Source organism: Oryzias latipes, chromosome 11 (genome assembly GCF_053564925.1).
Source record: "Oryzias latipes strain Hd-rR chromosome 11, Olatipes_Hd-rR_3.1".
Taxonomy (NCBI): Eukaryota; Metazoa; Chordata; class Actinopteri; order Beloniformes; family Adrianichthyidae; genus Oryzias; species Oryzias latipes.
Window position 1 is genome coordinate 8,524,973 of NC_136247.1, and position 144,179 is coordinate 8,669,151.

The 144,179-nt window shown below is 39.9% G+C and overlaps 2 protein-coding genes and 2 long non-coding RNA genes across 5 annotated transcripts in view; 2 read left to right on the forward strand and 2 right to left on the reverse strand.

Annotated features, from left to right (window-relative positions):
• The window catches only part of LOC144995584 (uncharacterized), a 2,657-nt gene extending 1,798 nt beyond the window's left edge, over positions 1-859 (reverse strand). The window contains exon 1 of the long non-coding RNA XR_013659131.1: positions 26-859. This is a non-coding gene — a long non-coding RNA (uncharacterized LOC144995584). The remainder of the gene's footprint in view (positions 1-25) is intronic.
• A 4,061-nt stretch (positions 860-4,920) lies between these two features.
• Positions 4,921-7,210, forward strand: tac1 (tachykinin precursor 1). 2 transcript variants are annotated; one of them, XM_023959561.2, is made up of 5 exons: positions 4,921-5,123; positions 5,751-5,853; positions 5,957-5,980; positions 6,915-6,971; positions 7,052-7,210. In XM_023959561.2, the coding sequence occupies exons 1-5, from the start codon at positions 5,007-5,009 to the stop codon at positions 7,096-7,098; spliced, it is 348 nt and encodes a 115-aa protein (XP_023815329.1). In that variant the 5' UTR covers positions 4,921-5,006; the 3' UTR covers positions 7,099-7,210. The 2 variants fall into 2 exon arrangements, with proteins under 2 accessions (XP_023815329.1, NP_001139465.1); NM_001145993.1 differs by lacking the exon at positions 5,957-5,980 and having other exon boundaries at positions 4,997-5,123; positions 7,052-7,112.
• A 4,835-nt stretch (positions 7,211-12,045) lies between these two features.
• Positions 12,046-91,526, forward strand: LOC111948243 (uncharacterized). The gene is made up of 3 exons (XR_013659132.1): positions 12,046-12,181; positions 13,887-14,023; positions 91,390-91,526. It is a non-coding gene; the product is annotated as an uncharacterized LOC111948243 (long non-coding RNA).
• Positions 80,651-107,778, reverse strand: angpt1 (angiopoietin 1). Its single transcript, XM_011481333.4, has 9 exons — positions 107,167-107,778; positions 92,232-92,387; positions 92,023-92,144; positions 91,320-91,552; positions 89,702-89,829; positions 89,151-89,252; positions 86,683-86,849; positions 86,298-86,428; positions 80,651-83,482 (listed from the first exon to the last, which is right to left on the reverse strand). The coding sequence occupies exons 1-9, from the start codon at positions 107,554-107,556 to the stop codon at positions 83,319-83,321; spliced, it is 1,593 nt and encodes a 530-aa protein (XP_011479635.2). The 5' UTR covers positions 107,557-107,778; the 3' UTR covers positions 80,651-83,318.
• Positions 107,779-144,179: the final 36,401 nt, after the last annotated feature.

Sequence of the window (144,179 nt, forward strand, 5' to 3'; positions counted from 1 at the left end):
AGCATGACTTCAATAGAACATTCACCTGCTTCTTTCCTGAGTCATAGAGGGCATTGTCTCTTTGGTCCTTGCTTGATCAGAGTTGATCAAATGGTGATCTGGAATGGCAGGCCACCTGATTGGTTGTCCAGGTCTGGTCCACCTTGTAACAAGGGGCACTGTTCCTACTTTAAAAACAAACCTGGTATGGTTTACTTCAGTGTGCAGATGGATATGTTTGATGAAGCGTCAATTATGGAAATGTTGTAAAAAGTTTGACTGGTAAACATGACGAGCTGATGTTCCAATAGTAGCTAAAATGGGGTCCGTTAACTCCTTAATCTTGAAAGGGATTAAGCGGGTTCCGAAAATGGGTTGGGTGGATGGATTTTTTTTAGTTTTCGGTAAAACTGCCTCCAGTTGGGCAGCTGTTAAAATTGCCGTACTTACCCTGATGGTTTGGTCCATTTCCATGTTTTGTGCGGAAAGTGGTTTGTGTGAAACCAAACCAAGTAAGTATTGAAATTCAGTCTACTAACTAAACTATAGCATTATTACACTGATCTGTTCAAGTTCCAGTGCCCCCTGTGGTTTAGGAAGAATCACTGCAGTTTCCTCCTCCACATGCATTTTTACAATCTTCCTTTTCCTGACTGATAACCCTCCTGAATTCCAGTCTTCATCCCAAGCGTGGATTATTTTTGATTCAGTTGATCTTCATTCTGTACAGCAACAGTTTGAGGACATTTGGTCACAAAGTACCTGGAAGTGAACTTCATAAGAAACATCTGAACTAAGATGTCTGAGAGCGATCACGACATGTGACACGGCTGTCCTGAGTCCTGGTCCTCGAAGACTTTTGCGTGCTTTAAATTGAACTCTGCAGAGGCCAGATAGTGAGGCTATTCAAAACAGGGAAACAAGTAGAACAGGAGCTGTGGACAGAACATTCAGGACTAAGATTAACATTAAATTGAAAAAATGTAAACCCTTGATGAAACAATATTCTTTTAATTTTAAACAGCCTGATTCTGGAAAAGGTACACAGCCTTTTCTTCAATTAAAAAGATTCATTTTAAGATTTAAATACACTTTTGCTTATATTGCAAAAGAAAAATTTTGGAATAAAGTTGTGACGATAGTGGTCGTAAGTTAGACAGAAGGAGCATGCTCTTTGACTGCAATGTGCTTGCCTTTTTTTTTTTTTACTTCATGGAGTCTGACTTAGTGTCTGGTTTCCACATAGCCATTACAAAGGACAAACAGGAAATCTGAGCCGAGCAGACAGTTATGGACCTTCTTTTCTCTTTAGCATTTTTTTTCCTAAGTCAGAAGACTCTTTTCTAACAAGGTTAGGAAAGTTTTTGTCTCTGCAGACTGTTTGGTCAAAGATAGAAACGTGGAACTGACATTTACGTCTTTGATTTGAAGAATGAAAAAGCATCAACATTTAACTGTATTTAAATTGATTCTATTCATAAAGATAATCTTTAACTAATTAAACTATCAGGCTATTGTTGTTTTTCTTTATGCAGATGATTCTTTCATCTTCAGTTCAAGAATTTCTAAACTCCAGCAGGATCTGATAGGTTTGTTTACAGGACAGCATAGAGTCTGAGGCAGTTACTCACCCAGAAGATCAGGGTCCTGATGACCGATAATCCCTGTGTTCATGAATTTGCACATGTAGGTGGTGTCTCCATGTGGGTCTAACCCGGAAGCAAATGGGTCATCTTCATGACCCTGAAGGCAGACAGGAGGAAGCGTTTAGATCAGGTCTTTAGACTTCTCTTAAACTGTTTGAAGTTCAATATCTGCAGCTGCTTGTGACTTGAGATAAGAGCCTCACGCGCACAAACTGTCGATAATCGAAAAGGCGTCAGGATTACACAGCGCTGATGCGGGGTGTCAGTTAGGTGGTGGACATGTTTGTTAAAGTAAGATAACTGTCAGCACTCACTGTGATAATCAATGGATGGGTGGCGGGGTGCAACAATTCAGGTTAATATCCAACCTTAAAAATAAAAAAAAATAGAATTCTCAGAAAAGTGAAAACTGATTTTAAAAAAAGGATTGAAAAAATTGGGGGAGGTTCCAATGAAGCAGCAACTTTGTTTTAGAATTCTTCTCTGGGCTTTTTTTTGTCATGCATTTGAATTTTTTAGAATGTCTTGTGCTTCCTCATAAGCTCAGGAGCAGACAGCTAAGGCGATCCTCTTCTCTTGAGAACACGTTGGTCCTGGAAACAGCAAGTCCATTTTAGACATCTGCTCAAATTTTTAACCCTAGCTTTGGTTGTGGCCAGCAAACAGGGTATTTGAAGAGGAGCAAGATTCCACCGGAAGAAGATAAAGAAGCATTTCGCCTGTGATGCTTTTACTGTGAGGACAGAAGTTTCTACAAATCCATTAAACAGATTCAACTTTTTGGCATCTAAACTTTTCACAAAGCTTCACCTCAGGTTTCAAATTACTTCCCATCTAAAAATGACTGTTGACCCTTCAGCTTTTTTATTGTGTTTTTGACAAAGGCACACAGATTGTGCCGATGGTTGTGTGGATTCTGGCAGAGGCTCTGCTGTAAATGTGAATGAACTAGCGTAAGGAGCCCAATGAAGATGTGCAGACTGAGGCAGGAGTCTAAGCAGCCGCATGTCCAGCGTCAGCATGACGATGAAGCTTCTCCTCGTCCCTAACAGGCTCTCATCAGTATTCCTTTCACAGCAGCTTGCTGCCCACGAGCGAGCATCCATTACCGAGATGAAGCTCAAGAGATGAAGCTCCATCAGAAGGTCACGGGTTTTTCCGACACAGAACTGTGAGCGCAAAAAGTATTCAAGTTTTCAAAAGAGGAATGAGGGTAAGGGTCAGAAATTCAAAAAAGTTTTGCTTTCAAAACTGGAAAAATACAAATAAAAAGAAGTCCTCTGCATAAATCTCATTTTATGAATCTGCATCTTGGGAATTTATGCCTCTGAATAATCAGACAGATTTTTGACTCGAAGCCTGAATGGGATGCACAACTGTGACCAGCCGAAAAGTTGGAGGGGTCCAACTGCGAGTCTGGTTCGACCGATATTTTTGTTTAGATAATAAATCACAGATAAGGTGAACAATTCCAACCGTAATCCCCCAAAGCGAGTAAGAAAGTGGACAACTCTGGAAAGGAAAAGGTTCTCCAACAGGAGAGAACCTCCAGCAGAGGCAGACGGTGCACCATCTCAGATTGAGGCAGAAAAATGATTTCACGCACGAACACTTCAGAACACTGTCATCTTTATGGTTTCTCCGGTAGCTTGGTTGAGTTCAAGTGTGTAGTGAATTTGGTTCTACTGTAGAACTCTATGGCAGCTCTATCCTCTGTTACTGTTCCTTCTCTTGCTGTTTGACAATGGAACACGATGCCTCAACTGTTGGGTTGTTGGTCTCCTTCATGTTCTGGGACAAAGAGTTGGCCTAAATCTGAGTGTCTAAAGCTAAGTTCACACTGGGAATGTGACGCGTGATTAAGAACAGGCTAGTTCTTAAATGCGCATTTAGCCCATGGTGTTCACACTGAACAAGCATCTTTTTCATCTATCTATCGATCGATCGATCGATCGATCGATCGATCGATCGATCGATCGATCGATCGATCGATCGATCTATCTATCTATCTATCTATCTATCTATCTATCTATCTATCTATCTATCTATCTATCTATCTATCTATCTATCTATCTATCTATCTATCTATCTATCTATCTATCTATCTATCTATCTATCTATCTATCTATCTATCTATCTATCTATCTATCTATCTATCTATCTATCTATAAAAATATTTGAACCTCTGACATAAAATACATGGCAAACACAAAAAAGGCTCAGACAAACAAGAAATATACAAAATTTAAATTTAGCTACATTTGCTGGTCTTTTACATAATATCTTCTGCGCCTAGCAGTTGTGTGTTCAGGGCATTTATTTGTATTTTTTCCACTATTGTTGAGCCATAGAGGTGATGTGGGGACTTATTAAGGCCTTCGTTACCAGCGGGCGTGTAACAAAGATGTTAAGGTGTTGTTGTGCTGTAATGGTGCTGTTCAATTAAATTAAATAGCAGAAAAGCAACTAAGTACATTTTCTCTTTTTCAAGACAGATTCTCTGCAGAAATGCTGCTCACATTGTTGCTGAAATCTGTTTTAGAACAAAAAAAAACAAAAAATTTCTTAGACTAAAAGCGCAAAAATATCGGAAGATTAAAATAATTCTTTTAAAATCCCCTTTTCTTTCCAGTTCAAAGCTCGCCTCTTTGGATCTTCTGTCTCCATCTAACCCTACATTCTGCTGTCACCTCGCCCACACTGCTGTCCTCCACCACATTCACGCTCATCCTCTTTTCACCTCAATGTTCCTTGGAAATTCTGACATCAGCCTTTAACCCTTCAATGTTTTCACAAAAATCCATGAATATTGATCCTATGCTTCCTTGTCACTCCCAAAGAAAGACGAGCTAAAAGCCTAAACATCAACAATTCCGAAAAGTAAAGAGGTTAACGTTTGTATGAGCAACTGCTGCACGTGCTCAGAACTGCAAAGACCTCCTGGTTCATTCATATCTGCAGCTCCTTCTCTCATTGGTCAGAACGGTTCTGAGCCCGGTTCAAAGTCCTGGTCATGGCGTGGTTTGATGTATCTTACTAAAGAGGGCTTTTTCTGTGGGTGGGGCACTGAAATTGTAGACACGCCCTGTGGATGAGGTGCACACGTGCATTTTTGGAACTTTCTAAATGTAAATCTAGTTTTACTTCATATGAACATGAAGTTACTTTTTTACAAGCGGGGCACGTTACTCTAGTAATCCTGCTTCTTACTAAACGACGACGCAACAAAACCGCGTGGGGACAGAAGAAAAGGAGGCGCGCGCGCCCGGGACTTGTTGCGCTAGAAGAAAGGTAGCGGCGCGCGCGCGCGCGGCACCGCCTCCGCGCGGCGCCCAGATAAAGTGTGTCAGCGCGGACGATGCAACTCTCAACGCTTGAACCATGAAGCTGCTGCTGCTGCTGTCCGCGCTCGTGGCTCTGCTCACCGGCGTGCGCGTGCTCTGCCAGGACCCCGAACCCAAGGAGGACGCGGACTACTGGACAAGCACGAACCACCAGGTCAGATCCGCCGACTGCAACTGGAAGGGGAAAGACACAAGTAGTACTGATTGAATTTAAGGTTTTATAGTTTTATTTTCACTTTTATTTTTATTATTATTATTATTATTATTATTAGAGAGGAGCAGCAGTTTTTCATTTAATTCTGCACATTCTGTAGTTGTGTTACAAAAGTCTGGAAATTTCAGAGACAATTCAAACTACGTCCACCCCCTATAATAATAATAATAATAATAATAATAATAATAATAATAATAATAATAGATTAATCCAGAGAGAAATTTCGCAACATCTCTTTGGTGATTTGAGTCTGAGTAGGGCCTGGATCGAACCAGGATTGGCTGCTGTGCACCAGCGTTCGGACAGTAGCTGCTTCCACATGTCCGGTCTGCTCCGGCACAGCCTGATGAATAAGGCTGCCACAAATCATGGGGAGGAAGACACCCACTAATGTGTTCAGAAGAGATCCATCCTGAGAGACTGAAATAGAAACTGAGAAGAAGGGACAATTATTCACTGCTGGATGGGGTGGGGGGCATTTTATTCTGGGTTTCTATTTTATCTGCTGTGGTCATTTGAGCAGATAGAGTTTTAACACTCTGGATTTGATCCCCCCCACCCCACCAGGACGGCTGGCTGTCCAGCGAGCCGCTCAGAGAAATGCTGCTGAGGATGACGAGGAAGCCGCGGCCGCATCAGTTCATCGGCCTGATGGGGAGGCGCTCCACGGGTGAGGGCTGTTCCATTTGTGTGTGTGTGTGTGTGTGGATGAGCCGCTCACACTCTATGTCTCTGTTTGCCCCCACCTCCACCCTACCCTTACCCCCCTCCAGCAAACGCACAGATCACCAGGAAAAGTAAGTGTCCATTCTGATCTTCAGTTTTTTTGTCATGAAGTGAGAATTCGGTCCCCCACCCTTCCCCTCCAGCTTCTTGCATGTTCTTGCTGCTGAAGCTCCGATTCAAGCCCTCGGGAGGAGACACCCTCATCACGACCCCCCCCCCCTTCCCAACACCACCTCCCATACCTTCCTGAGAAACAAAAAGCTGAAATTTCCTGTTAATCAGTGCTTTGAAGTGAAGGTGGGAGGGAAACGGGGAGGGGTGGGCTTTATTTATGGACAGTGTTTGAGCTCAGCAGCGGTTCTCCTTATTTAATCTGTCAGACGTGGGGGGGTGCAGAAAAAAAGGGAGAAGCGTGGTGGGGAGTCCGCCCTCTTTGTAAACATTTTTAATTAGTCGCCCCCTCAGGGATGGAGCGGTGGCAGCAAAGCGAGCGTTCGCCCAAGCGCACACGCACTTGCACAGCTGTCAGTCACGATGAAGAGGAAGGACTACCCTTCATCATTGCTTCAAGGACACAACTGTTTAGACGGGGACCCCCCCACCCCCAACCTGGAGCGAGGCCATCAGCTTAATACATATTGATCTGTCAGTTATACAGCCCCCCTTCCCTGAATGTGATTGACGGGCAGCTGCTGTCGGTTGTCGGATGTCAGGCTCCTCTTCCTCACAGTCGGGCCCGCGTCCAGATGATGAAGATGTTTTCCATCAGGGTGCCAACTGCCGCTCTGTAAAGAGAAGCGGTCAGTTTAGATTTCTCCAGGGAGCAGCCGCTGCAGATTCAATCGCTGCGATCGGAGAGGAGCTCCAACCAATCAGAAACCGCTCAGGGTCAAAGGTCACAGGGAGGCTTGACTGGACACAAGTGTGAAAGATGGGTTAGGTCTGATGTGCTACATGAACGCGTGCCACGAATTCCCACTAATCCGTGTCATATTTGCCCTGAAGGACATAAAGTGAACTCGTTTGTGGGGCTGATGGGAAAAAGGAGCCAAGAGGAACCAGGTGAGTCCACTTTCACCCAAATGAGCCTGAGGTTCTGCTGATTTCTCTGGCAGTGATCCGAGCCTGTCGTCTTTCTGCAGAGTCATACGAGTGGAGCACAATACGGACGTACGACCAGCGGCGCTGAGCACCTGTCATCTTCTTGTCTTGCGTGTGTGTTGGGGGGGGGGGGGGTATTTTTTTTCCTTGCTATGTATAAATGTTAGCTGAATAAAACGACTGTTTTCATGTTCTGGTGATGACTCTACCTGTGCCCGTCTGGTTTGTACCAGCAGAAGCTGGGCAAAAGAAAGTGGGGAGGAGGAAGGAGTGTTTCTGTTTCGTCTTTTTTTTTTTTTGACAGCCTCCATCTGCTGCAAACCCTGACAAATGGGTCCCATCCAAGTCAGTTTTACCTGAGGGGGGGGTTCATCACTGCAGATGTCTGTTAATTTCCATCCAACGCATCTGGATAGATTCCACACCTTTAAGCGCTTCTCTTTACGTGTCTGCATGTGTGCTGTATTGACGCAAACCGCCCCTACCGAGAACATCAAATGACCATCAACAAACTTCATCAAGAATTCTGCACCAGAGGCGCAGTTCAGAAATTCTGGAGTGAGGCAGCGCTGCACCCTGGTGGTTTTGTGGAAGAACATCATTTTATTAAAACCTTCCAGTACACACACACGACACAACTACCTTCTAAGCATGACAGACTAGAGCACACCTGCACGCATGCATGCAAATGCACACCTGCAAACATACATGTGCGAGTGCACATTGTCATACTCACATAAACGCACATCTGCACAACACACATCTGCAGACACGTGGGAGTGCACACTTGCACCACCCCACACGAGCTTGCACCTGCATGAGCACATACCTGCACACACAGACAGTCGCACATGGGTAGTTTCACATTGTTGATGCTCGTTTGTCGATGAAAGAAAACCCACCATGTTCACCAAACTTAAAAAAACTATATATATATTTTTTTAAAGTTATTTAAAAAATCTTTTATTCACATCTCTTGGTTTTTTCAAACTACATCTTCAGATAATATATTTAATAAATAAAGCATAGGTTTCTCTGGTTTTTGAACTGAGCCCCAAGACTCTTTTCTGGGGCCGCTTTACTTCATCACCTCCTCCTACTACTCAAAATATTTTCACTGATTAGCCGATAACTCTCAGCTTTCAAATTCAATTTCTTTGTTAGATTTTTCTGACCTCACATTTTTTTTGTTTTAGTTTCCTGATGGAACTCACACGGTTCACCAGTGTTCTGCGCTGTGTAACCCTTGTGCTATCTTAGATGACCCCACCCTTACATTGACGTGTTCTCCCTACCATGATAAAGGTGGAAAGATTTCATGTAATCCATGGACAACAGTGAAGATCACAAACCATTGAAGAAAAAAGGTTCAGCGCACTGTCTAGTGGGTCTAGATGACCCAACTCCCAATGTTAAAGTGCCTAGGATAGCACAAGGGTTAATGCTTACTCACAGTCTATATGTTTGTGGTAGTAAGCGTCATCTTTACAAGTCAAGTCCTTGTTTCAGACTCTTTTCACTGACCCTGATTAAGCCTTTGCCTTTGACCATATTCATTTTGGACGGCTTTACAGATTACTTTCTTGGATAAGTCCCTGTTCCTGGTTAGCACTCACTTCATTGCGAGAAGGCCCTGGTTGGATTTCAAGCTGGATCCTTTCAATGTGGAGTTTGCATGTGTGGGTTGTCTCTGGGCTCTCCAAAGCATGATTCATAGCATGTTTTGGTGACTTCAAATTGTCCCTTAGGTGTGAATGAGCATGTGAGTGGTTCTTTGTCTTTGTGTGGTCCACAATGGACTGGAGAGCTGTCATGGATGTACGCACTTTTGCCAAAAAGAGTAGCTGGGTAGGTTTTAGCCACCCTGTGATCCCCAAACGGTCGGAAAATGGATGGAAATACCTTCATAGCACAAAGCTCAGCTTTTGTAATTATTTTCTAAGGTCCTTTGAAAGACTCAAAGTCCAAGAATGTATTGGTATTTTTATCCTCTACTTTTAAATATCAATTCTTCATTTGTTTTTAGGGCTTCGGTTTTGCAGTATAATTCCAGAACAATAATTAAAAACTTTTATTTTGATATCCTTTTCAAATTCTTTTTTAGATTTTCCACTCAAAGTATCGGGTTCTCACGAAGGACACCAGCCATGGTTCACACAGATTCTCTTTGAGGCCGTGTCACTCAGCCACTACATACATTTTGCGCATATTGCACAGATGAAAATTGGTCATACGTGTACAGTGGTGGAAAAAATTGTTGGTACCCCTCAGTTAAAGAAAGAAAGTCCACAATGCTCACTGAAATGACTTGAAACGTTCAAAATTAAAAATAAATTAAAATCTATTGAAAAGTAAATAATCCAAATCAGCCATTACTTTTGAGTTGTTGATTAACAGAATTATTTAAAAAAACAAACTAATGAAATAGGGCTGGAAAAAAAAAGATGGTATCTCCATAAAAGCCCAGGGGGTCATGATGAACTCAGGTATGTCCTTTAATTGACATCACAGCTGTTTTCAAACCCATAATCAATCAGTCTGACTATTTAAAGGGAGACAAATAGTCACGTTGTTGTTTGGTGAAAAGGTGTGAACCACACTGAACATGGACAACAGAAAGCCAAGGAGAGAATTGTCCCAGGACATCAGAAACAAAATTGTAGACAAACATGGTAAAAGTAAAGGCTATAAAACCATCTCTAAGCAGCTTGAAGTTCCTGTGACCACAGTGGCACATATTATTCAGAAGTTTAAGACCCACGGGACAGTAGCCAACCTCCCTGGACGTGGCCGGAAGAGGAAAATTGATGACAAAATGAGGAGACAGATAGTTGGAACTGTATCCAAAGAGCCCAGAACAACCTCCAAAGACATTAAAGGTGAACTCCTAGATCAGGTTACATCAGTGTCAGATCGCACCATTCGTTGTTTGAGCCAGAGTGGACTTCATGGGAGACGACCAAGGAGGACACCACTGTTGAAAGGAAATCATAAAAAAGACAGACTGGAATTTGCAACAATGCATGTTGACAAGCCACAAAGCTTTTGGGAAAATGTCCTTTGGACAAAACTGGAGCTTTTTGGTAAGGCACAGCAGCTCTATGTCCATAGACTGAAAAATGAAGCATCCAACGAAAAGAACACTGTCCCTACTGTCAAACATGGAGGAAGCTCCGTTTTGTTTTTGGGCTGCTTTGCTGAATCTGGAACAGGCTGTCTTGAAGTTGTGCAAGGTCAAATGAAATCTCAAGATTATCAAGGCATTCTGGATAGAAATGTGCTGCCTAGTGTCAGAAAGCTTGGTCTCAGTCGCAGGTCATGGGTCTTCCAACAGGACAACGATCCAAAACACACAGCCAAAAAACCCCAAGAATGGCTCAGAGAAAAGCGTTGGACTATTCTGAAGTGGCCTTCTATGAGTCCAGATCTGAATCCCATTGAACATCAGTGGAAGGAGCTGAAACATGTCATTTGGAGAAGACAGCCGTCAAACCTGAGACAACTGGAGCAGTTTGCTCATGAGGAGTGGGCCAAAATACCTGTGGACAGGTGAAGAAGGCTCATTGACAAATACAGAAACCGTTTAATTGCAGTGATTGCCTCAAAAGGTTGTGCAACAAAATATTAAGTTATGGGTCCCATCATTTTTGTCCAGCCCTATTTCATTAGTTTGTTTTTTAAATAATTCTGTTAATCAACAACTCAAAAATAATGGCTGATTTTGATTATTTAATTTTCAATAAATTTTAAATTTATTGTTACTTTAGAACGTTTCAAGTCATTTCAGTGAGCATTGTGGACTTTCTTTTTTTAACTGAGGGGTACCAACAATTTTGTCCACCACTGTACAGACGTGGAAAAAGTGAGAAAAGTTGTGGTCTTGACATGACATTTTCACAAATGTATCACAGACAGTGTGTGATTTTTGCAGTCTAACCCTGCTATCTTAGATGACCCCACCCTCACATTGACGTGTTATTCCTACCATGACAGAGGTGGATAAAGGTGGAAAGATTTCATGTAATCCATGGACACCAGTGAAGATGACCCCACTCCCTATGTTAAAGTGTCTAGGATAGCACAAGGGTTATATGGAATTTATTGGTGATTTGTGCGTCAATTACGTAATTTAAATGTGATCTGTGTGGCATGCACGGGATATAAAAGTTAGACATTGATGTTATATACGTAGAAAGTCTGTTACACATATGTTGACATTAGTGATGGGTGTACATTACACACTTGGGCCTCTAAAATCAGGTTTTAACATCGGAATCATACATTTTGAGTTTATCTGGGATGAGGAGAGGCCCTAAGCATGGGTGTCCTTCTTGGCCACTCTGCTCCCTCACAGCCTTTTAGAACAAACCTGATTCAAGTGATCGACCGAAAGAAGTGCAAAGACAACTGGGAAACAAGCAGCAGTGGCTCTGAGGATTGGAGTGGGACACCTCTGCCCAATTTCCTGAGTGGCTCTCCCACATTTAAGATGCTGTTTTACTACTTAGGTCTTGTATTACTTAAGTCAGTATTTTTCAACCAGTGTGCCGCGGCACACTAGTGTGCCGTGGAAGATGGTCAAGTGTGCCGTGGAAAATTGCCCTCATTAACTGATCTAAAAACATTAACCATCTCCAGGAAATCAGCTTTTTGTTCATCCAAACAGGTCCTGATAAAACACTGAGTAGTTAGGAATATAAAAGATCATAAAATACTTTTTTCTTTGTTTTAATTGATTCTATTAAAGACATTTTGATAAGAATGACGGCAGCGCGATTTAGCTGCAGCTATAACTGTTTTCTGAAAAGTCCCGCAGCTTTTACTGTCTCCACGACTCCACCAATCATTCTTGAAGGCTTAATCACATGTCCTCAGTCTGACCAATCAGAAGTGGTTAAAGTCTCCACTTCCTTGTTCCAATTTAGCTCATAACTCACTCATTTCCCACAAAAACACCAGCTAAAGCTCGTCTTTAGCGGTGGAGCTTTCCACAGAATCTGGTATCAGACCGTGGAACAAGTGAACAAAACCATGAAGCTCAGAGACGCAAGTCTTTCTGCCGTTTTCTGGCCGTATTCACACTACATCTCCCATGATGCATTGGGATAGCGCCTCAGCGTACATGAGTCGTCCTTGTTACACGGATTGAAACCACAACGGACATACAGTTTGTATGTAACTTAACTTTTATTACATCTTTTAGAAAAAACATCTGCAACTTCCTGCTTTTTCTGCCACAATTATCACAAAAATGCGCGTCAGATTGCCGGGGGGGGGGGGGGGGGGGGGCTGTAGATCAAAACAGACTATGAGTTTTTTTTTTTTTTTTTTGGGATGCTGGTGTGCCGCGGGATTTTTGTCAAGGTTAAAGTGTGCCGTGGCTCAAAAAAGGTTGAAAAACACTGACTTAAGTGACCGAAACTCTGAAAAAAATGTTCAGGACTTTGAGTTTCATTACCTGGTAAGACAAGAAGAAATCCTCAGGAGCCTCAAAAACCAGATATTGTGCAGTATCTCTGGTTCTATGGAACTTTGCTGTTGAACTTGGGGAACTAGGAAGTGATGAAAAAAACACCTTAATGCTTCAGAACAGGGAGAATGATGTTATGTTCAAGAGAACAGCATTGGTTCAAAACACACGCTGATGGAAAGAAAGAAAATAGGCTAGGCAAAAACTTTGCATAGCAACCGCGCGATCACATGCGTCCTGGACGTGGAAGCCCAAAATTCTGCGCGTTTGCATAGACTTTTCATTGAAAGTGGTGGCTTGAACGTGAGTCGACACAGCCAGTTTGAAAGGCAGCATAATTGTGTGGATGAATTGAAACCAACCCTGGTTGAAGGATCCCACTAAACATTATAAAGCAACGTCCACCTTGTACATATGTACTTAAAATCAGCAACATTTCTGAACATTTCTCTACATCCCACCTGCAACGGCACATTATTATTTCACATCCATGAAATTTGTCTCTCTGACAAAATCACAGACTGAGACAAAGCATTAGGTTCTGTTCCATCAGGGAGAGGTTTAGAAATGCAAGTCAAGAGAAAAATCTGTCATGACTGCAGTCTCGTTTGAACAGAGACTGCAAAGTTAAACAAAAATACAAGACTTTGGATTAGGTTTAGAACTGGATGCAGATCTAAATGATGGCACCGGTCTGGTTCTGATCTCTTTACAAGACTCTGCAGTTGGTGTCCTGACCACAGACTCTGTTAAAGTCTGAGTGTCCTCAACAAACGATCGATCGGCACCAAAAATGTACCTCATTGAGAAACTCCAAATGAAGCGGTGCAGATGAAGTTCATTGAATTTCTTTCTAAAACCTTCAACTTCTCAATTAATTCAGTGGCAGCTGAAACATGAATGCACTCACCACACACCCCAAGTCGTTTTTCAGTTGCACCCACTCAGCATTTCTATTCTTCACATTCCCACGGGAGCAATCACTTAGTTTCATTCATTCAAGGAATTTTTGCCTTTAGCCGCTTCATTTTTCTTGACTTGTGGTTATTGATTACTGCACTTCCCAGAAAAAAACCCAGAGTTGCTGCCAAGTCGTGCCATAGCTAATAATTCAATAATAATTCAATTCGATTTCAGATCAGTTTCCAAGAAGATGTCGCCAATAAACAAGCTTGTGTCCTCCTGCCAAATGATTTTGCATCATTTCATTCAAGCTTTTACTGGTAGAAATGTTCAATGTCTTCAGACAGGTGTGAATGATGTTTTCCATGAATGAAAAAGAGCTGCGAGTACTTCAAAGTCCTCCGTTATACTCTTGCCTTTCTACTCTGTAAGTTTAGATATTTGGATTTTGTGGATCATAAGAGTAACATTTTTTAAATGTTCTGTCTTTTTTTCCATTTCAGCGCCTCACCATGAATCACACAAAGTCTTTGGAATTCCTTCTCCTACTGAAGTTGTGGTTTTTGTGGAGTGTTGCTGCTTCAAAATCTGCCATCGTTCTGTGGATCATCTTGTCGTAAAAGGTTGCCCAAACACACAGGTAACGGCATTTACTGAACAGATCTGACTCCAGAATCGAGGCTTGTTTCATTTATTGGAGGAGCTGAAAATGATGATGATGTTTAAAGTAGTAAATATGATCAGTCAAGAGGAAAAAAAGGACAATATATACTCATATAGCACTTTACTTCCTTCCTCGAAGGCTTCATGTGCTAAACAGGCACAGTCCCATTCACACACACATTCACACACTGAATACCTTGGGCCACAAGAGGCAAGGTGGAGATCACTGTCTTGCCCAAGGACACTATGGACATATGGGCGGGTGTGAAGAAACTGGATTTTCTAGAAAGGACTGTATTAAATTTTAGTTCGTAACCCCGTCAGTTTCTTACACACAGAAATAATGAATAACGACTCAGAGACAAAACTTAGCTTTTGTGGAGGTTTTACTTCGTCCAAACACGAAGGGGACAGACATGAACATGGTACATTCAAAGTCCGAACCAAAGAGTTCAGGGATGGGCTTTGGTATAAAAACCCTGCATTTGCATATTCAGAAGATCGTCCGATGGACCTCGTGTGAAAATCACGCCCACAGGTTACTGCTGGAGAGAAGCTCCAAGGCTAAAGTGAAGATAAGTCTGAGGCCTGCTCAGCAGAAAACATGCACAGAAAAGAGGGAGTATGGGAAGAAACTGTTAGAACAATAGTTTGGCTGTGCTTTCTTCAAATGTAATATAATTTTGAGATGACAATACATGCTCAGTGAATTAAGTTTAAACCATTAGTGTAATAAAAGTTAAAGGCAGTTTCTAACTATTCTTCACAGCGGGCAAGGCAGGAATAGAATCTCCAAACTTCCGATTAGAGGTTGCCCATCCTAACACTGCAACATGACCGCCAACAAGATCAACTTTGTTATTTACTGTTTGAAAAGCTTTAAAACATATATAAAGTACATCAAAACACAAAGACACATTTCAACATTTGCTCATAAGACCCATTTATTAAAACAAAACACTAATGACGTCTCTGAACTCAAGGGATTCCTACAAATTCTTAGCTATGTGCTAACACACCAAATATGTCATAGCTGGGTGCAGCTAATGATGCATCTTCAAGTTTCTCGTTGAAATTCTGTTTGTGTCTTTCTCTACCCACAGAAACAATCAAACACTTGGAGTGTCTTTTTCCGTATTCATATATTTTAACAGTTTAAGAGTTAGCAGCTGCACGGTGGCGCAGTGGTTAGCGCTCTTGCCTCACAGCAAGAAGGCCCCCAGTTCAAGTCCTGGCTGGGGGACCTGCAACAGAAGATCAATGGGGGCTTCGACTGTCCAAAAACATGCTTCATAGGATAATTGGTCACTCCAAATTGTCCTTAGGTGTGAATGTGAGTGTGCATGTGTGTTTGATATGTGTGACCCTGCGCTGGCCTGGCGACCTGTCCAGGGTGTCCCCTGCCTTCGCCCATAAGTGACCAGGATAGGCTCTGGCAGCCCCGTGACCCTGAAAGGGACAAATGGAAGAAGATGAATGAAAAAAATGAATGAACACATATTTTAACAACTACTATTAGTTTTCTGGTTATAACAAAACAACAAAAAAGACGGAGTAAAAATAAAGTCCTGAGAGTATCAAGGAGCTTTGTTTCTACGTTTCCTTGGAAACAACAAATTGATGCTGTCAGAACCAGTAGTCTGCTCAGAGTTGACATTCCAGGCTGAGCAACCCCACATGTCCTTTAGTCAGCACTGACCCGGCACCTTCTTTGGAATGTGTGTTTTCAAGAGACTCTATGGGGTAAAGTGTGAACAGCAGCCATAGAGGCTGTCAAACACCAAAGTGAGTCCTCAGCATTGTCTGGAAGTCATGTGTGAACAGGAGGTGACGGGCAGGACCGCCCAGTAGTGAATGCATGTTTGTGGTTTCTCCAATGTTAAGGGTCTACTCACACTGCGCCTTCACACAATTGTTAGCTTAGTCCATCTTTTGTCCATTGCTCACAACAATCCTGGTCTGAACACAGATGTTAACCAAACACACAGCTGAACTGAAAAAAAAAAAAAACAAAGCTTGACACAGAGCACCGTTCCTGTCTTATCTAACCCTCAGTTTGATCTTTAGTTTATGTTTGTTATCTGACAATATGTTCATTTGCTTTTTGATCCAGTTTTGACCAATTTTGGTCATTAAATGCTCTTCCCCTGAATGTTCTACTGTGAATGCAGGTGTGTTAGACAAAAAACAAAATCATAAAGTTACTAATGAAAGACTCAGGTTAGGGATACCTGATGACCATGGATGGAAAGACTGTAGAACTGCAGGAGTTTTTTTAGTTTTTGCTCAGAGGGAAATTGAAACAGGCACACTATAAGGAGAAAGAGTGACATCTAGCGGTCATTTGATGAAACTGACTCAACAAAGAAAACAAGCAAAGGACGAGTATGGAGTCCTATACTGTTCATAATTAAATAAATAAATATTTGATTAAATAAATAAATGTGACCTCATGCAAATACACAGTCAACCAATAAATCTCTGATAAATATATAAAAAGACCATGAAATGGTGAAAAACCTGCACACTGATTTTAAATTAGCCATTATATTATTCAATATATTTCATTTTGCGTTAAAAACCTGTTCATTATTTTAAAAAAGCATTTTAAAATATTCATTTTATTCATGTTGAATATTATTATAATTCTACTTCTTTTTTCAGAACCTTGGATTTCAAAATCAATATTTTCCAAAGTAGCTTTGTTTTTATTTCATGTTGCTGTTTTTCACAATGGCGTATTTATTTCATAATGAGCTTTTTCAGCAGAATGGGTCTATCTGTCAATCAAACCAGACAAGGCGGAGACACTTTTGTGATTGGCTACTCCTTTACTCAGACATGAGCAGCAGCACCCCGACTACATCGATCGAAGATGCTTCAGCAAACGTGACGGCGCGATGCCCACTCCTCAACACTAGGGGGAGTATGCACCTCAACACATCCACAGTGTTACCAGATATTGGGCAGTTTTGGTTCTAAATTTGCGGATAAAAGTGGTTTTGGGCGAATGTGCATAATTCAGGTGGTTTTGAGGTCGTTTCTGCAATTTTCATCTTCTCATGAACATCTAGTAGTGGTCTAAGTTAGGCTGGGTGGTTGTTGGAGTTCCACCAAGCTTCTATGAACTGGAGTTCCAACAACGCACCATGCCGCGTGAGGGAGGGGCTACCGCTAATGTTTTTAGCCTGATAGCCACATGGAGCGTTTGCCTGTGCTTATCTCAGTAAAAATGCATGGATGCACAATGCACATGGAGTGGTAAAAGATGTGGGGCCTGTTTCAGAAAGGAGGTTCGACCAACTCTGAGGTTGAACTTGAACTCTGAGTTGGTCAATCGGGAGATTAACAACTCTGAGTTTTCTGTTTCAGAGAAGCTGATCCGAGTTAGGTCAATCAATTCTGAGTGGACTGATTCGGAGGTGAGCGTGAGCACCGCGACTATAAGAAGCCATTATCAATGGAGCGCAGATATCACGAGTCACCATGGCAACCGTGAAAAAAAGAGGTCTGCATATTTTTCGCCAGCTGAACTTGACGTGCTGCTGCAGAGTTACAGTGAATATGAGCACATATTCCAGAAGAAAAGCAACACCGCTGCATCTGCAAAACAGAGACAGTTAGCGTGGAAAACATAGCTGCTCAAGTTAATGCCTAAGTTTGCATTTAAATCATTGTTATAAAATATTGGCTGTAATAACTTTTTAAATAGCGTACGGTGTGAAATAAAAAATGGTGATATTTAGGTGTACTTTTGAAGTGTTATTCCTGGTGTAAATGCATGAAATGCTGCATAGTGTACAGAACCAGTCTGGGGAAAAATGCCTTTAACGTCGGTAATGTTTAGAGGACTTTTTTGTTAACCTTCCCCTCTTGCAAACGTTGGTCAGTTTAATATTAATACATGCAATTGTGTTTTTAAAAGTGAACTTTTGTCTACTGTTGAACCTTTCGCTGCGCGAGGACTTCTCCTTTCTTTTCTCTCGTCTTTCCGACCGTGGTCAAAAGCGCAGGGGAGATTTCCTTCAGGGCCGAAGGGAATTCTCCTTCGGGGTTCACTTCCTGTTGGAAACCCTCAACCTCCAGAGCGGATTAAGAATGACTCCAAAACAGTTATTCTGGGAATGACACCTTCTCTTTATTTAACTAAGTGCTCCGTCCTCCGAACACACAATATATTCCCCGCACACACCTCTGCTCCGTGCTCACCCCCCCCCCCCCCATCTGCACCTGCAATCGCCCCTCCCCTTGTCTCTCGTGGCTCGCACCCCGCTCAACACTCACACACTGCAACACTACCCTTGTATTGATCAAGTGGTATAGGTTTATATGGGATTAAGAAAGTAAGCAGTGCTAGCAAATTGTGTTTCCATAAAATAATTGTTACATTAATCTAATTCAATGTCCCTGATTTCATTTTCATGTAGATGCAATCCTGCAGGAATTAAAATAACATGGCAGCAGTTAAAAGTGAAAAAGAAATCGAGTCTTCTCAAAAGTAAATAGGTAAATATAATTCTCTATGAATTAATGCAGCCTCCTCGTCTATTGGGTCCTCCAAAAAAGGACAAGCCATTCTTGTCACTTAGGCTACGTTCACACTGCAGGCTGAAACGACCCAATTCCGAATTTTTTGCCCCTAAGCGGCCCAATTCCGATCTTTTCATGACAGTCTGAATGACACAGATCCGATCTTTTCAATTGCGACCCAGGCCCCGTGGATTTGCCGTCCTGATTCCGAATTGTAGCCGTTCTTTTCAATTGCGACCGCCGTCTGACCGGCCAGGCGACTTGATTCCGAACTTCCAAACAGCTCTTAAACGATGGTTAAAAACAAACCAGTCCTGCAAACATTAGTTATTGTTGTTTTTCTGTGACTGTCTTGGAATTTTTAGACTTGCTTTTTATTGTAATAACCTTTGTAAATATTTTTACCTCTAATATTGTGCTATTTCATTGTGTTGTAAATGTAAGTGTTGATATTTTTATCCTGTCCTAGGACAACAGATGAAATTTAGCTCCTGTGCTAACTCTGGCATATTTATGTTAAAGCAGCTGCTGAAACATTGTTTAATATGCATTGTCCTAATTCAAATAAATAAAATAAATAAATAAATAAATAAACTGTACGTCATCGACACGCAACAAACGTCATCATTTTGCGTTGAAGTAGGCGGGAACGAGAACGTAAACATCAACCATGGTGGACGATTCTGCTGAGATCAGTCAGTGGAAGGGAAGGGAGGTCACGGATTGGATTAATATTTGGGGTGATCGCTCTTTTCAGGCCAAACTCCAGGGCTCTGATCGCAACTGGGCGGTTTTTGAAAAAATTCCAGCTAAATGGCAGAGCGTGGTGTTGAACCTTTCCCGCGATAACTTTTTTTCCTTTCTCCCCTTTGACCGTGCTCAAGCGCGGGGGACCCGAGGCGATCCTCCTCCTCCTCCTCCTCCCTGTTCTGATCCTTAGATTCTCCAGAACGGGTTAATAAAGAGTCCATAGCATTTATTCTGGGGGAAACCTTCTTTTATTACCGCCCTCCTTCCTCCGTAACACACACAACATGAATGCGCGCCCACACTGCCCCCCCCCCCCCCCTATTCTCTATCGCGGCACGCGCTTGCACACACACACAACTGGTGTCAAGCAAGCCCTCTCTCGTCGAACGGCTGTCAAGTGAGCCCTCTCTCGAAAACGGTGTGCCACTTTTTTACATACATCGCGGTAACTGCAAGAAAACCTTCATTCGAGTAAATGCAAAAAGTAAGAACTGTCATACTCATATGTATATATTTACACATAAGCCCCTCCTCCCTGTATATAACTATATATTTATATGTGTATATTTAATTATATGTTTCAGGTGAATTATCAATTAAAGACGAAATTAAAATCATTTGTTGAAGAGGATTTACTGTAATGTTCACTTAATTTTAGGAAAAAAACTCCTACTTTCCACAGACTCATTTCACTTCTCACTTATAGTATCCCACCTGTTGATGTCACAATATAAGTTTCAGAGGGATCTGATGTGGAATTTCAACATAAAACCCAATTGAAATCTGTTATGACAGCATTATCGCCACATGTTGACAAAGCTGTAAATTGAAAAATCCTAGTTTCCACAGACTCATTTCACTTCTCACTTATAGTATCCCACCTGGTGAGGCCACAAAAAAAGTTTCAGCAGGATCTGATGTGGAATTTCAAAATAAAACCCAAGTGAAATCTGTTATTACAGCATTATCGCCACATGTTGACAAAGCTGTAAATTAAAAACTGCTAGTTTCCACAGGGTAATTTCACTTCTCACTAATAGATACCCACCTGTTGATGCCACAAAAAAAGTTTCAGAGGGATCTGATGTGGAATTTCAAAATAAAACCCAATTAAAATCTGTTATTACAGCGTTATCGCCACATGTTTACAGAGCTGTAAAATGAAAACTCCTAGTTTCCACAAACTCATTTCACTTCTCACTTATAGTATCCCACCTGGTGAGGCCACAAAAAAAGTTTCAGCAGGATCTGATGTGGAATTTCAAAATAAAACACAAGTGAAATCTGTTATTACAGCATTATCTTCACATGTTGACAGAGCTGTAAAATGAAAGCTCCTAGTTTCCACAGAGTCATTTCACTTCTCACTTATAGTATCCCACCTGGTGATGTCACAAAAGAAGTTTCAGAGGGATCTGATGTGGAATTTCAAAATAAAACCCAATTGAAATCTGTTATTACATCGTTATTGTCACATGTTGACAATGGTGTAAATTGAAAACTCCTAGTTTCCACAGACTCATTTCACTTCTCACTTATAGTATCCCACCTGGTGAGGCCACAAAAAAAGTTTCAGAGGGATCTGATGTGGAATTTCAAAATAAAACCCAATTGAAATCTGGTATAAATGCGTTATCGCCATATGTTTACAGAGCTGTAAAATGAAAACTCCTAGTTTCCACAGAGTCATTTCACTTCTCACTTATAGTATCCCACCTGGTGATGCCACAAAAAAAGTTTCAGATAGATCTGATGTGGAATTTCAAAATAAAACCCAATTGAAATCTGTTGTTACAGCATTATCGTCACATGTTGACAGAGCTGTAAATTGAAAACTCCTAGTTTCCACAGACTCATTTCACTTCTCACTTAAAGTATCCCACCTAGTGAGGCCACAAAAAAAGTTTCAGAGGGATCTGATGTGGAATTTCAAAATAAAACCTAATTGAAATCTGGTATAAATGCGTTATCGCCATATGTTTACAGAGCTGTAAAATGAAAACTGCTAGTTTCCACAGAGTCATTTCACTTCTCACTTATATTATCCCACCTGGTGAGGCCACAAAAAAAGTTTCAGAGGGATCTGATGTGGAATTTCAAAATAAAACCCAATTGAAATCTGGTATAAATGCGTTATCGCCATATGTTTACAGAGCTGTAAATTGAAAACTCCTAGTTTCCACAGACTTATTTCACTTCTCACTTAAAGTATCCCACCTGGTGAGGCCACAGAAAAAGTTTCAGATAGATCTGATCTGGAATTTCAAAATAAAACCCAATTGAAATCTGTTATTACATCGTTATTGTCACATGTTGACAAAGCTGTAAATTGAAAACTCCTAGTTTCCACAGACTCATTTCACTTCTCACTTATAGTATCCCACCTGGTGAGGCCACAAAAAAAGTTTCAGAGGGATCTGATGTGGAATTTCAAAATAAAACCCAATTGAAATCTGGTATAAATGCGTTATCGCCATATGTTTACAGAGCTGTAAAATGAAAACTCCTAGTTTCCACAGAGTCATTTCACTTCTCACTTATATTATCCCACCTGGTGAGGCCACAAAAAAAGTTTCAGAGGGATCTGATGTGGAATTTCAAAATAAAACCCAATTGAAATCTGGTATAAATGCGTTATCGCCATATGTTTACAGAGCTGTAAAATGAAAACTGCTAGTTTCCACAGAGTCATTTCACTTCTCACTTATAGTATCCCACCTGGTGAGGCCACAAAAAAAGTTTCAGCAGGATCTGATGTAGAATTTCAAAATAAAACACAAGTGAAATCTGTTATTACAGCATTATCGTCACATGTTCACAGAGCTGTAAATTGAAAACTGCTAGTTTCCACAGAGTCATTTCACTTCTCACTTATAGTATCCCACCTGGTGAGGCCACAAAAAAAGTTTCAGCAGGATCTGATGTGGAATTTCAAAATAAAACCCAATTGAAATCTGTTATTACAGCATTATCGTCACATGTTGACAGAGCTGTAAATTGAAAACTCCTAGTTTCCACAGACTCATTTCACTTCTCACTTAAATTATCCCACCTAGTGAGGCCACAAAAAAAGTTTCAGAGGGATCTGATGTGGAATTTCAAAATAAAACCCAATTGAAATCTGGTATAAATGCGTTATCGCCATATGTTTACAGAGCTGTAAAATGAAAACTGCTAGTTTCCACAGAGTCATTTCACTTCTCACTTATAGTATCCCACCTGGTGAGGCCACAAAAAAAGTTTCAGCAGGATCTGATGTGGAATTTCAAAATAAAACCCAATTGAAATCTGTTATTACATTGTTATTGTCACATGTTGACAATGGTGTAAATTGAAAACTGCTAGTTTCCACAGACTCATTTCACTTCTCACTTAAAGTATCCCACCTGGTGAGGCCACAAAAAAAGTTTCAGCAGGATCTGATGTGGAATTTCAAAATAAAACCCAATTGAAATCTGTTATTACATCGTTATTGTCACATGTTGACAATGGTGTAAATTGAAAACTCCTAGTTTCCACAGACTCATTTCACTTCTCACTTAAAGTATCCCACCTGGTGAGGCCACAAAAAAAGTTTCAGATAGATCTGATGTGGAATTTCAAAATAAAACACAAGTGAAATCTGTTATTACAGCATTATCGCCACATGTTGACAAAGCTGTAAATTGAAAACTCCTAGTTTCCACAGACTCATTTCACTTCTCACTTAAAGTATCCCACCTAGTGAGGCCACAAAAAAAGTTTCAGAGGGATCTGATGTGGAATTTCAAAATAAAACCCAATTGAAATCTGGTATAAATGCGTTATCGCCATATGTTTACAGAGCTGTAAAATGAAAACTCCTAGTTTCCACAGAGTCATTTCACTTCTCACTTATAGTATCCCACCTGGTGAGTCCACAAAAAAAGTTTCAGAGGGATCTGATGTGGAATTTCAAAATAAAACCCAATTGAAATCTGGTATAAATGCGTTATCGCCATATGTTTACAGAGCTGTAAAATGAAAACTCCTAGTTTCCACAGAGTCATTTCACTTCTCACTTATAGTATCCCACCTGGTGAGTCCACAAAAGAAGTTTCAGAGGGATCTGATGTGGAATTTCAAAATAAAACCCAATTGAAATCTGGTATAAATGCGTTATCGCCATATGTTTACAGAGCTGTAAAATGAAAACTCCTAGTTTCCACAGAGTCATTTCACTTCTCACTTATAGTATCCCACCTGGTGATGCCACAAAAAAAGTTTCAGATAGATCTGATCTGGAATTTCAAAAAAAAACCCAATTGAAATCTGTTATTACATCGTTATTGTCACATGTTGACAAAGCTGTAAATTGAAAACTCCTAGTTTCCACAGACTCATTTCACTTCTCACTTATAGTATCCCACCTGGTGAGGCCACAAAAGAAGTTTCAGAGGGATCTGATGTGGAATTTTAAAATAAAACCCAATTGAAATCTGTTGTTACAGCATTATCGTCACATGTTGACAGAGCTGTAAATTGAAAACTCCTAGTTTCCACAGACTCATTTCACTTCTCACTTAAAGTATCCCACCTAGTGAGGCCACAAAAAAAGTTTCAGAGGGATCTGATGTGGAATTTCAAAATAAAATCCAATTGAAATCTGGTATAAATGCGTTATCGCCATATGTTTACAGAGCTGTAAAATGAAAACTGCTAGTTTCCACAGAGTCATTTCACTTCTCACTTATATTATCCCACCTGGTGAGGCCACAAAAAAAGTTTCAGAGGGATCTGATGTGGAATTTCAAAATAAAACCCAATTGAAATCTGGTATAAATGCGTTATCGCCATATGTTTACAGAGCTGTAAAATGAAAACTCCTAGTTTCCACAGAGTCATTTCACTTCTCACTTATAGTATCCCACCTGGTGATGCCACAAAAAAAGTTTCAGATAGATCTGATGTGGAATTTCAAAATAAAACACAAGTGAAATCTGTTATTAATTGATTGATATGCAAGCTCATGTCTTCTACAGTTTTTGTAAGTTATTGATTGATAATTACTATCATGTCATGCATATTGATGCATAAAACTTGTTAACATGCTTATTTTTACAATAAATTAATTTTTCTTTGTGTTGACACATGTGTGCAGGATATTTCTGCATCTTTATAATTATCTATAACTGTATAATACATATTGTAAAATATTATTCATTTATTTTATCACTCAGAATGTTAAGTTGTCTGTGACATGTCATAAAACCTATTTTTGTATTTAAAATTGTATTATTTAAAAAAAGAAGCCTATGACATGTTCACATTATTAAACATAACTCGTAAAAAAAATTATTTTTTTGTTCTTGATTGGGGTGTGGAGGGGACTAATTCTGAGAAACTGTAAGCTTATTTTGTTGCTTTAATTGACCAGACCAGACAAAAGATACTTCAAATTTTATATTTTTTAGTAAAACGAAGACAAAGAAAACTAACATGAATCACACACTTGAAAAAAAGTAAAGATTAGAAAATATAACTAAAGAATATATGTACATACAACAGTGTATTTATATCTATATGACTATGTCATTACTGAAGAGTACTTATGGATTATTCATGAAAGAGGAGGAGGAGGTGATCTGCTTTTGTGCTGTTGGCGCTGTTATGCCAACCAGTCATCCAATGATCGTCCATTTGAAGCCTTGGATCAAAATGTGGCATTTTTATAGCGACTATGCCCATATTATTTTGTTTTTGTTTGTCCACATTTGCTGCACGTGTTATAGTTCGCTCCTAGTATCTATTGCCTTTTGTGGACCCCGCTTTCTTCCTCCAAGGCCAGTCTTTGCCTGTTCCTTTGTGTGTAGCGTGACACAGGTGCAGCAGGTGCAGTGGCTAGTGGAATGAAGCCTGCACCTTATGTTGTGGCTCCAGGCAATGCATACGCGGTGGGCACAGTCATAACTGGGTTTAGAATTTTGGTCCCCAACAGTAACCCAGGTGCTGACACAGGTGGAATAATTCCAGTTACACTGGTGGCAGGTGTGATGGCACTTCATACTGTCAGCAGCAGCGGAAGAAACTGTAGCAGCAGCAACAGGCTTGTTACCTGGTCTCAGAATAGGAGCCTCTCCTACTCTATTTAGTGGGAGATTAAATTTGAATTTTGGCCCATATGTGAATGGTGCCTCATCCATTTTTTCCCTTATAGCTGGAAGGTCGCGTGCCGTGCAGCTCCAGCAACTAGCTTGGATGAGTCAATCCATGGGCGAGGACACTCATGTCTTGTTTTTTCTGCCTCCGCTGAAACCTGAAATAAATCAAAGGTATTATGATAATGTTTTGAAAAACTCTGTGAAATTGAAGAAAATAACGAGCTGTGCTCACCACTGAATGAGTGTTCTCTGTTTGAGCTCAAACAGCTGGATCATAGTTTCTTCCATCAGCCTGCGATTGCTCAGCACTATATCCCGAATATGGTGGTTATCCAGGAGGATTTTGGACCAGCTTGGGGTGATATGTCCAGCCTTTTTGTTAGGAATCTTATGTAAACTGCTAAACTTATGCATATAGCCACCACCAAGCGGCTGGTGCTTGGCCACTGAGCTGGACCCCATAGGATGTCCAATGAGACACCTTTTGACACTTTCTACTCCTGGTGTCACCACGGTGCGTTTTGGTACCTTAAAGCGGCCGTGAGTAAGTTGAGGCTGGTAGTTGACCCACTTTTTGTCCACATCCAGTAGAGCGGTCCATAATTGAATGGCCTCTGTAACAAGTGGGTCAGTGAGGTAAGGAGCCTCACGGAGTCTCACTAAGTAAGAAACCAGCTCCTGGACTTTGTCCCAGCCAGCTATGCCATCGTATCTAACAACAATCAACCAATAAATGCAAAAGAAAGTTAGGAATGCTAAATCAGATGAGACTGAAATGAAAAGATGGTCCTTTAGAACAGGTTAAAACATCTCACCTCTGCCTTGTCTGATTTAAATTGTTTTATTTTGAAAATCCACATCAGATCTATCTGAAACTTTTTGTGTGACATCACCAGGTGGTTATCTATCAGTAAAAAGTGAAATGACTATGTGGAAACTATGAGTTTTCATTTCACACCATCGTCAACATATGGCAATAATGCATTCATACATGAATTCAATTTGATATTATTTTGAAATTCCACATCAGATCCATCAAAAATTATTTTGTGACTTCACCAGGTTGGTCACTATCAGTGTAAAGTGGAATGAGTTTGTGGAAACTAGGAGTTTTCATTTAACATCTTTGTCAACATATGTCCATAATGCATATATACCAAATTTCAATTGGGTTTTATTTTGAAATTCCACATCAGATCCCTCTGAAACTTACTTTATGGCATCACCAGGTGGAATACTATAAGTGAGAAGTGTAATGAGTCTGTGGAAACTAGGAGTTTTCAATTTACAGCTCTGTAAACATATGACGATAATGCTGTAATAACAGATTTCAATTGGGTTTTATTTTGAAATTCCACATCAGATCCCTCTGAAAATTCTTTTGTGACATCACCAGGTGGGATACTATAAGTGAGAAGTGAAATGAGTCTGTGGAAACTAGGAGTTTTCAATTTACAGCTCTGTCAGCATGTGACGATAATGCTGTAATAACAGATTTCAATTGGGTTTTATTTTGAAATTCCACATCAGATCTATCTGACACTTTTTTTGTGCTCTCACCAGGTGGGTATCTTTCATTGAGAAGTGAAATGAGTCTGTGGAAACCAGGAGTTTTCAATTTACACCATTGTCAACATGTGACGATAATGCTGTAATAACAGATTTCAATTGGGTTTTATTTTGAAATTCCACGTCAGATCTATCTGAAACTTTTTTTGTGGGTTCACCAGGTGGGTATCTATCATTGAGAAGTGAAATGAGTCTGTGGAAACTAGGAGTTTTCAATTTACAGCTTTGTCAACATGTGGCGATAATGCTGTAATAACAGATTTCACTTGTGTTTTATTTTGAAATTCCACATCAGATCCTGCTGAAACTTTTTTTGTGCTCTCACCAGGTGGGTATCTATCATTGAGAAGTGAAATGAGTCTGTGGAAACCAGGAGTTTTCAATTTACAGCTTTGTCAACATGTGACAATAACGATGTAATAACAGATTTCAATTGGGTTTTATTTTGAAATTCCACATCAGATCTATCTGAAACTTTTTTGTGGCCTCACCAGGTGGGATACTTTAAGTGAGAAGTGAAATGAGTCTGTGGAAACTAGGAGTTTTCAATTTACACCATTGTCAACATGTGACAATAACGATGTAATAACAGATTTCACTTTTGTTTTATTTTGAAATTCCACATCAGATCTATCTGAAACTTTTTTTGTTCTATCACCAGGTGGGTATCTATCATTGAGAAGTGAAATGAGTCTGTGGAAACTAGGAGTTTTCAATTTACAGCTTTGTCAACATGTGGCGATAATGCTGTAATAACAGATTTCACTTGTGTTTTATTTTGAAATTCCACATCAGATCCTGCTGAAACTTTTTTTTTGAACTCACCAGGTGGGATACTATAAGTGAGAAGCGAAATGAGTCTGTGGAAACTAGGAGTTTTCAATTTACAGCTTTGTCAACACGTGGCGATAATGCAGTAATAACAGATTTCAATTGGGTTTTATTTTGAAATTCCACATCAGATCTATCTGAAACTTTTTTTTTGGCCTCACCAGGTGGGTATCTATCATTGAGAAGTGAAATGAGTCTGTGGAAACTAGGAGTTTTCAATTTACAGCTTTGTCAACATGTGGCGATAATGCTGTAATAACAGATTTCACTTGTGTTTTATTTTGAAATTACACATCAGATCCAGCTGAAACTTTTTTTGTGGCCTCACCAGGTGGGATACTTTAAGTGAGAAGTGAAATGAGTCTGTGGAAACTAGGAGTTTTCAATTTACACCATTGTCAACATGTGGCAATAATGCCCTAATAACAGATTTCACTTGTGTTTTATTTTGAAATTCCACATCAGATCCCTCTGAAACTTCTTTTGTGACATCACCAGGTGGGATACTATAAGTGAGAAGTGAAATGAGTCTGTGGAAACTAGGAGTTTTCAATTTACAGCTTTGTCAACATGTGACGATAACGATGTAATAACAGATTTCAATTGGGTTTTATTTTGAAATTCCACATCAGATCCCTCTGAAACTTCTTTTGTGACATCACCAGGTGGGATACTATAAGTGAGAAGTGAAATGAATCTGTGGAAACTAGGAGTTTTCAATTTACAGCTTTGTCAGCATGTGACGATAATGCTGTAATAACAGATTTCAATTGGGTTTTATTTTGAAATTCCACATCAGATCTATCTGACACTTTTTTTGTGCTCTCACCAGGTGGGTATCTATCATTGAGAAGTGAAATGAGTCTGTGGAAACCAGGAGTTTTCAATTTACACCATTGTCAACATGTGACAATAACGATGTAATAACAGATTTCAATTGGGTTTTATTTTGAAATTCCACATCAGATCTATCTGAAACTTTTTTGTGGCCTCACCAGGTGGGATACTATAAGTGAGAAGTGAAATGACTCTGTGGAAACTAGGAGTTTTCAATTTACACCATTGTCAACATGTGACGATAACGATGTAATAACAGATTTCAATTGGGTTTTATTTTGAAATTCCACATCAGATCTATCTGAAACTTTTTTGTGGCCTCACCAGGTGGGATACTATAAGTGAGAAGTGAAATGAGTCTGTGGAAACCAGGAGTTTTCAATTTACACCATTGTCAACATGTGACAATAACGATGTAATAACAGATTTCAATTGGGTTTTATTTTGAAATTCCACATCAGATCTATCTGAAACTTTTTTGTGGCCTCACCAGGTGGGATACTATAAGTGAGAAGTGAAATGAGTCTGTGGAAACTAGGAGTTTTCAATTTACACCATTGTCAACATGTGACGATAACGATGTAATAACAGATTTCAATTGGGTTTTATTTTGAAATTTCACATCAGATCCCTCTGAAACTTATATTGTGACATCACCAGGTGGGATACTATAAGTGAGAAGTGAAATGAGTCTGTGGAAACTAGGAGTTTTCAATTTACACCATTCTCAACATGTGACGATAACGATGTAATAACAGATTTCAATTGGGTTTTATTTTGAAATTTCACATCAGATCCCTCTGAAACTTATATTGTGACATCACCAGGTGGGATACTATAAGTGAGAAGTGAAATGAGTCTGTGGAAACTAGGAGTTTTCAATTTACAGCTTTGTCAACATGTGGCGATAATGCTGTAATAACAGATTTCACTTGTGTTTTATTTTGAAATTCCACGTCAGATCCTGCTGAAACTTTTTTTGTGGCCTCACCAGGTGGGATACTATAAGTGAGAAGTGAAATGAGTCTGTGGAAACCAGGAGTTTTCAATTTACACCATTGTCAACATGTGACAATAACGATGTAATAACAGATTTCAATTGGGTTTTATTTTGAAATTCCACATCAGATCTATCTGAAACTTTTTTTTGTGGCCTCACCAGGTGGGATACTATAAGTGAGAAGTGAAATGAGTCTGTGGAAACTAGGAGTTTTCAATTTACACCATTCTCAACATGTGACGATAACCATGTAATAACAGATTTCAATTGGAGTTTATTTTGAAATTCCACATCAGATCTATCTGAAACTTTTTTGTGGCCTCACCAGGTGGGATACTATAAGTGAGAAGTGAAATGAGTCTGTGGAAACCAGGAGTTTTCATTTTACACCATTGTCAACATGTGACAATAACGATGTAATAACAGATTTCAATTGGGTTTTATTTTGAAATTCCACATCAGATCTATCTGAAACTTTTTTGTGGCCTCACCAGGTGGGATACTATAAGTGAGAAGTGAAATGAGTCTGTGGAAACTAGGAGTTTTCAATTTACAGCTTTGTCAACATGTGACAATAACGATGTAATAACAGATTTCAATTGGGTTTTATTTTGAAATTCCACATCAGATCCCTCTGAAACTTCTTTTGTGACATCACCAGGTGGGATACTATAAGTGAGAAGTGAAATGAGTCTGTGGAAACTAGGAGTTTTCAATTTACAGCTTTGTCAGCATGTGACGATAATGCTGTAATAACAGATTTCAATTGGGTTTTATTTTGAAATTCCACATCAGATCTATCTGACACTTTTTTGTGGCCTCACCAGGTGGGTATCTATCATTGAGAAGTGAAATGAGTCTGTGGAAACCAGGAGTTTTCAATTTACACCATTGTCAACATGTGACAATAACGATGTAATAACAGATTTCAATTGGGTTTTATTTTGAAATTCCACATCAGATCTATCTGAAACTTTTTTGTGGCCTCACCAGGTGGGATACTATAAGTGAGAAGTGAAATGACTCTGTGGAAACTAGGAGTTTTCAATTTACACCATTGTCAACATGTGACGATAACGATGTAATAACAGATTTCAATTGGGTTTTATTTTGAAATTCCACATCAGATCTATCTGAAACTTTTTTGTGGCCTCACCAGGTGGGATACTATAAGTGAGAAGTGAAATGAGTCTGTGGAAACCAGGAGTTTTCAATTTACACCATTGTCAACATGTGACAATAACGATGTAATAACAGATTTCAATTGGGTTTTATTTTGAAATTCCACATCAGATCTATCTGAAACTTTTTTGTGGCCTCACCAGGTGGGATACTATAAGTGAGAAGTGAAATGACTCTGTGGAAACTAGGAGTTTTCAATTTACACCATTGTCAACATGTGACAATAACGATGTAATAACAGATTTCAATTGGGTTTTATTTTGAAATTCCACATCAGATCTATCTGAAACTTTTTTGTGGCCTCACCAGGTGGGATACTATAAGTGAGAAGTGAAATGACTCTGTGGAAACTAGGAGTTTTCAATTTACACCATTGTCAACATGTGACGATAACGATGTAATAACAGATTTCAATTGGGTTTTATTTTGAAATTCCACATCAGATCTATCTGAAACTTTTTTGTGGCCTCACCAGGTGGGATACTATAAGTGAGAAGTGAAATGAGTCTGTGGAAACCAGGAGTTTTCAATTTACACCATTGTCAACATGTGACAATAACGATGTAATAACAGATTTCAATTGGGTTTTATTTTGAAATTCCACATCAGATCTATCTGAAACTTTTTTGTGGCCTCACCAGGTGGGATACTATAAGTGAGAAGTGAAATGACTCTGTGGAAACTAGGAGTTTTCAATTTACACCATTGTCAACATGTGACGATAACGATGTAATAACAGATTTCAATTGGGTTTTATTTTGAAATTTCACATCAGATCCCTCTGAAACTTATATTGTGACATCACCAGGTGGGATACTATAAGTGAGAAGTGAAATGACTGTGGAAACTAGGAGTTTTCAATTTACACCATTCTCAACATGTGACGATAACGATGTAATAACAGATTTCAATTGGGTTTTATTTTGAAATTTCACATCAGATCCCTCTGAAACTTATATTGTGACATCACCAGGTGGGATACTATAAGTGAGAAGTGAAATGAGTCTGTGGAAACTAGGAGTTTTCAATTTACAGCTTTGTCATCATGTGGCGATAATGCTGTAGTAACAGATTTCACTTGTGTTTTATTTTGAAATTCCACATCAGATCCTGCTGAAACTTTTTTTGTGGCCTCACCAGGTGGGATACTATAAGTGAGAAGTGAAATGAGTCTGTGGAAACTAGGAGTTTTCAATTTACAGCTTTGTCAACATGTGGCAATAATGCCCTAATAACAGATTTCACTTGTGTTTTATTTTGAAATTCCACATCAGATCCCTCTGAAACTTCTTTTGTGACATCACCAGGTGGGATACTATAAGTGAGAAGTGAAATGAGTCTGTGGAAACTAGGAGTTTTCAATTTACAGCTTTGTCAACATGTGACAATAACGATGTAATAACAGATTTCAATTGGGTTTTATTTTGAAATTTCACATCAGATCCCTCTGAAACTTATATTGTGACATCACCAGGTGGGATACTATAAGTGAGAAGTGAAATGAGTCTGTGGAAACTAGGAGTTTTCAATTTACACCATTGTCAACATGTGACAATAACGATGTAATAACAGATTTCAATTGGGTTTTATTTTGAAATTCCACATCAGATCTATCTGAAACTTTTTTTTGTGGCCTCACCAGGTGGGATACTATAAGTGAGAAGTGAAATGAGTCTGTGGAAACTAGGAGTTTTCAATTTACACCATTCTCAACATGTGACGATAACGATGTAATAACAGATTTCAATTGGGTTTTATTTTGAAATTCCACATCAGATCTATCTGAAACTTTTTTGTGGCCTCACCAGGTGGGATACTATAAGTGAGAAGTGAAATGAGTCTGTGGAAACCAGGAGTTTTCATTTTACAGCTTTGTCAACATGTGACAATAACGATGTAATAACAGATTTCAATTGGGTTTTATTTTGAAATTCCACATCAGATCTATCTGAAACTTTTTTGTGGCCTCACCAGGTGGGATACTTTAAGTGAGAAGTGAAATGAGTCTGTGGAAACTAGGAGTTTTCAATTTACACCATTGTCAACATGTGACAATAACGATGTAATAACAGATTTCACTTTTGTTTTATTTTGAAATTCCACATCAGATCTATCTGAAACTTTTTTTTTGGCCTCACCAGGTGGGTATCTATCATTGAGAAGTGAAATGAGTCTGTGGAAACTAGGAGTTTTCAATTTACAGCTTTGTCAACATGTGGCAATAATGCCCTAATAACAGATTTCACTTGTGTTTTATTTTGAAATTCCACATCAGATCCCTCTGAAACTTCTTTTGTGACATCACCAGGTGGGATACTATAAGTGAGAAGTGAAATGAGTCTGTGGAAACTAGGAGTTTTCAATTTACAGCTTTGTCAACATGTGACAATAACGATGTAATAACAGATTTCAATTGGGTTTTATTTTGAAATTTCACATCAGATCCCTCTGAAACTTATATTGTGACATCACCAGGTGGGATACTATAAGTGAGAAGTGAAATGAGTCTGTGGAAACTAGGAGTTTTCAATTTACACCATTGTCAACATGTGACAATAACGATGTAATAACAGATTTCAATTGGGTTTTATTTTGAAATTCCACATCAGATCTATCTGAAACTTTTTTTTGTGGCCTCACCAGGTGGGATACTATAAGTGAGAAGTGAAATGAGTCTGTGGAAACTAGGAGTTTTCAATTTACACCATTCTCAACATGTGACGATAACGATGTAATAACAGATTTCAATTGGGTTTTATTTTGAAATTCCACATCAGATCTATCTGAAACTTTTTTGTGGCCTCACCAGGTGGGATACTATAAGTGAGAAGTGAAATGAGTCTGTGGAAACCAGGAGTTTTCATTTTACAGCTTTGTCAACATGTGACAATAACGATGTAATAACAGATTTCAATTGGGTTTTATTTTGAAATTCCACATCAGATCTATCTGAAACTTTTTTGTGGCCTCACCAGGTGGGATACTTTAAGTGATAAGTGAAATGAGTCTGTGGAAACTAGGAGTTTTCAATTTACACCATTGTCAACATGTGACAATAACGATGTAATAACAGATTTCACTTTTGTTTTATTTTGAAATTCCACATCAGATCTATCTGAAACTTTTTTTGTTCTATCACCAGGTGGGTATCTATCATTGAGAAGTGAAATGAGTCTGTGGAAACTAGGAGTTTTCAATTTACAGCTTTGTCAACATGTGGCGATAATGCTGTAATAACAGATTTCACTTGTGTTTTATTTTGAAATTCCACATCAGATCCTGCTGAAACTTTTTTTTTGAACTCACCAGGTGGGATACTATAAGTGAGAAGCGAAATGAGTCTGTGGAAACTAGGAGTTTTCAATTTACAGCTTTGTCAACACGTGGCGATAATGCAGTAATAACAGATTTCAATTGGGTTTTATTTTGAAATTCCACATCAGATCTATCTGAAACTTTTTTTTTGGCCTCACCAGGTGGGTATCTATCATTGAGAAGTGAAATTTTTCTGTGGAAACTAGGAGTTTTCAATTTACAGCTTTGTCAACATGTGGCGATAATGCTGTAATAACAGATTTCACTTGTGTTTTATTTTGAAATTACACATCAGATCCAGCTTAAACTTTTTTTGTGGCCTCACCAGGTGGGATACTTTAAGTGAGAAGTGAAATGAGTCTGTGGAAACTAGGAGTTTTCAATTTACACCATTGTCAACATGTGGCAATAATGCCCTAATAACAGATTTCACTTGTGTTTTATTTTGAAATTCCACATCAGATCCCTCTGAAACTTCTTTTGTGACATCACCAGGTGGGATACTATAAGTGAGAAGTGAAATGAGTCTGTGGAAACTAGGAGTTTTCAATTTACAGCTTTGTCAACATGTGACGATAACGATGTAATAACAGATTTCAATTGGGTTTTATTTTGAAATTCCACATCAGATCCCTCTGAAACTTCTTTTGTGACATCACCAGGTGGGATACTATAAGTGAGAAGTGAAATGAGTCTGTGGAAACTAGGAGTTTTCAATTTACAGCTTTGTCAGCATGTGACGATAATGCTGTAATAACAGATTTCAATTGGGTTTTATTTTGAAATTCCACATCAGATCTATCTGACACTTTTTTTGTGCTCTCACCAGGTGGGTATCTATCATTGAGAAGTGAAATGAGTCTGTGGAAACCAGGAGTTTTCAATTTACACCATTGTCAACATGTGACAATAACGATGTAATAACAGATTTCAATTGGGTTTTATTTTGAAATTCCACATCAGATCTATCTGAAACTTTTTTGTGGCCTCACCAGGTGGGATACTATAAGTGAGAAATGAAATGACTCTGTGGAAACTAGGAGTTTTCAATTTACACCATTGTCAACATGTGACGATAACGATGTAACAACAGATTTCAATTGGGTTTTATTTTGAAATTCCACATCAGATCTATCTGAAACTTTTTTGTGGCCTCACCAGGTGGGATACTATAAGTGAGAAGTGAAATGAGTCTGTGGAAACCAGGAGTTTTCAATTTACACCATTGTCAACATGTGACAATAACGATGTAATAACAGATTTCAATTGGGTTTTATTTTGAAATTCCACATCAGATCTATCTGAAACTTTTTTGTGGCCTCACCAGGTGGGATACTATAAGTGAGAAGTGAAATGACTCTGTGGAAACTAGGAGTTTTCAATTTACACCATTGTCAACATGTGACGATAACGATGTAATAACAGATTTCAATTGGGTTTTATTTTGAAATTTCACATCAGATCCCTCTGAAACTTATATTGTGACATCACCAGGTGGGATACTATAAGTGAGAAGTGAAATGACTGTGGAAACTAGGAGTTTTCAATTTACACCATTCTCAACATGTGACGATAACGATGTAATAACAGATTTCAATTGGGTTTTATTTTGAAATTTCACATCAGATCCCTCTGAAACTTATAGTATCCCACCTGGTGATGTCACAATATAAGTGAGAAGTGAAATGAGTCTGTGGAAACTAGGAGTTTTCAATTTACAGCTTTGTCAACATGTGGCGATAATGCTGTAATAACAGATTTCACTTGTGTTTTATTTTGAAATTCCACATCAGATCCTGCTGAAACTTTTTTTGTGGCCTCACCAGGTGGGATACTATAAGTGAGAAGTGAAATGAGTCTGTGGATACTAGGAGTTTTCAATTTACAGGTTTGTCAACATGTGGCAATAATGCCCTAATAACAGATTTCACTTGTGTTTTATTTTGAAATTCCACATCAGATCCCTCTGAAACTTCTTTTGTGACATCACCAGGTGGGATACTATAAGTGAGAAGTGAAATGAGTCTGTGGAAACTAGGAGTTTTCAATTTACAGCTTTGTCAACATGTGACAATAACGATGTAATAACAGATTTCAATTGGGTTTTATTTTGAAATTTCACATCAGATCCCTCTGAAACTTATATTGTGACATCACCAGGTGGGATACTATAAGTGAGAAGTGAAATGAGTCTGTGGAAACCAGGAGTTTTCAATTTACACCATTGTCAACATGTGACAATAACGATGTAATAACAGATTTCAATTGGGTTTTATTTTGAAATTCCACATCAGATCCCTCTGAAACTTATATTGTGACATCACCAGGTGGGATACTATAAGTGAGAAGTGAAATGAGTCTGTGGAAACTAGGAGTTTTCAATTTACAGCTTTGTCAACATGTGGCGATAATGCTGTAATAACAGATTTCACTTGTGTTTTATTTTGAAATTCCACGTCAGATCCTGCTGAAACTTTTTTTGTGGCCTCACCAGGTGGGATACTATAAGTGAGAAGTGAAATGAGTCTGTGGAAACCAGGAGTTTTCAATTTACACCATTGTCAACATGTGACAATAACGATGTAATAACAGATTTCAATTGGGTTTTATTTTGAAATTCCACATCAGATCTATCTGAAACTTTTTTTTGTGGCCTCACCAGGTGGGATACTATAAGTGAGAAGTGAAATGAGTCTGTGGAAACTAGGAGTTTTCAATTTACAGCTTTGTCAACATGTGACAATAACGATGTAATAACAGATTTCAATTGGGTTTTATTTTGAAATTTCACATCAGATCTATCTGAAACTTTTTTGTGGCCTCACCAGGTGGGATACTATAAGTGAGAAGTGAAATGAGTCTGTGGAAACTAGGAGTTTTCAATTTACAGCTTTGTCAACATATGACAATAACGATGTAATAACAGATTTCAATTGGGTTTTATTTTGAAATTCCACATCAGATCCCTCTGAAACTTCTTTTGTGACATCACCAGGTGGGATACTATAAGTGAGAAGTGAAATGAGTCTGTGGAAACTAGGAGTTTTCAATTTACAGCTTTGTCAGCATGTGACGATAATGCTGTAATAACAGATTTCAATTGGGTTTTATTTTGAAATTCCACATCAGATCTATCTGACACTTTTTTTGTGGCCTCACCAGGTGGGTATCTATCATTGAGAAGTGAAATGAGTCTGTGGAAACCAGGAGTTTTCAATTTACACCATTGTCAACATGTGACAATAACGATGTAATAACAGATTTCAATTGGGTTTTATTTTGAAATTCCACATCAGATCTATCTGAAACTTTTTTGTGGCCTCACCAGGTGGGATACTATAAGTGAGAAGTGAAATGACTCTGTGGAAACTAGGAGTTTTCAATTTACACCATTGTCAACATGTGACGATAACGATGTAATAACAGATTTCAATTGGGTTTTATTTTGAAATTCCACATCAGATCTATCTGAAACTTTTTTGTGGCCTCACCAGGTGGGATACTATAAGTGAGAAGTGAAATGAGTCTGTGGAAACCAGGAGTTTTCAATTTACACCATTGTCAACATGTGACAATAACGATGTAATAACAGATTTCAATTGGGTTTTATTTTGAAATTCCACATCAGATCTATCTGAAACTTTTTTGTGGCCTCACCAGGTGGGATACTATAAGTGAGAAGTGAAATGACTCTGTGGAAACTAGGAGTTTTCAATTTACAGCTTTGTCAACATGTGACGATAACGATGTAATAACAGATTTCAATTGGGTTTTATTTTGAAATTTCACATCAGATCCCTCTGAAACTTATATTGTGACATCACCAGGTGGGATACTATAAGTGAGAAGTGAAATGACTGTGGAAACTAGGAGTTTTCAATTTACACCATTCTCAACATGTGACGATAACGATGTAATAACAGATTTCAATTGGGTTTTATTTTGAAATTCCACATCAGATCCTGCTGAAACTTCTTTTGTGACATCACCAGGTGGGATACTATAAGTGAGAAGTGAAATGAGTCTGTGGAAACTAGGAGTTTTCAATTTACAGCTTTGTCATCATGTGGCGATAATGCTGTAATAACAGATTTCACTTGTGTTTTATTTTGAAATTCCACATCAGATCCTGCTGAAACTTTTTTTGTGGCCTCACCAGGTGGGATACTATAAGTGAGAAGTGAAATGAGTCTGTGGAAACTAGGAGTTTTCAATTTACAGCTTTGTCAACATGTGGCAATAATGCCCTAATAACAGATTTCACTTGTGTTTTATTTTGAAATTCCACATCAGATCCCTCTGAAACTTCTTTTGTGACATCACCAGGTGGGATACTATAAGTGAGAAGTGAAATGAGTCTGTGGAAACTAGGAGTTTTCAATTTACAGCTTTGTCAACATGTGACAATAACGATGTAATAACAGATTTCAATTGGGTTTTATTTTGAAATTTCACATCAGATCCCTCTGAAACTTATATTGTGACATCACCAAGTGGGATACTATAAGTGAGAAGTGAAATGAGTCTGTGGAAACCAGGAGTTTTCAATTTACACCATTGTCAACATGTGACAATAACGATGTAATAACAGATTTCAATTGGGTTTTATTTTGAAATTCCACATCAGATCTATCTGAAACTTTTTTTTGTGGCCTCACCAGGTGGGATACTATAAGTGAGAAGTGAAATGAGTCTGTGGAAACTAGGAGTTTTCAATTTACACCATTCTCAACATGTGACGATAACGATGTAATAACAGATTTCAATTGGGTTTTATTTTGAAATTCCACATCAGATCTATCTGAAACTTTTTTGTGGCCTCACCAGGTGGGATACTATAAGTGAGAAGTGAAATGAGTCTGTGGAAACCAGGAGTTTTCATTTTACACCATTGTCAACATGTGACAATAACGATGTAATAACAGATTTCAATTGGGTTTTATTTTAAAATTCCACATCAGATCTATCTGAAACTTTTTTGTGGCCTCACCAGGTGGGATACTATAAGTGAGAAGTGAAATGAGTCTGTGGAAACTAGGAGTTTTCAATTTACAGCTTTGTCAACATGTGACAATAACGATGTAATAACAGATTTCAATTGGGTTTTATTTTGAAATTTCACATCAGATCTATCTGAAACTTTTTTGTGACATCACCAGGTGGGATACTATAAGTGAGAAGTGAAATGAGTCTGTGGAAACTAGGAGTTTTCAATTTACACCATTCTCAACATGTGACGATAACGATGTAATAACAGATTTCAATTGGGTTTTATTTTGAAATTTCACATCAGATCCCTCTGAAACTTATATTGTGACATCACCAGGTGGGATACTATAAGTGAGAAGTGAAATGAGTCTGTGGAAACTAGGAGTTTTCAATTTACAGCTTTGTCAACATGTGGCGATAATGCTGTAATAACAGATTTCACTTGTGTTTTATTTTGAAATTCCACATCAGATCCTGCTGAAACTTTTTTTGTGGCCTCACCAGGTGGGATACTATAAGTGAGAAGTGAAATGAGTCTGTGGAAACCAGGAGTTTTCAATTTACACCATTGTCAACATGTGACAATAACGATGTAATAACAGATTTCAATTGGGTTTTATTTTGAAATTCCACATCAGATCTATCTGAAACTTTTTTTTGTGGCCTCACCAGGTGGGATACTATAAGTGAGAAGTGAAATGAGTCTGTGGAAACTAGGAGTTTTCAATTTACACCATTCTCAACATGTGACGATAACCATGTAATAACAGATTTCAATTGGGTTTATTTTGAAATTCCACATCAGATCTATCTGAAACTTTTTTGTGGCCTCACCAGGTGGGATACTATAAGTGAGAAGTGAAATGAGTCTGTGGAAACCAGGAGTTTTCATTTTACACCATTGTCAACATGTGACAATAACGATGTAATAACAGATTTCAATTGGGTTTTATTTTGAAATTCCACATCAGATCTATCTGAAACTTTTTTGTGGCCTCACCAGGTGGGATACTATAAGTGAGAAGTGAAATGAGTCTGTGGAAACTAGGAGTTTTCAATTTACAGCTTTGTCAACATGTGACAATAACGATGTAATAACAGATTTCAATTGGGTTTTATTTTGAAATTCCACATCAGATCCCTCTGAAACTTCTTTTGTGACATCACCAGGTGGGATACTATAAGTGAGAAGTGAAATGAGTCTGTGGAAACTAGGAGTTTTCAATTTACAGCTTTGTCAGCATGTGACGATAATGCTGTAATAACAGATTTCAATTGGGTTTTATTTTGAAATTCCACATCAGATCTATCTGACACTTTTTTGTGCTCTCACCAGGTGGGTATCTATCATTGAGAAGTGAAATGAGTCTGTGGAAACCAGGAGTTTTCAATTTACACCATTGTCAACATGTGACAATAACGATGTAATAACAGATTTCAATTGGGTTTTATTTTGAAATTCCACATCAGATCTATCTGAAACTTTTTTGTGGCCTCACCAGGTGGGATACTATAAGTGAGAAGTGAAATGACTCTGTGGAAACTAGGAGTTTTCAATTTACACCATTGTCAACATGTGACGATAACGATGTAATAACAGATTTCAATTGGGTTTTATTTTGAAATTCCACATCAGATCTATCTGAAACTTTTTTGTGGCCTCACCAGGTGGGATACTATAAGTGAGAAGTGAAATGAGTCTGTGGAAACCAGGAGTTTTCAATTTACACCATTGTCAACATGTGACAATAACGATGTAATAACAGATTTCAATTGGGTTTTATTTTGAAATTCCACATCAGATCTATCTGAAACTTTTTTGTGGCCTCACCAGGTGGGATACTATAAGTGAGAAGTGAAATGACTCTGTGGAAACTAGGAGTTTTCAATTTACACCATTGTCAACATGTGACAATAACGATGTAATAACAGATTTCAATTGGGTTTTATTTTGAAATTCCACATCAGATCTATCTGAAACTTTTTTGTGGCCTCACCAGGTGGGATACTATAAGTGAGAAGTGAAATGACTCTGTGGAAACTAGGAGTTTTCAATTTACACCATTGTCAACATGTGACGATAACGATGTAATAACAGATTTCAATTGGGTTTTATTTTGAAATTCCACATCAGATCTATCTGAAACTTTTTTGTGGCCTCACCAGGTGGGATACTATAAGTGAGAAGTGAAATGAGTCTGTGGAAACCAGGAGTTTTCAATTTACACCATTGTCAACATGTGACAATAACGATGTAATAACAGATTTCAATTGGGTTTTATTTTGAAATTCCACATCAGATCTATCTGAAACTTTTTTGTGGCCTCACCAGGTGGGATACTATAAGTGAAAAGTGAAATGACTCTGTGGAAACTAGGAGTTTTCAATTTACACCATTGTCAACATGTGACGATAACGATGTAATAACAGATTTCAATTGGGTTTTATTTTGAAATTTCACATCAGATCCCTCTGAAACTTATATTGTGACATCACCAGGTGGGATACTATAAGTGAGAAGTGAAATGACTGTGGAAACTAGGAGTTTTCAATTTACACCATTCTCAACATGTGACGATAACGATGTAATAACAGATTTCAATTGGGTTTTATTTTGAAATTTCACATCAGATCCCTCTGAAACTTATATTGTGACATCACCAGGTGGGATACTATAAGTGAGAAGTGAAATGAGTCTGTGGAAACTAGGAGTTTTCAATTTACAGCTTTGTCATCATGTGGCGATAATGCTGTAGTAACAGATTTCACTTGTGTTTTATTTTGAAATTCCACATCAGATCCTGCTGAAACTTTTTTTGTGGCCTCACCAGGTGGGATACTATAAGTGAGAAGTGAAATGAGTCTGTGGAAACTAGGAGTTTTCAATTTACAGCTTTGTCAACATGTGGCAATAATGCCCTAATAACAGATTTCACTTGTGTTTTATTTTGAAATTCCACATCAGATCCCTCTGAAACTTCTTTTGTGACATCACCAGGTGGGATACTATAAGTGAGAAGTGAAATGAGTCTGTGGAAACTAGGAGTTTTCAATTTACAGCTTTGTCAACATGTGACAATAACGATGTAATAACAGATTTCAATTGGGTTTTATTTTGAAATTTCACATCAGATCCCTCTGAAACTTATATTGTGACATCACCAGGTGGGATACTATAAGTGAGAAGTGAAATGAGTCTGTGGAAACTAGGAGTTTTCAATTTACACCATTGTCAACATGTGACAATAACGATGTAATAACAGATTTCAATTGGGTTTTATTTTGAAATTCCACATCAGATCTATCTGAAACTTTTTTTTGTGGCCTCACCAGGTGGGATACTATAAGTGAGAAGTGAAATGAGTCTGTGGAAACTAGGAGTTTTCAATTTACACCATTCTCAACATGTGACGATAACGATGTAATAACAGATTTCAATTGGGTTTTATTTTGAAATTCCACATCAGATCTATCTGAAACTTTTTTGTGGCCTCACCAGGTGGGATACTATAAGTGAGAAGTGAAATGAGTCTGTGGAAACCAGGAGTTTTCATTTTACAGCTTTGTCAACATGTGACAATAACGATGTAATAACAGATTTCAATTGGGTTTTATTTTGAAATTCCACATCAGATCTATCTGAAACTTTTTTGTGGCCTCACCAGGTGGGATACTTTAAGTGAGAAGTGAAATGAGTCTGTGGAAACTAGGAGTTTTCAATTTACACCATTGTCAACATGTGACAATAACGATGTAATAACAGATTTCACTTTTGTTTTATTTTGAAATTCCACATCAGATCTATCTGAAACTTTTTTTGTTCTATCACCAGGTGGGTATCTATCATTGAGAAGTGAAATGAGTCTGTGGAAACTAGGAGTTTTCAATTTACAGCTTTGTCAACATGTGGCGATAATGCTGTAATAACAGATTTCACTTGTGTTTTATTTTGAAATTCCACATCAGATCCTGCTGAAACTTTTTTTTTGAACTCACCAGGTGGGATACTATAAGTGAGAAGCGAAATGAGTCTGTGGAAACTAGGAGTTTTCAATTTACAGCTTTGTCAACACGTGGCGATAATGCAGTAATAACAGATTTCAATTGGGTTTTATTTTGAAATTCCACATCAGATCTATCTGAAACTTTTTTTTTGGCCTCACCAGGTGGGTATCTATCATTGAGAAGTGAAATTTTTCTGTGGAAACTAGGAGTTTTCAATTTACAGCTTTGTCAACATGTGGCGATAATGCTGTAATAACAGATTTCACTTGTGTTTTATTTTGAAATTACACATCAGATCCAGCTTAAACTTTTTTTGTGGCCTCACCAGGTGGGATACTTTAAGTGAGAAGTGAAATGAGTCTGTGGAAACTAGGAGTTTTCAATTTACACCATTGTCAACATGTGGCAATAATGCCCTAATAACAGATTTCACTTGTGTTTTATTTTGAAATTCCACATCAGATCCCTCTGAAACTTCTTTTGTGACATCACCAGGTGGGATACTATAAGTGAGAAGTGAAATGAGTCTGTGGAAACTAGGAGTTTTCAATTTACAGCTTTGTCAACATGTGACGATAACGATGTAATAACAGATTTCAATTGGGTTTTATTTTGAAATTCCACATCAGATCCCTCTGAAACTTCTTTTGTGACATCACCAGGTGGGATACTATAAGTGAGAAGTGAAATGAGTCTGTGGAAACTAGGAGTTTTCAATTTACAGCTTTGTCAGCATGTGACGATAATGCTGTAATAACAGATTTCAATTGGGTTTTATTTTGAAATTCCACATCAGATCTATCTGACACTTTTTTTGTGCTCTCACCAGGTGGGTATCTATCATTGAGAAGTGAAATGAGTCTGTGGAAACCAGGAGTTTTCAATTTACACCATTGTCAACATGTGACAATAACGATGTAATAACAGATTTCAATTGGGTTTTATTTTGAAATTCCACATCAGATCTATCTGAAACTTTTTTGTGGCCTCACCAGGTGGGATACTATAAGTGAGAAATGAAATGACTCTGTGGAAACTAGGAGTTTTCAATTTACACCATTGTCAACATGTGACGATAACGATGTAACAACAGATTTCAATTGGGTTTTATTTTGAAATTCCACATCAGATCTATCTGAAACTTTTTTGTGGCCTCACCAGGTGGGATACTATAGGTGAGAAGTGAAATGAGTCTGTGGAAACCAGGAGTTTTCAATTTACACCATTGTCAACATGTGACAATAACGATGTAATAACAGATTTCAATTGGGTTTTATTTTGAAATTCCACATCAGATCTATCTGAAACTTTTTTGTGGCCTCACCAGGTGGGATACTATAAGTGAGAAGTGAAATGACTCTGTGGAAACTAGGAGTTTTCAATTTACACCATTGTCAACATGTGACGATAACGATGTAATAACAGATTTCAATTGGGTTTTATTTTGAAATTTCACATCAGATCCCTCTGAAACTTATATTGTGACATCACCAGGTGGGATACTATAAGTGAGAAGTGAAATGACTGTGGAAACTAGGAGTTTTCAATTTACACCATTCTCAACATGTGACGATAACGATGTAATAACAGATTTCAATTGGGTTTTATTTTGAAATTTCACATCAGATCCCTCTGAAACTTATAGTATCCCACCTGGTGATGTCACAATATAAGTGAGAAGTGAAATGAGTCTGTGGAAACTAGGAGTTTTCAATTTACAGCTTTGTCAACATGTGGCGATAATGCTGTAATAACAGATTTCACTTGTGTTTTATTTTGAAATTCCACATCAGATCCTGCTGAAACTTTTTTTGTGGCCTCACCAGGTGGGATACTATAAGTGAGAAGTGAAATGAGTCTGTGGATACTAGGAGTTTTCAATTTACAGGTTTGTCAACATGTGGCAATAATGCCCTAATAACAGATTTCACTTGTGTTTTATTTTGAAATTCCACATCAGATCCCTCTGAAACTTCTTTTGTGACATCACCAGGTGGGATACTATAAGTGAGAAGTGAAATGAGTCTGTGGAAACTAGGAGTTTTCAATTTACAGCTTTGTCAACATGTGACAATAACGATGTAATAACAGATTTCAATTGGGTTTTATTTTGAAATTTCACATCAGATCCCTCTGAAACTTATATTGTGACATCACCAGGTGGGATACTATAAGTGAGAAGTGAAATGAGTCTGTGGAAACCAGGAGTTTTCAATTTACACCATTGTCAACATGTGACAATAACGATGTAATAACAGATTTCAATTGGGTTTTATTTTGAAATTCCACATCAGATCCCTCTGAAACTTATATTGTGACATCACCAGGTGGGATACTATAAGTGAGAAGTGAAATGAGTCTGTGGAAACTAGGAGTTTTCAATTTACAGCTTTGTCAACATGTGGCGATAATGCTGTAATAACAGATTTCACTTGTGTTTTATTTTGAAATTCCACGTCAGATCCTGCTGAAACTTTTTTTGTGGCCTCACCAGGTGGGATACTATAAGTGAGAAGTGAAATGAGTCTGTGGAAACCAGGAGTTTTCAATTTACACCATTGTCAACATGTGACAATAACGATGTAATAACAGATTTCAATTGGGTTTTATTTTGAAATTCCACATCAGATCTATCTGAAACTTTTTTTTGTGGCCTCACCAGGTGGGATACTATAAGTGAGAAGTGAAATGAGTCTGTGGAAACTAGGAGTTTTCAATTTACAGCTTTGTCAACATGTGACAATAACGATGTAATAACAGATTTCAATTGGGTTTTATTTTGAAATTTCACATCAGATCTATCTGAAACTTTTTTGTGGCCTCACCAGGTGGGATACTATAGGTGAGAAGTGAAATGAGTCTGTGGAAACCAGGAGTTTTCAATTTACACCATTGTCAACATGTGACAATAACGATGTAATAACAGATTTCAATTGGGTTTTATTTTGAAATTCCACATCAGATCTATCTGAAACTTTTTTGTGGCCTCACCAGGTGGGATACTATAAGTGAGAAGTGAAATGACTCTGTGGAAACTAGGAGTTTTCAATTTACACCATTGTCAACATGTGACGATAACGATGTAATAACAGATTTCAATTGGGTTTTATTTTGAAATTTCACATCAGATCCCTCTGAAACTTATATTGTGACATCACCAGGTGGGATACTATAAGTGAGAAGTGAAATGACTGTGGAAACTAGGAGTTTTCAATTTACACCATTCTCAACATGTGACGATAACGATGTAATAACAGATTTCAATTGGGTTTTATTTTGAAATTTCACATCAGATCCCTCTGAAACTTATAGTATCCCACCTGGTGATGTCACAATATAAGTGAGAAGTGAAATGAGTCTGTGGAAACTAGGAGTTTTCAATTTACAGCTTTGTCAACATGTGGCGATAATGCTGTAATAACAGATTTCACTTGTGTTTTATTTTGAAATTCCACATCAGATCCTGCTGAAACTTTTTTTGTGGCCTCACCAGGTGGGATACTATAAGTGAGAAGTGAAATGAGTCTGTGGATACTAGGAGTTTTCAATTTACAGGTTTGTCAACATGTGGCAATAATGCCCTAATAACAGATTTCACTTGTGTTTTATTTTGAAATTCCACATCAGATCCCTCTGAAACTTCTTTTGTGACATCACCAGGTGGGATACTATAAGTGAGAAGTGAAATGAGTCTGTGGAAACTAGGAGTTTTCAATTTACAGCTTTGTCAACATGTGACAATAACGATGTAATAACAGATTTCAATTGGGTTTTATTTTGAAATTTCACATCAGATCCCTCTGAAACTTATATTGTGACATCACCAGGTGGGATACTATAAGTGAGAAGTGAAATGAGTCTGTGGAAACCAGGAGTTTTCAATTTACACCATTGTCAACATGTGACAATAACGATGTAATAACAGATTTCAATTGGGTTTTATTTTGAAATTCCACATCAGATCCCTCTGAAACTTATATTGTGACATCACCAGGTGGGATACTATAAGTGAGAAGTGAAATGAGTCTGTGGAAACTAGGAGTTTTCAATTTACAGCTTTGTCAACATGTGGCGATAATGCTGTAATAACAGATTTCACTTGTGTTTTATTTTGAAATTCCACGTCAGATCCTGCTGAAACTTTTTTTGTGGCCTCACCAGGTGGGATACTATAAGTGAGAAGTGAAATGAGTCTGTGGAAACCAGGAGTTTTCAATTTACACCATTGTCAACATGTGACAATAACGATGTAATAACAGATTTCAATTGGGTTTTATTTTGAAATTCCACATCAGATCTATCTGAAACTTTTTTTTGTGGCCTCACCAGGTGGGATACTATAAGTGAGAAGTGAAATGAGTCTGTGGAAACTAGGAGTTTTCAATTTACAGCTTTGTCAACATGTGACAATAACGATGTAATAACAGATTTCAATTGGGTTTTATTTTGAAATTTCACATCAGATCTATCTGAAACTTTTTTGTGGCCTCACCAGGTGGGATACTATAAGTGAGAAGTGAAATGAGTCTGTGGAAACTAGGAGTTTTCAATTTACAGCTTTGTCAACATATGACAATAACGATGTAATAACAGATTTCAATTGGGTTTTATTTTGAAATTCCACATCAGATCCCTCTGAAACTTCTTTTGTGACATCACCAGGTGGGATACTATAAGTGAGAAGTGAAATGAGTCTGTGGAAACTAGGAGTTTTCAATTTACAGCTTTGTCAGCATGTGACGATAATGCTGTAATAACAGATTTCAATTGGGTTTTATTTTGAAATTCCACATCAGATCTATCTGACACTTTTTTTGTGGCCTCACCAGGTGGGTATCTATCATTGAGAAGTGAAATGAGTCTGTGGAAACCAGGAGTTTTCAATTTACACCATTGTCAACATGTGACAATAACGATGTAATAACAGATTTCAATTGGGTTTTATTTTGAAATTCCACATCAGATCTATCTGAAACTTTTTTGTGGCCTCACCAGGTGGGATACTATAAGTGAGAAGTGAAATGACTCTGTGGAAACTAGGAGTTTTCAATTTACACCATTGTCAACATGTGACGATAACGATGTAATAACAGATTTCAATTGGGTTTTATTTTGAAATTCCACATCAGATCTATCTGAAACTTTTTTGTGGCCTCACCAGGTGGGATACTATAAGTGAGAAGTGAAATGAGTCTGTGGAAACCAGGAGTTTTCAATTTACACCATTGTCAACATGTGACAATAACGATGTAATAACAGATTTCAATTGGGTTTTATTTTGAAATTCCACATCAGATCTATCTGAAACTTTTTTGTGGCCTCACCAGGTGGGATACTATAAGTGAGAAGTGAAATGACTCTGTGGAAACTAGGAGTTTTCAATTTACAGCTTTGTCAACATGTGACGATAACGATGTAATAACAGATTTCAATTGGGTTTTATTTTGAAATTTCACATCAGATCCCTCTGAAACTTATATTGTGACATCACCAGGTGGGATACTATAAGTGAGAAGTGAAATGACTGTGGAAACTAGGAGTTTTCAATTTACACCATTCTCAACATGTGACGATAACGATGTAATAACAGATTTCAATTGGGTTTTATTTTGAAATTCCACATCAGATCCTGCTGAAACTTCTTTTGTGACATCACCAGGTGGGATACTATAAGTGAGAAGTGAAATGAGTCTGTGGAAACTAGGAGTTTTCAATTTACAGCTTTGTCATCATGTGGCGATAATGCTGTAATAACAGATTTCACTTGTGTTTTATTTTGAAATTCCACATCAGATCCTGCTGAAACTTTTTTTGTGGCCTCACCAGGTGGGATACTATAAGTGAGAAGTGAAATGAGTCTGTGGAAACTAGGAGTTTTCAATTTACAGCTTTGTCAACATGTGGCAATAATGCCCTAATAACAGATTTCACTTGTGTTTTATTTTGAAATTCCACATCAGATCCCTCTGAAACTTCTTTTGTGACATCACCAGGTGGGATACTATAAGTGAGAAGTGAAATGACTCTGTGGAAACTAGGAGTTTTCAATTTACAGCTTTGTCAACATGTGACAATAACGATGTAATAACAGATTTCAATTGGGTTTTATTTTGAAATTTCACATCAGATCCCTCTGAAACTTATATTGTGACATCACCAGGTGGGATACTATAAGTGAGAAGTGAAATGAGTCTGTGGAAACCAGGAGTTTTCAATTTACACCATTGTCAACATGTGACAATAACGATGTAATAACAGATTTCAATTGGGTTTTATTTTGAAATTCCACATCAGATCTATCTGAAACTTTTTTTTGTGGCCTCACCAGGTGGGATACTATAAGTGAGAAGTGAAATGAGTCTGTGGAAACTAGGAGTTTTCAATTTACACCATTCTCAACATGTGACGATAACGATGTAATAACAGATTTCAATTGGGTTTTATTTTGAAATTCCACATCAGATCTATCTGAAACTTTTTTGTGGCCTCACCAGGTGGGATACTATAAGTGAGAAGTGAAATGAGTCTGTGGAAACCAGGAGTTTTCATTTTACACCATTGTCAACATGTGACAATAACGATGTAATAACAGATTTCAATTGGGTTTTATTTTGAAATTCCACATCAGATCTATCTGAAACTTTTTTGTGGCCTCACCAGGTGGGATACTATAAGTGAGAAGTGAAATGAGTCTGTGGAAACTAGGAGTTTTCAATTTACAGCTTTGTCAACATGTGACAATAACGATGTAATAACAGATTTCAATTGGGTTTTATTTTGAAATTTCACATCAGATCTATCTGAAACTTTTTTGTGACATCACCAGGTGGGATACTATAAGTGAGAAGTGAAATGACTCTGTGGAAACTAGGAGTTTTCAATTTACAGCTCTGTGAACATGTGACGATAATGCTGTAATAACAGATTTCAATTGTGTTTTATTTTGAAATTCCACATCAGATCCTGCTGAAACTTTTTTTGTGGCCTCACCAGGTGGGATACTATAAGTGAGAAGTGAAATGAGTCTGTGGAAACTAGGAGTTTTCAATTTACAGCTTTGTCAACATGTGTGGCAATAATGCTCTAATAACAGATTTCACTTGTGTTTTATTTTGAAATTCCACATCAGATCTATCTGAAACCTTTTTTGTGACATCACCAGGTGGGATACTATAAGTGAGAAGTGAAATGAGTCTGTGGAAACTAGGAGTTTTCAATTTACAGCTTTGTCAACATGTGGCGATAACGATGTAATAACAGATTTCACTTGTGTTTTATTTTGAAATTCCACATCAGATCCTGCTGAAACTTTTTTTGTGCTCTCACCAGGTGGGTATCTATCAATGAGAAGTGAAATGAGTCTGTGGAAACTAGGAGTTTTTAATTTACAGCTTTGTCAACATGTGGCGATAATGCTGTAATAACAGATTTCAATTGTGTTTTATTTTGAAATTCCACATCAGATCCCTCTGAAACTTTTTATGTGGCCTCACCAGGTGGGAGACTATAAGTGAGAAGTGAAATGAGTCTGTGGAAACTAGGAGTTTTCAATTTACAGCTTTGTCAACATGTGGCGATAATGCTGTAATAACAGATTTCACTTGTGTTTTATTTTGAAATTCCACATCAGATCCTCCTGAAACTTTTTTTGTGGCCTCACCAGGTGGGATACTTTAAGTGAGAAGTGAAATGAGTCTGTGGAAACTAGGAGTTTTCAATTTACACCATTTTCAACATGTGACGATAACGATGTAATAACAGATTTCAATTGGGTTTTATTTTGAAATTCCACATCAGATCTATCTGAAACTTTTTTTGTGGCCTCACCAGGTGGGATACTATAAGTGAGAAGTGAAATGAGTCTGTGGAAACTAGGAGTTTTCAATTTACAGCTTTGTCAACATGTGTGGCAATAATGCTCTAATAACAGATTTCACTTGTGTTTTATTTTGAAATTCCACATCAGATCTATCTGAAACCTTTTTTGTGACATCACCAGGTGGGATACTATAAGTGAGAAGTGAAATGAGTCTGTGGAAAGTAGGAGTTTTCATTTTAAAGCTGTGTCAACATGTGGCAATAACGCATTCATACATGATTTCAATCGGATTTTACTTTGAAATTCCACATTTGACATACAACTATCTAAATCTAATAATATATCTCGGAGGGGGGGGTATACATTGAAATTTCATGTATGCTTTCACTTTAGAAATAAGTCCTTTTTGCAGTTACCGCGATGTATGTAAAAAAGGGGCACACCGTTTTCGAGAGAGGGCTCACTTGACAGCCGTTCGACGAGAGAGGGCTGGCTTGACACCAGTCACACACACGGGGCGCGCGGGCCCAACACATACACATTCCTCTTCCACAACAGTGGGTACAGACGATCCCGACTCCATTGCCTTCTTAAAATGAGAAGATTGTAATTGTGCTGCTCCTTCGTGAAAATAAATTTAATATTACAAAAAGAGCTCCGCTTTTGACAACACTGTTGTTGACATCAATTGTTAACGTTCGCTCCGCAAACAACAAGTGACGTCGTTCACCGTTGAGTATTCTTCTGGCTTCTGCGCATGCGGGTCTCGTTTGGGTCGTGTCACGGTCACACTGGAGATCACAAAAGTTCGGATTTCCTTGGAAATGTGAACGGTCTAGCAAACAATTCGGATTTTTTCAAAAAATCCGAATTGAGCATTAAGCCCTGCAGTGTGAACGTAGCCTTAGACCGTCTCTGTGTGACGGAAATGTGGGCAATGAAGGTTAAAGCGAAAAATACGTCGTTCGTCTTTAAAAAGGGGAGGAGACCGGCAGAAACTTCGAGTTTGGAGAATAAAACCTGCTCCCGACCAGGTTAGGTTCACAGCATAAGTAACCATGGATACGGACTCCGAGTATAAGTTACCTCTCTTTCAGAAACGGGTTTGACTTACTCTGCTTTCTCTGGTTTAACAAACCTCCCATTCTGAAACGGAAAACCCAGGGTTTCCCTGATTTCAGGGTTAATGCACTCAGAGTTTACACTTAACCTCCTTTCTGAAACAGGCCCCAGGTTTATTTATTTGGAATAGTTCCACAGCAATGTTTCCATGTTTGAGTTCATGAGATCATCCCAGAGAGTCTTCAGCTCCTGCAGTCAAACTATGTCTGTTACGTATAAATCAGAGCGCCCAGCGCAAAAAGTGTGTGTGTGTGTGTGTGAGAGCAAGTTAAGTTAAGGGTCTGTTGTTCAGTTCGCCGGAAAAGTAATAATAAAAAAGTATATCCAAAGTATAGAGACTGAATCTTTTAATAACCCGCTCTGAGAGGTCTGAACGGGGAAGTGATCCCAAACCAAACCCCGGATCTCCGCTGCGTTTACAACCAGAAAGAGAAACTTTCGCAGGAAAGGTTCAACATTTTCCCCAAGAGGTCCCCAGAGGACCTGATTTAAAATCATTTTTATTGTCTCAATGAAAATAGAAAAAATATCATAAGGTTCAGGAGGCCCGAGCAGGCTTGTTCCGCTATCCACTGCTGTCTGGTCCGACTCTCTATCGGTCCGCCAGCTCGCCTCCTGCGAGCCGACATAAGGCACGATGACGTCAGACTGGATCTGTGAGCTCAGACAGCAGAGCTGTTAGCTGCAGAGCAAACGAGAGCTGAGTGAATTGCGTAAGAGTCAGGAGTGTTTCACGTGGAATTCGAGACGTGGACGACCGGAGCTCCTTTGGTCCACACAAACCCTCAAACTACAAAAGCAGTGTCGTAGATGTTTGGATCTTCTGCAGTAGACAGATTGTTTGTCTCTATTTGAGCTCTAATGTCAATAAAGCCGCGCGGATATCGCTGAAATATGTCATCTCTCTGACTGGAACACCGCAGTCAGAGCGGGTATCGAGGAATAAGAGTCGATTTCCATGGATGAGCCAATGAGCGTTTAGATCCCGCCCACCTTCACTGATTGACAGATAGACCCATTCTGCTGAAAAAGCTCTTCATGAAATAAATACGCCATTGTGAAAAACAGCAACATGAAATAAAAAAAGCTACTTTGGAAAATATTGATTTTGAAATCTAAGATTCTGAAAAAAGAAAAGAATTATAATAATATTCCACATGATTAAAAATGAATATTTTAAAATGCTGTTTTAAAATAATAAACAGGTTTTTAAAGCAAAATGAAATATATTGAATAATATAATGCCTAATTTAAAATCAGTGTGCAGGTTTTTCACCTTTTCATGATCTTTTTATATATTTATGAGAGATTTATTGGTTGGTTGTGTATTTGCATGGGGTCACATTTATTTATTTAATCAAATATTTATTTATTTAATTATGAACAGTATAGGATTCCATAGGACGAGAACCTTTTGACAAAATATATTTGTAGTTTTGTGAAGTAAACTCCTCATTCAGCTGTAATACATTTATAATTTGTCTCTAAAATATCCAGACGATATAAAAATATATTTGTTTCAGCATCTGAATTTTTTTATGGGAAAAAATGAGCAACTTTCGTCTCCGAGACAGTTTTTATTTGGTCGTAATATAAAAAACAAATCCCAAATGATAGATTAGATTCTTGTTACCACATTACTCCCAATCTCTAAATCTGGGCAATCATCTGAGAGATGAACAGCGGGGATTTGATTCGTCTTAATCCTTTTTTTAATTTGAAGATTTGGAGGACCAAAGGAAGAACAAACACAAAGTAGAGATTGTAGAAAGTGTCACTGTTTCCAAGAGTTTCTTGGGTTTTAAACTCTTATTGCTGCTACAACACACATGCATTTTCTACCACCCTGGTCTGAAGCTTTGCATGGCTCCTTAATTTGACGCTTCCTTGAGACTCAGGGTTAAATTATAACAAGAAAAACAACAACTAGAGCTATTTTCTTAATGTTCCAGGCTTTTCACCAAATCTAGAGTAAGTACATCCAAATGTCATCTACCTATAAAGACATCGCCGACAGAGTCAGGTGTGAATGAACTTGACTGGCCTACACAGAGTCCTGACCTGAACCGCTTTGGGATGAATTAGAGCAGAGTCTGAGAGCCTCTATGGGTTAGAGATGGGATGGCACCTCAGTTCATTTGTGAGTCAAAGCAGGTGAGCCAATACTCTTGGTAATATAGTGTATGCTTAAACAGGAAGTGAACTACAAAATCTAATTCTGTTGCAATGTTGAGTTAATAACATACATTGTTGTTTCTTTCCCTCAGTTTTAATTATATCTAAATGTATTTCTCTGTAGGATGAAGCAAGTTTGAAGAGTCATTAAAGGGTTAAATATTGACAAATGCTACAGTCTGAGCTCTACACTACAAACATGTCTGCGTGTAATTTCTTATGGAACACTTTAGAAAAAATAGAGTTTTAGGCGATTTTAATAAAGCTTTACTCTATTGCCTGCTTTAAAAATGTGTCCATAAGTGTCCAGAAAAAATAATGGATTCAAACAATTTAATCAGACAAAATGAGCTCAACACAAGACTTCTATTATTTTTAAGAACTGGCAGAAATGACAAAAATAAAAATATATAAACAAATAAATAAATACTTTAAATAATAGTTAACCAGACACAGCCTCAGCACTGATGTCATCAATGTTGTTGTCATCAATGGTGATGTGATCCATGATGATGTCGTCAATGATGATGTCATCAATTGTGATGTCATCAACGATGATGTCATCAATGATGATGTCTTTGCATTGTTGACTTTCAGAATATTGACTGATGTCATTTGAGGTCATAAATCATGTCATGTGACATCACCTGGAAAAAAGATATAAATAGACCTACATTTGTTTTGTAAGACATCTTATCGTGGAGCTGGACAGAGACAGCTGGAAAGAAATACCTGAAAGATGTTTGTGAAAAGTTTTGCAATGCAAAGATTTCTGCTTAGGACAGCAAGAAAACTAGTCAAACGTAGTGTCATGATGAAGTCCCAAATCCTTAAAAGGAGAAGGAAAATGTTTTTCTTAAGACCAATTAAGCCTTTCTCCATGGAACAGCCCATGACATCTACACCCTTTACGACAAACAATTACGAACAACACAAGATGAACACTAAAGTGGGAGTGACAAGTGCAGCACCCAAACAAACTCCAAACAACGGCTTTTTGAAATCTTCAACAGTTAATAGTCACAACTTAACAAAGGACTTCTGCACGTTTTCTAACGACTTCAACAATTGTTGGTTGAACTCCACCTTCCAAGCTATAATCAATATGAATACTGTGAGGGATGCCGTTCAATCCCTGGACCCAGAAGTCATGGCTGCCATATCAACCATACCAGCCACTTCCCAATTGTTTCTGAATGCAGTCCAAACCCCAGGAGCGTTCTTTTCTCCATCTAAAGTGGCAGTAGCTTTACTGGAGTTAGCTCGTGTCATACCAGATTTAGAATTCAGACAACAAAATGACATTGCTGACTTCATCAATCCTTTGTTGTGCTGGCTGAAAAACTGTGGAGTCCAAGCAAATCTCCACATGCACCAAGAAAGCAGATGTTACAAGTGCCAGAACATCTCATGTGGGTTCAATGATTTGGGGAACATGTTCTTCCTTCCACCACAACCAGGAAACACAGATTCCATCGCCTCACTTCTTGGCAGCAACGCTGAAAATATCTGTTCCAACATGAAGTGTCAGTTTTGCTCGTCAAATGTGGAAACGGAAATCTCTTTTGGTGACTGTGACATATTTCCCTTGTATGTCCCAAGACAGTCTGCAGTCAGGGAAAAAGTCAGACCAGATAGTTCCATCTATGTTCCTATCAATGGCAAGAAGGAACAATTCAACCTGTCCTCTGTCATTTGCCACAGACTAAATCACTTCTACACCTACGTTTTCAAAGATGGTGTCATTCTGAAAGCAAACGACAGTCGCATCTCTGTAGCAAATGAGGCCAGTCTGGCTGACATTAGCTTACATGGAATCATCTTCCTCTATGAAAAATGCAAAGACACAACTGCTGTCAATCAGACGGACGTGTCTGCTGCTAAATGTGAGGAAAATGTTGCTCAGCAAGAAACCATGAGGCCACAAGAAGAGATGTCCAGACGCAAGTCTGAACACAAGGTAGATTATGTGGAATTGTTCAGAAGGAAAACAGCCAGGAGAAAAGGAAAAAAGAAAATCCTGGGACAATTAAAAACTGCTGGAGGAGGTTCAGAACCAAAAAGACGAACCAATCTTAAAAAAGCCTGAAGTGGGAACGGTGTGTGTTGGACCTGAAGAAACAAAAGTCAATTAGGGACAAAAGAATTTGACACGATCAACGTAATGCTTGTCCAACGTTTCTGTGGATATTCTAGATAAAGGTTTTACTCCTTTTTCCACAAACGTTATGATTGATAGGCATTATTAAACACACACAAGGAATTCAAGGACAAAAAGAAAAAGAAAGTCTAAAAGTCTTTAAATAGATGTCATGTATCTATTGTTACCATCTTTAGTAGCTGTTTCAAGTTTTCATATGGGGATATTTTCTACCAGGGCTTGCTGGTCTGGTCTGGGGTTGTTGCCGCGGCGCCCGCCCTTGCTGAGGCGGGTGGGGACCGACGTCGCAGCCTCACGGCTGTGGCGTGGACCCTGTTGCTGTCCGCTGTGGGTGGGCGCCGTGGCGATGATCTGTGGCTGAGCTGCTCCTGGTATGAGATCCCCAAGCCTTCAATTCTGTCATAGATATTTATTATTGTTTTATTTATTTATTTATTTATTTTAGTTATTTATTTATAGTCATTTTATCTGCATGTGTGAATAAGGGGGGGGGGGCAAAGGGGTTGGTTGGTTTTCTTCTCGTTTTGTTGTTTTTAATTGTTAAGCTCTTTGAAACATAAAAAGAGCTTTTGTATAAATAAAGCTTCGTTGTTTGATTTTCAAAGTAAATGCCCCCCCCCCCCCCCCCTCCCCCTCCCAGACACACACTTTTTAGGGGTTTTCTCCGGGATGCTCCGGTTTCCCCCCCATGCATGAGCTGCACAAAAAAATGTTACTAAACACACACGAGTGAAAGAAAGAAAGCTGAAAAACATTAGACACATAATCTTCACGCCTCCTGCAAAGTTTCTGCAGATTGAAGCTTTAGTTCCTTTTTTCAAACTTTATGCTTTACCATAAAGTCCCCTTCACCCAAACACACACACACTTTTCTAGGGGTTTTCTCCGGGATGCTCCGGTTTCCCCCCTACGAAAAAAAAAAAAAAAAACTTTCAATTCACAGAAGAATTAGGATGGATTGATGTGCGAAGGATTTTAAATCCCCATCAGAAAGATTCTACACATTACTCTGCAAATCACAAAGAACGTTCACGAATAGACGATGCTGTTTATTTATAAATCTGATATTAGTAGAGTTGGAAAATGTAAAATTGAGTGTGCAGATGTGTCTGACCATATTATTCTAAATGTAAATAAATATTTAAAATAGAAAGAAACAAACCACATGGAGATTGAATGTTGGGATTTGGAATAATGAAGCAATTAGAAAAGACGTAAAAACTGATATAAGACAACATTTGGAGGAAATTGATAATGGAGCGGTGGACCCTACAGTGTTATGGGAAACTCTTAAAGCAATAATTAGAGGAAAAATAATAGCAAAAACAAAATGGTTAAGGAAACATAGAAATAAAAAGTATAAAGAATACTCTATAAAATGAAAAGAATTTGAAAGGTTCATGACAAGAAATACAACAGAAATATATTAACAAATACAAAACATTAAATAAAAAACAATCTACCCAGCTCACCTACAGAAATTTATTCTTTGGTGAGCTGGGTAGCTCGGTTGGTAAGGTGGGAAGCTACCATGCAGGAAACCAGGGTTCGATTCCCGGAGGGGAATGAGCAATGGTACTGGGGGCAATTACCATATCAATGGCGAGCAGTTAACATCACCCAGTGAGGGTCCTTAGGCAAGACCCTTAACGCTACTGCCTCCCGAGCGCGGTTTCGGCTGCAGCTCACCACTCCCCAAGGGGATGGGTCAAATGCGGAGAAAGAATTTCCCTTCGTGGGATAAAATACAGTGTATAAAAAAAAAAACATTAAATAAAAAACAATCTAATCAAAAACACATTAGAGGAAGAAATTGAAAAAAAGCTGATTTATTCTTAACAAAGTTACCAGGAAGTAGGGTCTAAATAAACAAAATTGCTATAAAAGAACAAAGAAAAACAACAGGCGCTAGATTCAATCTATGAAGTTATTGATCCAGAGAATAATAAAGTCAAAAATAGCCCAGAGAAAAGCCAAAGAATAATCACAAACTACTAAAAAAACTATATTCCTGACAAGGATGAACTGAAAACCAGACAAAAATAAATAGGTAAAAAAATAAATAAAAAAATCAATCAAAAAAATGATTAAGATGTAAAAAGTTGGGCATAGATTACAAAAGGGGTTTGTTCAGACATACATCTGGTTTTCTCAGAAGATAGGCTGAGGGCAATTGGCTAAAATGACGACAGCTGTGGATCATGATGGACGGGGAAACAGTGTGACTGAGGGCAACTCAGAACTTGACCAAAAACCACCGAAACCAAACCAAACCCCAGAATCCTTAAAAAAAATTATAGAATGTGAAACTTTACAAGAACCCATTTATAACATTATTGGAGATAAAGACTTTTATCAAACAAAAAAAATGAATCTAGATCCCATAAGAAATCATACACTAAATATATGCTTCAAACTACAAAATCTTAAAAAGTCTACAAAAATTCAAATGGGTTCTATATGATAGGCAACTTAAACAACTAGAACATGATCAAATGTATTGATACTGGATGACAAAAGGAATAACAGCATGGTGCTTGTTAGAAAAGAAGGACTGAAAGCTGGAGAGTCTGGAGAACTTGACAAAGCAATTTCACCTTGAAAAACGGGATTATTTAGAAATTAAAAAATGAGAAACTATTATAAGACTGCAATACAGAGTGACTCTTCTGGGGATGAGGGTGGGATCATTCAAACAATTATAAAGGCATTTAAAGACAGCAATACTAAATTGATTAGTACACTATGCAAATCTTTAAAGGAGTATGACAAAAACACAGCGTTAAAAGTAAAAGATAACTGGGAAAAAGAATTCAACATAAAGATAACTGAGCAGGATTGGTTAGACATGTGGAGACACCAGCATACTGCCACTGGATCCCAAACATGGAGAAGAACCTTAAAAGATTTTTCATAACACCTAAACTGAAGAACAAACAGTTCAAAATAAATCAGAGCTTCTGGTGGGAATTTGGAGAGGTAAATGTAGACCATTCACGAGTGTTTTGGAAGTATTCGAAAGGAACAGGATTTTGGAAGATGGTGGGTGATATAACATAGTTATAAGTGCTGGGATATACAAATCCTTTGGTACCAGAACTGTTTTATTTTTACATGTTCTCGGGAAACTCTGTCCACCAAAGTGACAAATACTTTTTACTTAAAGTTATGTCACTAGCCGCCAAATAACATTAATCAGGAACTGGGGCACTACATCGATCCCGTCAAAGGAGCAATGGACATCAACAATGAATCATGTCTATTCAACGGAAACAATAAAATACAGACTGAGACTGCAAGAGGCACAATTACAGCGAAAGTGGAAAAAATGGACACTTTACAACAAATAGACCCACAAAGCACCAAGAATTGACCAGTTTTCATTTTGTTTGTGTTTTCTTTTCATGGGACTAAAACTAAAAAAAACTGTTTAAAAAACAGAAAAGGATTTGACTCTAATTATATACAAAATTATTGTAAAATACATCAAATCAAATAAAAATTAAAGCCGCAAGCGGCGTTGTATGGCCCGCTGATGCAATCCGCCTTCCACGCCCAAATCTACTCACCACCGCCGCCCTCACTGCCCACTTTTGATAAAGGCTTGTCAAAACTGCATTTGCTAATTATGCTAACTATGATAGCAATGCTAATGTGGCTAAAGGTGCTAGCATTGCAATCAGCATCATTGACTGACTCAAAAAATCACATTACCTAAAATGCTAATAATTCTAACTATGCTAGCTATGCTAATGTGGCTAAAAGTGCTAGCATAGCGATCAGCATCATCAACTGACTCAGAAAAACACATTGTTTAAGATGCTAATTATGCTAACTATGCTAGTTATGCTAACACAGCTAAAAGTGCTAGCTTAGCGATCAACATCATCCACTGACTCAGAAAAACACATTGCTCCATTGGTGAGAGCTATATGTCATAAGTTAGTAAAAAATCAACTTTTTTCAAAATGACGGCTTTTCTGTTGATTTTATCTCCGTAGCAACCATTTTGAGTTTTGGTCGCCTTTTGATGACGAACAGATCGATGTCAGTTTCAGACAAATCGGAAAAAGTAAACTTTTTGTTGTCCTTAGCAACAGTGGCTTTAAGCTAACCACGCCCACATTCCTTAAATTCCTGGATGTCTTTTTCAATGTATTCAGTTTCAGGCATGAATGCATGCATTCAATTTTCACTGTATTGTATTGAAATGCATGCTAGTGCGCCACTTTTCTAGCTTGCCACGCGCACGCCGTTCAAAATCTACAACTTCTAATTCCAACATATTTCCAGAGTAGCTTGCCGTTGATGCCCAAAAAGTTTCGAGACGATCGCTGAAAGTTCCAACGACAAGTTTACGATTAAATCCAGTGGTAAAGGTGTTTTTTATAGAAAATTCAAGATGGCGGCCTTTTCCCGAGGTCAAAGGTCGACGAAACTCTAGAGGTTATTGTAGACTTATGCTAGGGACATGCGAGTCAAATTTCATGAAAATCGTTCGAAAAAAAGTTCCTTTTTCCATATTGTGTAAAAACGCGAAAATCTCAAAATGTCAGATTTTTGCACAAAATGGCCGCCAAGCCATTGGTCATGTTACCTACACGTAATGATTTCAAAACTTTGTTTGGATATACCGAACAAAGTTATCTGGGTTTCGTTAGCCGATTCTTAAAAAAAAAAATCCGGATTTTTTTTTTTTTTTTGCCGAGTCAGCACATTTTTTTGCGACGGTTTTTTACTTACCACGCCCACATTCCTTTGTGGATCTTGTCGTGCGTGACATCGTTTTGTTCAGGGAATCGCGCATTTTCTCTTCATGACATTCCGATAAAAAATGTGCGAGCTAGCTAAGATGGCAACGGTTGCGTATTCGCCACCCGCACGCCGTTCAAAATCTACAAATTCTAATTCCAACATTTTGTCCACATCACCTTGCTATGGATGCCTGAGAAGTTACGAGACAAAGGCAAAAAATCCCTAGGACGAGTTTCGTTTGTATGTGGCGCTAAAGGGGCTTTTTTTTTTAAATGCAGGATGGCGGCCTTTTCCCAAAGGCAAAGGTCAACGACACTTTTGTGGTGTTTGTAGACTGGAGCTGGCAGCAAGTTTGTTTAATTGCGTGAAAATTGCTCAAACAAAAGTGTCGTTTTCCCATATCGTGGGAAAACACAAACTCGCTAATTCTCAGAGTTTTCCACAAAATGGCCGCCAAGCCGTAGGTCGTGTGGCCGTCCCACAATGATTTCAAAACTTCTTTGGGATATCCCCAACACGTGTGTTTGGGTTTCGCAACTGTATTTTGAAGTACATTTTGTTCGGCCCCATACGCGATTTTTGGCCCATTCATTTTTTTGACGCGATCGTTGGCCGTGATGTCATCGTCTTCGGGGGGTGACGTTGACTTTGTGGAAAATTCATTCGTAATTTATCCCAGGTGTGTGCACGTTTTGGTGACTTTTCGAGCATGCAGCGGGGGTCACATTCTCGCTGAAAGTCGGTGAAGTCGTCGTTCCAACTGCGAAAACAATACGGTCCTTGCAATCAGGGACTGCTGCTGCGGGCCATAATAAAAACAGGAAACATGCCATTTCCAAAACTTAATGCAACCACAAGAGGGCACAATCCAGTGCTTTCGTGTGCCGGTCCCAAGTCCGGGTAAATGCAGAGGGTCGTTTTAGAAAGGGCATCTGATGTCAAGCTAGATATGCAAATCCCAAACAGGACGACAGCTGAAACAGCTGAAGTCCAGTCCCTGTCCATTAGCCTGGGGCTGCCTAGCCCTGCGTCTCTGAGGATCACAAAATCCCCCAAGACCAGGGATGTGGATGTTCTGTGGAAGAAACAACAGCATGAAGGACAGGAAGAGTTCTTCCTCCTTGTGGCCTTAAAACGTCCTTCAGGCTTCCTCCCCTGGTGCCTGGCGAGGTAAACGACCCTCTGTTTGTGTCTGGCAGGAGATCCCAGAGTGTGACTATTCTGTCCACCCTGCTGTTGGACACCACTGACAGACTCCTGATCTCCACCAGGACCTTGGTCAGCTTCAGGACATGCTGGTGCCAACTGGGTCACCTAACCGGGCTGCAGTTCCAGAGGAGATATCTGGCCCAGAGATGGCGGGCTCTTCATCCTCCTCTGGGAGACCAGTGACAGCTGCAGCCTCGTCTGGAGCGTCAGGGTCCACGCGGACATCCTGCTGGTACAGGTACTGAACCCAGATGAGCTTCTCTTCAGTAAAGACAAAGAGTTCAGTTAATTTTTGTAGATTGATATGAAATCAGTTCTACACCTCTGGCCTCTTTTGATATTATTCACCTGAGTACATGGCCAGTTTGGTGAAATCATTAACCATCTGAAAGCCAAGCACCCTTTGGTTCTTCTGGTTAAGCATGTGCTTGAGGTGTCCACTGTGCAGAGGTGACAGATGTTCCTCAGCTGCAGCCGGAGGTGCAGCTGCTTCTGCGTGGTCCCCGTTCCACCTCACCCGTTCATCTATCAAGAACGCCAGGAAGTATTTGGGTCTTGCAGAAGTCTCTGAGGGAACCGTGTAAACATCAGCAGTTAGGTTAACAGTTGGGAAATTGCAGATAAAGTTCGAGGTTTCAAATTTACCCTGTCAAACTGAACAGCATCTGCAGTTACCTGGGATGAACCGCTGGAGGTGGAAGGACCCCAGAGACGCGAAGCCTCTTGCATGAGAACCTGACCATGCTCGTTTCCGAGCATTGTCAGCTGAAACAGCTGAAGTCCAGCCCCTGTCCATTAGCCTGAGGCTGAGGGTCACAAACTTTAAAATAGAAGAAATGAACATTAGACCCATCACCTTGTTGACCACCAGTGGGGACTGAGACGCTGTCCTCTCTCCCTCCTTCTGGTGGGAGGACACCAGGTTGATGGCGTAGCCCACATCTTTTTCCAGCTGAAAGAGGAAGGTCTTGTCTTGATATTTTCCAAACTGGGTCTGCCACTGACTCAGCACCAGGTTGTGGTTATTGATATTCCCCACCCTTGCTTTTTACCACCTTCTCCAGGGTTTTGGCCCTGTGGCTCTCTTTTTGGGTAAGCAAGTGCTTTATCCTCATTTGAGGCTTTCAGGCGGAGAGTCCTATTGGACGCCCTTCCACAGACTGGATGTTCAGCTGGATGAGTACAATGCCACATCCACCTTTGGATCCATCCTAAAAATGGACTCCAAGAAGGTTTGGGAATGTTTTCTCCTGTGGATTCTATAACAGCAGACTGAGTCTGTTCTTAAAAACATCTATGTTGAGATGACAGAGAATCTTGCAGGAGCTGCCTCTGACTCTGCCGCCTGGGTTACTACTATTGGAAATGAGCAATTCAACCTGATGGAGATCAGGAGTCTGTCAGTGGTGTCCAACAGCAGGGTGGACAGAATAGTCACACTCTGGGATCTCCTGCCAGACACAAACAGAGGGTCGTTTACCTCGCCAGGCACCAGAAGAGGAAGCCTGAAGGACGTTTTAAGGCCACAAAGGGGAAGAACTCTTCCTGTCCTGGAAGGAAGGAGAGTGTCCAACAGTATGATTCGTTTCTAGAAGTCTTTTCCTGACTATGAAATTTGCTTCATTTTTTGGTGCTGTTGTTTCTTCCACAGAACATCCACATCCCTGGTCTTGGGGGACTTTGTGATCCTCAGAGACGCAGGGCTAGGCAGCCCCAGGCTAATGGACAGGGACTGAACTTCAGCTGTTTCAGCTGTCGTCCTGATGGGGATTTGCATATCTAGCTTGACATCAGATGCCCTTTCTAAAACGACCCTCTGCATTTACCCGGACTTGGGACCGGCACACGAAAGCACTGGATTGTGCCCTCTTGTGGTTGCATTAAGTTTTGGAAATGGCATGTTTCCTGTTTTTATTTTTATTGATTTGATGTATTTTACAATAATTTTGTATATAATTAGAGTCAAATCATTTTCTGTTTTTTAAACAGCTTTTTTTAGTTTTAGTCACATGAAAAGAAAACACAAACAAAATGAAAACAGTGGTCAATTCTTGGTGCTTTGTGGGTCTATTTGTTGTAAAGTGTCCATTTTTTCCACTTTCGCTGTAATTGTGCCTCTTGCAGTCTCAGTCTGTATTTTATTGTTTCCGTTGAATAGACATGATTCATTGTTGATGTCCATTGCTCCTTTGACGGGATCGATGTAGTGCCCCAGTTCCTGATTAATGTTATTTGGCGGCTAGTGACATAACTTTAAGTAAAAAGTATTTGTCACTTTGGTGGACAGAGTTTCCCGAGAACATGTAAAAATAAAACAGTTCTGGTACCAAAGGATTTGTATATCCCAGCACTTTGCATGTTATATCACCCACCATCTTCCAAAATCCTGTTCCTTTCGAATACTTCCAAAACACTCGTGAATGGTCTACATTTACCTCTCCAAATTCCCACCAGAAGCTCTGATTTATTTTGAACTGTTTGTTCTTCAGTTTAGGTGAAAAATCTTTTAAGGTTCTTCTCCATGTTTGGGATCCAGTGGCAGTATGCTGGTGTCTCCACATGTCTAACCAATCCTGCTCAGTTATCTTTATGTTGAATTCTTTTTCCCAGTTATCTTTTACTTTTAACGCTGTGTTTTTGTCATACTCCTTTAAAGATTTGCATAGTGTACTAATCAATTTAGTATTGCTGTCTTTAAATGCCTTTATAATTGTTTGAATGATCCCACCCTCATCCCCAGAAGAGTCACTCTGTATTGCAGTCTTATAATAGTTTCTCATTTTTTAATTTCTAAATAATCCCGTTTTTCAAGGTGAAATTGCTTTGTCAAGTTCTCCAGACTCTCCAGCTTTCAGTCCTTCTTTTCTAACAAACACCATGCTGTTATTCCTTTTGTCATCCAGTATCAGTACATTTGATCATGTTCTAGTTGTTTAAGTTGCCTATCATATAGAACCCATTTGAATTTTTGTAGACTTTTTAAGATTTTGTAGTTTGAAGCATATATTTAGTGTATGATTTCTTATGGGATCTAGATTCATTTTTTTTGTTTGATAAAAGTCTTTATCTCCAATAATGTTATAAATGGGTTCTTGTAAAGTTTCACATTCTATAATTTTTTTTAAGGATTCTGGGGTTTGGTTTGGTTTTGGTGGTTTTTGGTCAAGTTCTGAGTTGCCCTCAGTCACACTGTTTCCCCGTCCATCATGATCCACAGCTGTCGTCATTTTAGCCAATTGCCCTCAGCCTATCTTCTGAGAAAACCAGATGTATGTCTGAACAAACCCCTTTTGTAATCTATGCCCAACTTTTTACATCTTAATCATTTTTTTGATTGATTGATTTTTTTAATTTATTTTTTTACCTATTTATTTTTGTCTGGTTTTCAGTTCATCCTTGTCAGGAATATAGTTTTTTTAGTAGTTTGTGATTATTCTTTGGCTTTTCTCTGGGCTATTTTTGACTTTATTATTCTCTGGATCAATAACTTCATAGATTGAATCTAGCGCCTGTTGTTTTTCTTTGTTCTTTTGTAGCAATTTTGTTTATTTAGGCCCTACTTCCTGGTAACTTTGTTAAGAATAAATCAGCTTTTTTTTCAATTTCTTCCTCTAATGTGTTTTTGATTAGATTGTTTTTTATTTAATGTTTTGTATTTGTTAATATATTTCTGTTGTATTTCTTGTCATGAACCTTTCAAATTCTTTTCATTTTATAGAGTATTCTTTATAATTTTTAGTTCTATGTTTCCTTAACCATTTTGTTTTTGCTATTATTTTTCCTCTAATTATTGCTTTAAGAGTTTCCCATAACACTGTAGGGTCCACCGCTCCATTATCAATTTCCTCCAAATGTTGTCTTATATCAGTTTTTACGTCTTTTCTAATTGCTTCATTATTCCAAATCCCAACATTCAATCTCCATGTGGTTTGTTTTTTTTCTATTTTAAATATTTATTTACATTTAGAATAATATGGTCAGACACATCTGCACACTCAATTTTACATTTTCCAACTCTACTAATATCAGATTTATAAATAAACAGCATCGTCTATTCGTGAACGTTCTTTGTGATTTGCAGAGTAATGTGTAGAATCTTTCTGATGGGGATTTAAAATCCTTCGCACATCAATCCATCCTAATTCTTCTGTGAATTGAAAGTTTTTTTTTTTTTTTTTTGTAGGGGGGAAACCGGAGCATCCCGGAGAAAACCCCTAGAAAAGTGTGTGTGTTTGGGTGAAGGGGACTTTATGGTAAAGCATAAAGTTTGAAAAAAGGAACTAAAGCTTCAATCTGCAGAAAAATTGCAGGAGGCGTGAAGATTATGTGTCTAATGTTTTTCAGCTTTCTTTCTTTCACTTGTGTGTGTTTAGTAACATTTTTTTGTGCAGCTCATGCATGGGGGGGAAACCGGAGCATCCCAGAGAAAACCCCTAAAAAGTGTGTGTCTGGGAGGGGGAGGGGGGGGGGGGGGGCATTTACTTTGAAAATCAAACAACGAAGCTTTATTTATACAAAAGCTCTTTTTATGTTTCAAAGAGCTTAACAATTAAAAACAACAAAACGAGAAGAAAACCAACCAACCCTTCCCCCCCCCCCCCCCCTTATTCACACATGCAGATAAAATGACTATAAATAAATAACTAAAATAAATAAATAAATAAATAAATAAATAAATAAATAAATAAATAAATAAATAAATAAATAAATAAATAAAACAATAATATCTATGACAGAATTGAAGGCTTGGGGATCTCATACCAGGAGCAGCTCAGCCACAGATCATCGCCACGGCGCCCACCCACAGCGGACAGCAACAGGGTCCACGCCACAGCCGTGAGGCTGCGACGTCGGCCCCCACCCGCCTCAGCAAGGGCGGGCGCCGCGGCAACAACCCCAGACCAGACCAGCAAGCCCTGGTAGAAAATATCCCCATATGAAAACTTGAAACAGCTACTAAAGATGGTAACAATAGATACATGACATCTATTTAAAGACTTTTAGACTTTCTTTTTCTTTTTGTCCTTGAATTCCTTGTGTGTGTTTAATAATGCCTATCAATCATAACGTTTGTGGAAAAAGGAGTAAAACCTTTATCTAGAATATCCACAGAAACGTTGGACAAGCATTACGTTGATCGTGTCAAATTCTTTTGTCCCTAATTGACTTTTGTTTCTTCAGGTCCAACACACACCGTTCCCACTTCAGGCTTTTTTAAGATTGGTTCGTCTTTTTGGTTCTGAACCTCCTCCAGCAGTTTTTAATTGTCCCAGGATTTTCTTTTTTCCTTTTCTCCTGGCTGTTTTCCTTCTGAACAATTCCACATAATCTACCTTGTGTTCAGACTTGCGTCTGGACATCTCTTCTTGTGGCCTCATGGTTTCTTGCTGAGCAACATTTTCCTCACATTTAGCAGCAGACACGTCCGTCTGATTGACAGCAGTTGTGTCTTTGCATTTTTCATAGAGGAAGATGATTCCATGTAAGCTAATGTCAGCCAGACTGGCCTCATTTGCTACAGAGATGCGACTGTCGTTTGCTTTCAGAATGACACCATCTTTGAAAACGTAGGTGTAGAAGTGATTTAGTCTGTGGCAAATGACAGAGGACAGGTTGAATTGTTCCTTCTTGCCATTGATAGGAACATAGATGGAACTATCTGGTCTGACTTTTTCCCTGACTGCAGACTGTCTTGGGACATACAAGGGAAATATGTCACAGTCACCAAAAGAGATTTCCGTTTCCACATTTGACGAGCAAAACTGACACTTCATGTTGGAACAGATATTTTCAGCGTTGCTGCCAAGAAGTGAGGCGATGGAATCTGTGTTTCCTGGTTGTGGTGGAAGGAAGAACATGTTCCCCAAATCATTGAACCCACATGAGATGTTCTGGCACTTGTAACATCTGCTTTCTTGGTGCATGTGGAGATTTGCTTGGACTCCACAGTTTTTCAGCCAGCACAACAAAGGATTGATGAAGTCAGCAATGTCATTTTGTTGTCTGAATTCTAAATCTGGTATGACACGAGCTAACTCCAGTAAAGCTACTGCCACTTTAGATGGAGAAAAGAACGCTCCTGGGGTTTGGACTGCATTCAGAAACAATTGGGAAGTGGCTGGTATGGTTGATATGGCAGCCATGACTTCTGGGTCCAGGGATTGAACGGCATCCCTCACAGTATTCATATTGATTATAGCTTGGAAGGTGGAGTTCAACCAACAATTGTTGAAGTCGTTAGAAAACGTGCAGAAGTCCTTTGTTAAGTTGTGACTATTAACTGTTGAAGATTTCAAAAAGCCGTTGTTTGGAGTTTGTTTGGGTGCTGCACTTGTCACTCCCACTTTAGTGTTCATCTTGTGTTGTTCGTAATTGTTTGTCGTAAAGGGTGTAGATGTCATGGGCTGTTCCATGGAGAAAGGCTTAATTGGTCTTAAGAAAAACATTTTCCTTCTCCTTTTAAGGATTTGGGACTTCATCATGACACTACGTTTGACTAGTTTTCTTGCTGTCCTAAGCAGAAATCTTTGCATTGCAAAACTTTTCACAAACATCTTTCAGGTATTTCTTTCCAGCTGTCTCTGTCCAGCTCCACGATAAGATGTCTTACAAAACAAATGTAGGTCTATTTATATCTTTTTTCCAGGTGATGTCACATGACATGATTTATGACCTCAAATGACATCAGTCAATATTCTGAAAGTCAACAATGCAAAGACATCATCATTGATGACATCATCGTTGATGACATCACCATTGATGACATCATCATTGACGACATCATCATGGATCGCATCACCATTGATGACAACAACATTGATGACATCAGTGCTGAGGCTGTGTCTGGTTAACTATTATTTAAAGTATTTATTTATTTGTTTATATATTTTTATTTTTGTCATTTCTGCCAGTTCTTAAAAATAATAGAAGTCTTGTGTTGAGCTCATTTTGTCTGATTAAATTGTTTGAATCCATTATTTTTTCTGGACACTTATGGACACATTTTTAAAGCAGGCAATAGAGTAAAGCTTTATTAAAATCGCCTAAAACTCTATTTTTTCTAAAGTGTTCCATAAGAAATTACACGCAGACATGTTTGTAGTGTAGAGCTCAGACTGTAGCATTTGTCAATATTTAACCCTTTAATGACTCTTCAAACTTGCTTCATCCTACAGAGAAATACATTTAGATATGATTAAAACTGAGGGAAAGAAACAACAATGTATGTTATTAACTCAACATTGCAACAGAATTAGATTTTGTAGTTCACTTCCTGTTTAAGCATACACTATATTACCAAGAGTATTGGCTCACCTGCTTTGACTCACAAATGAACTGAGGTGCCATCCCATCTCTAACCCATAGAGCAGGTGTCACCAACACGGTGCCCGCGGGCACCCGGTCGCCCGCAAGGACCACATGAGTCGCCCGCGGGCCTGTTCCAAAAATAGCACATCTCATAGAGAGCTGCGTCTAAAAATTAATTTTGTTCTGTTGCTATTATTTTTTTAATCACACTTGTATGTATATAGATTTAAAAAATACTATCTTAAAAATACTTTAAGGTTAACGCGCACAATATTTACCTATGGGCAGTAAAGTAGAGCTTGTGGGATGTGGAGAGTAAGCTAGCGGGCGCTGTATGCACTTTCGTACCCCAAAAACATGGCAGAAAAAAGAAAGAAAACGTATCTCTTTCACAGTGAATGGGAAGAGGAGTTCTTTTTTACGACTGTAAAAGAAACCTGCGTGTGTCTGATTTGCGGGACGACCGTGGCGACAGCAAAACGGCACAATGTGGAGAGACATTTCAATACGTGTCACAAAAGCTACCATGATAAATATCCACCTGCAAGCGCCCTACGGGCAGAAAAAGCCCGTGAGCTAAAGACCGCTCTGGGTAAGCAACAGTCTTTTTTTACGAGGCCGGCCAAAAACTCACAAAAAGCATCCGAAGCCTCGTTTAGAGCTACACATTTTCTGATCAAGAAAAAAAAGGCATTTACAGATGGAGAAGTTGTCAAAGAAGCGATGTTATTAATTGCTAACACTGTATTTAAAGACGAGAAAAATGGAAGCGACCTAATCTCCACTCTTTCCGACGTCCAACTGGGGGCATCTACGATGGCAAGACGAGTATCAGCTATGTCCAGTAACTTGGTCGATCAGTTGGAGCAGGATCTGGCGAAGTGCAAGTGGTTTAGCCTCCAGTGCGATGAGTCCGTGGACAGCAGCAGTACAGCGCAGTTATTGGTTTTTATCCGGATGGTGTTTAATGATTTCTCCACAAAAGAAGAACTCCTGACACTACTGCCCTTAAAGACAACTACGAGAGGAGTTGACATTTATAACACGGTGAAGGAGTTTTTCGTGCAGAAAAAGGTGCCATTGGAAAAGCTGGTAGCGGTGACAACAGACGGGGCTCCTGCTATGGTCGGCCGACAGACAGGTTTCATCGCTCACTGTAAACGTGACCCAGACTTCCCCAAATTTCTGCATTACCATTGCATCATTCACCAGCAGGCGTTGTGTGCGAAAGTGATCGGCTTTGGGCACGTGATGACTCCCGTTGTGAAAATCATAAACAACATCCGCTCCAAAGCAAAGCAGCACAGGATTTTCAAGGTACTATTAGAGGAGATGTCAGCAGAATATGGGGACCTACTGCTACACACAGAAATCAGATGGCTCAGCAGAGGACGAGTTTTGCATCGTTTTTTGTCTCTTTTGCGTGAAATCAAAGAGTTCATGCAGTCCAAAGGCGAAGATGTCTCACTGCTAGAGGACACAGAGTGGACACTTGACCTTGCATTTTTGGTGGACATTACTGGGAAACTAAACCTCCTGAACTGCCAGCTGCAAGGCAAAGGTAAGACTGTTGTCGATATGATAAGTGCTTTAAATGCATTTAAAGCCAAAATGAATGCATTCTCTGCAGATTTACAGAGAAAAAAAGTTCTGCACTTTCCCTCTGTGCAGTCAGTGCTGAAAGACAATGCTTCTGCATCTGAGACATTTGAAAAAGTGGCAGAAAAGTACATTGAAGTAATAAACAGACTTGGGCAAGAGTTTGAGAATAGGTTTTGTGACCTTCATCAGCTTGAACCATGTGTGTTCTTCATTTCCAACCCTTTCATGAATGGGGACACAACATGCTTTGCTGAGCAGTTAAGTGCAACGTTCAACTTGGATGCTGGACAGGTGGAGATTGAAATTATAACATTGCAAAATGATCTCCATCTCAAAGCCTACCAGGCTGCACCAAACTTTTGGCGCCTTGTTGACACAGAGAAGTACAGTGGAGTATGCACAGCAGCCATGAAGGTTGCCAGCCTGTTTGGCTCAACCTATCTCTGTGAATCAGCATTTTCTGACATGAACTTCATCAAAAACAAACACAGAACACGCCTCACTGATGCACATCTGAGAGACTCACTCACAGTTGCAGTGTCAAGTTACACACCAGATTACAACACACTGGTGAACAGCATGCAATGCCAGTCTTCCCACTAACCAAGGACGGATACCAGATGTAGTCAGTGACAACATGGTAGTGCCATGGCAAAGTTGAATTAAAATATTGAAGAATTGTGTTCAATTTAAAAGTGTGTTCATGACATTTAAAAGTTATAATTTTGTTAAACATAACACAGACTTGGCCATTAGTTCAAAATGTGAAATAAAAAATGTATTACATATTTAAAAATATGTAAGTTGATTTTGTTTAACATTACATAATTGTTAACTTTTTGAAACATGTTGCAACATAGTTCATGATTTGTTAACAGGGCATGTCAGTGGCTTGTGCAAATGGGATATTTTTTGCTAAAATGTAGTGATGTAAGTGATCATCTGAAAATGTAACAAATACTGTGATTAATAGAGATAAAGTGTTGAATATTGATATCTGTTTCCCACCTTGTTGTCATTTTTGATAATCATTGTTAGAAATCATTAACATGATCAGTGTTTTTACATAGGTGAGTATTACTAATCATTATAAATAATGTATAACTAAAGGCAAACTGAGCAAATTTGTTATTTCAGAAGAGCGTATCAAACTGGTAGCCCTTCGTATGATTCAGTAACCGTGAAGTAGCTCTCAGTTTCAAAAAGGTTGGTGACCCCTGCCATAGAGGCTCTCAGACTCTGCTCTAATTCATCCCAAAGCGGTTCAGGTCAGGACTCTGTGTAGGCCAGTCAAGTTCATTCACACCTGACTCTGTCGGCGATGTCTTTATAGGTAGATGACATTTGGATGTACTTACTCTAGATTTGGTGAAAAGCCTGGAACATTAAGAAAATAGCTCTAGTTGTTGTTTTTCTTGTTATAATTTAACCTTGAGTCTCAAGGAAGCGTCAAATTAAGGAGCCATGCAAAGCTTCAGACCAGGGTGGTAGAAAATGCATGTGTGTTGTAGCAGCAATAAGAGTTTAAAACCCAAGAAACTCTTGGAAACAGTGACACTTTCTACAATCTCTACTTTGTGTTTGTTCTTCCTTTGGTCCTCCAAATCTTCAAATTAAAAAAAGGATTAAGACGAATCAAATCCCCGCTGTTCATCTCTCAGATGATTGCCCAGATTTAGAGATTGGGAGTAATGTGGTAACAAGAATCTAATCTATCATTTGGGATTTGTTTTTTATATTACGACCAAATAAAAACTGTCTCGGAGACGAAAGTTGCTCATTTTTTCCCATAAAAAAATTCAGATGCTAAAACAAATATATTTTTATATCGTCTGGATATTTTAGAGACAAATTATAAATGTATTACAGCTGAATGAGGAGTTTACTTCACAAAACTACAAATATATTTTGTCAAAAGGTTCTCGTCCTATGGAATCCTATACTGTTCATAATTAAATAAATAAATATTTGATTAAATAAATAAATGTGACCCCATGCAAATACACAACCAACCAATAAATCTCTCATAAATATATAAAAAGATCATGAAAAGGTGAAAAACCTGCACACTGATTTTAAATTAGGCATTATATTATTCAATATATTTCATTTTGCTTTAAAAACCTGTTTATTATTTTAAAACAGCATTTTAAAATATTCATTTTTAATCATGTGGAATATTATTATAATTCTACTTCTTTTTTCAGAATCTTAGATTTCAAAATCAATATTTTCCAAAGTAGCTTTTTTTATTTCATGTTGCTGTTTTTCACAATGGCGTATTTATTTCATGAAGAGCTTTTTCAGCAGAATGGGTCTATCTGTCAATCAGTGAAGGTGGGCGGGATCTAAACGCTCATTGGCTCATCCATGGAAATCGACTCTTATTCCTCGATACCCGCTCTGACTGCGGTGTTCCAGTCAGAGAGATGACATATTTCAGCGATATCCGCGCGGCTTTATTGACATTAGAGCTCAAATAGAGACAAACAATCTGTCTACTGCAGAAGATCCAAACATCTACGACACTGTTTTTGTAGTTTGAGGGTTTGTGTGGACCAAAGGAGCTCCGGTCGTCCACGTCTCGAATTCCACGTGAAACACTCCTGACTCTTACGCAATTCACTCAGCTCTCGTTTGCTCTGCAGCTAACAGCTCTGCTGTCTGAGCTCACAGATCCAGTCTGACGTCATCGTGCCTTATGTCGGCTCGCAGGAGGCGAGCTGGCGGACCGATAGAGAGTCGGACCAGACAGCAGTGGATAGCGGAACAAGCCTGCTCGGGCCTCCTGAACCTTATGATATTTTTTCTATTTTCATTGAGACAATAAAAATGATTTTAAATCAGGTCCTCTGGGGACCTCTTGGGGAAAATGTTGAACCTTTCCTGCGAAAGTTTCTCTTTCTGGTTGTAAACGCAGCGGAGATCCGGGGTTTGGTTTGGGATCACTTCCCCGTTCAGACCTCTCAGAGCGGGTTATTAAAAGATTCAGTCTCTATACTTTGGATATACTTTTTTATTATTACTTTTCCGGCGAACTGAACAACAGACCCTTAACTTAACTTGCTCTCACACACACACACACACACACACTTTTTGCGCTGGGCGCTCTGATTTATACGTAACAGACATAGTTTGACTGCAGGAGCTGAAGACTCTCTGGGATGATCTCATGAACTCAAACATGGAAACATTGCTGTGGAACTATTCCAAATAAATAAACCTGGGGCCTGTTTCAGAAAGGAGGTTAAGTGTAAACTCTGAGTGCATTAACCCTGAAATCAGGGAAACCCTGGGTTTTCCGTTTCAGAATGGGAGGTTTGTTAAACCAGAGAAAGCAGAGTAAGTCAAACCCGTTTCTGAAAGAGAGGTAACTTATACTCGGAGTCCGTATCCATGGTTACTTATGCTGTGAACCTAACCTGGTCGGGAGCAGGTTTTATTCTCCAAACTCGAAGTTTCTGCCGGTCTCCTCCCCTTTTTAAAGACGAACGACGTATTTTTCGCTTTAACCTTCATTGCCCACATTTCCGTCACACAGAGACGGTCTAAGGCTACGTTCACACTGCAGGGCTTAATGCTCAATTCGGATTTTTTGAAAAAATCCGAATTGTTTGCTAGACCGTTCACATTTCCAAGGAAATCCGAACTTTTGTGATCTCCAGTGTGACCGTGACACGACCCAAACGAGACCCGCATGCGCAGAAGCCAGAAGAATACTCAACGGTGAACGACGTCACTTGTTGTTTGCGGAGCGAACGTTAACAATTGATGTCAACAACAGTGTTGTCAAAAGCGGAGCTCTTTTTGTAATATTAAATTTATTTTCACGAAGGAGCAGCACAATTACAATCTTCTCATTTTAAGAAGGCAATGGAGTCGGGATCGTCTGTACCCACTGTTGTGGAAGAGGAATGTGTATGTGTTGGGCCCGCGCGCCCCGTGTGTGTGACTGGTGTCAAGCCAGCCCTCTCTCGTCGAACGGCTGTCAAGTGAGCCCTCTCTCGAAAACGGTGTGCCCCTTTTTTACATACATCGCGGTAACTGCAAAAAGGACTTATTTCTAAAGTGAAAGCATACATGAAATTTCAATGTATACCCCCCCCTCCGAGATATATTATTAGATTTAGATAGTTGTATGTCAAATGTGGAATTTCAAAGTAAAATCCGATTGAAATCATGTATGAATGCGTTATTGCCACATGTTGACACAGCTTTAAAATGAAAACTCCTACTTTCCACAGACTCATTTCACTTCTCACTTATAGTATCCCACCTGGTGAGGCCACAAAAAAGGTTTCAGATAGATCTGATGTGGAATTTCAAAATAAAACACAAGTGAAATCTGTTATTAGAGCATTATTGCCACACATGTTGACAAAGCTGTAAATTGAAAACTCCTAGTTTCCACAGACTCATTTCACTTCTCACTTATAGTATCCCACCTGGTGAGGCCACAAAAAAAGTTTCAGATAGATCTGATGTGGAATTTCAAAATAAAACCCAATTGAAATCTGTTATTACATCGTTATCGTCACATGTTGAAAATGGTGTAAATTGAAAACTCCTAGTTTCCACAGACTCATTTCACTTCTCACTTAAAGTATCCCACCTGGTGAGGCCACAAAAAAAGTTTCAGGAGGATCTGATGTGGAATTTCAAAATAAAACACAAGTGAAATCTGTTATTACAGCATTATCGCCACATGTTGACAAAGCTGTAAATTGAAAACTCCTAGTTTCCACAGACTCATTTCACTTCTCACTTATAGTCTCCCACCTGGTGAGGCCACATAAAAAGTTTCAGAGGGATCTGATGTGGAATTTCAAAATAAAACACAATTGAAATCTGTTATTACAGCATTATCGCCACATGTTGACAAAGCTGTAAATTAAAAACTCCTAGTTTCCACAGACTCATTTCACTTCTCATTGATAGATACCCACCTGGTGAGAGCACAAAAAAAGTTTCAGCAGGATCTGATGTGGAATTTCAAAATAAAACACAAGTGAAATCTGTTATTACATCGTTATCGCCACATGTTGACAAAGCTGTAAATTGAAAACTCCTAGTTTCCACAGACTCATTTCACTTCTCACTTATAGTATCCCACCTGGTGATGTCACAAAAGAAGTTTCAGAGGGATCTGATGTGGAATTTCAAAATAAAACCCAATTGAAATCTGTTATTACAGCGTTATTGTCACATGTTGAAAATGGTGTAAATTGAAAACTCCTAGTTTCCACAGACTCATTTCCCTTCTCACTTAAAGTATCCCACCTGGTGAGGCCACAAAAAAAGTTTCAGCAGGATCTGATGTGGAATTTCAAAATAAAACACAATTGAAATCTGTTATTACAGCATTATCGTCACATGTTCACAGAGCTGTAAATTGAAAACTCCTAGTTTCCACAGAGTCATTTCACTTCTCACTTATAGTATCCCACCTGGTGATGTCACAAAAAAGTTTCAGATAGATCTGATGTGAAATTTCAAAATAAAACCCAATTGAAATCTGTTATTACATCGTTATTGTCACATGTTGACAAAGCTGTAAATTGAAAACTCCTAGTTTCCACAGACTCATTTCACTTCTCACTTATAGTATCCCACCTGGTGAGGCCACAAAAAAGTTTCAGATAGATCTGATGTGGAATTTCAAAATTAAACCCAATTAAAATCTGTTATTACATCGTTATTGTCACATGTTGACAATGGTGTAAAATGAAAACTCCTAGTTTCCACAGACTCATTTCACTTCTCACTTATAGTATCCCACCTGGTGAGGCCACAAAAAAGTTTCAGATAGATCTGATGTGGAATTTCAAAATAAAACCCAATTGAAATCTGTTATTACATCGTTATCGTCACATGTTGAGAATGGTGTAAATTGAAAACTCCTAGTTTCCACAGACTCATTTCACTTCTCACTTATAGTATCCCACCTGGTGAGGCCACAAAAAAAAGTTTCAGATAGATCTGATGTGGAATTTCAAAATAAAACCCAATTGAAATCTGTTATTACATCGTTATTGTCACATGTTGACAAAGCTGTAAATTGAAAACTCCTAGTTTCCACAGACTCATTTCACTTCTCACTTATAGTATCCCACCTGGTGATGTCACAAAAGAAGTTTCAGAGGGATCTGATGTGGAATTTCAAAATAAAACACAAGTGAAATCTGTTATTAGGGCATTATTGCCACATGTTGACAAAGCTGTAAATTGAAAACTCCTAGTTTCCACAGACTCATTTCACTTCTCACTTATAGTATCCCACCTGGTGAGGCCACAAAAAAAGTTTCAGCAGGATCTGATGTGGAATTTCAAAATAAAACACAAGTGAAATCTGTTATTACAGCATTATCGCCACATGATGACAAAGCTGTAAATTGAAAACTCCTAGTTTCCACAGACTCATTTCACTTCTCACTTATAGTATCCCACCTGGTGATGTCACAATATAAGTTTCAGAGGGATCTGATGTGAAATTTCAAAATAAAACCCAATTGAAATCTGTTATTACATCGTTATCGTCACATGTTGAGAATGGTGTAAATTGAAAACTCCTAGTTTCCACAGAGTCATTTCACTTCTCACTTATAGTATCCCACCTGGTGAGGCCACAAAAAAGTTTCAGATAGATCTGATGTGGAATTTCAAAATAAAACCCAATTGAAATCTGGAACATTAAGAAAATAGCTCTAGTTGTTGTTTTGCTTGTTATAATTTAACCCTTGTGCTATCCTAGGCACTTTAACATTGGGAGTTGGGTCATCTAGACCCACTAGACAGTGTGCGGAACCTTTTTTCTTCATTGATTCGTGAACCTCACTGGTGTCCATGGATTACATGAAATCTTTCCACCTTTATCCACCTTTGTCATGGTAGGGAGAACACGTCAATGTAAGGGTGGGGTCATCTAAGATAGCACAAGGGTTAAACAGGTTTTGTTGAAATGAGTCTCAAGGAAGCGTCAAATTAAGGAGCCATGCAAAGTTTCAGACCAGGGTGGTAGAAAATGCATGTGTGTCGTAGCAGCAATAAGAGTTTAAAACCCAAGAAACTCTTGGAAACAGTGACACTTTCTACAATCTCTACCTTGTGTTTGTTCTTCCTTTGGTCCTCCAAATCTTCAAATTACAAAAAGGGTTAAGACGAATCAAATTCTCGCTGTTCATCTCTCAGATGATTGTTCAGATTTAGAGATTGGGAGTAATGTGGTAACAAGAATCTAATCTGTCATTTGGGATTTGTTTTTTATATTATGACCAAATAAAAACTGTCTCAGAGACGAAAGTCGCTCATTTCTTCACATAAAAAAATTCAGATGCTAAAACAAATATATTTTTATATCGTCTGGATACGTTAGAAACAATATATAAATGTATTACAGCTGAATGAGGAGTTTACTTCACAAAACTACAAATATATTTTGTCAAAAGGTTCTCGTCCTTTGCTTGTTTTCTTTGTTGAGTCAGTTTCATCAAATGACCGCTAGATGTCACTCTTTCTCCTTATAGTGTGCCTGTTTCAATTTCCCTCTGAGCAAAAACTAAAAAAACTCCTGCAGTTCTACAGTCTTTCCATCCCTGGTCATCCGGTATCCCTAACCTGAGTCTTTCATTAGTAACTTTATGATTTTGTTTTTTGTCTAACACACCTGCATTCACAGTAGAACATTCAGGGGAAGAGCATTTAATGACCACAATTGGTCAAAACTGGATCAAAAAGCAAATGAACATATTGTCAGATAACAAACGTAAACTAAAGATCAAACTGAGGGTAAGATAAGACAGGAACTGTGCTCTGTGTGCCCACAAGCTTTGTTTTTTTTTTTTTTCAGTTCAGCTGTGTGTTTGGTTAACATCTGTGTTCAGACCAGGATTGTTGTGAGCAATGGACAAAAGATGGACTAAGCTAACAATTGTGTGAAGGCGCAGTGTGAGTAGACCCTTAACATTGGAGAAACCACAAACATGCATTCACTACTGGGCGGTCCTGTCCGTCACCTCCTGTTCACACATGACTTCCAGACAATGCTGAGGACTCACTTTGGTGTTTGACAGCCTCTATGGCTGCTGTTCACACTTTACCCCATAGAGTCTCTTGAAAACACACATTCCAAAGAAGGTGCCGGGTCAGTGCTGACTAAAGGACATGTGGGGTTGCTCAGCCTGGAATGTCAACTCTGAGCAGACTACTGGTTCTGACAGCATCAATTTGTTGTTTCCAAGGAAACGTAGAAACACAGCTCCTTGATACTCTCAGGACTTTATTTATACTCCGTCTTTTTTGTTGTTTTGTTATAACCACAAAACTAATAGTAGTTTTGGAAAACTATGAATATAGAAAAAGACACTCCAAGTGTTTGTTGGTCTCTGTGGGTAGAGAAAGATAAACAGAATTTCAACGAGAAACTTGAAGATACATCATTAGCTGCACCCAGCTATAACATATTTGGTGTATTAGCACATAGCTAAGAATTTGTTAGTGTGTTAATACACCAAATATGTAGCGATCATACAGTTGGGGTATGTCCGATTACCACCCTAACCCCTATATAGGCATTATCTAGTGCGTTTGCCATGTTGTAGTGCTGTCTGAATCTACAATTCCCAAATCCAGTGCCCTGGAAATTTCCCAGAAGTCTGTGCGAAAAACCAGTGGGCTTTGATGCTTACTAGATCGGCGAATATAGACCACAATGCAGTGCGTCGGAACATTTTTCACCAAAATTTTTTATTTTAAATGTATTTTTTAATAAACCATCAACGTTTTTATCTTCAGAAGACAGTGGACTCATAAATAATCGTCGCAAAACACTCATCTTAATTAGATTTTAACTTCTTATTGGCCGCAGTTTAAAAAAAAAGTCCCTCCAATATTTAATACGATTCCAGTATGGTCAAAATTGTGGAAGAATTGAGTAGTTTTCCTGAAGAATATTGAGTGCAGTGGAACAAGTTTAGTGTCATTTTAAAGAAAACGATTACAAGATGAATTTTTACAGTGCGGTGAAAGGATTTTCGGGTTAGCTTGTAAAACATTACAATCAATAATTAGTTTAAAATGACATTTGTCTATGAAAATTACTGAAAAGACAACAACCGATGAAGTCAGTATTTCTGTTGTTGTGCGCTGGAAATTCAGTAGAATTCCTAGGATGAAATTGCTACCTATTTGTGTTTCTCTTCATTTTTGTCTGCAAGCTTAGTCTAAGTGAATGAAGTGAATGAAATGCTAAGTTTTTGAAGCAAATCAGGACCAATGGGGTCCTTAACTAGAAAAGGAAATTTAATTGGAAATGAGTGGATAAAACGACAAAATGGTAAAAGTATTTTATTAATCGTTAGAATTTGTGTTTTTCATGCAGTGTTTATAGTCACTGCATGTTACAAGAAATGCACAGAATAAAATCTAAGACAGGCCCAAACAAAGTAAAAAACCAAAACATTATTGAATCACATCTTTGACTGCGACACTTTCTTGTGTGTTTTTAGTTATTGATCTCTAGCATATATTCCTTTCTAAACACAAAGGTCAAGACCGTTGACTTAGATCCTCCGGAAAATTTAGTTTAGTTTATGTCTTTTACAGAACTGTATAATTAAAAAAAAAACAACCATCTGGATTTTGTGGCTGAAAAATATTTGGAAAGGAACGTTTCTTAAAAAAACAAAAACAACAAACCTCCCCTATTGTGACTCAATGTACTTAAAGGCCGCATATTATTTACAGTATGTACAGCTGCGGCACAATCGGCTTTTTGTTATGTAACAAAATGATTCACACCAGGACAGACTGTGCTCACATGAGTAGATCTCTGCAGATCTTACTTTGGGTGCAAGTGACCTGTTGGTGCCGTTCAGTGCCAATGTGGATAAAGAAGACTTTCCAAAACACTAAGGGTGCAAATATGTTCAGTCTATATTTAGCCTGGGTCTAATTACCCCACAAGACTCTTTGTTATTCATCATAGTAAACCAATGAAAGAGTACAAACGTCCACCTTTCTCTCCTGGGGTGAGTGAAACTACTTGATTGGGTCCAGATCCTTCAGGACAATGAAGAGCAAAGAAGAGTCTGCTGATGCAGATAGAGGAACCACCTTGGTCCAATTGTATGACAGCCTCCTTCAAATGCTCATGAAAGTTGTGAGACGAAGGCAGTCATCAATCAAAGATGGTTAAATGACATGCAGTGAATCTTAAGGTCTTCTACATCTTTGTGTTTCTTTGACTTAAACAGTCTAACCTTGACTTTCTTCGTCTGAAAGCTCTTAGGCCGCCTTTAAACTGCATGGTTCAAGTGACCCAATTCCGATTTTTTCCTCTCACGTGGCACAGATCGGATATGATCGGTGAATGTGTAAGCAGGACAAAAGCGCATGGATTCTGTTTTTCTCAGATCGGATACAGGCCTCTCTCATATGTGGAAATAAATCGGAAACGAATCGGATACGTGCATCTGCGTGTGCCATGTAAGCAGACATATCGGATATTCCCCAGTAAATGTGAGTCGTACGTCAGTGACATCAACTCAGGAGACCACCAACTGAGATCACATGACTTATTAAGGTGCTATTTGTGCGCTGATTTTGCTGTCAGCGTGTTACCTTTCAGCCTCAGGCTTCAGACCGAAGTCGGAAATCGCTGTTATGTCCGGTCCGGTCCCGGTCCGGACGCAAACGGTGACTAATGAAGCGGGACACTGTTGCTATGGAACAGGCTAGAAGCCATTTATTTCTTTGGGTGGCGTGTATGATGGGGACCGTGTGTGTGTGTGTGTGTGTGTGTGCGCGCGCGCGTGCTTGCGTGTGTGAGTGTGTAAGGAGAGAAGGGGGGTGAGCACGGAGCGGGGGAGTGTCGGAGAACCGTAAATTAAAAATAAGGTGTCTCCCCTAAAAGTTTTGGAGTCTTTCTTAACCCACTCTGGAGGCTGAGGGTTCAGAACGGAAAAGTGAACCCCGAGGAAATCTCCCGTGCGTTTCTGACTACGGTCAGAAAAGAGAAGTCATCGCGCAGGAAAGGTTCAACACTTGGATCAAACTGTTAGTACAGCACGTCTGCAAACACTTCCTCATTCAAAACTCAGAGAGAGCCGAGCAGCCCTCCTTTTTTTCCTCCCCCGTGTATCCCCTCTAGTCAGGAGCGCCCAAGGCAACGCCTCCTTCCGTCGCCGCCTTGCCTCCATGACAACCGCAATCACAAAAGTCCAAAAGAGGTCCGCGGAGTGCGGAAATGCTGCTACGTAGTCCTCAGAACGTCTACGTTTGATAGTTACAGCATTGTATAGTCTAAATGCAAAAATCAGATACGGGTCACTTTTAAAAGATAATGTAAGCGAGTCGTCAAAAAAATCGGATATAGTCAGAAAATCGGATATGAGCATCAAGACCTGCAGTGTAAAGGCGGCCTTAGATGTCTGTTGATACGTCACATCCAGGCTTGTGCACCAAAACAGTTTAGCAGAATCTGACCCCTTTGGCTCCTCCCTGTTGCCCCAACTGTAGGGGCATTAGAAGCTGTAGCGGTGTCAGAAAGTGTCTTTTAAAGGGGGAGGCGCAGCGACTTAGGCCTAATTATCCCTCCGCCTGTAGGGTGATCCGCGCTGCCCTTGTGGGCGGAGGAGCAGCGTATTTCTTCTCGTGCTTGTGCTCTGAAAAGTGTTGACTTTATGTTTCAGCATGACCTCTTCAATGTTGTGCACTTTACGAGCGCTAATATAGACGACCATTGATGACATCATTGAGTGGCAATGATGTCCGAATTTGAAGGCGCTATTTTTCCATTTCTCTCCGCTTGGAGGGCTAAATGTAGGGGTAAGGGAGGAATTTGGGTCCGGCCTTTGTGTGCTAATCCCCTGCTGTTGCTAACACGTCGCTTAGAACGTGTTAGCCACTCCAGACGTGGGACACGGCTCCCACGTCTGGAGAAAGTGAGATGAGGCAGGAAGATGCGAGGAGAGGCCTCCTCGTGGCGTGCTCCCCGGTTCAGGAGAAGTCCAGAGGACGGATCATCATGGCTGTGCCTCGAAGCGAGTAACTGGGACCCTTGAAGTAATGCCACTTGATACCATTCAACTTCCCGATGTGTTGTCCTCGTGTGAAGTACATCCCGTTGAGGTTGGACGGTCCACATGCGTCAAACCACCAACCTGGAAAGAGGACAAAGCGGATGAAAGGTTTGGGAACACCATACGCGTGGTCGTTGGGGTGGGGGTTTCCGTAGCCTGTGTGGGTCTGGCAGGAGTTCAGAGCATTTTGCTGCTATCGGCTGGACGTGTTAGGGTGAAGCGGTTCACTGACGGGCCGGCACATCACTGCCCGACACCCCTTCTATTTAAAGCAAGGTTTGATTGTACTTGCCAGGTGACAACTCAGGATTTCCACGGACGTCCTTGATTTGCTGACACGTTCTGTAGGCACACATGCTGGTAACTCTGGTCAAAATCTTTAAAGGAGGAAGGATTTGACCATATTGTCACAGATTTTTAACTACCAGAGGCTTAGGTCATCAGAATTAGAGCCAGAGGCAGTGCCTGGAGACTTTAAATGCCACTATTGTCTTTACACTAAGGCTAAAAGGCTTTAGCCTAAAGGCTGTGTTTGAGAAACTGTACTTTTTTTCTTGCAGCACCAAATTTGGAAAGGTCACTTTTTCTTTATTTATATCTTTTTTTTTAAAAGTTCTTCAAAGTTCATTTTTGACAAAGACTGATATATCACAGTATTAAAACAACAACAACACAATTTCATTTTTCTAATTTAATCCAAAAAATCTTTACATTTTCTTTTTATTTTCATTATTTTGTGTCTGTTGGTAAAAGGAAGCTTTAGGTCCCCAAAAGGATTCATGGGTTTTTGAAATTTTTGGTATTTCAGGCTCATATAAGACAAAATAAAAAAACAAAAACTGAAAATGGTGCATTTATTTGGGGGCAGCCATGGTGCAGAGTAGAGCGGTAGACCTCTGATCTGAAGGACGCATGTTCGGTTTCCGCTCTGCCCGCCAATGTATCAAAGTGTCCTTGGGCAAAAACGCTGAACCCCACGTTGCTCCTGGTGGTTCCAGGTTGGCGCCAGCATTAGACAGTGGAGCCAACATCAGTGTGTGACAGTGACTGTGACTGTAAAGCACTTTGGGCCTTCTAAGAAGGTAGTGAACCGCTACATACGTGAGTATTTACTTGATTTAGAATTTTAAAACTGAAATTTAAAAGTGAAATTAAAAAAAATAAAAAGAGAAAAAGTTGTCTCTTGTTCAATTGTGTTTATCAAGAAAAAGACAACAAGAAATTAAATAGAAAAACACAATTTACAAAAAAAATTGTTGCTGATAACCGTAACTCAGGATATGCAGTTTTATAAAAACAGAAATACCACAAAGTCCCCGGATCAACGCTCCGTCCCACACGCAGCCACCAGTGCTGAGCCGCAGTACAACAAGGATTCCAGCTGTTGAGTGCTTTTATTTGAGTAAAGTGCTAAATGCAATTTATAACCCCACTTTCAGTTTACTGCACCAAACCAAACAAACATTTCTGCCTCTTTGGACGTCTTTTGATGTGTCATGACCGCTCTGCCGGGTTTTGGTCCCGGCACGTCTGGTTTGTGATCGGAAAAATGGTTCTTTGAAACTCACCACAGTCCACTGGCTTTGGTTTAGCGTGACGCCTCAAAGGGTTTGTAAATACTGTGTGAAAACTGGGTGTTTACAGCGACGGTTAAACCGTGAGAGGGTTGAAGAAGTGTCGTTTTAAGGCATTGAGAAAAGCTGCTGTTGCAACAACGGTGAAAAATGCTTTAAAAAATTTAAAAAAAAAGATGCAAGGGTAATAATAACACTTTTGGAAGAGCCAGTTTTTTGGGGGTTTTTTTTGTCTCTTAAGTCACACAAAGAGAGAAAAATGACAGACGAGCCACAGGATCTTTGTTTGGTTTCCCAACTCATGGTGGGCTTCCATAAGATCGCAGTTTGAAGTGTCTAAAAATATACTTTCTTTGCAAACAAGAAGTTTGGCAAATAATGGAGAGAAACGCTGGGTGAATGCACTTCCACTCACACAAGAGACGTGAGAACAAAATCTGCTCTAAAATCCTAAGGAGAAGGATAACAAAAGTGAGCAGATTCGTCTAAAATAAAGAAATGTACTTTCTTGTTGTTACAGTACAACACAAGAAGTTTAGGATTATACTCTTTTTAGCCACAAAAAAAAGAAAGAAAGAAACTGTCATGTTCCAGGACATGGTTTCTGCAGGGCAGCAGGAATTCATCAGAAATTTGCCTCTGAGTTGTGGGCAGGACTTATCCTCCGTGATCCTGAGAGCTCTCTGTTTACATGGTCTCCTGCTAGCTTACAGCCCCTCACACCCTCAACATAACAAAAGCGGAGCAACAAAAACGGCGAGCAATACTGGAGCCATCCAGCCGTACAGACTTGAGCCAGATGTCAGGTCAGACGAGGAAAACAAAGACGAACACGGATCTAGTCGTCTAAAAGCAGACGCATCCCAACGAAGCCGAGTGGGGAGCTTGTGGCCCGCCCAGAAAAAAATCACAAATATGATTTTCTTCAAACATCATTTTATGTCCGCTCCTAATTCACAACAATCTTAATAAAACCATATTCAGAGAAATTACATTTTGAGCTTAATTTTCTTTATATATGTCCTCTAATCATCAGATAAATGTTAAAGTTGCAACCAAGTTGCTTTTGAGGAAACAAGAACCAGAACTTTAACCTGTGAGGGAAACGGGTTCAGCTCCTATTTGTTTGTGGTGGAAACTCCACTCCAGTTTTGTAAAAATTCAAAACTGAGTTCCCACTGTGCGTCCTAAATGTGGATGGGGCCTCTTCAATCTGACTTAAAGCTATTTGAAGGACTAGCCTAACTTGAGGGTGAACATGAAAAGTGCAGAGTCTGAAAAGGTGGAATAGTTGCAGAAACTAAGTTAAAACCTGAAATTACCTCCAGTTAGCATAAGGGCACACTTGCAGATGCAGTTGTCGTGGTCCACGTCCTTCGTGCTAAAGTCGGCGCCGTGGACGACCAGGCTGCTCTGCCTGCCTGCTGTCCCACTGTGGCTCTTCAGGAAAAGCCTGTTGAACGAAGGAAAGTAACGGGGAATTTTCTCAACCACGCCAGTCGGGGTTCAGGTTGCTTTGCCAGCCGTCTCAGCAGGTGCACCCACAAAAATAAGAGTGAAAAGTATGCTCCACAAGAAGTAAAAATGTAAAAAAGGGTTTGACAATATTGCAATGTAAAATATTTCATGTGAAACCATTTCTTTTTAGGATTTAAACATTAAGAATGCTCTGGTTTTGACGCGGCGTGTTGGTTGCCATGGCGCTACCTGTAGTTCTGTTTCTCGCTGCCGATCTGGAAGCGGTCGTACAGCGAGAAGGCCCGGTGTCCGTCCCAGTCGCTCAGCTCCACTCGGAGAACGTGCTGCCTCTGGCTGGTCAGCTGATAAACAAACTCGTTCCCCAGCCAGTGCTCGGAGGACACGCTTCCAAATCCCTGCAAGACCATCACATCGCTCAAATCAGGAGATTCGTTTAAATAAAATAAAAAACAGCTTTCTCCACGTTTCTCCATCTATGTCCCCTCTTTGATTGCTTCCACGAGGGACCAGACGAGGACCTTGGGCCCTGAGGAACCCTAAAGAGGCTGTTTTTTGGCTGTTCAAAATTTTTGGTCGATATGCAGTTTATGCGTATATTACATAGTTTATACACAATTATTACGTAACTCTTACAAAATTTTGCATGATTTTTGTATACACAAATCTGTGGGTTTCCCTGACCCTTCTACGTATGTTCAACAGATTTTTCACACATGTGCCACCGATATATATCTTTTATAAGATGTATACAGCACACGTATCACGATTAAATTGCGTAATTGACGCACAAATAACAAATTAATTCGTACGTGTTTCGTATGTGGTTTGTTTATACTTCTTCCAGCGTTTTAACATGGTTCTTTTGTGAAACACCTGTGAACATTGATCATAAAGACCACAACTTTTCTCACTTTTTCCATATATGACCAATTTTCATCCTTACTGTATCTATTTTTTCAAACACGCGTGACACATGATATGATAAGATGTGAGAATTTATTAGGGGAAAGCGCATTTGTATGTTTGTGCTAACACACAGCTTTACACCTGAAACCACGCACTTCCCCACCCGGCTCCAGCCATTAGGAGTATTAATATCCCGATCAACAACATGAGCCACTCTCATCTTTCCAAGGATACTTCCGGCAGTTCAGTGTAAATGTCAGCTGGGGTCACGCGTGTTTTCCTCTAACTGTCCACCTGTTCAAAGCTGCCATTGCTTCTCACTTCAAAACCACATGTGCTCACTTGGCTTAATCCACTTCTGTTGATGAGCAGTTTGACTGACACAAAGCAGTGGGGAGACGGGATTTTCATAGACATCAGAAAATTGAAATGATGTTGCCAAAGGAGTCCTCTGGTTCCTTATTGAGGGCTTCTGATGGGGGAACAAATCCATGCATTAAATAAAACATGATTTATGGTTCGGTACTTGAGAAACCTCAAGGAAGCTCATGGGATCACTTGATGAGACAATGTTCAGGTTTTCACAAGAATAACCCAATGCTGTTAATAATTTTCCTGCCATTGGTTTGCTCTAAATAAATGTGGTATTTGCTGAAATCATGTTCAACTTCAAACAGGAATCAGACAGAAGAAAAAAAAACTTTCCTTCATTTTTGAAATGAAGGAAAGAGTGAAGCGCTTGCTATTGGTCACAGAGCTGTTTCGAGCGCACAAGAGAGAATTTTTCATAATTGAAAATTGTTTTTCTTTGCACGTATTTTTTATTTTCAAGCGCAAAATATTTTTTTGGGGCACTCCAAATAGTAAAGTTTTACACTGAAAACAGTGAGTCTTGTGCTTGGAATAGTGGCACAAAAATCACTCTATAAGTAGGCAATGTTAACATTTTTTCAACTACCGGTACTATAAATCTTCGATTACTGTGTTTCCAGCAAATTCTGAAGCAGGAAAAAAAAAAGCATCTTTGTGCTGAAATGTAGCACTACACAGGAAGGAGGTGTTCATTCAATCAACATAAATTAGCTGATCTAAAAATGTATTAGGACTCTCCTCTATAAATTGCATTAAAAGACCTTTAGAGATGTTTTTGCCACCTTGTTGAGTTTTTTTAGACCCTTCCAGCAACATTACAAATGAAAATAATAGACTATTCTTGAAGCTTTTTTATTACCAGGCAGTTACAGCCATCGTCATAAGCCCCATATCTTCCATAGACTATGACATCATACCTTAAATTGATCACATTTCCACTGCTTGGTGTCCAGATAACATTAGAATTTGATGTACAACTTGATTTGGACATTTTTTTGGTTTTTGGTCAAGACCTAACCCTGAAAATTTGGACGACGACAGCGAATCCTGATCCCAATTTAAAGAAAAACACACATTTGTATGAAGTAACTTGATTAATGGATGCAAGAAAACCCAAAGCTAGAAAACCAGAAACCTGAGGATAGACTAGAAATACATGAGATAGATTTTTTGATTAAAGAAGTAGTGATTCTAATACTAAACTTCCCCTTTTCTTTTTTTTAATAACAATGTCATAGCTCCACCACTGCTTTCTTTAAATTCACATCCATATAAACATGGTGACTTCTAGGAGAAGAATTTCTGCTGCTACCGAGGAGTTTGCAAAAGTTCTCAGAGAATAAACAGAAGCTAATTCGTGGATGCTAAAACCGTCAGTGTCCTCTTGCAAACGACTTCAAAAAACATGCCTGTCTTACCATTTTGTATTCCTTCCATGTCCTCTGGAAGTCCACACTTCCATCTTCTCGGCGCTGCATTACAGTCCACCCACCACCAGCCGTCTCCATGTTACAGTACACCTACAAAGAGTTACGGGGACAGAAGATGGACGGATTCACTTTAAACTGTTTTGCCACCACATCTTTGAACCCCCTCGGCTAGCTCCTCTTGATGTGGAGGAGTTTGGCTCGTAACCCTTGTGCTATCTTGTGGGGTCAAAATGACCCCACCCTTACACTGACGTGTTATTCCTTCCATGACAAAGGTGGATAAAGGTGGAGGGAATTTCATGTAATCCATGGACACCAATGAAGATCATAAATCATGAAGAAAAAAGGTTCAGCGCACTGTCTAGTGGGTCTAGATGACCCAACTCCCAATGTTAAAGTGCCTAGGATAGCACAAGCGTTACAGAACAGACCATCACAGAAGAAGAAAAAAGGAAAAAGTTGTGGCAGAAACTTTGATTTCACTGCTCAATTTTGTTTGAAAAGGCAGTTTCCCAACGCAGCCCGTTTTTGGAGCTCACCTTTTTGGTCTCTTGTGAATTGACGTGGACGATATACACGCCATTCTTATGGAAGCCAGCCTGATACAGGTCAGCGCAGTCACGAAACGTTCTGTCCTCCTCTGCCGGCTTTGTACTGTTTGGTACAACTAGGGGGAAAAAAGACATAAGAAATAATTGGGGTTTTATGCGGCGATCTGACTGTCTCCACATGTGGAAACTTAAACAAGATTTGTTGGGCCAGAACGATGCAAGAAAAACTTGCTAAGTAGAAAACACGAGGTGACACACAATAGTTGCAGAAAGTCTAATACTGTAAATGCCAGAGTACAAACTGAAAAATTCTAAGTTTTTAAACAACAAAAAAATCCTTTTTAAAAGTCTAAAATGAAAAATAAAATGTCAAGAATAATACATTAAATAAATGAACATATGCAGAAACACTGAATGATAAAATATGTATGGGATAATGCCGGACGAGGTGTCCATTATCAGAATTTAACGCACGCCGTGGAACCCGCTCTGTCCGTTAATTTTGCTTTGCATTGGATGGTTCAGGTTTCCACAGCGTGCATTAATTTCTGATAATGGAAACTTTGTCTGGCATTATCCTTAACTTAACCCACACCCAGCAGCCAATCAGAGTTGAGTATTCACCTGGTATAAGATATATTTTAAATGGAAAGAAAATAGCAAAAAATATTTTTAAAAAATATAAATGCTAATTCAGCAGTAAAAATTGTTTTCAATCAAGTCAACTCTTGAACAATATCAGAATTGTGTAATCAACATTAAATGCTACTTCAAATGGGAAGAAAGTAAAATATCCAAGCAGAGGGTCATTTGTGATCTTAAACATACAAACACACAAAAGATGGAAAAAAAAATCCAGACCCTTTTTGGCTCTTGTTTTAGTTTTGCAAAGTACTGCTTTTAATTATCACATTTTAACTTTTTGGACAAAACTGTAAGTAGTAAGTAAAAGAGGATCAATTGAATTACTTTCTAGAAAACAAAACCGAGTTTGCATCTCTTTCTGATGAAATGTGACATTTAAGCCAGGAATACTGTACTGATAAAGCTAGCATGACAACATAAGGCCAATCTTTCATTATTAAAATACCAGTCCTGACTCGAGTTACCCAAAGTGACATTGAAGTTCCAGAAACCTCAAGAGAGACTGTGGGATGTTCTCTGCAGGAAAACTGCCAACATGCATCAAATTACAAGCCATCCCTGTAACAGTGCTTCATAGCTAATGTCCTGTGAGAATCATTTAAAGAAGAAAAAAGAAAAAGGTCATCATTTGGGTTAGCTTTAAAAACATTATTGGATTACTAAAGTTTACAAAAGTGCCAGGTCAACATTTAGAAGTCATGAAAAAGCTCATTTATACTGCAAAAAGCTTTTCAAAAGAAGCTATAGCTCTCAGAGAAAACATTTTAAGACTGATCAATGTTATTCCAGCGACCCCACACAAAAAGAATATTGGCCACGAAGTACGAGCCACCAAAATGCACATTGGAGGCATTCATTTGAGGCATTCATTTGAACCCTAACCTAAGATTTTCTTTTTATTTCTTTGGTCCAAAGAATGGAAGATAAAGACAGAAGGGTGTAGCTCTGGTTTGGGTCCCACCTCCATCCTTGGAGCACAGGTTCAGCAGGTTGTGGACCGTGTCCATCATCTCCTGCTGTTGTCTTTGCAGGGCAGTGCTGTTTCCTGTGGCGCGGCTCAGCTGGGACTCCAGATTCCTGATGATACTGCTCTGCCTCCCCACCAGAGCCTGGAGACTTCCCTTCTCTTGCTTCAGCGTATCCAGCTCCTCCTGGTGTCGCAGCTCCATCTCTAGAATCTTCTGCTCCAGAAAGCTGCAGAAATGTGATCATAATCAAGACCAAATCTAAAGAATGTGCTGTTGCTGTTGTGGAAATATCAATGAAAACATCATTTGAATTCAAATAACTTATACAAATTTGGTGAGAATCGAGACTTTAAAAAAGGACACACAGCATCTAGATGACCCTTGGAGGTCTTTGGGTAAGTCGTCAGAGAAAGGTCGTTTCTGTCAGTCATCACACTCTCATTAAACGCCCGTTGGGGACATGTGGACTCAACAACCGCACAATCACTTCCAACCCTGCAGGACTGATCCCTAAAATGCTTCTGAGATCTAAAGCCCACATTCAGATCATTTAGTCTTGCAACAGAAAGCCGCGGTGGTCCGCAGAGTGCAGGGTCTCGTGTTTACTCAGCGGTTGGAAAGCAGACAAACTGTTTTTAATGAGTCATCTCTGCTTTGTCCCCAGTCACCAGCCTATGAGCTGCTGCCCATGTTTACCTGTTCTTGTCGTGGAGCTTGCTGATCTCATTCGTCTGGATCATTAGCTGCTTCTCCAACTTATTGGTGGAAAGAGAGTTTTCCAGCAGCTGGATCTCGAGCCGGGATGTTTGGTTCAGAACCTGCCATGGGATAATAAAAAAAAAAAAAAAGAAAACCACTGATTATTCATGCCCTTTTCTAAAATCCTGCATCCTGTGCGGTCATACCTGTGCCTCCACGTCTGTGAGTTTGCGTGTTTGCTCCGCCGTCTGGGACAAGAGGTTGGTTCCCATCTCCAGCATGGCTGCAGTGTGGTTGTGGACGGCGCTTTGCTGCAGCTGGGTCACCTCGGTCTTCATCTTCTCTCTCATGTAGCTCTCAATCTGAACCCAGGCAAGAGTTCTTGTTAGTTTCTCTGCCAAAGCTGGATTAACACCAAAGAATCGAACTGAGCTTTGTCACCTAGAGAGCCCAGAAACATGGGTTTGCAATCCTCCGATTTTCTGAGTAGTTGGCCCCACTTATTTAGCAATTTAAAAAAGATCCTAAAGTCTTTTAACCAATTATGCAGTTTTAAACCACAATTAATAAAACAGTGTCATTTTCTAGAGCATAGTTTCTGTAGAGCGGCAGAAGTTCGTCAGAAATTCAGTGGTAGGCGGGACCGTTGCCACGGTGAAACCCTGCCGCCCTTCTTCTTCTCACGCAGCGTATTTTCTAGGCATCAAAATAGGATTTTTTTTTCATTTTTTTTACAACAGTTTGAATAAAAAAATGTTATTTTGAGCTTAATTCTGTTTTTGCATGTTCTCCATCATCAAAAAAATGGCACAAGGCACATCAAAAAAATGGCTCCTTGCTGCAGAGGTCCACTTCCACCTACAGTTTCCTTAAGATTGAATCTCACTTTTGAGTTCATAACATAAGGATTGACTGATTATTTCTTTACAAAACATAATTAAATGTCTTTAATAACCTAACATTTAGCAAGAATTTAAAGCCACTGTTTTGAACACATCTAAAACAATTTTTATCCTCCTTGTTCTTCTAAATCTACGACCAACACTCTCTTTTAAAGCAGTAGAATTTTCCCTCAGATTCCTCAATTTCTGCTCGTCATCGCAACGAGGCAGGGCAGGACGATCCCATATCATGACACCCCCTCCTCCTGCAATTATTTCCCACTTCTGTGGTGTCTGACTTCTGATCCCCAACCAAACAGAGAAGCACAGCTTATCTCAGCCTCTGCGTGGGCAGGGCTAAACCCAATGGTGCTGCTGGGTCAGTGAGGGTGCTGGGATCTGTCAGTTTTGCTAAGATCAAACTACTACAGTAGCCCCCAGCCCCCCCATCCGCTGTGGCTGGAGGTGTCTCGGCAGCCACACCAGCAGATCACTTATGTTCTTATCTCCAAAGCAGAGCTAGAAGTGAGTTTGTCGCTCTCTGTACGATCAGGTCCTACAGAAGCTCACGGGGTGTTACTCTGATTTATGCCCCCCTCCCTCCACACAAACTCCTGTCAAGGCATCACTTGAAACCCTTTAAAGAAAAGATTTAAGCATTCCTGGTTTCATTGGGGGAGAAAACCTGTCCAAACACACACAATTGTAGGAGAAAGAATTGTCACCTAGAGTCACCTTGCTGCTGCTGTAGGAACATAAACTGGGATAAGCTCCCCACCCCCACCCCTACCCCGCTCCATCACCCCAACAGACCCGGTTACTGTCACACAGACGTTTCCTGAAAAAAAAAAGGAAACAGAAGAAGACTACAGGCTTCACGTGACTCAGTTAAAGTCTCAGAAAATTGATTTATCAAGAAAAAAAGACTGCAAAAATAACACCAAGAAACATCTGGATCGTCTCCAAAAATGTTCCATTAAAATTCTGTGGACCCATGAGAAAGAACAGCAACTTTATAAAAAGCAGTCCAGCATGGTGGTGGAAGTGTGATCATCTGAGCTTGTTTACAGCTTAAGACACTGGATGATTATTTCGGATGATTAGTTCTGCCGCAGAGCTACAATCGGAACCAATGAAGTCAAAGTCTGGAGTCAAAACTGGCTGAGATTCTGTTCTGTCATCGTAAGCTAACGTTCATGCTAAAAAAACTCTAAATCAAACAGTTCTGTTGATGGAACCACATTGATCCACAGACATGATGGAAAATCAGAACTCCAATGATTGCGGTCCTTTATAATGATTTTATAAAGCCCTGCATTCCCCTCACCAAATTTGAAGCCAACCCAGATGAACCAAACGATGCAGTTCTTCAAATGACCACCAGGTGTTGGTTTCAAATAGAAAAGGTTCCCCAGTAAATCTAAAGTTCAAAACTCAATGGAATGTATGCGCAGTCTGTACTTAATCGTCCATTCACAGAACGCTGTTAAGTTGGGCGGAGTCTGTATTTCTGTTCCGAGTTTCCGTCTTGTGTTTATGCATTTAAAAGTTATACAAATCAGTACGCGCACAACCCCGGGTTCTAAAAGTCATCTAAGTACAAATGAAAAAACAAATAAAGTGTTCGCTTGGTGATGGTATCAGATTTCTTTGATCTGATGCACGCCATAAGACATTGTCAAAAAGTGGCTCATCTTTCACTAAGCATGACATTACATTATTTATCGTTCATAGAAATATAAAATTTTAAACTATAATCTCAGTCAAATTCCTCCAAGGTAGAAAAAGTTAACCCTTCGATGCCTGTTTGGCATTTAGCTAATAATTTAGCATTATGCTAGCTGTTTTGGCTAAGTTGGGTAATATTGTAGCATTGTGCTGGCTACTGTGGCCTAATCAGACATTCTCTCTGTTTTTTTAAGCTAATTTGGCATTTAGCTAATATTTTTGCAATATCTTCGAGGCTTTGGCTAACGTAGTCACTTTTTAAGCTATTTGTTCAACTTTTTTGCTCAAACCAACTTTATTTTACTTAACTACTTTTGTATAAACAAAATTGCTTCAGCATTTTAGCCATCAGCCTCAACATTTTAAGCTATTAGCTACAGCATTTTCAACTATCTGTTTCAGCAATCTTCAGCGACCACATTTAGCTCACAGCATTCATACTTGTGTTATTGCAGGTATTGCTATATATCTTATTTAAGTAAAACTACAGTGTAAAAAAAAAAAACAACCTTCAAGGCCTGAAGAATTCGTCATTTTACTGGTTGACATCAAGCGAACTCAAATTGTTTTGTTTTTTCACTTTGTGAGACCTGCAAGCCTGCTTATGGCTGGAGTTTACTGCTCCCCCATCGGGGTTCAAACTGGAAGTGTGAGAGGTCCAGCCTCCACTGATGTGTCGGTACTAAAAACAAGCGTTCTTCCCACAATTTCCTAACCCTCTGCCTCGCTTTCTTTCCCTGGAAGGATGCTTTAACATTGATGTCAGTTGTTTTATAAGCTCACGCGTTTCCAACATACAGAACCTTGGTTACCCAGCTTAAAACCAAGCAACCCCCCATGTATAACCCACTGAGTAAATTGTGGTTTATCAATCAGAGTGACGTATAAATCAACACTTTTGACCTCAAAAATGATCTGTCAGCAACTGAAGAAAAGTGAGGCTGATGAGTTCTCAACGCTGACGTTTGTTTGGGAAAACAAGTCAGAGAAAACCTCAAAGGGACGTTCAGATGCCAAAACGGTTTTCAGAGTTTCCAGGGTTTGTTAAATAGTCTTCATTTTTGCAATTCTAACAAGTTAAATAAACACAGAACTGCAAATCTGACAGTAAACACAGCTGTGCAGAGTTTTCCTACAGGAAGATCAGTTTGTATGAGGCTTCAAGACAAAAACTATAGATCCTTTTTCCAGATAAATGTAAAAGTCAATAAAGCGCTTTATGGTCAAGGAATAAAGTTAAAATCTATCTATCTGTGATTCCTATATTACAGATCATATAGTTAAGAAAAGAAACAAGTAGAATGTTGTGAAAGTCTTTGGGTATTATTCTCTGTTCTGGGCAAAAGGAAAAGAGGATGTGGAGAAGAATAACTCTTTTTAAGAGGAAGGACCTTCCATCAGAACCAGATTTGGTTCTGGATGGGTTGAAGTGATCATCTTTCTTGATCGGTTGGAATTGGAAAGAAACCAAATCAGTGTCTCAAAGCAAAGCTGTTGACCTCCTCCGTGAAACTTATTACTTCCCAATACACTTACCACAGGCACAACCATCCTACGTTAAACTGTCATGATGTTTCTTGAGGTGGCCATATGAGCGTCAAGGGAACTGCAAGACACACCTGTGCTCCCCTTAACCCTTGTGCTATGCAAGGCACTTTAACGTTGGGAGTTGGGTCATCTAGACCCACTAGACAGTGCACTGAACCTTTTTTCTTCAATGATTTGTGATCTTCACTGGTTTCCATGGATTACGTGAAATCTTCTCCACCTTTATCCACCTTTGTCATGGTAGGGAGAACACGTCAATGGTCATCTTGAACCCGTAGGATAGAACAAGGGATACGATAGCACAAGGGTTGTTTTGCAGCCGCTTCTGTCTACTATCCTCCACGGGCCAGCACAACCAAAAAACCTGGAGCACCCGGAAAGATGCATGTCACTTAGGCTGTAAAGATGAACTACTGTGCTTCACAAAGTGAAAGATTGAACTTTTTCCCTTTTTTCATTCCACTACACACAGTTCATTTTTTTTTTTTTGCCTGTTTTTGTCCAGTGGGAAAAGTTTTTATTAGCTTTGGATAAACAGAGAAAACAGCCGATTTTTAAGATGAACTTTATAATTATTGCTATGTTTTACAGGTTTTGTTCATTTCAGGCTTAATTCCTGCAGCAAAATCCTCGGAAAGCTCTCAATAGAACCAAGACTTTTTTAACCCTTGTGCTATCCTAGGCACTTTACCATTGGGAGTTGGGTCATCTAGACCCACTAGACAGTGCTCTGAACCTTTTTTCTTCAATGATTTGTGATCTTCATTGGTGTTCATGGATTACATGAAATCTTTCCACCTTTATCCACCTTTGTCATGGTAGGGAGAACACCTCAATGTAAGGGTGGGGTCATCTAAGATAGCACAAGGGTTAAATGTCGCCCCGGATCTGAATTTTGACACCCCCCCACCCCCACCTGTGGCTTCAGTTTTCCCGCTTTGCTGCACCGCGGTTAAGATTTCTCCATTTCTACTTTGTCTGCGCTCTGATGAGAACAAAAAGTTGGCTCCTGTGATTTGAAAATATTTTAATGTCGTTTCATTAAAGTTCAACAAACATCCCATCTTAAGAATTGGGCTTGTCATCGCAAGATGTGGCCCCCGTAGTTTCCACACTTTCAGACTCCCAGAGAAAACAAACGAGGGGTAAATTCAAACAGTTCAAATTTTTCTGTTTTTTTTTTTAAATCAAAAAATTGTAGTTTTTTTTTTTACCAGAAGAAAAAGCTCAGAAGCATCAGAGCCATACCAGTGGAACACTACAGAAGCCTGTGAATATAGTAATTAAACACGCGATGTGCATAATATTACTAATTACATTTTTATTGCATTTTTTATTCAACTTTCAACTATATTAAATATTGCTAAACTGAACCTGACTCTAATTTTTTCATCTGCCAAAACTCTTTAGAGTTTTATTTTGAAAATTAGAACCAACACTTTACTTCCTGTAAGGCATGCATTGTTTTGTTTTGTTTTTTTTGGTTATAAACTCAAAATCCAACATTATTTAGCATTTTAAAATGATAATTACATTGCCTGAAGAGCAATTTTACTATCTATGCTTTACTAGATTTATAAAGCCTGCGAATCAGCGATCTTGGACATCTCAAATATGAGTTTTTTTCTGGAACAGATGTTTGAAATCTTAACACAACTTTGGACGTAACCCTTGTGCTATCCTACAGGGTCACCCTTACATTCACGTCTTATCCCTACCATGACAAAGGTGGATAAAGGTGATGAGGATTTTATGTAATCCATGGAAGCCAGTGAAGATCAAAAATCATTGAAGAAAAAAGTTTAGCACACTGTCTAGTGGGTCTAGATGACCCAACTCCCAACGTTAAAGTGCCTTGGATAGTTCAAGGGTTAAACTGTGTAATTCTCAAACAATTTTGAACAGCTCAAACTTCCACGGACATCTGTGCACAACAACGGACACAACGGACACTTATGAATAGTAAATATCACACATGTATCGCAAAAGACCAAAATGTCATACTGGAAATTGCACAAAATGTACGTAGCGGCTGTGTAACACGGCCTTAAGGCAGGATTTCTGGAAAACCAGCAGGAGGCCACTGGCCCTCGAGGCCTGGAGTCTGACACCCCTGATTTACTGTGCACATCTATGAACCAACCACCTCTTGCTCAAGGAGATGGTGCATTTTAAGTGAGCGATGGACTGAAACAGCCTAAAAAAAACGCACATTAAATAAAACGGGAAAATAAAAAACTTTTGCGTGTTTTGCCTGTAAGTCAAAAACTCTTAACGCTGTTCGGATCTTCGAGGACACAGCTCTTGTAGTGTCTGTTCAAATCAAAACAAGAAGGCTTTTAATGACTGGAGTAGTTTCTTTTAAAGTCATGTTGCTGTTTATCTTTCATCATAACGTCCATTAGGAGAATACTCCGGAGGTCAGAAAGCATTCCTGCACTTTTCCAGGGTTACAAACACTCACTGCCTCCAGCTTCTCCCCCTTCTCCTACATCACTTTATCTTCTCTCATTGCTTCTCTTCGACTTCAAAGTCAGACTCACTCTATTACACCGGGTCCAGATGACCCATCAGTCATTTTGCAACCACTGCTGGTGACCGACTGGCTGCAGATCCTATCAGGAAGCCTCTGAGGGTGCGATGACCTCGGCATTTCGCACAGAGATGAAGTTCATCATCTCCTCGGATAGATCAATATGATACTAACTTTTGCCGGTGGTTGTAATATTCCAGTGGTTTTGTCGTTTTTTTCTGGAAAAGCCGCAATAACAAAACGTTTTATGATCTAAGAGGGCGAGCCCGCGTCCAGATCTACATCAATTACCTTTGATTTGTGTTGGGCACAGCTCAGCAGAGCTCCAAGTCCAGCTGGACCACAACTTCATCTAGATGCTTAGCTTTTCAAAAAGGAGGACTTTAAAGCCTTTGCAGTTTGTGGCCAGATGTTGGTTTCTGTCTGTCAGTCTGTTGTGGAGTTTTATCCGTTTTATCAGCGCTCATCTGCGGAAGACTCAAAGAAGCTGATAAGAAAACGTTTTTGGAGCTCATCAACCCTGAGGTGAAAAAGTTGTTCTTATCAAGGGAGCTGGACATTCCTGAAGAATACACTGACATCATGCTAAAGTGAAAAGAAAGCCTGACCTGCCGAAAAACTGCTCATCAAGGTCTTCCACCTGCTTGTTTTCAAGCTTCTCCTGCCCGCCTTCTTCCTATTGGCTTAACCAACCGAGCCAATCAAGTTTTAAAAACAGCTGGTGGACCACGATCAGTGGGCGTATCACACAGCCGCTACATACATTTTGTGCAATTTCCATGTATGAAATTTTGGTATTTCGTGATTCATGTACCACCGATGTAGAACTTTTAGACCACGTGTACAGTGCACATATCTTGTTTAAGTCACATAATTGATGCATAAATCACTAATGAAATGTATATAAACAGCGCAATAATCTCACACGGTTCCTGTCCTATTGCGTAGTGTATTCACACTTCTTCTGTGGTTTTAACATGGTACATTTGTGGAACATCTGTGAAAATTTCACATCGAGTCCATAACTACTTGTACTTTTTCCACATATATTCACGTGTGACCAATTTTCATCTCTGCGACATGCTCAAAATCTACGTAGTGGCTGTATAACACAGCCTTGACTTTTTAGTGTATGTCCACATACTTTGGGCCAAATGGCAGGTGATTGGTCAAAAGAGTCGATGGGAAGTTTTTCTAGCAAACTGTGTTGTTCCTTTGCAGAAAGAGCATCATCACAGAGAAGTCAAACTTTATTGACAATACCTGAACAATTTTCAGTTTTATGACAATTTTAAAATAAAAAACTATGAACCCACATTCCCTGTTTATTATGTTGAAGCAGAACATGCTTTACCATATGCTGCAGGGATCCTGACTACAGTACCCATAATGCTTCAGCAGAAATTCAGAACATTAAAGGGTTTTAAGTGGAGAGGAGGTTTTTAGGTTTGAAGCAAACGAAGAGTTTATTATCCAACTATATGAATGAAAACACACCGTTCATTCCACATTCAGTGAGGGCTGGTTTATCCTTCAAAGCCATTTGTAATCGCTCAGGTCGCAGGGCACGTGCTGATATCAAATGTGTCACCTGCTGATGACATCATCCACGACTGGAATTGTAGGCTCGTCATTTAACCTGACTGTATTTCGAGCAATTTGAGTATGCAATAACAGCGCAAACTATCCAGAAAAATGTATTTTTAGCACTGAAGAGGATGAAAACTTAACTGAAGAAAAAACAAACTTCACAGAGAGAGAGACTGGATAACTAAATAGAGCACTAGAGAATGCAATTCCCCCCATTTTTTCATTTGTATTTTTTTGCCTCAGTATTACCTACCTTTGTTTAGTGGACAAGCACAGCACTTCCATCTCTGCCTTCTGCTTGCGTGTTCGCAGACACACCAAATGCATGATCACGATGTCCTTCATGATAAAAGTAAATGGTGGAGACAATCGTGCCGCGTAAATAGTATAAACGCCAATCAGAAGTTCATCGCAGTTCCCGCAGACAGTCACAAGCAAAATCAGCCCCCATTAGTGTGAACTAGACCGCGCGACTCTTGATATGATGGCTGATCGACGTGAAGTATAAACTGGTCTTTATGGTTTATGGTATAATATTACAGTACTTTGGTTTCCCTAAAGATGGTTGTTGTTAACCCTACCTTTATAGATCACGTTTTGACTGTCTAAACAGATGACGTCTCAATAAAGTGTTCCCTTCATGCGATCTCTATGTCTGGAATAGTTTAGGCCAGGGATGGGCAACTCCAGGCCTCGAGAGACGCATTCCTGCATGTTTTCCAGCATCCCCTGCTCTGGTATGTTCTAATTGGCTGGACACACCTGAACCAGGTAATCAGTCATGAGTAGGGCTGGGATATCTGGAAGTCCCACAGACACACCGGTATCTTAGCCTGTATCGAAGCCTGTCTATCGCTGGTGGTCTGTAGAGTCTAGGATGAAGCACCTGTTGTCTCTAGCTTCATCCCAGTCAATTCCAGCCTGAAAATTACGATGGTTTAAGACTGAAAACCTTTTTGAATGCTTTTGACAAACTAGCAGCCCAATAGGCAGCATGAGACTCGGCCTTAAACCCCTGACTAAACACTATTCCTGCTCTAGACTTCTCCACAAGCAGCCATGTATGCATTCTTTTCTCTTGATTATCTCTTCTAGTAAATAAACAACAGTAAGAGAAAGTGACCGACTCGCTGCTTTCAATTAACATGAACCCTCCTGAGAGTTTAGCCTCATGCCGCACTCTCAGCTTCTCTGACCTTCATTCCATCCTCAGTCTGCAAAGTCTTGCGACTCAGTCAAAGAACACACGAAGAGGTCCGGTTGTATCCAGCAAGTTTCCAAGTCGAGTTCGTGTAGAAAGTGCCACTGTGAGTCTGAGAAAAACAAACTGCACCGAGTTGAACGGCCCCTGCAGCTGCCACAGCTCAAAGGAATACGGTGGCTCTGATCCAACATTCAAGACCTTTATGTCACATTAGTACCGTTTCCTGACAGATCTGGTAATAATAATAATAATGGATTAGATTTATCTGCGCTTTTTCAGACACTCGATTATTCATTCACTCCTCATGCATACTTGGTGATGGTAGAGACGTGGCTGCCAGTTAGCGCTTACAGTCCCTCTAACCATCACCGGGACACACCATGGCAACCATAATGTTTGTGCATGTCAAGCCCTGTTTGCACAGCCAAGTATATTTTCTAGATCCTGAATGACTAAATGGGAAGCATTTTAGTTGTTGTTACCCTTTGTCCCAAGATGGCGCTCTTTGTGTCTGCAAGAAGTTATTTTGACTGGAGAAAATGTTATGGCGATATAGCCAGCAATTTTAAAACTTGTATCGATATTTTGGCAAGCTTTTATTCGGCTGATCCTTTAGAGGTACTTTCAAAATAAAATGTACCCTTCCATTATCCTGTTTCAGACCTCAGTAGTTGGGTGGTGGGGGTAGCGGTCTAAGCAGATTCCTCCACCATAGTCCCTCCAGAGTGACCTGGGTCTTCCCCCAGGGCCCCCTCCCAGTGGGACATGCCAAGGAGGCATGTGAAAAGAGAGTTTAGAATGTGGAGAAGCTCTAACTGAGCTCCTCCCAGAGGGGCTGAGCTCCTCATCCCATCTCTGGGGATGATATGGGATGTGGGCCCAGCCACCCTGTGTAGGAAAGTCATTTCAAATACTTCTCTGTACCATCATGACCCTAAAGATTTTTGATGACGAAGTAACTCATTTTAAGTTTAAAAAAGAAAACCAGGAAATGTACTTATAATCCAAGAAATTACAATGTAACTCCACAGGAGCTCCTCCTCCTTGGTGGACATTTGCTGTCTAAATTGTCCTCCCTGCTTCATGTTTCTCCATGAACATATCCCTTGTTAATGTGTTGTCCCTCAGCAGCTTCCAAAAGTTTCATTTTTAACCGACTAGGGGTCAGGAATTTCTCCTCTGAGCTTTCTGGGGACTCTCAAAATGCGGCTGTTATTTTTGGCTCACATCAGGTAAAAAATAAACTTGTCTTGGGAGGAAGGGGGGTGTCCCTACTAAAATAGATGGTGTGATGCCCCCCCCCCCACCCCCCGATACAGCAGCATCGAGGAACATGTTTGCAAAGCAAAGAATACAAAAAGCTGCAGCTTCTGAATCACCGCTGTTTGCTACATGTTGCTGTTGAGATGCAGATGGGAATTTCACAGGGGCGACTCAGGAGGGACGCAACCCCCCACCCACCCCCACCCCACTTCCTATCGGCAAAAATGCTTTCTCAAAAATATATCTGCTACCAGATCCCACAGATGTGGTACCAAATCCAACAGATGTGCAACCAGATCCCACAAATGTGCAGCCAGGTCCCTCAGATGTGCTACCAGATCCCACAGATGTGGTACCAAATCCAACAGATGTGCTACCAGATCCCACAGATGTCCAACCAGATCCCACAGATGTGCAGCCAGATCCCACAGATGTGCAGCCAGATCCCACTGATGTGTTACCAGATCCCACAGATGTGGTACCAAATCCAACAGATGTGCTACCAGATCCCACAGATGTCCAACCAGATCCCACAAATGTGCAGCCAGGTCCCACAGATGTGCTACCAGATCCCACAGATGTGTTACCAGATCCCACAGATGTGGTACCAAATCCAACAGATGTGCTACCAGATCCCACAGATGTGCAGCCAGATCCCACTGATGTGCTACCTGACCTCACAGATGTGCTACCAGATCCCACAGATGTGCAACCAGATCCCACAGATGTGCTGTTTTTTATTGTTTATTTTATTGACACAATGCCGTTTGCGTTTCAGTTTCTGTTGTAGTTTTATCTTGAGCCAGTGGGAGTGAATCTTTTTTAATGGATGCTGGAAAACTTTGGAGAATCACTCACAGTAGATCACACCTGGACCACAATCCAGTCTAGCTTTACAAGCCCCGCCCCCCTGTCCAAACCGCAGCGGAAAAAATCTCTTTAACCCGTTGACACCGGAGATGTCGCCATTTACTCTTCAACCTTTTCAGCGTGAATCAGCCGATTCCAGCATTCGGCTGGATGTAAACGGTCAACCACTTTTGATTCCAGACCCCGCAACAAACTGCTGCTTTCTAATAAATAAACACATTCACTGCTTTTCATTCAACAACTGACCAAATCACGAAACAAATAACAGAGTCCTGAATCACAAAAGCAAATCCAGGTGCAAACTACCAAATCCAGAAACACAACAACAAAAGCAGAGACACAGCTTCTAACAGAAAGGGACGTAATATAAAACCAATCGTGTAGAATTTTTTAAAGTTATTTATTACTGATTTTTTTATGTGGACATTATATGAAACAGTCCAAAAGCATTTTCTAAACTATATTACTACAATAAAATGTATAACAATGTTAAGCAGCTGCTCGCCTCAGTAATTATTTGTCCATGTTCTGCTGTCGTGTTTTGCCGGCCGGCTGCTAAACGGAAAGGGAATAAAACCCGTAACCCTTGTGCTATCCTAGGCACTCTAACATTGGGAGTTGGGTCATCTAGACCCACTAGACAGTGCTCTGAACCTTTTTTCTTCAATGATTTGTGATCTTCACTGGTGTCCATGGATTACATGAAATCTTTCCACCTTCATCCACCTTTGTCATGGTAGGGAGAACATGTCAATGTAAGGGTGGGGTCATCTAAGATAACACAAGGGATAATACCAGAAGTGGCGTAAAAATTTACCTTGCTAAACATTGTTGTAATTTGTATTGTAGCAACACAATTTTAAAAATGCTTTTGTACTCTCTCATGTCTCCACTTTCATTTTTGTGCTATCTTAGATAACCCCACCCTTACATTGACGTGTTCTCCCTACCATGACAAAGGTGGATAAAGGTGGAAAGATTTCATGTAATCCATGGACACCAGTGAAGATCACAAATAATTAATGAAAAAAGGTTCAGCGCACTGTCTAGTGGGTCTAGATGACCCAACTCCCAATGTTGAAGTGCCTAGGATAGCACAAGGGTTACAGTGTTGCATATCGGCGTGAACCTGTTTTTTTTTTTTTTAGTTAGGGTAATCGAAAGAATGTCAAAGGTTCAGGGGTCTAACATATTTTCCCTATGATCTGCCAGGCCTCAACACAAATTCAGGCTCGCAAGTTCAATCCAGACCAGGATACAGTCGGCTTTACAATTGGCAAGTGTGAAAGCTCACCTGGACTCTGATCTGGATCAAACTTGCAGAACCTGGTCTCCTTGGAAAATAAAGGTCTGACCAAAGTGCACAAGCGAACAAAAAGGGAGGAAGTGCTGCGCATTGCAAGTAATCAGGACTCGATCCTACTTTTTAAAATTTCAATCCAGGTGATTTCATCGTAAATATTTGACAAAAATATTAATTTCACTTTTTTAAACAGGTCCCCACAAAGAAAACAGCCTGCAAAATTATTAATAAAAAAAACTAAATATTTTGGCAACGTTTTCAATAGATAACACCATTAAGGCTTTAAAAAGTAAATAATAATAGCCACTACAGTTATCTTAAATAAAAATAATACATAACTTAGAAAACAGTAACCTGTTTCCCTTTCTTAAATAATAATAATAGCGGCTCGATGGGATGAACTGAACCAATAGATTTGTTTATTTTTCCTGGCGTCCGTCTGATCCCAGTGTTAATCGGATCCCTGCATCCCTCATCTTCTTGCTTCTGAGCATGCTCAGTGTAAAGCAAACCCGACCCTCCAAAGGAATGAAAACGATCGACGTCCTGCACATTTGACTGGAGTCCCAGTGAGAAACAATAAAGACTTTTGACAAAAACTATGCAAGTAACACGTCTTATGACCCAATGCAGCTACCAATAACCTGCTGAGTCAGCACATCTGCAAACCCACACACATGCATTACAGGAACTGTGTGTGTGTCTGTGTGTGTGGGGAGGTTGATCAAAGATCAGGAATGTCCTTATCTGCCTCCAAATTAGGACACAAACGTTTTCTGTACCCCCCCCCCCTTTTTTTTTGGGGGGGGGGGGGGGGGGGGCTTTTAAAGTTGCTTGTTTTTTGTAAATGTATCAATAAAAGCATCTGTGTTAAATGTTGGGGGAGGGCCCCCCGGTGGGTCAATGGTTCTTGTAACATTTTTTGCATTTTTGGAAAAGATGAGCATTCATTCCGATGGCGCTGTTCCCACTTCAAGGCTTTGCTGACCGAACATGCAGCCAATTCGGCAATTAGCCGGACATTCGGGTCGGGTTAATTGTACGCAGCTTCGTTGCTGCTCAGATAAAGTTTAAAGGATCTGCATTTCTCGGGCTGGACAATTTGGGAAGTTAGTTAGTAAGTTTGTTGTTTGGACCCACAAAAAAAAAACATGCATGTGTGTGCGCGTATGTGTGTGGCGGGCAGAAGAGAGAAGGGGGGGTCGAGGTCGTCACCTCTGGACAAACTGCCACCTTCCAGGCTCAGGAATGTCATCAGACTCCATAAAACTCGGCTCCGCGGAACAAAAGCAGGACTGAGCCGTCTGCCCGCCTGGAAGGCATTTTAAACTTTATCGATACGTTTCGTTTGGACGATACACTAAAGCAGCCGCTGAGGAGAACACCTGGTTGGGTTTCCCGCCGTCCCCCGCCGCTGATGCTCACCTGGATCAAGTGTGTACAGACCACCATCAGAAAACAGAGAGGGAGGGGTCAAAATAAGGGGCCCACCACTCCCAGTGTCAGGGGCCGGGGCCCCGCCCACACAATGGAGATGAATGCATCTGACGAGCTTGGTACCCCGGGCTGTGGGTCACATCCTGAACAAAAACATATCTGACTCAGCTTTCTCTGATCGGATTTCAAGACGACGTCCGATTCTCCCCTCCACACGTTCTCCACCGTCCCTCGTCTTCTTTTTGCATCAAGAGATGAGAAAGGTGAGGGGATTATTTCTTCCCAAAACAATAGACTAGACCGGAATCTATGCCATCTATGACGTGGTGGAGTCGGGCTCCTGAGAACGCGGGTTCTCTGGTCAGACTCAAACGTCCCCTTTAGTAAATAAAGCAGCGTTATCCTTCTCTGAGGGTCTCTGGGGGCTCCTTGACCCCCCCTGCCCCCGTTAAAACAGAGACCATGCCGGGATACGAGCCGTGTGGTTTCATTGTGTAGCGTGCACACACACACTGTCCTGACCCAATATAGAAACAACAGCTTTATGGTTTTTTTTTATTGTTTTCACAAAACTGATGATTTAAACGGTAAAAAAAATGAAGCCAAAATGTTCTTGCTTAAAAAGCTATTTTTTATCTCCAAAAAATCTGTTTTAAATCACTTTGATCAAATTTAGATATTTTGATGGAGTAAAAGTTCTCCGATAAACTAGCCGACCCTTCAGTGTGGGGCCCTCGGGGGCCTCGGAGGAGCCCCACAGCGGCACCTCTCCACCCCTCCTTACCTTGTGCAGCCACTGCGTGTAGTTCTCCATGATGCTCTCCAGCTGCTGGAGCTTCTGGCTGGGCAGGTGCGCGTCAGGGGGCGGGGCGTCCCGCTGCACGGAGTTGGCGTCGCGCGCGGAGGACGCATCCCGGCATGAGCCCCCCGCAGCGCCCCCTGCCTCCGGTAGGATGAAGGTGTACGTGCACTGGCCGTGCGTGAGCTGGTGGAAGCGCCCGCTGCTGTCCGCGGCGCCGCGCGGGTCTGCGCCTGCGCACATCCCCATCAGCAGCAGGGTCAGCAGGGCCGGAGCGGAGTCGAACCGACACCGCGGCATCCTGTCACGCGGGTCCGCAGGTCTAGATGCTCCACGCGGGAACGGAGCACGAACGCACAAAGAACCTGCTTTCATCCATGGCTGATCTGGACCTCCGGTACCGACAGCAAACCTCCTTCAAGTTCTGGTTCTGCTGGAGACGGACGTGCACATCCTAAATGGCCCGACTCTGGCGTGTCCCATGAATCAAACCCGAACTCGGTCCGTTTCAAACTCCGTGGTTAGGTGAGACCTGTCCGGGTCTGCGCTCCGCTCTAACTCCCACTCGAGAAAAGCCTCCGAGCTTCAACGGAGTCCGCGCCTCCCCCTTTTGGAGCGCGCGCGGTAATGTGCGCGCCGATGTGGGGCAGGGGGGTCCGTTTTCGGACCTGCCGCGTGCCAATCATTAGCTGCGCGTGCGTGCAGCACAGGTGGAAATAGGAGTCTGGAGTGATGGATGCTGAAGGAGAACCAGAGAACTGAGAGGATGTCGAAAAAACTTTATTAAAAAGAAACCGAAACAAATGTTATGTAGAAAAAGAATGAATGATTTTTCATTAAAAAAAAGCCTTTTGGAAAACGTTTTCCCTCCAGACCAGAAACTGAGGTCAAAGTTCAAAGTGAAAAGTCAACATTTCTTACTTTAATAATGACTTTGCAAATTTTTAAAAGAATGTTTTTATCCAAAACCTTATTGTTTTAAAGTTGCTTCTCCTTTTTTATCTGTGTTCAGTATTTTGAATTGTACTAAATGTTCGACTAAAAGTTAGAGATGAAAAAATAATACAAAAGACTGTGTTATAAAAGAAATAACAGAAAACACGGGATAAAAAACGAAAAAAATGAAAAGTCATTCATTTTTATGTAAAACCCACAAAAAATGAAAACTTCTTTCATCAATTGATTATTTTCACTTAGATGAAACTCTTACTTTACTAACGCAGACCTCCACAGTTGTTGGTTGTTCCACTGTTGAAAGCGGGGAGGTCTTTATGGGCCCTGAAAAACTTTATCCGATTATAACAAACGTTTACATACGCCACACTTTGGATCAGAATAAATCCTTTTGACATGCGCAGAACTATCTAAAATATCGGAAACGACCGTAGAAGAAGAAACAGCGAGTTCTGTTGTAAACAAACAAAACTGCAGAATAGAGTGAGATGATCTTCTAAACCTGCTTTTATTATATTTATGATTATTATAAAGGGCCTTTTTCATTTTTAATAACATTTTACATCGTTTGAATGAAAAAGCATTTTCTTTATCAGTTTAATTAAATTACAGAATTAGCGGTGTTGAAGAAGAAGAAGAAGCCGTTTGGCGGATTGCTTTTTCATTTTCATTTTGAGTCAACAAATGCAGCTTCATTTTGAAAACGAAAAAGCATTTCTGGTAATGACTTTTCTTTTAATTATGCTACACAAACGCTTCCATAAAGCTGAGGACGTCAGACATCACATGGGCGCATGGTGGGAATGGGTGCTGGTCTTCAGGAGTTACAATCAGCCATCTTTGTTTACTGTATGAGTTAAACAGGTCTGATAGCACTAATCTGCTGTGCAAATCCCCCTCTAACCTGCTGACTGGCCCTGCAGCATTATCGGGGCTGTTTTTTATGCCAGCAGTCAGGTCGTTGTGTGCAGAGGCCTCAGGCTGCTGCTCTTCATGGGGGTCTGGTTTGTGTTTCGCTCCTGAAACGTCTGGGAGGATGTTTGATGCAACTCCACTTCAGTCCGCCTGAGCATGGCCTCCACAGACCGAATGAATGAAAGGAGAACGGAGAAGGTTCTCTTCCACCCCTCCTGGTGGCAGCTGGAATGCATAAAGACCTGTTTTTCCCTTTAGAGGGCAACTTTATCATACTTTTATAGAGGTCTTTTACCATATTTTTTGGACTATGATTTGCTTAGGAGTATAAGTCGCAGCCGACAAAAGATGCATAGTAAAAAAGAAGAAAAAATCTTGTCTAAGTCGCACTATTTGGAGAAATGTATTTCACAAAATACAGGACCAAGAACAGACATTTCATCTTGAAAAGCAAATCGTAATAATGGAATAGAAAACAATAACCGACTGAATATCTGCACGCCTCACTACCATTGCGTATTTAGCTTCAAGAAACATTAGGAGGAATCTGGTGTATTAGTGCAACACATAAACAATTATTCAGACAACCATAAAGAACGTGATAACATGCCAACTAAATTTATTTTCACTTCAAATGACTAAATCTGTTGATTTCTTCATTGTCTGTGTCACTTTAGAGCAATTCCAACAAGTCCGATGTACGACTAATTGGCGCTTCTATATTTCTGTCAGTAGCAAATACTGAAACACACAGCTACAGTGCCCTCTAGTGGTCATTGCTGTTTATTTGTCTTTTTTAAATCGCAAATGAGTTGCACCTACGTATAGGTGCAACCTCAGGCTAAACTTTGCCAAAAGACATGTGACTTATTCACTTAAAAATATGGTTCAAAAGACCTGTCGTTTTCTAGGACAACATTTCTGCAGAGCGGCAGGAGTTCATTCGAAATTCCCCTTTGAATTGTGAGCGGGACTGTTGGTCCTGAGTAACCCCACCTCCCTTCCCTGTTGCTGAGAACTCTTTGGTTACATGTTCTCCCATAGAGTTTTGAGCCAGATGCCAGCTTGGACGAAGAAAACAAACACATATTTGGATCTAGTCATCTACAAGTGGATTAATCGGAATGGAGCGGAGCAGGGACCTTGGGGCCCGCTCACCATATTTTACAAGTCACAGATACGATTTTTTTTTCCAAACAACACTTTTTTGTCTGCTCCTGATTCCCAATGATAGAGATAGAGAAATACTCAGAAATGCAATTTGAAGCTAAATTTTCTTTATAAATGTCCTCCATCAGGAGAAAAATGCAGCAAGAAAATGTTAACCATGAAGGGGATTTCATGTAATCCATGGACACCAGTGAAGATCACAACTCATTGAAGAAAAAAGGTGCAGCCTTCAGTCTTTTCGGGTCTAGATGACCCAATTCCCAATGTTAATGTGCCGTGGATAGCACAAGGGTTACAAACAACATTTTTATCGAAGTGGGTCTTTGTGGGTCTGTCAATGGATTATATGAAATCTTCTTCACCTTTATCCAACTTTGTCATGGTAGGGATAACATGTCAAAGTAAGGGTGGGGTCATCTAAGATAGCACAAGGGTTACTTCCTCTTTGCAGGTTGCTTTGGTGACTGATGCACTCCAAGCAGAATCAGATTTATGTTTCGGTGCTGGAGTCTCTGCCTTATGCTAAAGAAAACCGAGCGGTTTCACAACAAAACTCCAAACAAAGTCCCCGTCAACCAAACGGAGATGTAACACAAGCAGGGGATGTGAAAACCTAAACCAAATATTTTCACTGGTCCTTTGAAGCGTCTGGTTCTGGTTCTTGGAGTCACTCTTTGATGTCCAGAGAGCTCCGATGGTTATAAATGCAGCTGTCACTGGCTGTGACAGTCCGACAACAAACGTCAGCAGCTCATTCAGTCGAGCCTGAAAAGCCACTGTTGACACTTTTGCTCTCAAGTGACAAAAAAAAACCAGATGACCCCCCCTGCCTCTGCTTCAAAGCTGCACCGCTTGTCATGGTGATGAAGAATGTGCCGCGCGCTCTCGAACGCGCCACCGCGCTGAAGCTGAGCTGAGCCAGCGCCAGCATCCATACAGCACCGTCATTAGCACAGAGGAACGCTTGTGGTGCAGATGGGGGTCATTCGGGAGGATTGTTTTCCCTGGGTTCAGGTCAGACATGTTGGACTCCGAACCTCTCAGATCCACAGTCTAGTCTGATGGGGCCTCATCCTCACGCACAATGGCCTCGTTAGCATTTCTGGGAGTTTACTCTGTCGCTCAGGGCCGTAAGCTTGAGGGCTTCTGCTTGTCTAAAAAAAGCTCAGGATGAGAACACATGGAGGTAAGAGTAGGTCCTTAATGATGCAAACAACAGTTAAAAGGACATCGTTTACATCAGCAGGCTTTTAATCTGTCCCAAAAAGTTAATTAAAACAACCATAAAATTCTGCCTACAAGCTATAAAAACTCTAAATTTGAGGTTTTAGAATTGTACGTAGCCTTTTTAGCTTTGCTAAATGTTGTACGGTACTTGACACATTTTTTGTTTAGCAATTAGCTATAAGGAGTTTTTCACCTTCTTCTAGCTTAGCATTAAGCTTATCTTGGATAATATTTAGCATGTTTAGCGGGTCTTTTTATTCTATTTTAGAACACTTGGTTGTTCCATTAGCATTGTTAAAATTAGCATGTTGTAGCTGTTGTAATTGCTAAATTCCAAACCTGTTTTACATGTTTGTGTTCTAAATGTGTTATTTATAATTAGTTTATTTAGAGACACGCAACATTTATTGTTTTCATGAACAATTTTTTTTTCACCTCATACTAGATTTAAGATGCTACTTTTCAAAGCTAGCATAAAAGCTAGTTTAGGACTTCATTTAAAACATTTATTATTTTTAAGTATTGATTTTAGTTTTCATATTCATTCTTTAAATAAATTGATATACCAATCAAGCTCTTATACCAATCAGCTAATTTGCTTTTAACATAGCATTTTTAGCATTCCGAAGGTAATTACGACCATTAGTAACTCAAGTTGTGCTAAATTATTTTTATGGTTTTTATTTAACCAAACTACACTTTGTACTTGTTTCTACTGCTTGAAGAATTTGTTTAAAATTGGAATTGAAATAGAGTAGCTTTGTTTAGAATTTGCCTTAGTCAGCAAGTTTTAATAATTTTCTGCGCAAATGCAGAATAAAATGTATCTGAATTGTAGGGTTATTTTTGTCACATGGTTTCTAAAAACAAAAAATCTGATGTGTAACAACAATAATGCGTTAAGTACTTGGACCAGCACTCCTTTCATGTGTTTTTGAGCTGCAGTTTCCAGAGTCGTGCATCAGATGTCTCAGTAAGACGATCTTCACCCTTTTTTCTCTTCTGGCCAGCGCTGCTGGCTCTTTTCATCTTTTCATCTCAGGGAGCTAGCAGCTTGCTGCCATTTGTCTCGCTGGTGTTTCTTCTGTGGTAATGGGGCGAGTCAGTCCTCCAAACGGCGAGGAGAGCATGACATCAGGGCCTGGTTATTTTCTGGGCTCACGGAGAGGCTGCTCAGAGATCAGAGCAGACAAGTGGAGTAACCTGGAGACTGTGTGTGGGATGGAGGCTGCCGTGGTTACCTCCCCGTATGATCTGAACCTCCTTCCAGCTCAACGTGGGAATATTTCGAGGGATGATAAACCAGATGCGTTCATGACAATTCTGTCTTAAAAGTAATCCAATAATGGACCATAAATTGGGTTGCCGAGAGCCAGACAAAGCTCACAAACCTTTGCTGTGTCAGGAGGTGTATGGCAGGGAGTCAGATAGAGGATGGATCTTCTAAGATGCTATTGAGGAGTGAAGACAAATTTCCAAAACCTAATTCCTCTTGCAGGAAACAAAAAGGGGGATAGGATTTGTTGTTCCCTGGAAAGTGTTTTCCATTTTTCTTAACTGTGTGCTAAAGAACAGAAGCTTTGCAAATCCTCTGCCTCTTGAAAATCCTATGAAGGTGGGTTGTTATCTTCTAGAAGAAACGTGTCAATGGAGCTGATGTCACTGTGATGGACTGAGTTTAGAATGTCTTTTATCACCTACTATGACCAACACTCTAAAAGGAGATTAACCAGATTCAGGCCAATGGGATTAGGACGATATCCTCACAGTCCCATGGGTGGAGCCAAAAAAAACAGATTTTTATTAAAAATTACCAACATCCTGATAGATTTAGTTGACATAAAATGTTTTAGAGATTCTAAAAACTCCTTCTAGGAGGCACTAGGACTATGGAGGTTCTCTATCACTGACGGAAGCTTGCATGCATGATCCAATCTCAAAAGGGTTTATATTTTCAATAAGACAGAACCATGTCAAAACCCTAATCCAACATAATTCAGAGTAAGAAAGGTGGGATTTCCTGAAGTGATTCAGGATTCGATGTTTGATGTCTGAACACTTTCTAAGTAATCATATTGAGCAAAAAAAAGGAACAGAAGTACTAATAATTGAAATTGTACTCTTGAACCAAAGGATCCTAAAGCCTGGTTATCACCTTCTGGCCTATACCTTCAGGGGTCACCATGGCAACACAACCCTGTATTTTATCTGGGATGGAGATCATAGTTGGCCATCTGCTGAAAATAATTTTAAACTATTGCCTTAACACACTTCTTGCTAAGAAGCTAAGACAGCCTGATAGACCTTGAATTTTAGAAAAAAAAGAACAAAGTGTCAAAGAAGTGATGAATCAGAATCAGGTTTGTTCTTATGTAAATTAATTATTGGTTTTTTTTTATTGTTTGTTTTTGCTCTCACCTGTCTCAAAAGCAAAAGTGGTTCACATAGTTAATGTACTGAAGCCTGACCTTATTAATGTGGTAAAAAAACAACCAACAAAATAAGACTCAGCATCTTGCTTTGGCCAATAAACACAATAGTTCTCATTTTTTGTCAACCTGTTTAAACTTTCTGTAGGTTTTGGATGAATAAAGAGGAAGTATACGTAGATCAAACATCATGCATTTCTGGATTTGGTCGTTTTTGCTCTTGATGGAGGTCAAAACTAGATGACGCTATCTCTGAACATCCAGGAAATTAGACGACGTGTTCCATCGAAAGCTAAATCCAAAGGCAGCGTTTCTGCTCTGATTCTTTTTTATGATAGAGTTTAATGAGACCCGCATGAAAACATCCCTGAACAGGCCTATAAAGCTCTACGTGTCTGAGTATCACCCAATCGCCAAAGCGCCCTGATGATGGGTTTGATGTCATTGTACTTGACAGCCTTCTGGCTCCCAAAAACCATCAAAATGTGTGGACGTTTCAACACTTTCCCTCGACATGTTAAGGTGTTGTGGAGCCATCAGCGCTTCAACATCTGGCAAGGCTTCCCGCGCTCATTACAAACATGGTTAGGTCAAAGGAGTAAGTAAGGCTACCTCCCAGAAAGTGAGCGTGTGCTGTAAAAAGTTTGTTGGCAAAAGGCAGGCTTACTGAGCAGGTGATTTGTTCCAGTGACTCAGACCTTTTCACACGGCAGTGTAAGGCTTCTACAAGACCGGTTCCTCCGCTGCTGATCAAAAACAAATGTCTTATTAAGCTGTCAGGTTGATGAATTGATTCCCTTCAAGCGGGCCAGAGAAGGATCGTTTGACCTGAAAGTTTCACTTTGGGAAATTGTTTTTTAGGCCGCGCAGTCCAAACTTAGCCTCAACTGTTTGTGTGTTTACCAAAAGCTGTCAGCTCAAATCAAGCCAGACGCGCGGCGGGTCAGAGGGGGCGCGCCGCCACTTCCTCGTCTGTGAACGCGCCGTGTTCTGAAGCCACTCAGCATGTCAAAACAAACGTGAGACCTTTTGGAGACAGAGAGCACCAACACATGGTACCTGACCTGCGTGTCACTGGATCTGATCCATTTTTCGTGTTGATCGGTTCCACAAGCTTAGTTCTGGAGGCTGTGATTAGGGCCCTTGGTGGGTCTAAAGAACAGGAATTGATCTGGATTCAGAATTTGACGGACTTTACAGGTATTTCAGGTCTGCTGAGAAGCACCAGAACTCACCAAGAAACATTTGGGTTCTTCTTTGACGAAAATAAAATGTTGACTGCTCATTGAACACAGAGGGCAGGAGATTGCTTATTAAGGCTGATCTACACAAGCATCACCTAGACTAGAGTTTCTTATGCAAACAAAAGGCAAAGGTGCTATCAAATTAGGTAGAACTGCAGCTCTTGAGTTGACACCTCTGATCTAGACCAAAAAACTGATGGTAGAACCATAGCTCCATCCCTCTCCTGCCTTTTCTGACTGAGAGCTAGTCTAGTTGTCTTCATGCTACGGTCACATATACAACTGCCACCGCATGAAGGGGAGACATAGGCATAATCTTCAAGATTTCATTCATTGAAAACTGTTGGTGTGATCATGAATGTAGACGGCGGCAGTCAGGCGTCAGTATCCAGACCCAGCAAGGACAAAGCCCCAGCACCAAAGAAAAGGAAGGTCCTAACCGTCCAACAACAGCAGGAGTCTACATCGGATAAGGATTGATCCGATTTATCCCATTTATATGCAGGATTGCCAGATTGACGTCTGATCATTGCCAGACCCCTGGCCTACATCTAGAGCCCTCGTCGAGTGCCCACACCAGTGTTTGGCAGCGGAGCCGCCACCAGTGTGTGAATGTGTGTGTGGCTGGGTGAATGGGTCTGTGACTGTAAAGCGCTTTGGGCCTTGTAGGTAGAAAAGCTTTATATAAGTATACGTCATTCACCATTAACCATTTACAAATATCATCAGGGCGCTGTAAAATTTGAATTTTAACACGCAATGTGTAAAAATGTGACTGCCACCTCCCAATTACAAATGCCGCTGCAGGGCCATCTCCCGATTTTGCTGAAAAACTTGCATTTGGGTCGTCGCGCTGTGGCATTTAGGCATATGTGACGGTAGTCTTACCCTGATAGCCTGGGGAGGTTGATGGTTCCTCACTGGGCCACATCTACAGATTTACAACCATACAAACATAGTACAAAGGTACTAACCACTACACCATGAAAGCACAGGAAGAGTAAACTCAACAAGAACTGAAGTGGTGACCACAAGAGAAAGACTATTTCTGATCAACCAATTTTACTTCCCCAAAATTGGAACATTTCTGGAATCTTTCAAGGATCAGGAATCACAACTGAAAAATTAGACGCCACCAGGACTCCTGACTTCATGCCTCCTTCTTCAGGCCTTGTCCTGTTTTGGGAGATCTGGTTGGTTTACTACCAAAGTCCTGGTGGCACACTTCACCGGCTGAACGAAAGGGAAGAGTCCAAATTGGCCTAAATCCATGTGGTCTGTTCTAATTTACAACTGAATACAGATGGGATTAATCTGAATACCGTCATGTTCCCCTTAGTGCTCATCATTTTATGTCTGATCCTGGAGTGATAGTCCACTCCAAAGCTGCTTCACAGCATTCTGCTGTTATACGCCCCATCCCAATGGTCTTTAACTAAAGCCTTACAGGTTCTCACTCCCTTCACAGCCACATTTCTCGAGCATGTTCTGCGGTGGAGGAGTGAGGCTCATTGGGTATTTTGGTGAGACCAATTCAAGCTGACGTTTCTGCACAACGTTAGAGAAAGTCCTGCCTCCTATCTGGAGGTGACAGAAATGAGTTCCAGACCTGAGCAAGAACGAGGGGGGAAAGGTGCTGTTATCTTAGGTTGTTCGGGTGATTTGTCATCCAGTTGAAATGTCAGTTTGTATTTCTGGCATCAGAGTAGATGCTGTTGTTTAATGGGATGCAGTTGTAGCTAAAACATTTGAAATGGTATGTTCATTCAGACTGGATTTGGTCAAAGTCAGATGTCAACCATAATGGAAGAAATTCATCTCTTACTTGCACATTAAAATGAATAATTTATGACTCTACACAGAGAGCTCAAATATGTGCTAAAAGCATTAAAATTATTCTCCAATTATCTGACAGACAAACCAGCATGAAATTTAAAAAGAAACCAAACAATGCTAAAATGCTAATGCATAATTACGCTTCTGTGGTGTTTTGATGCCTAATCTAGAACTTCCTAGAAGAAAGGTGAATGATGTGAGAACAATAAAAGCTTTAAAGATAAATACTGCTAAATTAATTGCTAATGGTGCTAAACAATGTGTAGAAAAGATTAATTGAGAGCAAAATTAAAGTAATTTCATTTATATTCAATAAACTCAGAAAATTGTTAAAGAAGTCTGACTTAGATAAATTTACATGTACTGCAAATTCTGAGCATTTTTATTTTTATTTTTATCTTTTTACATTTTATTATGTTTTTTATTTTGTTACCAAAACTATTGTCAAATGAAACCAGGTTACAACAGCAGGGGTAAAATACAAAACATGTAGACTTAGCTACATTCAAACAAACCAAACTTAGGGACAGAATTCTGACATTTAAGATCGATCCAAAAATGGGGAGCACACGTTGTGGCTGCTGGTTTATCATTTATTGTAGTGACAGAACGCATCCACCAGGTGGCACTGCAGCACTTTCATTGAATGTAGTGACGCAGACAGAGCACTTTCTAGCAGTGCCACTTGTTGATGCGAAACACCCTGAGAGTTACAAGGACTGATCGATTTACTCCATCTAAGCCATTAACATGTCACTTGCAATGTGACATGTTGAATGAAGAGCAGCTTAAGTTAGATGAAGTTTAGAGACCTAAATGCAGAAAAAAGCTGCAGAATAACATTTTCTAAAGTGTTTGACAGGAAGACCTCAGATGTTTGACTGTAAGGCTGCAGTTAAGGGAAAGGTCCTGGTTCAATGTTTCAAACAGCTGAAGGAGAAAATACATTGCAAAAGAGATGGTCGATAGTAAATGATTTACCAAATCAAGAACATGAGAAACGACCGAAAGGAAAACCCTTTCAACCCCAAAGACTTGTGACTTGACTTCAAAGACTTGAGACTCAACATCAAAAACTTGAAATTTGACTTGAGACTCAGTCTCAAAACACGAGACTTGACTTGAGAATCAAAGACTAGTGACTCAACCTTTAATAACTTTAGACTTGAATTAAGATTGAAACCCCAAAGACCTGAGACTTGAGTTCAAAGACTTGAGACTCAATCCCAGAGACTTGAGACTTAACCTCATACATTTAAGAGTTGAGAATCAATTTTAATAACTTGAGAAATGACCTGGGATTCAACCTTCATTAACTTAAGACTTGACTTAAAAGTCAATCTCAATAGCTTGAGACTTGATTTGAGTTTCAACCACAAAGACTTGACTCCAAAAACTAGAGACTTGACTTTGAAGACTTGAGACTCAACCTCATAGACTCAAGACGTGACATGAAACTCAATTTCAAAAACTTGAGATTTGATTTGAGGCTCAACTCCAAAGACTTGAGATTTGACTTCAAAGACTTAAGACATGAATTAATCCCTAAAGACACGATAGATGACTTGACATTAAATGGGGACTTGGGCACATCTCTGGGGATGCTCGACAAGGACGTTTTAGGAAGATTTAGCAAGTTTACTTTTTTTTTTTTCTTAGAAAATATTTAAGAAACCTGTCACAGGGTCGAGTCTTATCTCGTGGGACCTGGCCAGGCCCCCCCATAAACCCTATGTGGGATCAACCTTCCTTTAGGCTCACCATCCACTGGCACCACAAAAGCAGAGGCGTTCTTGGCTAGTTTGGCGCCCTGGGCGAAACACTGGACGGCCCCCTCACCCCCCTTTCCAGCTCCGCCCCAGCCTGCATACATAGATACACAAATACAAAATATATTATTTATTTGACTTTATCAATCACATATACTATATCTGTATAGTTGAATTCACAATTAAGATGTAGTATGTAAGTTTTTCGTGAGGTGAATACAGCCCAAACAGGAATTATAAATGAATTAATTCCGGTAATTTCTGTTGGCTTCATGAATTAAAATGATTGATTATTAATGAAAACTGCAGAAGAACTTTTAATAAAATCGACCAATAAGCTAATGAACAAGACTAGTTTGTTTAAGTGCAAACCTTCACAAGCCATGAGGCAAATGTTGCTCCACATTTTACTCCTCAAACAGTAAATTTGGTCTTATAATCGAGTGTTAATTTTGGACACCGCCTGCATTCCTTTATCCTTGGAGTGATTTCCTTCCTTTTCTTTTCTTTCTGAACTGGACGGCTGATGTTTCCTTTGATCTTTTGTCAATTTTTCACAACCTTAAATAGACTTTTCTATCAAACATCCAGAGTTAAGATGAGTGAAATGATGGAAACAAATTCACTTTGATGCAGACTCCAATTTTTCCTTTCACTTTTCAAAAGATCCTGTAAAGCCAATAAAGTATATACATATATGAATGAAAACTATTTAGGTCTAAGACCCTCCCCCACCTCTCTACCTTCTTTTCCTCTGTATCTGTTCACGTCGTCTGCAGCTGCGAGTTGGTTTCTCCCATGTGCTCCTCCAGCGTATTCTACACAGAGAGCACAAAATATTGTCATTATGGCAGCAAGTTGACCCAATAGTAGGGGCATCCTAGCGCAAATTGCATTAAGTCTACGGGGCAATGGGCAGTTTTAGTCTAGAAAAACTAGCAATGTTTTTTATTTTCGCTTTTTTTGGGGGGGGGCGGCGCTTGTTCACCCCTACGAGGTTGCGCCCTGACAAGATTAGTGCCATGTGGTTTTCAGTCGAGGGTAGGTACCATAAGTGACTTAACCCATGGAAATGGATTCCATTCATTGGTCCATAAATGGCACTTGATTCAGCAAGTAAGAGCCTAAACTTGTGTGGGAGGTAGGATTGCGCCCCCTTGTGGTTGCATTTGAGGAAAACGATGAATGGCGGGCCAGAATCCTCTGCTTCACAGCGTCTAAGTTCAAAGTAAAGTGGACTTTTTTCCAGCTCTGATCAGAACAAACCACAACAATTTCTTTATTCTCCGTCATCCTGCATTTTGCTCAGAGCTCTGGTTCTCAGATGAAGCCCATCAGCTACAGCTGCTGGAGGGTGAAGATGACATGAAGGAAGAGCGTTCTCTGGCTCCTGAACGAGCGCCTTTCTTCCTGTTTCCAGAACAGATTTCAGACCTCCATGATGCTCTAGCAAGCAGCGATGTCAGGCCAACCCAACCCGGGGGTTGTGCTCATGATGAGCCTTTCTTTTCACGCTCAGCGTGTGTGGGATGGGAAGAACACGCCGATCTGAAGAGAAAATGAGAGAAAAGAGTTCACTTAGTCTACCCCTCTTAGTTTCACCAGTGTTTGTTTTTCTGCAATGAAAAAAAAAAAAACAAAAGAGGAAAGTTTTTAATAAACCTTCATCTTAAGGGATCAGAGAAAAAGTTCCAACTTGACACACAGATGCTGAAGAACATTAATAAATGTAGAACAATGGAACTAAACAGTGTTCAAACCCAAACCCAAAAAGGAACTAGAACATGAGTGTATTATTTTTATGAAAAATGGCCATTTCACACATTTAAAACAATTGTATCACAACTAAAGGATAAAAATCATCAAGAGATCCACAAAGCAAAAAGTGTTACAGAGCACATTTAATTTATTTCCAATTAAGATGAATTTTTGAACCTAATAAAAGTCACAAACAGTAAAGGTCAGTCCATATTCATTTTGTTTTGTGGCAGATTTGTGTTTTTCGCAAATATTAATAAACATTTTCCATATTTTAAGGATGAGTTATTCTGTCTCAGATAAACTTGTAGGGATTAGGTCGATGACCAGTACGACGAACTATGAGAACTTCCAGACAAAAAGGAAATGGATGGGGGAAAAAAGTGGTCCGATTATGAGAAAAAAGTCCAAATTTTGAGAAAAGTTGCAAAAGTATAAAAAACAAAGTCTACATGTTGTGAAAAATATTTTATAAAATATGACAAAAATATTGAAATGTTATGAAAATGAAGTTGTAAAAATTACAGTCACACTTTTAACCCTTGTGCTATCTTAGATGACCCCACCCTTCCATTGATGTGTTCTCCCTACCATGACAAAGGTGGATAAAGGTGGAAAGATTTCATGTAATCCATGGACACCAGTGAAGATCACAAATCATTGAAGAAAAAAGATTCAGAACACTGTCTAGTGGGTCTAGATGACCCAACTCCCAATGGTAAAGTGCCCAGAATAGCACAAGGGTTACGGAACTAAGTGTTAAAATGTGCGAAAAAAGTCAAATTTTTATGACAATAAAGTTGTAAAATAAAAACCACAAAAGTACGTATTTTGTAAAATTCTGAGAAATTGTCAAATATTTACAGGAATAAAGTCGTAAATGTTCTTTTGATGAATATCCCGAAATGTTATGAAAATGGATAAGTAAAATATGAAAAAATCGAAATGTTATGAGAATAAATCTATAAAAGTATGAGAAAAATGTCAAACTTTTACTAAATTAAAATTGTAGAAGTAAAATAGTCAGAAACTTTAATTAGAATGACATAAACTTAAGCATCAAAAATATTACAACTAAAAAAGTCAGGGTTTCTTTAAAACAAAATGTTATTTTTAGTTTTCAAAGTGTTTAAACGAAGACAAACAAACACTGACAGTTTAATTTCTGAAGCACACAATTGGAACAACATCACACGGTTCAAGAATTTTGCTGAATCAGCTTTTAAAAATGACAACTTTTTAAATCCTGTATTTATTCTTGGAAAATAGTTACTTTTATTCTAATAACTGTATGACTTTATTCTGGTAAATCTTTCACTTTTTTCAGATAATTTAACATAATTTTATGAATTTCTTCTCCTTTTTTCTTTTTCTTTCATGGTGGCCATAAAGAGAGTTTGTAATGAAAATGTGCAAAAAGCAATGTTTGACATTTTTCTCTGAATTCAAGTTTAACCCTTGTGCCATCCTATGGGGTCCAGATGACCCTATACATTGTCGTGTTCTTCCTACCATGACAAAGGTGGATAAAGGTGGAAAGATTTCATGTAATCCATGGACACCAGTGAAGATCACAAATCATTGAAGAAAAAAGGTTCAGCGCACTGTCTAGTGGGTCTAGATGACCCCACTCCCAATGTTTAAGTGCCTAGGATAGCACAAGGGTTAAGTGTTCAAAGTATTTTAAGCTGCAGATGTCCGATCTGTCTGCCGCCGTGTTCAAATCGGAAAATTCAATCTTCTTCATCCATTTTTCTTCTATGAGTCATGTCTGTTGAGGACAGGCCTGGACCTCCAGCCCTGTTTGAACAAAGTTACCGTGGAAACCTGAGCAAACAGGAGCTGTGGAGCGTGCTAGTGGGTACAGCGAGCTCGCGGCTCCATCAGGTATGTTTGTGCGTTCCTCACGGTCCGGCCCCTTCTGGAACGCACTCTGGTAAACGGACACTGATGCTGCACCTGCAGGGAAAAGAAAAAAAAGCTCAAAGAACTCTTTCTTTGGAGGAGAGGCCACACAGGATGAAGTGACGCACCGCAGAGGAAAAACTCACAAACTTCTGTTGCTCCAGCGAAAACCCAAACTCTTTTTTGCACCTGGTGAGGTTATTTCTGTCGTCTAAAATGATTTACTTTTGAATAAAGTTCTACTTCAATCAACTTTAGATTTATTGTAAAAGTGTTCCCAGTGGTCTTTTAATTATGATGATGCCGTTTTTAGCCACAATTAGAAAAGCTGTCGTTTTCTAGGTCATTTTTTCTGCAGAGCGGCAGGGATTTATTAGAAATTTAACAAAAAATGAACACACACAAAAAGAAGGTAAAAGTTCAATCTTTTCTAAAGCATGAAAATAGACTTTTGCATCCATTAATTCTGTTTAAACTGAGAACTCCATTTGTGGTCCAAAGAACTTCCTGAGGAGACGTCTGTCTACCTTCCATCAAAAACAGATCTGTAGCTTCCTTAAAACCGATGACTTTTTGTTTCAATGCCTCTAGAATCCACACAGAAGCAGCACAATAAAGATCCCATATCAGGCAAATCAACTTTTTACACTTTTAAGAATATTAAAACATTAATTCTTAAAAAAAAAATCCCAAAGCGGTATTTTGATCGGTTCATGCATTTCTGAGTAATCCTCTAAAACCTTGCACTCCGAGCACCAGCCCCTCGCAATCCATGAAAACAAGCGAGTTCTCACATTGTGATGTCACACAGTGAAGAACCGCCCCTTCCAGGGAGAGTCTGCGCTGCCAGCACCGCCCCCAGGCTAACACACACAGCTTGTTAGAGACAAGCGGTGTCTAAAGGCCATGTCATTGGTCATATGATTCAATTCAAATTCAAAAGTACTTTATTTATCACTTAACGGGGAAATTTAGTTCCAGTACATCTCGAACAAGATCAGACAAACAACAAATACACATACATTTAGAGAAGTTGACTGATGTCATGCTGCTGTGACCCAGGCCGTGATGCCCGAACCCAGCGCAACCTTGTTCAGCGTGCAGATGGTCCACGATGAACATACCTGAACATAGGTGGAAAAAGTGAGAAAAGTTATAGTCTTTACGTGAAACTTTCACAATTGTATCATGAATGAACCACATTAAAACCACGGAAGAAGTACGAATAAACCAGTCCAAGAACATGTAAATTAACGTAGAACATGAACCGTGCGTGATTATTGCGATGGTTATATGCAAGTCAGTGGTCGGTGTGTCGTGTACGTGATATCAAAATTCGACATCGGTGGTTCATTCCTGGAAAGTCCGTTAGACATATAGGGAACGGTCATGGAAAGCCACAAAATTGTGTGTGTCTCGCAAGAATTATAATATAATTGACAGTTGTGTATGAAGTACATAAAATATGTGTAACTGCGTAAGTCTCAAGTGACCAAAAATTTTGAACAGCTCAAAACCATATTCACGCAAAATCCCATCAGCCGAAATCCTCGACGGACATCTGACGAATGAAAGATGCACTGATGAATTATGTCTATCACGCATGTATCATGAAAGAGCGAAGTTTCATACATAGAACTTTGCACTATGAGGCTGAACTACAAATTGACGAGTATGGACTTCAAAAAGTGGAAAAGCTTTCTTGGTAAACATAGAAACTGTTGACTGTATGTAAGCTCTGGACTGAGTGGCCCCTCCCCCTTCATACTCCAGACAGGAAGTACCCGCTGGTTCCAAGAAGCTAAAATCCCGTAAACATCCATTGTGGAATAAACAGCAGTCACTCAGTCGTTCTATTGGTCAGAATAATCATTTTTGCTCTGATACCTTTTTCTTTTTTACATTTTCATGCGAATCCTCTTATTTTTAAAGTTATAAACTGTCCAATCAGATGTTGCAATACAAGGTTTTGCACGATCAAAATGCTCGATTGACAGTTTTTGAGTCAGCTTTCAAGTGGTAGGGGTGTGGCCTTCCAACAAGCTCACTCCTGATTGGTGAGAGAAACTACCTTAGAAACGGTGATTCAGACCGATCGCTGCTTAATGACGTCGCCTGGCTCCGACTGGATTGACCCAATTTAGTTGATGCCAAGAGGATGGATGGCGTTTTTTTATGGGTGACGCCACACTTGCTCGGTCCAGTTATTTTATATAGTCTATGGTAAAAACCCAATGATCCTGAACTGCATAACAGAGAAAAACAGTAAATAAGTAATCCAGAATATAAATGAATCTACAGCAAAAGACGTCCATCACAAATTCACTTTTTTATATTCTAACTGCAAAGTATTGTGGGATTGGATGATTCCTCTAATAAAGGAAATAATAAAGGAAGCTTCTTTGACACACTGTTACGTCTGGATCATTTGACTCATTAATGGAGCCTCTCCTTTCAACACCAAAGGGTTCTGACAGCGCCACTAACGAATTCACAAAGACCGAAGAGGAAACGCTTCACATTTCTTCTTTTCTTCTCCTCACTACTGTTGCTTTGCATCCTAGTGTTGCGTTTGTGTCACATCAGACGTCTCCGCTAGCGGCCTCCACGTGTAAACATCTGCCCTGTTGTCATGGTTGCCTGCTTTCAGTTGCAGAATGAAAAGAATCCTACTTTGGGTTAGAGTTGGAAGCAGACATTGCAACGGAACGGTCTGGACGGATGATGACAGAGCAGGTTTGAAGGGCGTCTCCAACGTCTGGTGATAAACTAAGATCCAGACTCGTTTGGTTTTTAAAAAAAGGAAGAAAAGATTCTTTTCTTTCTGTGTTTGGACGCTAATTGACCTATAAAAGAGAGACGCACACTTGCTTGCGGTTCATGTGGTGCAGGACTCACAATATGCTTCTCAGAAACACTCAAACAGAACCGGCTTGAATCTCAAACGGGCGAATAATTCTGCAGAAAGTTCATTATCTGGCCCCGCTATTCCCCACCTCCCTTCTTGGCGACCACAAGAGCACATAATTGCACATCTGGTTGCAGTTACAGCGGCGTTCTTGGCAGCAATGGTGTGTTTTGCAACGGTGCCAAAGGCTGCTTGGTCCTCCATCGCTGGGAGGGAGACCTGCGGTCATCGTGGAGGCGGAGTCATGAAGAGAACAGCCTCTGAGCAGAATCTTAAGAAACGTTGAAAAACCACAAGAATCAGAAGTAAATGGATTAAAGTCAACTGTTTCTAACCCTTTAACGCAATGACAGCTCCAGACTGAGAACATTCTACGCTCTTCTCAACATGTTTGATACACATCTAAGGTTTATTCTGTTGCCACAAAGGCCGTCAATCCAGGAGCTAATCCATGCTAATCTCACCGCAAAAATGAGCACGGAATACCGTGAAGCTGAAAGAACTCAAATGTGGTCGGATGCAAAAGATTCTTATCAAAATACCAGAGCTTCAAATTAGAAACATCTATCATTTTTTTTTTCCTCCGCTGCTCGATGTCTCTCCATAATGTGTCCAGAAGCTTGACGCCCCAGACGTGTGTGGGAGGAGCTACTGCCAAAGGTTTTGAGCCCAATCGGTACATGTAGCGGTGTCTGTGTTGATCTCTTTCACAATGCATAGAAGATGTTGAGAGATCAAAGTTATTTGGTCTGAAAAGCATCAGCAATGGCGTCTCCGTGTCTGGGTTCATGTGATCAACCTGATGCAAAGCTGCGTCTGAAGATCAGCCGCCTTCCACAGCTAAATCGGTTTCTGGGGCCCAGTTTCAAGAATGAATTAAAGAATCTTTTTATTATTGTCTCCATGAAAATGGGATCATTATCAGAAAGTTCTGGAGGTCTGAGCAGGGTGCCTCCCCACGACGCTGTCCCATCTGCCCGCCACCCCCTGACGCGCCGATCGAGTTTGGTCTGAACGCAGCTTAAAGCAAAAGTCGAGATTTTTCTCCCTTGGGGCAGTTCTGACAGAATTGTGGAAGCCCTGAAGTAAATATTTAGAACATTGTATTCAGTTTAGTGGAGTTTTGCTTGTTTTTTTTAGACATTTTTTACAGTGTTTTGTCTTTGCTTTTTTTAATTTATTTTTTTCATACAATTTAATTTAGTCCCTACACTTTTGATCTTGTATAACATAAAAACTTCATTTTGCTGGATTTTTGCAGGTAAAAAATGACAATATTTACTACTCGGAATTGAGTTTTTGGACAGTTTTAGGTTCATTGTGGAATTATTCTGTAACACATCTGTAAATAAAAAAGACGCTGTGGTTGTACTTAAAAGATGGATATCAAAAACTCTACATTCCATCCCTCCATCCAACGTCTTCCACTCATCCGGGACTGGGTCGTGGGGCAGAAGTCTAAGCAAAGATGCCCAGATTTCCTTCTCCCAGGTCACTTCCTCCAGCTCCTCTGGAGGGACCCTGAGACGTTCCTAGGCCGGTCCAGCATGTCCTGAGTCTTCTCTGGGACCCCCGCCCAGTGAGACATGTCTGGAACACCTGCCCAGGGAGGCGTCCAGGAGGTATTCGGATCAGATGCTCAAAAAGGCCTGGACTACCAAGGCATCAAGACAGAGAGCTGCTTCCGGACCATGATGGAGTTTGGCCCCCTTCCTGCCTGCCCAATAAAGATTCGGGACCATTTGCTGCAGACATCTGAGGTCATTGAAGATCTGATGTCTCCACATTGACCTTCAGGTGTTTATTGAGCCATTTTTGCCCCCTCATCAGTGACTTTCCCCCTAAAAACAGGAAGAAGATCAGACCGATGAGGGTTTCTCTTTCCCGCTGGTGTTCCTAGCGCTCAGACCTTCTCCTGACCTCGGTTCCTCACCGTCTATTTCTGCTCAGATGAGTGGATCTCCAAACGGGCGTTTAGAACCAGCCGACGCCCTCCATCTGTGGCGGACAGCCTGCTGTTCTCCCCACGTGGGTAGTGCGCTCATCTGTGAAAGCACGTGAAGCAGCACCCCGTAACTGCCTCGTCACGGACGACAAAGCCCCACGCGGAGGCAGCGGGCCGAGCTGTCTGAGTCATGGGAGGCCCGTCTGCTGCCCTCGACACGCTCAGAGGAGGTGGAGATTCAAAGGGCAGAGCAGGAACTGAAAGGAAAGTTTCTGCAAAAGTGGAGAAATAAAAAAATAAAAACACATGCAGTAAAGCTCCATGGCATGATGGACCATTAAGGGCCGCAATAATAAAGAAAGATAGACATATTTCATAAGAAAAAAGTTGTAAAATTACCTAACATGAAAAAGTCGTTTAATTATGAGGAGAAGGTCATACATTTATGCTTCAAAAATAAAATGTCACACTGAGCTTGTAAAATGTCTCAACAAACACAATAAAACATGACCTGCTTCATTTATGTTACAGACAATTCAGAGAAATCAGATTTACTCACCAATCTCACTGAATCTGCTTTCCCTTTTTTTGTAGATGAACAACTTTATTTTTATTAAAATACAAAACCTTTTGATAAAGCATGGGTTTTTCCTTGCAAAGTGATGACTTTTTAAATAACATTTACAATTTTATCCTCTTAAAATGTTGACTTTTTCTTACAATTTTACGACTTTTTTCTTACAATCTTATGACTTTTTCTTTTTATCAATACATTTTTTGTATATTATGATGGCTCTAATACTCCATCGTACAACAGGAAGTAGAGCGGCGTTCATTCGAGATTATCAAAATAGAGCAAAGTAGCATAAATTTGTCTAAATATTAAAAATAGTTTTTATCTTATTTTTCATTTACAAAAAAGTGTGATATGCCTTTTGGACCTGGCACTTATTTATTTATTTGGATTCATTTTGCACCAAACAACAGAACCTTATGGGCCTGGCTTGCATAAAAACGTGTGCAAACTCGACATCTCGTACAAACAAAATTCACCTATCGGACTGTTAAACAGCAGACTCGTCTTGAAAGTTCTTGCTTCAACTTTGCATCATTGGTAGAAATGTTGAAAAACTGGAGTGAGCAGATCAAAACAGGTCACTTTGGCGCACGCAGCGAAATTCCGCAAGCATGGAGCGAGACAGCAAGCGCTGATTTTTGTCTGCAATTTGCTATTCCCTCGCTACACTGCAAAAAAAGAAAAGTTCGTAGAACTTAAAATTGTAAGGCAACAAACTTCGGTAAAATTTTGAGTTAAAGACCTAAACTCAATATTTTAAGTTTTGTGTTGGAGTTTTCAAACTCATTTATCTAAGTTCTTCTAACTCAGTTGTAAGTTGTATGAACTTAAAAGTTCAAGTTGGATTAACTTAACGTAATTTTGACCAAGATAACCAACCTGTAAATTACAGTGACCTAAAATGTCACGTAATCCTAACTCTGAATCTTAACTTTTCACAACTCAGGCTTAGATGTACAAACTTAATTTTTTAGGCTGTAAAAACTGTAAATTCTGATTATTGGTGACTTCACCAAAGGTTGAAATAACTTAACTTTGAGTTTTAAGAGCACCTCTGGGGGGTATTCCAGAAAGCAGGTTATGCTAGTTCCCACGGTAAGTTTGAGGCTAAGGAAGTTGATAACCTCAGTTTTTGGTTCCAGAAATGGAGGTATGTTTCAGGGTAGGTCAAGTTGCCATGGCAACTCATGCTCTGAACATAACCTGGTTGGGAGCAGGTTTAGTTGAAGCTTAGTTTGTTGTCAGAGAGGTGAAGCAGCATGGCGTGTCGATTTAAAGATGATTTAGTGGATGAAGAAGCTCAGATAATACTTTTTCCACCGTGAGAGGGTGATAAGATCACATATGGATGTTGGAAAATTAAACTTTTTTACTTTGATCTAACATAGTTACTTGCTTCAGTTAAGATAACTCATTTGTTTGTTAAGTCAGTTTAAAAATAACACGCAGTTATCAGACAGTTATTTCACTTTCATTCAAATTAATTCAATTAAGTAGGTGTAACGTTGGTCCTGCTGTTAGATCGGCACCGCAAAGGATTGTGGGATACCATTTGATTTGCCTGTCTGGACGGATTTGGGTTTAAGTGTGGCTTTTTGACTGAATGTGTTTAGTTGTTTAGCTGTTTTATGCCATGTTTTGCTGAGTTGTTTAGTCCTACTGTGCTTATGTCTCTGCACCATGAGTAAGAGTGAATGAGAGTATGATGAGTTTATATTCCACCCCTACTATTGAGTTCTATAGTGACATTGATAGAAAAGTCTTTATTTAAGTTGTGCGTAACGTGCATTCTTTTCCCGTCCTTTTTATTGTTATAAAAATGAGCATATCTGCCGGCTCATACTTAGACATATGAGAGATCAAGAAATATAATTAATTAAGATGGAAAAAATATTAATTGAATTGGAGTAATACGACATTTAGTTAGATAAATACATAAATTTGAGTTGTATAAACAATTATTGTGTTTTTATAGACGTAAGAAATTATGTTGATTAAATTTAACTCGATTATTTGTTACCAATAGAAGTAATTCATTTAAGGTGGCCAAATTGGATAAGTTATATATATATGAGTCACAGGGAAAATGGAAATAAGATCAAAAACTTGTGCGTTTACTTTTTCTGTTCTTACTACAAGCAGAAACTCTTTTTGCTGATGCAGCCGTGTTACTTTTTTGATGGACGTATAATCTTCATACGCCGTCATTAAAACCTCAGACTCCGTCTCACTAAAGTGTAACGCTTTCTTTTTTTCCACGCGTTTCCATGGTGACTCCAGAAATCGGCGATCCATTGAGAATGTCTTTATGTACTTGACATGCACGTGCATTAACCCAGGGTTACCAAGTCGGGCGTAATTACGCCAACTCATATCCGGTCTTTTGGAACTGACATACCCCAAATAAGCAAGTTCAGGCGGATTTCAGCCAGAGTTCAGGCTTAAAGTCAGGCTAGTTTAAACATGCTTCCTGGAATACCCCCCTGTTGTTGACTTTGAATTCAGCTTCATAAACACACATACTTTTTGCCCTGCCTCATTTCCATATTTCCACATGCAACCCAGATCTTCTCAAGCTCATTGGGACACAGGTGAGCAGTTACAGCTCACCTGCATGTGTGCAGCAGGACAAATATATAAATTTGTCCATACTCTATCACTGCAACAACATGAGGGTCACTACTCTTCCCAGCTCTCTAACTCAAGGTGTGGGAATCAACACTTCCCTTGAGTCTTAGTTGCCATGGGCGGGGCTAAGGCCCGGTTCACCAAAATGTTGTTTACAAAATGGCTGAAGCCCTGGGGGTGTTCCAGAAAGCAGGTTATAGTTATAACGGTAAGTTTGAGGCTAAGGAAGTTGATAACCTCAGCTTTCAGTTCCAGTGTTTCAGGATATGCCAAGTTGCCATAGCAACTCATGCTCTGAACATAACCTGGTCTGGAGCAGGTTTAGTTGAAGGTTAGTTTGTTTTCAGAGAGGTGAAGCAGCATGGCGTGTCCATTTGAAGAGGATTTAGTGGATGAAGAAGCTCAGATAATACTTTTTCCACCATGAAAGGATGATAAGACCACATATGGATGTTGGAAAAATAAACTTTTTTACTTTGATCTAACTTAATTATTTGCTTCAGTTAAGATAAATCACTTTTTTGTTTAGTCATCTTAAAGATAACATGTAATCATCAGACAGTTATTTTACTTTCATTCAAATTAATTCAATTAAGTAGGTGTAACTTTGATGCTGCTGTTAGATCGGCACCACAAGGAATTGTGGGATACAACATACTTTATGTACTTGCTAATACTTATGTCATTAAATAAGAGTTAAAACTTCTGCAGACGCTTCTTGACAAACCACTCAATCAGTGGACATTGCCAACTCCAAAAGTTGGAATTCCTGCATTTCACAATTAAAAAAGATAAGTTCACAGAACTTTATCACACTGTAATGAACTGCAACTTAGATATATAAGTGCAGACAACTCAATAAATAATGTTGAACTGTACGACTACCTTAACTTGCTGAACTGACTTAAATTGTTGAATTGATTAGTAGAACTTAGATTATATAGTTATTACAACATAAAAGATTTTGTTCATCATCATCATCATCATCATCAGCCTGTCACGCCACTGCTGGCGGGTGGCCTCCAAAAAAGATTTTGTTAAGTCAAAAAATTTAAGTTGGATTTATTACAGTGTATTGAGGTCCACCTTCCAAGGTCTCGCTGTTCCACAGATTGTTTCAGAGCCATTTTCCAGTTTTTTAAACAATGCAGTGTGTTCTTTGTCCTGATTGGCTGTTGTCAATCGACAGTTACGCACAAATGGCAGCGGTGATTGTTTCCAGGGGGAGGAGCAAACATCGCTCATCGACAGCTGCAATCCTGCAGGAGTCAGAAGCTCATGGCAGGAAAAGCTGACGTGACTTCCCTCCTTCTAACACAAAATAAAACATTTGTTTTGTTGGAATCAACAAAACAGGAAGTGGTTCAAAATGTTCAAAAGTACACCTTTAAAAGGAAATCTTAAAGTAAACAAAAACTGTCTTATTTTCTATCTTAAAAGAAAAAGAATCTCATAAAGAAAGTTTTTCTCTAGAAAAATAGTCTTAGTTTGAGAAGACGTGTCTGTGTCTACAATTATGGCAGATTTTTCTTTGCTTATTAAAACTGTTTGTATGTATGTAATGTAAACGTAGAAAATTGAGCTTTAAGATAGTCTTGGTTTCAAAGATATCAATAATGTGATTTGAAAAAAAGTTATTTATTGCCACAGAAAAAAAAATCGAAATCCAAAATTCCATCTAGTTTTGTTATATTTTTTCTGTTTGTTAAACTTGCAGTTTAGGATTTGATATAAAGGTTTGACTCGATCCTTGCCTTTGATCTTCTATTGTCTCCCATGGCGGCGGCGGCCTCCACAGACTCGGCGTGATCACACATCCTGGAGTTGAGATGCCATCGGCAGCATGGCTGAAAAGCGTCCACGTTCTCTGCAGCGTGACGCCGGCTGACGGCGTTGCCGTGCTCTGACTGATTCATGCCACCGTGGTTGGCGGGCGGCGTGAGTAAGTGAAGACAGCCGGTCGGAGCCTCACAGCTTGGAGATGAATCAGTTGATGCACGAACGAGCAGATCCTCTCAGATGGATCTCCACCTGCTTGGGTGGTGGGAGCCGCTTCAGGGAGCTCACCTCTGAGGGATGTGTTCAGGTGTGACCACGTGTGTGGCTTCACTATAGGATTTTATTTTAGTGAACAAGAGCTGGATCCAGATTTGCAGCTAAAACAAACCAAACATCCCAGTAAAACTATGAATTTATAATAGGGTGATAAATGGATTCACCTTTGATGCTATCCTAGGACTTTAACATTGGGAGTTGGGTCATCTAGACCCACTAGACAGTGCTCTGAACCTTTTTCTTCAAGGATTTGTGATCTTCACTGGTGTCCATGGATTACATGAAATCTTTCCACCTTTATCCACCTTTGTCATGGTAGGGAGAACATGTCAATGTAAGGGTGGGGTCAGAAGACAGCAAAAGGGTTACAGAAGGACATTCCCTTTCAATTGTTGTGCTCACAGGAGCCTGAGTAACCTTTTTGAAGGAAACCAGTTTTTAGAGAAAACATCTTCTAGGTTGGCCCTGTGATAGGCTGGGGACCCATTCGGGGCCTTCAACTAACCAACAGCAGCTGGGATGGGCTCCACAAACCATCGTTACCACAACAGCTACTTAACTGTTTTCAAAAATGAATAGATGTATACGAACCACAAATCCAAAGTCCTATCTCCAGTCCTCTCCAGTAAAAAAAAAACGAATTTGGAAAAAACAGGTTTTTCTAAATCCAGAGCTCCCAATCAAAGAAGTAGATTTAGACAGAGCATTGAATCCACAACGTTTGGTCCTTAAGAGTTAATTTTCTCAGTTAATCTGTATGGCAGCTTTAAAGCTCAACCGTTCTCTGGTCTTTATTCAAATTGAGATGAATCAAGATGACAAATGTTGTGTAACCCTTGTGCTATCCTAGGCACTTTACCATTGGGAGTTGGGTCATCTAGACCCACTAGACAGTGCTCTGAACCTTTTTTCTTCAATGATTTGTGATCTTCACTGGTGTCCATGGATTACATGAAATCTTTCCACCTTTATCCACCTTTGTCATTGTAGGGAGAACACGTCAATGTAAGGGTGGGGTCATAGGATAGCACAAGGGTTAAAAAAAGCTCTCTTTTGTGATGCAGCAACTGTAATGGGTGGGGCCAAAGTCTCCCTGCTCTGCTCCATTCTGATGTGTCCACTTGCAGACAAATAGATGCATGTTCGTCTTTGTTTTCCTCGTCTAAACTGGAATCTGGATCAAAACTGTACGTCTGGATAGCTCCAATACTGCTCACCATTTTTATTGCACCAGTAACGTTATGCCAATAAGCCTCCACTGATATCCCATCATCCTTTTGTTCACACTCTCTCCCACTAGTTGTAGCTAGTGGCGGCTTATTTCCACACCAGCAGTCCCGCCCACAACTCAGAAAGCAACTTTCTACTGAAGTCCTGTTGCCCTGCGGAAAAAACATTTTTAAAATTGTTATGAGGCCTCAAACCCACGAGCAAAGCAGCCAAAGATTAGCTCAAGCAAAAGCACGTGAAGGCCCAAACTCACACCAAGAGCTTAATCCAAAGAAAACCCGTGGAAGGAGCTCCGGATTGGAATTCTCAAACTTCAGCCGCATAACCTCGATGACTTGTAGAGACGCGGAGCAAAGTCCTTCCTGAATACAACATCCGCCCTCTGTGGTCAACATGATGTTTTTCTATATTTTGTTGCAGATATAAAAGAAAAATTTGACTATAAGATTTAGGCGGATCATTTCTAATGAGCGAATAAATCAAGGAAGATCAAAGCCCCCCCTGACTTCTGTATGGATAGTGTGGCTTTAAGTCATGCTGTGTTTTGGGAAAGCAGGCTAAAGTCAATCAGCAGGGTTTTTTTTTAGCAACATTGATCTTTCTCCTCTCTTTGGTTGTCGTTAGCGTTCGCAGGCAGCTCAGCAGCCTGACTCCAGCTCTGCTGCCTCTGATGTGGTCTCCTCAGGTGGTGAGCAGATGTGGAGAAAACACAGGAAGCTCTTTTCAAAATGGAGCCAAAACATCTGCAGAGAACATGTCCTCCTTCCGTCTTTAACGGCCTGCTGCCATTGTCCTGAAGGGTTTCTGGTTTGTTGATGGAATACAGCAGAAGATCATGTCAGTTTGAGCAAAAAGAGTAGTTAAAGAGACGTTACTTTTGTGTTTAGAAATAAAATTTGCGCAGTTATAAAACGGAATTGTTGACACTTTCAGCAGCTCACGCAGAGCAGCAAAATTATAGTTAGGGGGGTAATGGCCGACGAGGTGTCCATTTTCAGAAATCAATGGACGACACGACGCCTACTTTTGTAAGTGACCGCTTATCAGTGACGTGTGGTGAGGGGCTGACGTCATCAGTCCGATTTACAAACACATGAACCCTGCAGAGCAGCTCATTCATCGTTTGAGTGGCAACAGTTAAAGTGTGTCTCCATTTCACATTTTTCTTCCACTTAGAAAAAATGAAATCACCATAATTGTTATTATTGACTTACTTTTCCTTACAAATGAAGTCCATTGAAAATAAGAGGTGGCTGGGAGGCGGAGCTTGGGCCAAAGTTTGGATGATAATGTGTGGAACGGGGCCTTGCAGAGAGTTAACCACAGTATCACTTGTGCCGCAAGTTAAATATAATACAGTTTAAAATTATACATAGGTCTCACTTCTCTAAAGAAAGACTGTCAAGAATTTATATTTTACCCCTCTCACATTCCAGCTAACAAATCTCACACCAGCTTGTCTCTTATCAGCGCTCATTTATAGAGAAGATTAAATAAATGAAAAATAAATGAGTAAAGTGTGATAGCAAAAAGGAGGAAATATAGGAAGGTAAACTAAATGGCCTTGCAGAGAGTTTAAAAGCTTATTGAGGCTCACAAAACCAGGAGAGTTCCCACCCAAATACCCATCCCCAAGACACCTATACTTGCTTTTGTGACTGAGACAAGCAGCAGGCCTAATACTATTCCACAAGACTTCTGGTGAAACATCTTATTAGTAATAATTGGCAGTGCTCCCTAAAATTACTTTAAAAGAGAAAAGCAAAAATGATGTGTGTACAAATATACGTATCTACACATACACTCCTATATGTACATCTACACACACACCCTCACATAGATATATAAACCCTCACACAAAAAACAGAAAAAAAACACCCCAGTTCACCACAAAACATTAAATAAATAAGAAGAAGGGAATTACTCAGAAATTATAATAAATGAAAAGAAAAAGAAGAAAATAACTATATAGTCCAGTAGTTACATTGTAACGAGTAAAAGTATTTACTCAGGTGCCATTCTAACCTGTTAGTGCAATATCAGTGATGTTATGATGATTACATCAGTGGGATGTAAATTTCCAATGGCAGTCATACCTTCTTTATTCCCCAAATTTCTGACTGAAGAACGTTTGTGCTTTCTCCGGAGAGTCAAACATGAAGGTCGCCCCTCCATACAGCACGCGCAGCCGGGCGGGGTGGATCAGATGGAAGCGGACATTCTTCTCATCGAGTGCCCGTTTCACTGCGTTAAATGCGGCTCGTTTCTTAGCGAGAGCCGGGCTAAGATCCTGGTACATCCTGATCGCTGCTCCTTAAAGGCCCGTACACACCGGGACGAAAATCGGCGCACGTTATTCGCCAGCGTTATTCAACACGTTTTTTGTGTTCACACCCAGGCGATTTTCGCTGACGATGAGCCGAGCGAACATGCAATTTCATTCCCTGACATTAGATGGCGCTTAATGTAAACAGAAATACTCCTGTACACAAGGTGGCGCTGCGCAACTTTACGCTTCTTAAAGTCACTTTTCACTCAGAAGAAGAGAGCAAGTATTTACGCGCTTGTCAGAATAATACAAAGAAAACATGAATATTTCCAGCACCAGTAGCTCCAGCTCCAGTTCCAGCGATGACGAAATTATTGTTCTGTAGAATGATGAAAGACGCTGGAAAAGACGTCGATTTTGGGTACATCCCCTAGTTACAAGAAGAGAAGAACATGGGGAGTTTTATCGACTGGTACAAGACCTGAAAATGTATCATTTTCGGAATATTTTAGAATGTCCATCATTATTTCTTCGTGGCAGTGTAGACTCTACTTGGCGTCTATCTTCTTCGCTGGTATGTGTGCTCAGAAAGGCACTTTCAAAGGCCGTAGACTCCATAGAGGTGAGGTGCTTCTGGAAGGAGGTAACTGTGCTCTGTAAAGTATCCAGAGAAGTTTGCAGCGGCTTAATAGACTCCTGTATTAGCCATGATCCGTCCTCCCTCAGCGAGGCCCTCTGTTTGGCAAACTCGGCGGTGAGATGTTCCGGAGGTGAATCCGGAGGATGGCTGCCAGCACCAAACCATGCTAGCTTACTAGCAGCAGATGTGGCTGCACGAGTAGCTGGAGTTTGCTTTGGATTTTTTCTCGTGTTTTCCCTCATTTTTTAGGAAAAAGAGTCGGTTGGTTTTTGCTTATATTATTTAGCAAGACGTTCCAGACGTTCTTGCAAGCAAAAAGAGGGTAAACCATAGAATAAATGTAAAAAAGCATGGGAGCCTTGCCTTCTGCGTCCTCACTCTACATCGCTACAGGAAGTACCCCTGCTGACTACTTTTGGTGCCCAAATCTTTTCCACTTGACGTCTGTGTGAAGCCTGCCAGGTCTACATTCTTCCCATTCCAGGGAATTGTCCATCACAGCCCTCTCCTCCCATGTTTATTTTCCTAAACTCCTAAAAAAAGAGGTCTCAAAAGTTCTTTTTTGGATCATATTGGGTTAATGGTAGCTTCTTTCCAGGGCCTGTCAATGGCCCTTACCATGATACATCCTTTGTTGCCTTGGTGATGTGACCCTGGCAGCTCTCCTGACTTTGTGTTTGCATGTATTATTCCATCTGTGCACTGATCCTCCTCCTCGTTGGGGAGGCGGGTGAACGGCTTCTGGCTTGGAAAAGTCCGTGTTGGGTGTTTTTCTCACGTTGCGGCGTTTCACCGTTAGCATGTGTGCGCGGCAACAGCTTGGACCTGTGATAGGTATGGGACCCGCGTCTGCCGCCCTTCCTGTTTTCCTCAACAACAAACACTTGAAGGAATTCAGGCTTTTTTTTTTACGAGCAGGAAAGCAGCTCGCATGACGTCATTGTATTTAGACTTTCTGCGGCGCTTCTTTGTAGAGGGAGGGGGACGACTGCTTCACCATAGGCAGACAATCGGACGCAGGAAGTGATGTCACACCATGTGGTGCGATCATCCAAAGGCCTTTGCTTTCCCAGCAGAAAAAATGGGCTGTTTGCAACCGCATCTGCTCGTCCACCTGATTCAAGACACGGCGGCCTTCGGGCCCAAACAACCACATGTTCCCCGCTTTACAGGCGCTTTCAAAGGCTTTTCCTATCTCAGCCCTCCTTCCCAGCAGTGATGCAACCTTGTTTTTATGAAGAACCAGAGTCCGGCGGGCTTGCGGCAGGACGGCTGACCCATTTCTGGACGAGGGGGCAGAGGAGCCTCTTTGTGAGCCGCCGCCTCACTGCATCCCTTTGAAAATATTGATTCAGAAGCTGCCGGAGCCTCTCTGGTCCACATCACACAGCAGAGCCAGACTGCTGTCCCCCCCCTCCCTCAGAGGTAAACAGGAACACGGCCGAGGACGAAAGCAAAGCCAAATATTTGTGGACAAAATTTACTCTGACGTGATCTTCACATGGGAAGAAATGACAAAGACAGCAGCAGCAGCTGTGAGTTAACCATAATCTGAACAGGTCTCAACAAGAGAGGCGGAGTTTCAGAGCAGAGTCAGACTCCTTAGGCTTACGGATACTAAAAAGGAAGACCCTACAAGCCCTGTGAGGATCATCTGGTTAAACCGACAGTCTGGGAGTCAGGTTTCTGTCTTATCTGAGCTCACTTACTGTATTTTCTACAGTTTAAGTCCTTGTTTTATTTCATAACTTTTGGCCATGGAAAAGTACTGGTCTGTGGGTCATTTTGCACCGGGCCGCAGAGAAAAAATAAACAAACATAACTTACAATATTTCCTTTTCTTTTTTTTAATTATCTGAATTTGAAAAAAGTTTTATTTTGAAAAGCTTGTGGGTTCTTTCCTGCACATCCATCTGCTAATCTTGATGCCGTCCACCCTGAAGCTAGCAAACATGATGGATTTACGTTTTTCACTATGTTTAAAAAATACCAGCTTTTGTGTCGGTTGTTCCATTTATTCTGTTGTATTTAACCAAAACTCATTTTTTTCCATCAAAAGTCAGGGAAACCGGAAGCTAAAATGAAATCAGACATCTGCCCCTGCAGGCCAGTCTGTGAAACGCCATCTGACATTAAACCCCTCTGTGGTCTACATGGGTGGAGGACCGCCGCTCTGTGCCTAGACTGCTCTGCAACCGCTGCAGCTCTGCGTCTGGGGTGATCTCACTCATCGAGTATGAAGTCCTGTTCACGGCTGTAACCGCTGTAAACAGGACTCTGTAGACCTGCTGAATGTTGGTGTTCAGGAAATGAAACACAAGGTCCAAGACGCAGAAATCAGACTATGAACATTGAACGCATGAGCAGGCGGAGCCCAGGATTACATCCAACACCCTTCAACACTGTACAACAATTTGATTGACATAAAGTGGAGCCTGATGGGACCAAAGCCAGAGTCCCCAGCCATAAGAACCAAGAGGGCATCCCATTATTAGCTTAACCCGTACAACCCCGACAGTGGGAAACCGAAGGGGAAGTTGAACCTTCTGACGTTTGGATTCAGGTTTTCTGTTCAGAAGCTTCCCTGCAGATCAGCTGACATCCATTTTCACAGTTTCCCCCACTTGGAAGCTTCGGCAGTGGGGTGGCGGCGGCGGTTTGAGACGCCCTCAGGCCTCCTGTGTCACGGAAGCATCAGTGGGAACTTGGGGAATACATCCAGCACAGTGGAGATCGTTTGATTTCAGCCTTTTTTCCAGCTGTAGCGGGTCAGCCAGAGGATGAGCAGGATCTTGGAGGAGAGGACTGGAGGATGGGGACAGGAGCACAGTTTGTTCGTCGATACAAACCTAGAGCTGGCCAGCTGACAGGATCCTTCAACCTGAAGACAGGCGATGCAGCGTGTCCATGTCAGTACAACCACTAGACCACCACTGCCACAGCAGATGCCTCTATGCTCGCCAGCCCCATGCAGGAGGAGATTGCTTTGCTTCCTTTATTTTAAATGATAGTTTTGGTGCCAAACTGCTGACAAGGCAACCAAAGAATCTACCCTTGGTAAAGTTCTGTCCCAGAAGGAAAGCTTCCAGGCAAGGAGGTATTGTGGGTGTGTGAGTTTAAAGGCATGGTATCCCTGAAGGAGAACAGACAATGGCTGCCGTCCAAACACAGCTGCGGTTTTAACAACGGAGAGCATGAGTGAAGTGTTTTCTAGGAATCATTATTTAGTCTAAGTGTGATGTCAGAACGAGGGGATTTTACAACAGCAAGATTCTGAGATGACTACGGAGAAGAATAAGTTGGGTGAGGATTTGTGAATTTAAACACAAGTTGGGCTCATTTGAATTCAGGTGGAGTGGCTGACCGGTTTAATGTCAGACATCATTTCATGGACCGGCATGAACGAGGCTTTTCGCTTTATTTTCAAGGGAAAAGTTAAAGCATCTATTTTTATGTGAAAAATGGATGTACATGAAATATAGTTTAAAAAGACGAAGATTTTTGACGATTTATTAAATGAAAAATTAGTGTTTTTTTTCATTCCTCCATTTTTCAGAACCCACTGAATCCCTTTCAGGGTCACGGGGGATGCTGGAGCCCACACAGCTACTGTAGGGTGAAGGTGGGGTACACCCTGAACACGTCACCAGTCTGTTGCAGGGACACACACTCACACCAAGGAACAATTTAGAGGAAGAACCTACGAAGGATGCTTTTGGACTGGGGAAGGAAGATGGTGTTCCCTGAGAAAATCTACGTACGCACAAGGAAAATCTGCACCCAAAATATCCCAGCTTGGATTTGAACCTTCTCCCTGTGATGTCACAGGGCTAACTACTTCGCCACCAAGGTCAGACAACATTTTTGACATAGCTGTAGCGGCAGAAATTAGCATGAATTTTTCTTTACTTCTAATTTCCCTGTTCTTCTTAGGGAAAAACTTTCTTTGAACGTTAGATTTCCTGCTGGATCCCTTAACTTTACCCTTAGCCTTCAAAAAGGAAGGTAAAAATTAGACGCCAACTTCAAACTCGTTCAAATCTTAAAGTGTGGCAGATAAATACAACAAAATAAATATAAAACAATCACAAATATATGGTATTTCCTAAAAAAAAATTGAGCTTGTATGAAACTTTATTAGCAGTGTTATTGTGACATCTGTTACAATATTTGTTTTCGGAACATTTGTTTCCTTGTTTGCCAGTTTGAAAGTTTCCGTTTAGCCGCTGAAGCTTCCGCTTTGAGAAAATAGCAAACGTACAGACCAAGGAGAACGCCTTGACCTGCACCAAGAAGGAGTCATAGACAGATGTGGAGGAGAGACTGCAGTGGTTTTTCAAAATAAAACTTCCAGTTGAATCGTGTCATAAAAACAAAAATAAACGTCATTTTCTAAATACGTGCAGCCAGTGCTGAACTGGGTGAAGGGTGAAGTTAATACGTGCGACATAAAAAACAACAACATTTATGTAAGTTCGGCTGTTTTTCCCATTCTTAGTGGCCCAGAACCACGGTACCCATAGATTGGTAGCAGCCCACAGGCTGGAGGTTGAGTACCACTGGCCTACAATACATTTAAAAAACAAGATTTTACTGGATTCAACTATCTTTGTTTTCTTAATACATGAAAACTATCGTGCAATTTTGGCCCCAGTGTTTTTAAAAGTGTTTCGTGCATTTTACACCAAAGCTCTTTTCCCCTTCAGAACTCAAAGATTGCAGCGGTTTTTAACTCATCCAAATCCGAATTGCACATACCTGTAAAGTGAGGGCTTCTCTCCCAGGCTGGAGACATTTCTGAAGTCCAGTTGGTGAAGGGACCAAACAAAGTTACTGGAATCATTCTGCAGGTGCTGAAAAAACAAGTTGCAGTAACACAAAAGCTTCAGGTCCAGTTTGCTTTTTATCCGACTAAAGAGGATTCATCAACAGTAAAACCAACAAATATTCATACTGTTACCTCCTTTCATATGAATAAAAAAAATGGTTATCCTAAATGTAGCTGTTAAATGTTATATGAAAAAAGTTGAAATTCTAAAATGTTAAAGATGAAAGTTTCCACTCAAAAAATAAAATTTTCAAACACACATATTTCATCTGACTCACCAACTAATCAATCTGCACTGATTTATGATCTATTTTCAGCTTTTAAAATGTCTTTTCATGCATATTGAGCTTTTCAAAATAAGGTTAACTACAACTCACATAAAATTCATACTTGGATTTGTAAGTAATATGTAGAAGGGCAAAAGTTAGCTTAGTTGAGTTAAATGACAAACTGAGAACATCAGCTGATATTTTGATCAAAGTGCAATTCTTCCAGTGTTTTCATAAACCAGACATACAGACAGATTAACCACATTCAATCACAGTAAATGACCTCACTGTAATGAGTAACAGGAGCCTCGGCAAATTAGCACAAAACTGCCATTTCACTGTTTTTCCAAAAATCCAGCCTCTGCTGGTAAAACAACGAGAAACGGAGGTTGCCAGATCTATTCTCTAATTTACAAGTATTTCTATAGAAATCATCTGCTTTCGAGCTTTGTTGTGTAATGCTAATGTTCTTCGGCTTTACACTCTTTACATGCAGAGTTCACAAATGGGGAATAGTTTCTCCTGAACACTTCTGTTTGTTTATAAACCTGTCAGTCAGTGTTTCTGTGCATGAGGAAGATAGTTAAAAGGCAGTGAAGATGTTTTAAATGTTCATGAATAAAATTTTTTTTTAAAAAGAGCCAGCGTGGAAGGAGAATCGCTCAAAAATCCTCATTTTAAAAAAGTGGGAGGAGTAATAGTTTGTTTGCAGAAGTGTTGTAAATGCAAACAAGGATTCTGGTTACAGTTTTTCCAGACGTTTCTTTGTGTTTTAACAGCATTTTACTTCAAGTCAAACGGAAAGAAAAGTCACATGACCTGAAAGGACCAGCTTCCTGTCACTGAGGAGCATCTCAATGACAGCTTGTGTCATCCAGGCTGTTGCAGACGGACCCTCCAGGGGCCACAACTGTCGTCACTTCCAGTTCTACAGGAGATAAACGAAAAAAAGAAGGAAAAAAAACCATCTCAAATTTTGAGGGGAATGTTGACATTCTGACATCTGACTGAGTTACAAAGAGGAGAATCTTTATTTCATTTCATTCCAGCCAAACAACAGCACAGTGTCGGGCAACGCGCCATGAGTTATGTTTAGATCTCTCCTGGAGTCATGGTAAGCGTGCCAACTGAGCATGTGCGAGTCATTACTCAGGTATGCTGGGAGGAGATCAGGTTACACCGGACTGCTCATCCATCAGAGGGTGGGAGAGACGACGGCTGCTTCAGAACGGAGCTAACGCCGGCTCATGACAGGAAAAAGTGAGTCTGGCAGAAAGCCCACCGGATCCAAGCACCACAGGTTCAAATCTGTTCACCACCTGCAGCAGCAATCAAAGAACAGCAACCGGGACTGTACATGTTTTGGGGTTCACTTTGTACTACAACTCTGTTTCTTTTTGTTTCCATCCTCCTGCTCTGAAAATATCCTTCTCTGCGCCTCGTCTGCAATGATCTGATAAAAAGCCGGACGGCGTGTTCTGAGGGCAAATGTTCTGTTTCCAGAGGAATGTCAAAAATAAGTCAGCGATGCGGTGAGACCAAGGCTGCGCGCCAGCAAAGAGTTCCTCTTGCTTTGAACTAGCAGAGTATTGTGACACAATGAAACGCAAAGTAGGATCCTTTGTGAGTCCTGGGTTCATTGATCCTGAAAAAAGACAGAATCCTTTTCATTTTGTTTATTTTCATGTAGTAAAAACAATTCATGATATTCTGAACACTAACAAAGGCAGAGCATGAGGTAGTTGAAGCTCAGAGAAATGGAACGGTGGTCTTAGGGGTTCACTGGAGTTCATCCATTCAGTCCACATGTGTTTCGTAGCTTTAGAGAATGCATTCCATTGCACTGTGTAGGGTGTTCTCAAAATATGGGGTCTTGTCCGGGGCTCCATTTTTGCTGCCCACAGTGTGTCAAATCTGTTTAAAGTGGACGATGCCCTTATTGTTCTTTTCATTCTTTTTAAGAACAGAAAGCCAGAGGCTTGAGCGAGTCTCATTTGGGGACCACAGGATTTATTTATTTTTTTGCAGACGATGTTGTCCTGTTGGCTTCACTAAACCAGAACCTTCATCCAAGAAGAATTGCAAAAACCTTCAACGTGTTTGAACTTAAAAAACAAGTTTTTAACTTTTTAAAAACCTTTTTCTGCAACTAAACCATCCTGGATGAATTAGAGTTTTCACAGACATGGCAGTCTATAGGAAATTGCTCGAGTGATCATTTAAGAAACTGCAGCATTAGATACATCCTGGTTGGACTGGATTTACTTAACAGTTTATTTTCATATCTATCAAATAGCTTCAATATGTTAAAGCCCACAGATAACTCAAAATTTTCAACCTTCATCTGGCAAAATGTTTAAACTAAGTAAACTTATTTTTTCCTATAAAGCTTCTCTTTGCTGTGTTTCATGTTCTTTAGCAAACATACCATATTTTTCAGTC

Coding starts and splice junctions, on each gene's coding strand:
- angpt1 (XM_011481333.4), bottom strand. CDS start 107,556: ATGAAAGCAGGTTCTTTGTGCGTTCGTGCTCCGTTCCCGCGTGGAGCA. Junction 92,145..92,231: donor TCACAGACGTGGAGGCACAG/GTATGACCGCAC, acceptor ATCCCATGGCAG/GTTCTGAACCAAACATCCCG. Junction 89,830..91,319: donor CCTGTGCTCCAAGGATGGAG/GTGGGACCCAAA, acceptor TTTTCCCCCTAG/TTGTACCAAACAGTACAAAG.
- tac1 (XM_023959561.2), top strand. CDS start 5,007: ATGAAGCTGCTGCTGCTGCTGTCCGCGCTCGTGGCTCTGCTCACCGGC. Junction 5,124..5,750: donor GGACAAGCACGAACCACCAG/GTCAGATCCGCC, acceptor CCACCCCACCAG/GACGGCTGGCTGTCCAGCGA. Junction 6,972..7,051: donor AAGGAGCCAAGAGGAACCAG/GTGAGTCCACTT, acceptor GTCTTTCTGCAG/AGTCATACGAGTGGAGCACA.